The sequence below is a fragment of the Ambystoma mexicanum genome, chromosome 1q (assembly GCF_040938575.1).
Source record: "Ambystoma mexicanum isolate Mex_15411 chromosome 1q, UKY_AmexF1_1, whole genome shotgun sequence".
Lineage (NCBI taxonomy): Eukaryota > Metazoa > Chordata > Amphibia > Caudata > Ambystomatidae > Ambystoma > Ambystoma mexicanum.
This window is the reverse complement of record NC_090922.1, coordinates 978,560,138-978,704,316: the sequence shown is the minus strand read 5'-3', so window position 1 is coordinate 978,704,316 and position 144,179 is coordinate 978,560,138.

Sequence of the window (144,179 nt, the reverse complement as noted above, 5' to 3'; positions counted from 1 at the left end):
CTAATTGAAACTCGCGACACCTGAAATGCTCACAGTAATGCAGGACCAACAACACACTTGAGCAGGTATTTAGCAATAACACTTATCAGCTACTGACCCTCAAAACTACCATTAACATGACATTACGAATGTAAGGAATTAGTAGTCTCACCACCTGGAAATGCCTGCACTCCCACCACTTCCAACTGTACAGTGTTGCCGCCATGTAGAGTTGTAGATGCACTGCTGCCAACATGGACCCCATCTCCAAAGTAGAGGGCCTTGTGTAGACATGAGGAAAGGACCTGCAAATTAGGAGGTAGACACGGATGATGAGTTACACATCAATGCAACATGCAGTGTACAACACAAAAGCAATATGCATTAGGACTGTAAACACAGTATTGACTAGACTACCCACACATGTAGTGGGAGTCCAATGTCACCATGTACGTCAATGTCACTTGGGCACACCCTTTGCAAGCCCATGGAAACTGGAAGCAGGAGGGGTGTGTGTGACAAAAACCCATGCATCTGAACCGAATACATGACAAGCCTGCATGTGCCCAGCCACAATGCAGCGTATGCCCACGGGAGCCACACAAGGCAACACATTGTCCCAAAAAAAAAAATCAAAAAATAATAAATAAATAAATTAATAAATCAAAAATGGCCATTAATGGGCCCGGGGGGGTTGTGGAGGACACCCAGGAGGTCCGAGGACAGGGTGCACACCAAAACCCACCTGTGTGGATCTTGCAGAAAAAAAAACACCTCCATGGGCTCATGGCCCACAGGGCTACCCTATTGTGGGAGTATCACTGCTGTCGCTATTATCACCCTGTGCAGCTGCATCCGGAGGTGGTTGCACTATGGGAGGCAGCCCACGCAAGGCCCTAGTCTGTTCCTCCATGGCTGCAAGCATGCGGGTGTGGTAGGTCTCGTTCTGGAGGATGAGTGTGCGGAGGTCCCCATGCAACAACTCACGGGATGCCCGGACCTCCGCCCTAGTTGCCTGCATCTCAGCTGAGAGCATACGGGTGAGATGCTCCAGCTGCTGTTCTGTCCTTCGGTTTGTTGAAGCCTCAAGCTCAACAACAGTCGTCCTGAGGTGAAGGAGTTCCAGCCTCAGGGCTTCCCTGTGGCCCTGGGACTCTATGGAGATGGCTTCCTGCAGAGTCGCCAGTGCCGCCCGCCTGTCCCTGTTGGACGCCAACATGTCCTCCCTGTGTGACTGGCAGATAGAGTCGGTTGCCTGCTGTAGTCGCTCCATCAGCCTTTCGGGGGGGACAATGGAAGTGGCCACCCTATCCATGGCCTGAGCCATCATCTCTGATGATGCTGCCTGTTGGGTTGCCATACCGTAAATGGATTGCTCCCATGCGGTATTGCCAGGTGGCGTACGGCCACCACGTCGGCGAGCACCACACCTGTCTGGGTCAAGGCGAACTGCGCCTTGCTGTGCCGGCACTTCCTGAGGCTGCAGGACTGCATTCCCCCTCTGATCTGCTGGCCCAGGAACAGGATCAGATGTCGCGGAGTGTGACCCTGCATCCGTAACCACCAAAGGCGTAGATGCCAACACTGACATCCCCATTGAGGGTTCTGACCCTGGTGCAGGTGGGTGGGACAGAACAGAATCCCTCCCAGGAACACTCACCTGCAACGGCACGTAGGTCTCATCATCCGAATCAACACCTGAGTACAGCTCGGGGGAGGTGCAGCCAGAGACACCCCTTGAGAGCACGACCTGCAGCAGTTGTGGGTTCTCACCCACCACCACACCTCGTCCCTCACTTATGGTCGGTCGGTCCTCGGACCTCTCCTGGGTCTGCACCATCTCCACAACCCCAGCAGTATCAGGTGCGTCTTCCCCTGCAAAGACATACAAGCAAACAAATGGAAACAGGCATTAGCACCATGGCACACAATGAGGGCTGAGAAGCAACAGAACAAGTACTTGATTGACACATGTCCCACATGACTAAAACCATCCCATGCATGCACTCTCACTACGTATGAAGGGCAGGCAAATGGCACACACTGATGACACCAAGATGAAAGATGAACACATTTTCTGCATGCTGCCTGGCAGTGGCATCACACATTGGCCTGTGATTGCCAGGTGAAATACACATGCCATCACACAGATGGCATGTACCATTGCTATTGAGTGAAGATGGAGAGGAGGGCAGCACTTATTCATTCAGTCCAGTTCCCTCATATAATAGCTTTTCTAATTCAAACAGGTCTGATTTTTCACCTGGAGCTGCCAGTCCAAAATGGTCCGATTGCACAGGGACATGTCTAAACAAATGATATCCAGGTAACAAAGTCACTCCACTTTACCATAGCCATGTCAGACATGTGACTAGAGGACTGAGAAATGCCTAGTAAAAGTGGTGGAATGCAAACAATCTGCCTGAATGAGAAAAATAAGCAACAATGTTGTGGCAAGGTGACACTTCAAGGGCAACTGGCGTGATGTTGGGCTAGATGTCTACTGTTGGCAGAAGGGATACTGCTATGGCCAAATGCTGCTGCGCAGAATGTATTGCATGAAGCACATGGGTGACCCAAACGACTCAAGCGCACACACCCTCACCTGGCACACAAACAGAAGCCCTCACACACACACCATGCACATGGATGACACACACATGCATGTGCACTCACCGGACAATGCCTCATAATCAGGCAGATCTCCCACGCCTTGGATCTGTTCCTCTGTGACGTAGGTCCCAGCGACTGACTCATGTGGAGTGAGTTCCATGTCTTCTACTGGAGACCCACCTCCTGTCACTAGAGTTGCGGCATGACTTGAGGCCAGCTTATTCTTTGCCCTGCGCTTTAGGTCATTCCAGCGCTTATAGCAATCATTGGCTGTGCGCCTCACGATTCCAAGGGCACTTACGATGTCCGCAACGGTCTGCCAGTGTGCCTGGCGTTGTGCAGGTGTGGTCTTGGATCCTGCAACAATGACCATCTCGTTATCATGTGCGGACACATACTCGACAAGTGCATTCAGTTCGGCATCCGTGAAGCTGGGCTTCCTCGACGGGCCGGACTGTGTAGCCGTGTCTGGGGCATCAGCCTGTGCCGGACGAGCACTCTTCCTCTTCCGCTTGGAAGGTGGTGGTGATCCTGAGTGTCCTACGCCGCTCTGGACACTAGGGCCAGGAGCCCTGGTGGACTCTGTATCAGGAGTGTGGGATTGCACACTCAGCATGGGAGTTGGTGCAGGCATTGGCTCAAGTGTAATGGTGTCAGGGGGAATGTCAGCAGGATGGACTAGGACCGACACTGTCCTGGCTGGGTGTGTGAGAGCTGGGGTGGATGGAGCCGCAGCTGCCCCTGCAGCCTCTCCACCCTGCCTACTTGGGGCAGCAGATGACCTTGCTGCCCCTGATCCACGTGGCCTGATGACATCAACATGCACCAGCGCACGTGTCATAGGCCTGCTGACCTGGAAGTCAGCCATGGAGTCAGCCAGGTCTGGTGCCACAATGGGCTGGTCCAACAAGGGCTGAGCATGGATGGTGTCAGCCACATCAGCCTCAACCGGGGGGGGGGGGATTATGGGTGCCCTTGACTGGTCCTCCACACATGGGGGACAGGGTCACCCTGCAAGTAACGACCACGTCCCCTACCGGATCCACCACGGCCACCACTTGTGGCTCGTCCACCTTTGCCACCCTTACGGATTCCTCGCCTCCCAACCATGGCACTGATGTTAATGTGCGTATGGGAGTGGCTGTAAACTATTGTCCTGGGCAATTGGGGGTCAAAGGGGTTGGGTACCAGATGGTAATTGTACCCTAGTGCTCTAGCAAGGCTGAATGTGACCCCTGGGGAAAGATGACGGGTCACGCAACGCACAGGAAGCCCAAAAAAGGGAGATGACATGCACGCAACCCCTCCTAGACCACGTGTGCGGAAAAAAAACCTGCACTACGCTGTGGCACCCAGTAACACAAGAATGAACGTATGCGTGTCACACGCAGCCTAGAATGACCTCTGAAGGGGTAGGCTACACACGGGGCAAGTACAGATGTTAGATACGTTTATGACTCACCGTCTGCCAGGAAAAAGAGCGTGAAAAAGAAGTGCGTTTGCGCGTTGTTAACAACCCCGCCAAAAGAAGAATTGTACGCTGTCTGAGGAGACAGGACAACAGTAGAAGGGAACGCTGTTTGAGGGAACAGGCCCAGGAAAACCAGAAAAAGAGAAAAAAGAGAAAAAGCTGTCAGAGGTAACAGGGAGTACGAACTTGAAACGCTGTGAAGTAAATCGCGTGTGAAACGACAGATTTCAGCCACTCACTCTCCACGAAAAGCATGTACAAGGAAATGGTGTTCTACACGTACCTTTTATGCAGGCCCACACGTCCAGCGTCACTTCCGCGTGTACGCGCTAGGGCCATTTCCACCAATTACACGCTTTGTCACTTCCGCGTGTAGGGCCATTTCCACCAATTACACGCTTTGTCACTTCCGCGTGTACGCGCTAGGGCCACTTCCACCAATTACACGCTTTGTCACTTCCGCGTGTAGGGCCATTTCCACCAATTACACGCTTTGTCACTTCCGCGTGTAGGGCCATTTCCACCAATTACACGCTTTGTCACTTCTGCGTGTACGCGCTAAGGCCATTTCCACCAATTACACGCTTTGACACTCGGATGTGTCTTTCATTTTTTTAACACACAACATTTCAAACGTGTGCCATATTCAACGTGCACGTGAATTCATAGACCCACATACGCTGATGGCCTTTGGGCCAATGAATGTACAGACGTGTGCTGACGCGCTTACGCGCTAAGGGCCTTTCCTCGAATTACATGCAGACGTGCTGGATTTTCACGTGCAAAATCACTCCGTATCAAGCTGGCCACGCGTTCACACACGGAAGACCACGCTCCTGCCCAGAAGGCCGAATTACTGCCCCCCAGAGCCCTGAGCACGCTCCCACCTGCCATCTGCTGCTGTCTGACTGCCTGCTGCCCACGTGCCCTGCCATTTGCTGCCTGCACATCAGCCAGGGGTGCTGTTGCTGTGACCACCCCTGCTGGAACCGAAGACTCCCGACTGCTTTTCCATCGCCCCACAGCCCAGCCCCAGGACCCAGTTGCCCACCCACTCCTGCCTCTGGGGTTGCCATGTCGGGCACTGCAACATCTGGCACCAGTGGCAACCCCCGGCCAAGGAGGCAGAGGGGCACCAGCTTCACTGCCACCGAAGTTGGTGTCCCGGTGGAGCATGTCCTGGGGCAGTATGATGCCCTCTTTGGAAGGTTGCGCGCCGACAAGGAAGGACGGACTCGGATCTGGATGGACATCGTGACTGCCATCAATGCAGAGGAGGTGGCAGTCCACGACTACGAACATGTCAGGAAGCGCTGGGAGGACTTCAGGTCCAGGACCCTCAACAAGGCCTGGCGCCTCCTGAAGGCAGCGGATGCTAAGGGGCACCGGGGCCACTTGTCGGAGCATCAGATGACGGTCCTGGAACGCATATCCCCAGCGCTCCACGTCCAGGTCCTTGAGAGGCAGACCCGTCTGGAGTCGAGCGGTAAGTGTACATGCATACTGATTGTAAGCTGTGCCTGTGGTGTGCCAGGAGTGTGCAAGTTGAACATGTATTTTTATGTGGGCAAGTAGGGGGGGTGTACAGGGCCGTGAGGGTGACACATGCGAGGGGTCTCATGTGTGACACATGGATGGTGCTTGTGTGTGTGGGCTTGCATGGCACAGGATGTGGAGGAATGATTGTCAGGTGTGACATGGATGTCAATCGGAACACTGCGACAGTTGGCGGAGGTGTACACATGCATGCAAGTTTGGTGGTGTGTACTCCCTATGTTGCATGTGATGTGTGGATGACCTTTGGCTGCTCATGCTGTTGTATGTGAATGGATGGTGCTGGCTGTTGCAATATGCCTGTGGTATGGCTCATGTGTGCAAGTTGAAATGACATGTGTGTTGGGGATTGTGATGCCATGTCTGAGGTTTACCAATGCCACTCATGTATGACTGTCATGTGTGTATGAGTCCATTGGACAGTGCCCTGATGCCTGTGTTTTCTTTCTCCCTGTCTGCAGCGTCAACTGATGAAGAGGGCGGAGAAGGTGCTGTGGAGCACAGCGGCAGGGGTCGCACCATCAGCCGGAGACGCAAGGCCCGGATCCCCTCCCAGGTTCTGATCTCGTCGGGGAGTGAGGAGTCCGGTGCCGTGTCCCAGGCCGCAGCTGCCGAGGGGAGGTCCAAGAGGTAGAGGTTGGAGTTGGACTCCTCGGCAGCAGAAGGGGCAGGTGGGACCCCACAGGGCCCAACGGAGGAAGATGGCATGGAGTCATCCAGGTTGATGGGGGGTTTGGAGGAGGAGGAGGCCGTGCAAGCGACAGAGGCGGGGTCTGGAGGTGGGGATTCCACTGGTGCTAGTGGTGCAGTGCAGGATCTGGGACAGGAGGCAGCACAGGCCGCCGCGGAGGTGCCTGTGTGCATTCCTGTCCCTGCTCCTGTCACTGCATCATCTTGCACCAGCGGGGATGCCTACCTCCAGACCCGTTCTCAGGGAGGGGATTGGCTTACAACACCTGGCCTTCCTCTCCCTGCGGATGTGGCTATCCTGCACCAGGTTGAGCCTGTCCAGGGGTGGGGTGCGTTGCGTCAACGGGCCATGCGAGCTGACCTGCAGTCTTTTCATGATGAGTCTGCACGTCTTCTTGCATGGCTCGTTGACTGCGTTGACCCACTGGGACAGCTCACCAGGGCTGGATTCCTCCGTTTCCTGGACCTTCCCCACGGAACCCCCTATGCCCCAGTCGTCCTCCATGCCATCTTCCCACCCATGTGTCACCTAGGTGCCGTGTGGAGCTGCCTCCGACCGTGCGGCCAGGCTGGTGGACAACAGATCCCTGCCACAGTCGGGAGTCGGACGTCCAGCAGTGGTGGCCACATCAACGACTGCACCCCAGCTGGAGGAGGATGTGCAGGCACCATCGGACAGGGCACATGGACAGCAGCAGCTGCAGCAGCAGGAGGCCATAGGTGGGAGCCACGATAGCTCGGGGCCTTCAACATCGGAGGGGCAGGCATCGGCCGGAGGGCAGGAGGACCCTGGACGGGAAGTGTCTTCCATGTGGCAGCTGTTGGGCCACGCCATAGATGCGGAGCGGCGGCGGGCGGAAGAGGCACGGCTCACGATGGTCAGGGCGGAGAACTCCATGCGGAGGGCCCTGAGGCGGGCCGAGTGCCTCGAGGCTATCCGCAGGGAGTTGGAGGTGAACATGTCGGCGTCCCTGCGGACCCTCGAGGCCATGGAACAGGACCGCCTCCGGGACATAGACGAGGAGTTCGATGATGCCCTGGCCCGAAACACCACTAAGTGAGCCGCTGGACTGGCCCGCCACCATTGTATATAGTTATTTAGTGATAGGTTTCCTTTATAGTTTATTTTTATTTGTAGTCGACGGACACTGCTCCACCTTTTGTATATAGTTCCATTTTAGATAGGTTTTTTGGTAGGTTTAATTTCTTCTGTTGGGATGATGGACCCTGAATACTTTGTAGATAGTTGGACTTTGGATTTGGACTTTTTTTTTACTATGAATATTTTTTCCCATGGAGCAATGTTTTTCTATTGCTTTTTTCCCTTCATTTCCTTTTTATGGACTTGAACTTTGGAAGACATTTTTTTGGATTATCATTTATTGATTTTAATTTGAAAAGGGACAGCCAGCTTAATTTTGTTTTTTTTTACTTGTGTATTTTGTTTAATTTTGATTGCCATTACTGTTGTTATTAATACATTATTTGGATTTTTTAATTCTTCAATGTGTGGTTTCATCTCATTGTTTTTATGCATGTCATGATATGGGTTTTCAGGTTCACTTGCAACCATTGTGTGTGTGTGAGACACATGTGTTGATTTACATTGTTTCCATTGGAGTAGTATCCTGGGTGCATGTAATACTTGGTTATGTCTTTGGGCTGTGGTGGCTGGCCATGAGGCCCATGCATGAGGATTGTCAGGGCCTGTGGGCAGGGGGACATGAGTGGGGGCCTGGTGGAGGCTGCCCATGATGGCTGGGGGGTGGGGGTGGGTGGTCGACATGGGTGGGAGCCTGGTGGATGGTGCCCCACACTGCTGGGGGGGTGGGGGTGGGGGGGAGACATGAGTGGGGGCCTGGTGGGGGCTGCCCATGGTGGCTGGGGGCTGGGGGTGGTGGGAGACATGGGTGGGAGCCTGGTGGAGGGTGCCCCACACTGCTGGGGGGGTGGGGGTGGTGGGAGACATGAGTGGGGGCCTGGTGGGGGCTGCCCATGGTGGCTGGGGGGTGGGGGTGGTGGGAGACATGGGTGGGAGACTGGTGGGGACTGCCCATGGTGGCTGGGGGGTGGGGGTGGTGGGAGACATGGGTGGGGGCCTGGTGGAGGGTGCCCCACACTGCTGGGGGGGTGGGGGTGGTGGGAGACATGAGTGGGGGCCTGGTGGGGGATGCCCATGGTGGCTGGGGGGTGGGGGTGGTGGGAGACATGAGTGGGGGCCTGGTGGAGGCTGCCCCTGCACTGCTGGGGGGGTGGGGGGGTGGGAGACATGAGTGGGGGCCTGGTGGGGGCTGCCCATGGTGGCTGGGGGGTGGGGGTGGTGGGAGACATGGGTGGGGGCCTGGTGGAGGGTGCCCCACACTGCTGGGGGTGGTGGGAGACATGAGTGGGGGTGGTGGGAGACATGAGTGGGGGCCTGGTGGAGGGTGCCCCACACTGCTGGGGGGGTGGGAGTGGTGGGAGACATGAGTGGGGGCCTGGTGGAGGTTGCCCATGGTGGCTGGGGGGTGGGGGTGGTGGGAGACATGGGTGGGAGCCTGGTGGAGGGTGCCCCACACTGCTGGGGCGGTGGGGGTGGTGGGAGACATGAGTGGGGGCCTGGTGGGGGATGCCCATGGTGGCTGGGGGGTGGGGGTTGGTGGGAGAAATGGGTGGGGGCCTGGTGGGGGCTGCCCATGGTGGCTGGGGGGTGGGGGTGGGTGGGAGACATGAGCAGGTGTGCAGGGCAGTCCCCTGTTTTGTGGGCTGCCTGCAGGGGCCGTGGAGAGTGTACAGGGTACACCTGTGAGGACCCACCCAGCCTAATCGCGTGTGATTATTCCCGCGCACCCCTGTAATACACGTACCCAGCCAAATCGCGTGTGATAATTCCCGCGCTCCCCTGTAATATACGTACCCAGCCAAATCGCGTGTGATTATTCCCGCGCACCTCTGTAATACACGTACCCGGGCTAATCGCGTGTAAAACTTCAATCATACCCCTGTCATTCATGTACCCAGCCAAATCGCGTGTGAAAATTCCTGCGTACCCCTGTAATACACGTACCCTGGCTAATCGCGTGTTTAACTTCACGCGTACCCTCTGTCATACACATACCCTGGCTAATCGCATGTAAACCTTCCCGCGTACCCCTGATATGAACGTTACACGCTTTGCGTTCCTTGTTTGGCAGCCCTATCAATTGGTCCAGGGTTAGCGCTGCCCTTTGCAATGATTTAGCGATTTTGATATCTTTTCCTTGCGCGAGGGTGTTCTTGGGGGCGTTACTGGCGCTGCTGCAGGTCGCTGCGATACTCTGTGCCACGGCTGGTTTGGGAGCCTAAAATCCATGAATACGCTGTGCGCGGAAATCGGTTTTGGCGCACGCGCCTGGCGCAGACAATCGCACGCGGACACTCTGCGCCAGCCGCTTGCGACACTTTTCTGCGAAATTCTATGAATTACTCTGTAAATCTGTGGAGAAGTTGGCGACTTCTCCACAAATTCAGTGTCCACTCTGTACACTGATATAGGTTTCACTGACCTTGATGAAACTTAACTTGAAAATAGTGTTTGTTTTGAGTAGGAGTATAAGAAGAAATGTCTGTGTGATTTCTCACCCTGATTTTTGTGACACAGAATAACAGACCATGAAAATCAATGCTACCAACATTATTTCCACATTTGCAGGGGTTAATGGCAACCGGCTCTCTTCATTCCTGCTCAGGCCATTCTGGAATCCTGCCATCTCAGCTGAGGTAAGGTATAGCGCAGAACACATAGAGTAGTTAAGCGCACATTTGGGGTGCCTAAGTCACACTTCCACTACCTTCACCACTCTGGTGGCGTATTACTATGTTCCCCTCCAGTACTATGCAAGATCATTTTGGCATCTTGTGTCCTGCACAATGTTGTCACACGGCATGGCATACACGCAGAGCTGACAAAGATACATCTCCCTCAGCGACATGCACTACCCATCCCCTTTGCACGCCAAAGGGAAAAGGGACAGGATGCGAGCAATTAGGTTGTGTAAATCTACTTGATCTGAACAGCAGCTCCTGTGGAGCACACACAGTGAAGCCACATCCCTGCTGCCATCAAGTATGAATCATGGCTAATTTGCCTTGCCCATAAGATCACCCTGAGACCTCGTGTCTGGGAGAGGGAAACTGTGTGTGTCCATAGCCATCAAATCAACTGCACAAACACCTGACACAGTCATAGCAAGTTGAAACAACAGTAATTGTGTTGCTCACAAAAAAGCACACAACACAATCCATGAAACATGTAATCACTTCCACATGCTCACCACCAACAATTGTGCACTCAGACGCTCAAAAACACACACAAGCACACAATTAGAAAGGCACAACATTTAATGCAAGCACGAACATACAGGACTCCTATGGCCACCATAGACATGCCTCACTCCAATATACAGGTGGAGTGGCTATTCCATTCCCTGCAAACAATACAGCTCATAAAACACAACTACATAGAAATAGTCATACAGACTGAGAAACATGCAACTTCAGTTGCTGAAAGATGCCCATCTCACCTCCGCTCTTTTACCTTGATAGTCTGCTTCAGCTTCCCCCAGTAATGTAGCAATGCACTTCTCTGTAGGTGTTCAAACCAGCCTACACTGCGGAGGTGTGGCAGGCAGGTATTCCACAACCCTGTGTCATTGCATAGCTACAAGCATCTCTGCCAGCATAATTCCTCAGAAGAAAGTAAAACACAAGGGTAAACAGGTAACACATCCCTGCACGCAATGACACTGTACCCATTGCCTCCCTGAATGCCATGCAAAAACTTCAAGCAATGACTCACCAAACTCACATGTCCAAGTCTCCCTCTGCACCCATCCAGCTAGACCTGCTCACCTCAGGCCAATGCACTTAAAAACACCCCGCACAGTGACAGCATTCTCACCCACAACACCACCACTGTGTGCACCCCTGAGTGCAATGCAACAACTGCAAGCAATGACTCGCTAGCCACCCATCTACATGTCTCCCTCCGCAGCCATACAGCTGGACCTGATCACCTCAGGCTGATACACTGAAAAACCCAACACAGTGACAGTAACCCCTCCACAACACCAACACCATGTCATGTGCCCACCTCAGTGCCATGCAACAACTGCAAGCAATTACTCACAAGCCACCCATCTCTGCGTCTGCCTCTGGGCCCATACAGCTAGACCTGCTAACATTAGGCCAGCACACTGAAAAACACCCCACACAGTGACTGCATCCCGCCCACAACACCACCACTGTGTGCCCTGCTGAGTGCCATGCAACAGTTGCAAGCAATGACTCGCCAGCCACCCATCTCCATGTCTTTGCATCCACGCAGCTGGACCTGCTCACCTCAGGTCAACACAGTGAACAATACACCACACCGTGACAGCAACCCCCCAGAACACTATCACTGTGCATCCCCCTGAGTGTCATGCAACAATTGCAAGCAATAACTCACCAGTCACCCATCTTCTATGTCTCCCCCCACACCCTGGCAGCTGGACCTGCTCACCCCAGGCCTGAAAAACACCCCACACAGTGACAGCATCCCTGCCACCAATGTCACCATAACCCATGCTCCCCTGAGTGCCATGGACCAACTTCCACAAAGTACACACCTAGCTCCCATCCATAGCATTGCAACCCAAATCACCTTCTCAGCTTGGTTAGACATGCTGTGTATGAAAGTAAACAAACTGGACAGACTTGAGGTGTCCCGCATGGAACAAGGTAACTTGACTGCCATGCTCTACCCAGTTGCAAATGGTGGGTCAGCATCTCAAGCCAGCCAGGGCCCTGCCCTTAATGCCTTTGAGCTTTGTCCTCCAGAGTGGTCTGGATCCTCTGTGAGGAACTCTGCAGAGTAAAATTGCTGGGACACTGCATCAGAGGCCGGTGCACAATGGCCTGTTCAAAAGACCTGGATGGCCAGGGCTCTGGCTGGGACACCTCTGTACCATGCCATGTGGAGAGGCCTGGGAATGGCCTCTCAAACCTACTTGCCTGCTTACCTAGACATGCATTACAGAATAAAATAAGGAATGTGTTAATGAATCCTACATGGAGCTGTGAAACCTGACAAACATGGTTTACTGAGCGGTGCTCGCTGCATGGTTGGAGAGAGCCTATGGCCCTGCAAACCTCAAATTTGTTTAGCAGCTGCCTGCCATGGCACAGTACCCACAGCCATCTCCATGCACCATAAAACACCTGGACGTTCACTCCTTGAGCCATGCAGAAGGGGTCATTCTGTGCCAGTAGCCCTGGGGCTGTGCTTGCCTATTTGGCTCATTAGAAGAGCCATCTTGTGCCCTGACCTGAGCTCCATTATTGTTGGGTGTGCCGCTCCCTCCCCTGAGAACTTTACTCTAATGTGGGTTGACCGTTTGCCTGGCCAGCAGAGGACCTGGGGCATCCTACTACGGTCTGGGTCGACCCCTGTTGGGAAAAGCACATATGTGCCCTGGCCAGAGCACCACTGCCGCACCTCCTCACACCTCAGCCTGGTGCTCCTGGATCTTATATGGGTACACTGTAGCCCCTGCCCAGTGGGTCCTGCTGCCCCTTGTCCAAGGGCCACATCAACCTTCTTGTCCTGGACCATTGGAATGCATTGCACTACCAGATGGCTTGCCTCCTCCTTAGGTCCAGATGACTGTCAATCCCAAAATTCAATTACAATGTGGGTCCAGAAGGAGGCAGAACACACCTGATCCGAACTCCCCCACTTTCACCCAGGGTACACAATAAAGCTCACTCACCATCCTCTATATTACTGTACACAGTGTGCAAGAGACCTGTCTGCGCCCAACTTGGATCCTGAAGCCCCACCATTTCTTTTTGGCAAAAACACTGCCCATTACCAGCCTGAACAGAAGGCCTTGGGCCCCCTAAGTAATGCTGTGGAGTCAATCTTCTGTACACCACATTCCCTGCATGCACTGCTGGACGTGTATGGAATGCTGGGCTTTTTGCTTTGCATGTGCTGTCACTGAGGTCATCCTTGTCAGATGCATCATCCCGCTTAGCGAGATGGTCACATTACACCTCTACCCACATATGTTCTGAGGCCATGCTAGGAAAGCAGAAACTTGGGTGGCTGGGCTTGATACTGGCCCTGTTGAGGTATTTTCCCTGTATGTTACCCCTTGCATTGTCAAGTGTGTGCTGCCCTGATCTGCAACAAACACCACCTCTGAAGTGCTTGCCTGATGGGTGTGGTTGCAAGGTCTGCACCCCACATCCATCCCATGCTGGCAGGTGAGGAACCCTTGGGTAGGGTAAAGTGCATTGGGGTTCAGCCCACCACCACCATTGCCAGGTGCATGCTGTGGGTGTGCCTCATCTGACCCCACGAGGAGTGAAACTCTGAGGCCAGGAGATCCTGGAAACAAATAACTGCACCAGGTACGTGGATCCAGTAATAGTGCAGACCTGAGTGTGAGCTCAAGGGAACAAAGGCTACAGGGACCCTGTGACAGGCACAGTTGGACCCTGGGGAGTTCCCTGGGACATTTGATGTCAAAGTAACACTGAGACTGACACAGAGCTGCAAGGTGAGATTGAAGTGATGATGATTAACTTGTCATACAGATCAGATATACAAATTGCAGCTTACTGCATCTTTTCATTGATGCCTGAGCTGATTGATCCACAAACAAGAGTCACATTCAATATTCATCCATCCAGATGTCAGCCATAACCTGCCGGTGAAGGAGTGGTTGGGGGGAGGCAGTGCCTTGTGCAAGACTGCAAGCCAGATGACAAGATCAAAGTAGTAGAAATTGCAAGTGCAGCAGCCATAACATATGAATGTGAACCTGCATTCACCACGGCTGCTGCCATCAGATTTTCCCTCCAGTGATTCACTGTTAAAGGATGTGAACTGAACAGATTCCATTCACAGGGACTCAAAAGAATACCAAGTCACTACCTCCTCAAATTGGGATTCTCCAATTAGCATGCCTGCTGCCTTCCTTGGATGTGGTGGCTGTTTGTGAGATTGATCCTCACCTGGAAGCACCACGGTAGGAACAGTAAGTAGACAGGCCAGACATCACTATGTATGTTTTCTATCATGGGGAGGTGCAATCTGACCAACTGTAGCTGCAGTCACCGAAGCGGGCATGGTATGTCATACTGGTCTAGGTCTGATCAATGCACCCATCCTAGGAGGTCAGCGTTTGCTGGCATGAATGAGCTGCACATCCATCTCAGAAAATTACGTGACAAAGCCAGCCATCAATGGGTACATCACTAACTCAATGAGTCATTTGCACGGTCACTGTACTAGCCATGTGGACATACATGCGTATGGCTCGCTCATTGAGACAATCATATGCCACTGGCTGAAACCTCACAGTAGCTGCACCTGCTTGAGTGGAGCAATGGGGCTGCTTGCACCTGCCTCAGGGTGATCTGTACATCGTTGGGGACATCTGTGGGACAGAAGCAACAGAGCATGGAAACCCCCAACATTTGGGAGCTGGACAGGTCTGCCACATGTGCACCAACAGGCAAGTTTGCACTAGGGGTGGTGGTGGAAGGGGAGAGACAGGCCTCAGGTACAACTGAAAATAGGAGGGGTCACACCACACACCTCCACCAGTGTGGTGACAAGGGGGTTGGCACCCCACAGAATGGTCTTCCGGAACAGGTACTAACTGGCAAAGACAGAGACAAAGACAGAGCTGGCAGAGAGTGCCAGCTATGGGGCAAACACTACCCAATCCTGTCCACTTTGAATTGGCCACCTCTGAGCTTCCAGGATGCTAAGCCTCTGTTCTGCCTGTAGGAGGGAGACACCCATGTAAGCAGGCATACCCAAGGTGGCATATCCTTGACACAGTCCCAAGGCAGGTGGAATCCATTTTCTAAAACTGTGGCCATGAATGTGGGAGGCACCCCAGAATGGGGAAGGCTGTGTGGTTGCCCCGAGGCAGAGCCACAGTTCAGGACCAGGGATCAACGAACAGAATGATGTTGCATTGCATACACAGATGGATTGCGTAACCCCTGTGGCAACAATTGGAAGGTCTCATCTAAGAGTGTGAGCACCAATGAATACAACAACCCTCTGCTTCACATCCCGCAACCCACATGGTCAACACACCAAAGCATGCAACCCAGAAAGAGACCTAGGTCCTCAATCCCCATGCATATAAGGCTGTGACAACCCCACCCAGACTCTGACCCCCTCCCACTCCCCATTGGACACAATAGTTCATGGACAGGTCATACCTCCTCAGCTGTCGCTTCCCCCTTTATCAGAGCCCACACCAAGAATGAGTCCACACCCGATTCCCACCCCCCGTTCTCATGAATGGTGTGGGAATCATAAGGTGTAGTGCAAACACTTGCAGGGAAAAAAGATGAAGAGAAGCTGTGGAGAGACAATGGTGTTTCCCAAAATATACAGTCACATACAGTGCAAGGTTTGACCAACACTTTTCTAATAGAAACATCATGCAAAACATTGAAGATGAGAGAACAAACAGAAAACCAACATTAAACAAGTGACTTGTATGTGAAACACAGGTAAAGGCTGTCAGGGGTTCACATGTGCCAAGCATTACACATCACAAGGGTCTAATTATGCTAAATCAGTCCTGTGGAGTGCAGGGAGACATACAGGCAGGCTGCCCTGACATCTGCATGTAAGTTAGCTGATATACACCTTGGCCAGGCACCGTGCTGGACAAAACAAGCTGGACTCCTGAAAACCAACACAGCCAGGACATGCAGTACAACACTGCCATGGGCCAGCAGGGCGTCCCCAGCATGGCATTCTGGGCTGGGATATTGCAGGGGGTGTGGCCTTTGTCGGGCTTGGGGAAGGAAAGAGACAAGTTTTGAGTGCCTTAAGGAAGTAAAGGTGGTCAACCATTTGGTGAATGCTGAGTGGGGAGGAGTTTCCGAGTGTGGGAGAATTGACGGACAGGGAGGTACCTCAAATTCAAGTTGAATTATGAGAAGGGATCACAAGTAGTGCAGAGCCTTATGTGAGGTTTCTGTAGTGTCAGTAGCCTGTGACCCAGTGTTGGAGGAAGTCAATGCACCTCTCGTGGAGGGCACAGTTGGTGATGCAAATTGCCCTGAAGGTGGTGTGTCAGACAATACTTGGAGTGCAGGTGTCATGAGTTCCCTGGGGGCGAGTGCAAGGATGATGCAGGCTCCATTGCTCTCGATCTTTTGTAGCTTTCTGAGCTGATAGGCAGGGGTTCACCCATAAATAGAATAAGTGCAGTCTAGGTGGGAGAGGATGATTGCCTGTTATGCGAGGTTTGCAGTAGCCATTCCAAGATGGCTGATACATCTTCATAGGCTGTAGTCTTCCTGCTGGGTCCACACCGGCAGTTGCTGCCTGCTCATTGGCTGCCTGCACCATCTATTTGCCCAACCAACAACCGGCAGGCGTAAACCGGCCTCCATCACTAAGGCCGACATCAACAAGGCGTTCAGCCTGTCCCAGCCTGTCCATTGCCTGATTATTGCCCTTTGCCAGAAGCTCTGCGAGTGATATTTTAAATAAGGTACTGTGATGCTGATCTATTGCTATACAACGCCGTATCCGGCTATCCACCACTACCCTGTCTAGCCTGCAATACTGCTCAAAAGTTCAGCGGCATGCTTAAACTTCCTGGAACCTGCCAGGTTCAACAAGCATCTGCCAACACATGAGGAGCCGACCCTCTGTATGTTATATTAACCTTTCTATTACATGCATTTGAATTACATACTTCTCAGTGCGTAGCCACACTCACTGTGCGAGTACGCGCTGAACTACGCCTCTCACGGCACTGCTCAGACTTACCTCCTGCACGCGCGTGTGTGCCTGCTAATCAATGCTTAGTGAGACTCTGCACTGCCTGGTCTCCGTGCCTACAGCGGCCGGTCGCCACCTTTTCTGCACTCCTTTGTACCCTGCGCATGTTACTCAACTTGTATTGCCGTACTTACCATGTCTCCCGCTATGATGTATCGTGTACCTGTGGCACTCAGCCTCTACAATTGGGTATCCTGCCTCTAGTGGCGGCACCACTCTTGCCTGTTCTTACCTGTACCCTGCTAGTGCATGCCTTGATACTTGCTATGCTATGTTAGTTGGTCGCCACATTAGCCACTGCTCCGTGCATATCAACATAACCAGCAGACCAGGTCTTTGTACCTCACGGCAAGTTAAGTCCTTAGTCTGGATGCATATGTACTTTACAAATTTCTATTCGCGCTCTGTCCGTCATTAGTCGGCTGCCACGCCTTGCCCAGTGTCTCCAATCCACCTAGTTAACCTCTATCCCCAGCTGCTCCTACCACTCATAATACCACTCATAAACATTTCAATGGCCTCAATTGGGTAGGTGCATTTTGGGCTGAAAGGCAGACCATATCACCTATCTTGAAAGGTGGAGCCTCATAGTTTTGATGCAGGGTGTTGTTAGTGTAGAGGCTTGCTCAGCGAGCAAAGTATTTAATTTGAAGCTAGAGCAGGAGTTTAGGTCCTTGTTACTGTTAACTCTAGGTTTGTGAAGGCAGGATAATCTAGCTCGAATCCTGGTGTTTCTATCAGGTGTGGGACATGGTGCGTGTCTAATTTGGGGCATAGTTAAATAGATTATAGGAAGGGTGAGCCACAGCGTAAAAAGGACACCAGAGTCTTCTGAGGAGCATCGTTTTTAGACAAATGTAGAATAGGGTAGTCAGGCTGTGGTAGTATAGTCAGGACTAACTCTCCATATGAGCCTGGTGCCATAGACTGGACCCAAATAGCCCCTAGCAGGGGTTGTTGGGCTTGCTTGGGATAACTTGATGCCTTCTTCTGGGGTTGCTGGACTTGGTCTGGGTCCCGGGGGTAGGCATCATGACAGCACTCCCCCCCAAGGCCCCACCTAAAGTCGTTCTTCCCTGTGGTTTCAGTTTGTCTGGGAAATTTTGGTGGAATTTTTTCACCAATCGGGGTGCATGAACATGGTCACTAGGTTCCCCTGACCTTTCCTGTGGTCCGTAACCTTTCCAATCGATTAAATAAAAGAGTTTTGACTTTATCAGCTTGGAGTACAGGATGTTCTTAACTTCAAATTTGGGTTCTCCGTTTACAGGGATGGGGTCTGGTGGCTTGGTTAGTCTTGTCCCTGGTTGCACTGGCTTCAAAGGTAACACATGAAAGACGGGGTGAATTTGCATATTAGCAGGTAAGTCCAACTTGAAAGCCACCGGGTTGATAATGGCCTTAATAGAGTAAGGTCCCAAATATCTAGGGTTAAAGGTCCGTGTTCCCTTTAGAGGTATATGTTTTGTGGCTAACCATACTTGGTCCCCTATATGGTATTGTGGAGTATCACTTCTCTGCCGATAGGCATCTTTCTTGTATTTTTCTTTCGCATGTTTTAAATGTGTAGTAGCTTCCTTAAAGGCTTGTGCAATCGTAGCGTACATATGGTCCACTGCAGGCATTTCTAAGTGTTGGGGTGAGTCAAGGTCTGAGGTTCGAGGATGGTGCCCATATAAGGTATAAAAGGGGCTTTGTCCAGTTCCAGAGTGTACTGAATTATTGTATGCATATTCGGCGATCCAAAGAATGTCTTTCCAATTACTCTCAGTCTGATGTAACATACAACGCAGGTATTGTTCGGGAGTCTGGTTGGTCCTCTCCGTTTGACCATCGGTCTGGGGGTGGTGACTGGTCGATAACCTCACATCGATTTGTGCCAATTGACAGCATTTTTTCCAAAAATGTGAAATGAATTGATTGCCCCGGTCAGAGACCAATATGGACGGAAATCTGTGTATGCGAACAATGTTTTCGAGGAACTCCTTGGCCAGGATTGAAGCTGAAGGTAATCCCTTTAAAGGAATAAAGTGGGCCATCTTGGAAAAAAGATCCACACTAACTAAAATGGTGTTAAATCCATTGCATGGGGGTAGATCAGTAATAAAGTCTAACGATAAGGTGTGCCATGGTGTAGGCGGAATGTCTAAAGTTTGTAAGAGTCCAGCTGTTTTTTTCTTTTGACTTTTGTTTTGGGCGCAAATGATTTAATATCCTTTCGCCAGGTGGGCCACCAGAATTGTCTTTTAATTTTAGCTTCAGTTTTTGCAATACCTGGGTGCCCCACCATAAGGGTATCATGATAACGGGAAATGACTAGCTGTTGTAGTTCCTTGTGTGGCAGAAATAGCCGCCCTTGGTAATAAGGCAGATCATTGGTGACAGAGTAGTCCGGGCCTTTTTTTACCCAGTCCGGCAGGGCTGTAGGATCAAAGAGTTGCTGGATCTTTACCTGAATGTCCTCTAGTGTCTGTAGAGTAGTCATGCCAAGAATTCTTTGTTCGGAAATTATAGGTACTGGTTCTGGGTTCACTTCTGCCTCTCCCATCCCTATTCGGGATAGGGCGTCTGCTTTACCATCCTTACAACCTGGTCGATAGGTTATTACAAAATCAAACTCGGCAAAGAACAATGCCCATCGGAGTTGACGTGACGATTGGGCCTTGGCTGTCTTTAAATACTGTAAGTTCTGGTGATCGGTGATCACAGTAATGGTATGCCTGGTACCGAGAAGATAGTGCTGCCAAGCCTTGAAGGCGGATTTAATGGCGAATAACTCCTTGTCGGTAACCGCATAGTTCAACTCGGGTGCCGAGAACTTTCTGGACCAAAATGCTACTGGATGAAGCTGGCCAGTTTCAGGGTCCTTTTGAGACAGGACAGCTCCCATGGCTAGAATGAATGCATCAGTTTCCACTATGTATGGAAGTTCAGGGCGCGGGTGCTTTATACAGGTGCAGACGTGAGTTTCGCTTTCAGCTCTTGGAAGGCATTTTCAGCTTCTTCAGTCCACATAAAGGGGTTTTTCGCAAGAGTGCTGTGATGGGTTGTACAACATGTGAAAAATCCGGGATGAATCTGCGGTAGAAATTGGCAAAGCCGAACATGCTTTGTACTCCTTTAACTGAACTTGGTGATGGCAACTTAAGGATTGCGTCCACCATTCGGACTCCCTTTGGGGTCAGGATAAAACCAAGGAATTCAACTTCTGTGGCATGAAAAACGCATTTTTCCAGTTTTGCATATAGTTTGTGCTGGCGCAATTTCTCAAGGACTGCTCGGACGTCCTTCACATGGTCAGATTCTGAAGAGGAGTATACTAGAATATCATCGATATATACGACAACACAAACATCAATGAGTTCACGAAGGACATCGTTCATGAAGTATTGGAAGGCTGCTGGTGCATTGCACAACCCGAAAGGCATCACCTGGTATTCAAATAACCCATACTTAGTGCAGAAAGCAGTCTTCCATTTGTCGCCTTCTTTTACACGTACCAGATGGTATGCTCCCCGGAGATCTAATTTAGTGTATATACAAGCGCCCTTCACTAGGTCTAGTAGTTCAGGGATCAGAGGCAATGGGTATCAGTTCTTAACAGTTATCTGGTTCAATGTGCGATAGTCTATGCACGTTCTGAGGTCACCTTCCTTTTTGGGCACGAAGAACAAAGCTGAAGATGCAGGGGACTTGTATGGGCGAATAAAGCCATTGGCAAGGTACTGGTCTAAGTATTGTCATAGGTGAAGGTTCTCAGGTTCCGTAAAGGCATAGATCCTGCTACAAGGGGGTTGTGCACCGGGTATGAGATCGATTTGGCAATCGTACGATCTGTGAGGAGGTAAGGTGTTTGCATGTTGTTTTTGCAAGACATCCTGGAATTCTTGGTATTCTGGAGGTAGTTGCATGACTGCTGTGGTTACTGTGGCAAGGCCTGAGTTCTGACTTTTCTTTGGGTATCAGGTTTGTGCACAATCCGGGAAGGTTATTCTCTTCTCTCATCAATCAATACAAGGATTATGTGTTTCCAACCAAGGTATCCCCAGTATTATTTGGAACTGTGGGGCTTTGATTACATCAAACACAATAGTCTCTCAATGCCCATCCTGACCCAATAGTGTCATCTCTGCGGTGGAATGAGTTACAGGCCCAGAGTTCCATCGACTGTGGTGATGACATCTGAGGTGGTTTTTCGGCAGAGAGGTAGATTCATCCTGGAAGCCAATTCATAGCCCACATAGTTTCCTATGGCCCCGCTATCAATGTATGCCCTTACTGCGTGCATACGCGATGGCTGCCCTGGATCTACGAGGACCATTGGTATGATGAAATGCAAGGTCTGAGTATCCTTCTTCAAGCTCGGCAAGCGGACCTCTACGCTTGTCGGGCGTGGTCGTTTCCCAAGTCTGACTCCATATGGCTTTAATCAGCAGCTCCTACCACCTTCTTGGGTGGTTTTACAGGGCAATCCCATAGAAAATGCCCAGAAGTTCCACAATATAGACACAATTGCATTTGCCGTCTCCTTTCTCTTTCCTTCTGGGTTAAGGATCCTTTAACCTCTCCGATTTGCATGGGTACTGAAGCATCTGCTCCTTTGGGGTTAGCGTGGGTTTTGACCAACACCCGATTCTCAAACTTGGCTCGATCAGCCTTTCTGTTCTGAAGTCTGTGATCTAACTGGACCACTAAGTCTATATATTCAGCGCAATCTTGAAGTGGGTTCACGACTTGAGCCAAGACATCCTTGATTTCTCCTCGAAGCCCTCGATGAAATAACGTGATTCGTTTTACCTCAGGCCATCCAGTTTCCACTATCAACCTATTAAAGGTTGTGATGTAGGATAGAAGGTCCTGGTTACCCTGTCGTAGGGACAAAAGTTCGTTATCGAGGGCCTGTCCTTGGGAGTGCCAGGCAAATAGTCTTTCCATGCTCGTTTGAAAGCCCTGAAAATCCCAAAGAATTGGGTCATCCTGAGTAACTAGTGGAATTGACCAATCAGCTGCACTGCTGCTGAGATATGACAATACCAAGGCTACCTTGGCTTGATCACTTGAGAAGGCTCCAGGTTTGCATAAAAAGTGCAAACGGCATTGGTTCATAAACACGGCGAACCTTTTGGGATCTCCAGCAAAGCGTTCGGGTGGAGCTAATTGAATATTTCCTGGTAGGTTTATTTGCACAGGGTTACTCGATAACAAAGGAGCTGGAATTCCCCCGGAACCAGGTAGGGGTGCTTGTCCAGCCTGGCTTTGCAATAGTTGCCTAGCAAGGTCATCAGTTCGCTCTTTTGACAAAATCAGTTCTCTGCTAAGAGCATTAGTTTCTTGACGGGTGGAATGCACTTCAGCCCTCAGTTCCACTAGTAATTGGGCCAATTGGTCAGTCGCTGAGGTATCCATAACGCCCGGGTGGGATTTTGTGGGTAGGCTTCGCGTTCTGTTACGCTCACCTGGCTCCCACAGAGGTGTCGGTCGGAACTGGACAGCTGCGGTCTCCACCAATGTGACGCGTAGGGCCGAGATGACAGACTGGAGTGGCCCACCTAGCTTCGTTTGCTTGGCCCATAGGAATATTCTTCTGCAAATGGAGAAAGGGAATTAACCACCCGTGGAGTTGAGCGTAAATCCTCCCACCCTCGCTGTTCTCCCCACAGATCACCTTTGATGTCCCCTCTTATAGTCTCACCTGATGGTTTGAAAAGATGAGCTCTCCATCCTGCATTGAGCGCAGGGGCGCGTTGATAACCAATTGCTTCACTGGCTCGAAGGAATTGGTGAGTTCCAGAACAATATTGACTCCGAGATTCCCGGCAAGACGCTGTAAGTATAAAGTTCGTAAGAGTTCAAATGCCTGACTTTCACTCTCTTCTGATTCCTTGCAGGTTGCAGCTTGACCCTAATGAAGAGTTCCTCGTGGCAACCGGTAGTATTCTGGCAAGGATTTGTATTTTCCAACACAGTTCGATAAAATAATGTCAATATGTAACCTGTTGCTTTCTCTCTTATTCAGGCGCTGAGAGAAAGTATGAAGTCTCGGGGAATAATACCTCCGGCGGTAAAATCAGGTAAGTCTATTGTGGTGAGGAGGGTTCCCCTTGTTAGTCCCTTTGTTTCACCTTGCTGTCCTTTTGTTTCCCCCTAGGGGCCAGGGTTCGGCGAAGATGCAGTGGAAGCTGCGCCGACCCGTGATGAGGAATAGTACCCCAGTGGTAAAATCAGGTAAGTCTATGGGGGGGTAACTAATATTCCTCTGTGTATTCCCTTGGCTCACCTTGCTGTTCTTGTCTTCTCCTTAGGTGCCGGAGTGCGGTGGGAACATGCAGGAGGATGCAGTGGAATGTGAAGATGCTGCGAAGGCCGGTGAGTTCAGCGCGGCGCTGCAGCAGGCGAGGCAACGCGCATAAATAGCTTCTTTCTTCCAGCTCGAAGGCGCGATGGATCGGGAATTCAGGTAAGGATCAAAGGTATTGCTCTTGTTCTAACCTTTTCTCCTTCTTTCTCCCTTTTTCTAGGAGCTCCAAACTCGAGGCGGGCGTGGCAGAAGGCTGGATACAGACTTGCAGGCACAGTGAGCGTTACGCTGCTGGATGCAGAATAACGCGAAGTGTGTGCTGCTCTTCGGGCGTGGTTTATATAGCCTCCAAAAAGTAGTCCCAGGTAAGTATTCCTCCCCATCCCCGCCTGAGTAAAAAAATAGTCTCTAAGTAAAGTAGTCCCTTCCAAGCCTCTTTTGGCTTGGAGCTCTTGCAGCATGGTCTGCATCAGGTAAGTTTGCAGCATGGTCTGCATCAGGTAAGTTTTAATCTATGAGCCTGGCTCCTATGGCACCAGGACTGACTCTCCATATGAGCCTAGCACCATAGGCACCAGGACTGGACCCAAATAGCCCCTAGCAGGGGTTGTTGGGCTTGCTTGGGATAACTTGATTCCTGCTTCCAGGTTTGCTGGACTTGGTCTGGGCCCCCGGGGGTAGGCATCATGACAGGAGGATTCAAACAACGGGGGCTAGTTAGGAGAGCTCCTACTGTATGTTGGACATGTGGAATGACAGGGCACATTGCACGCACATGTGGAAGCCAAGGGTATGTACACAATGGGCAATTCTCAAGAGGGGGGACAGTTTATCGTCTAGCATATAGCTCACAAATTAGGTATGGGTTTGCCCAAGATCAGCCAGCATATCAAGCGCAAGTGCCGCAATTACAACAGGCATTGCAGCCACAGCAGGCACCCATGCAGATGCAGCAGAATGCAAACATCGGACAGTTATTGACTCCCAGAGTAGGGGGTATCACTGTGGTGGGAGGAGGTCCTTTTAAAGGTACTGGGATATGCATGTACCCACAATAGGACATCTCACAGGGCGACTTGATGTGTTCAGTACTATCAGTGACAACAAACCCTCAAGAGGAACCAAGGGTTGATGGAACGATAGGAGGCAAATATTTTTCTTTTTAGTCGATACTGGGGCTACTCGTTCAGATATATGAGAGCTAAAATTCCCAATGTTGGTAAATGCAATGAATGCGCAAGTTTTCTCTGGAGCTACGAGTCCAGTTCCTTTTATTGATGAATTACCAGTCTCCATAGGAGAGTGTGACATATCTGTTCCAATATTGTATTCAATGCAGACACTGGTTCATATTTTAGGATGAGAATTAATCACTTAATATGATCATTTATTTTACCGATGAAGGCATAGTGTATTCTATTCCAGGGATACATTATATGAATGTGGACAGATTTATATTGGCATTTACATGTCAAATGTTTCTGTAAGGAATGTAATTAGAGCCAGAAACCTTTCTTTATGAGGTACGCATTTTGTTGGCATGGTTACCCGGCTTAGTGGGAAAGATTATGAGAATACCTTCTGAGTTTTTGTTCAGACCACAGATACCTATATGTTTAGTACTTGCTTATAAAGTAAGGCTACACCACCGCCTTTGGTGTAGCGTGGGGTGAAGTAAAATAATTTTAATGGGGTAGATTACTACTGGGGTCAAAAATTATTATGGGGTACTGGAATGAGGAAGAGGGCTGCAGAGGAGTAGCCAAGTACCCCCACCCAAAGCCCCTCCCCATGTTGCCTATATGTTGGGAGCCAGAGTGTGAGACACGTGCAGTACCTGTGAAAATAATGATACCGAAAAGGATCTTGGAAGTGATATTCCCATTGAGGAAGCCATACGACATTCACGACAATATGATGGCCATTTGAATGAAATCCTGGAGAAGTGTGAAAACTGAGCAAAAGAGAAGCTTGGTGACGTCATACAGAGCAGAGCTGATGCACTCAGAAGAAGAGAATGAAGAATATTGACATTCAATAGAAACAAAGGAGGAGGTATTAAAGATTAGCAACATTTTGGGCTCCAGCTGAAGATGCTCATGCTACAGAAATAATAAAGAAGATACAAATTAATTTTACAAATGTACAGATGCAGTAACGCAAGTAGACAAAGTATTCTTAAAGGCTAGCTATGTAGTGAATAGGTTGCGGCGATGCACCAACATATATGCATAGGAATGTATGGACTTGGGATGGTTCCACAACACATTATAGGAGAGCTAGATCCAGAGAAAAGATAGGCTTTCATTGTGTCACAATTGGGAAAGCAATCAAAATTCAGAGGTGAATCAAAGAGAGGCTTGGTTGGCCCAGCACCAGGAAGTCAAGGCCACCATGAACCTGAAACGTGACGAGAACAAGCTCCTATCTTGTATGATGAGTGAGAACATTGAAGATGTCAGAGGTTAATCATTTAATAGTATTTTGAATACAGAAAGACTCTGAAACATGGGTTGCAGTCACGTGGATGGATGAAAGTAGATACTGAGTTGAGCTATATCGAAACAAAGAGACAGAGTATGCCTATACTCCCTTTTATTCTCAGGCGCACAGAACATGCCCAAGGCCAAGTTCAAAGACTTGATTTACTGGCAGACTGCAAGAGTGATGATTGACGACAGGCTAATTGGTGGGTGCTATGGGTAAGACCAACCCACCAGCACCTGGATATTAGCCTGCATGCTGCTTGCGTAGGTGGAATATAAAGGAGGGGTACAAGGGTGCAAATCAATTATAGAGGGTCAAGTAGTGGAGAGCCCTATAGTTTGTATAATATAGGAGTGTTTAGCGTGTTTTGGGAGCACAGAGTACAGCACCACTCCACAGGATCAATGTATAGCATGTTTTTTTTTTAAGTGCAGCGCCACTGCATAGGTTTGGTGCATTGGTGTGATGCAGTTGTTTCAAGCTATGGGTTGAAACAACAATAACATGTAATTCAGTAACAATAACAATTCAATAACAATGTAATTCAGTATGAGCAATTATAACTAACTGTGTGTGTTGTAGTCTGCCGGAGGTCTATGAGTCGGCAAAAAGGAAGGCCCGGGACATAGTTCACTACCGTATATAAGATAGTGAAAACACCACATTTTCATTTTTAGTGTGCCACCATGGGCAATTTCTCTCTGTCTTATCTACGGCAGCGAGCTATCATGTGGTATTTTCACCTATCTTATATATCCATGCAGTGGCGCTGCACTTCAAAAAAAACATGCTATACATTGATCCTGTGGAGTGGTGCTGTACTCTGTGCTCCCAAAACACGCTAAACACTCCTACAATAACCAATGGGACGTTGTGAAATTGATGACATTCTTAGTGACCTGCACTAGAGGAAGGCTTAGTTACCCCACCTGATGATAGAGACCCAATCACCTTCCCAACAAGTATGGAACTTATACCTAGATGATCCGGTTAAGCCAATTACTTTCCCAAATAGGTTTTTGTAGTTTGCACATAGACTGACGTCAATGATGACAAGTTTTTAGTATATAAGCTATGTTTTTTATGAAATGCATTGAGTGAGAAGATCGAGCTAGTTCATTGCTGTTCGTTATACTCTCTGTTTTAGATAATTGATATTAAAACAGATGCACTTTGCCAACATCCTGAGACAGTTTGATTATTGATGTTTGAGTAAATTCTGCATCCCCATGTATCTCAAAGTATGGTTACCTTGTCTAAAAGGGCTTTTGTAGGTACACAGGTTCACGTGGTAGCAGAGAGATGATGGTTAAAAATCCATTCACCTAGTAAGCTTTGGGGTCCTGGAAATATTGGATGTCCTCAGCCATTTAGTTGGAGGAACATGAAATTCCCTGTGGATAGCGGCCATAAGTTAAAAAATCTTGCAAGTATAGTTGGGACGGGTCCCTCGTTTTCAAGCGAAATCCCCTCCCGACTGGTTGAGGAGGACGAAGCGATCCTGAGGGTCAGAAGTCAAAAAAGTGAATGGTGAGTAGTCTGAGTGAGTTGGAAAACTAAATGAGCACTGAAAAGCTAGAAAAGAAAGGAGAAGAATAGGAGGGACAGAAATTAAGATTTGAAAGAATGCAAAGATGCAGAGATGAAGAAGTGCACAGGGAAAACGAGAAAAGATATTTAAAAAGACAGGAAGAGGAAAGGGTGAGGGAGGAAGCAAAGAAACAAAGAGAGTTTTATGAAGAGATGGTACTCAAGAGAAGGCAATGGCCACACAACATTGATTGCATTGAGAAAGAGTTAATGGAACTGAATCTAGTAGTAGCATGGGAGGACATAGAAGAATTCTTCACAATACATGACCAATGCCAGGGACATCTAGAGCAGATCTAGAGGATCATTTTGATATAAGAAGCATTGGAGAAAAAATCGATAAGGCTTATCATGAAATGAGGACCAAAAGTGAATAAAGAAATAAAGGAAAAAATGATAGATTTGAAGGTTCTCAGACACAAGGCAAAGAGGGAGGTTTGTTTAGCCTCAAGCACAGAGCATTGCCTTTGGACAAACTAATGTTAAACTGAGATGAGAAAGAGGGAAGCCACACTAGTTGTGGACAAGAGAAATCAGACGAAGATGGAGAAACCTTCCATGGGGAGGAGGGAGCTAATCTATGTGTTCCTGAGGGGTATTCACCAATAGACTTGCAAGTTAGATGGTCAGATCTGGACCTACCTAAACCAAGGACCCCAGAGCCTCTGACACATCCAGATCAACCTAAAGGGTGATCCCACAGTGTGAGGGGGTCTCGCCACCTTATGTGAGCAGGCTAAGGTCACTACCGGGAAGAAGACGGGGTGGAACCATTGTCCCTGCTGTGGATAGGCAGACAAGAGGGATTTTGGAATCTCACAGTTCCCAGTGTAAGAAAAAGGAGGAGCCAGACCACAGTATATATGGATAAGGATAACCTAAGGTGTAAATTCCTGAATCTGACGTCGGGCGCCGGAAAATGGATCTATGAATTAGAGAAAATGACAGGGGGCAATATGCTAGCTATAGGGGACATTATGGGTCTTCTAGCAGCTATACTTGGGGAGAGATGGTGACATTTGGTCGAGAGCAGGATATGCAGGTGTCACTGCCCAGAACACAGCTCATGATTGAGCGCTGTTAAATAATTGTAGAGTGGCAGTCTGGAAAGTGCCATGAGTACAATATCCTGATACATCGGATATGGACGCTGTAATGGCACGTAAGATGCAGGTAGGGGAGGATCCGCGTATTTACATTCAGAATTTCCAAGAGCAATGGAGCTTGGAAATGCAGGAGCAGTGGGGAAAATCTATACCTGTGTTCTGTCATATATTATGCCAAGGGCTACCAGACAAGGTGCAGAGACAGCTCAAGAACCTAGTGGGTATGGAAGCAAAACCATGGCCAGAAATACAGCTGACCATAGCACATCATTGCCGATTGTTGCAGGAGAAAAGTCAAAAGAAAGACGATGGTAGGAAAAGTGAGGAGGCTAAGTTAGTACAGAAAAAATTATAGAAGTATGCTATAGAAGGGGCAATGTTAACTAGTGGAGAAGGGTCAGGATCGCAGCAAGCAATAGGTATGGAACAGGTGAATTACCACAGGCAGGTTGATCAAGGAGAGAATGGATTTATATCACGAGTTGGGGGAAACTTCCATGAGTGAGGCGGCTTCCAGAATAATCAGGGAAACTTCCAGAGAAACCAAGGTGGGTTTCCGACTATGCAGAATGATAAACAGGGCATGCAGGATGGACAAGTAAGAAGACTCCCTCCTGTATGTTGAATGTGAGGAATAACAGGGCATATAGCATGAACATGTGGGAGCCAAGGGTATGTGCAGAATGGGCAGTTCTCAGGATGATGGACCGCTTTTTTTTTTTTTTTTTTTAATTTTTTTATTACATTTTGTAGCAATGCAGTCAACGGGGCCGTAACATGGCCTCCAATAACCAAAGTAACCAAATAAAAGTAAATAAACATTCCCTTCCCCTCTTAACCTCCCTCCCACCCTTCTTCCCTTCAAGACCGTTGTAGACTACACAGTGAGATATCTATGTTCCACCTTTCATTCTGGAGTGATTGTACTCTCACTCGACGAGTCTGTCATATTGGGGCTGAATAGTGTCTCTGTGAGCTCTACCCATTGTAGTAAATCATTGGAAGTATCTTGTCCTTGTTGACGTTGGGCTATTTCCCAGGCTCCTGTTTCAGCCTGCGTCCATTTACGGAGATCTTCCCACCATGTTGTTAAACACGGTGCTTGGGGTCTTTTCCAACCCATGGCGATGCGTCTTTTCGCAAGTATGTACATTAAATCCTTTAGCTTATTCAGCGGCTTGTTTTTGCTGTTTCTGGGGTATTTTCCCAGAATGCATGCAATGGGCGTTTGCACTTCCAGGGTAATGGCGGCCTTGGCAACTCTGGTTTGGATTTGCGCCCAGAAGATTTGTATAGCGGGGCACCCCCAGAACATATGGGTCAAGTTTGCCTGGGGTTCGTGGCATTTGGGGCATCCGACGATGTTAGCACCGGTGAAACTGGAGATGACTCCTGGGGTAAGGTATGCTCTGTTCAGAATGTAAAATTGTATTAACTGGAACCTGGCATTTCTAGATACTTTTTTGTGGTATCCAGTGATGGTTTCCCATTCTGCTTCTGTGAATTGCTGCCCCATTTCCAATTCCCATTTCGTCTTGCACTTAAGATTGAGTCGGGCCGCGTTATGGAGCAGCGTTTCGTAGACCCTCGAGGTCTCATGGCCACCTTCAGCTGTTGCCAGTAGGCCTTCTAACATTTCATGGCCAGTGTCTAACTTGACCATTGACGGCCAGCGGGCAGCTATTCTTTTTACTACCGCAGTGTGCAGCAGAAACTGTCCCGTGTGTATGCCCGAGGCTTCTTGTAATTCAGCAAAGGTCAGGATGCCCTGTTCGTCCACCAGGTCTCCAACGGTGGCGACGCCGCATAGCTCCCATGTGTTCCTTATTAATTTCAAGCTCTCTAATCTATTTGCCATGAGTGCCGCAATCGGGATCAGTGGGGAATAAGGGTCTTTGAAGTCCATGACTCTACAGGCTCTTTTCCATATCTGGATACCTAGTTGGGCCAACAGTGGATATTGGTGTTTGTGGCCTGCGTCGGCCCATAGCAGGTCTTTCATTAGCATATGGGTGATACCTGGCTGCAGTAGGCGGGTGTCCGTGGAGGGGTCGTCTGCCATCCACTGGATCACATGTTTCAGCTGACCTGCCAGATAGTAAAGCTCAAAATTAGGGACCTTCAGGCCACCCTTTTCGTATGGTCTCTGCATGGTGTCCAGGGCGACTCTTTGCCTTCCATCTTGCCACAGGAATTTCCTGCAAAGCTTGTGTAGGTCGTTGAAAAAATGATGTGGAATATAGTATGGTACATTGGTAAAATGGTAAAGAAGTCTGGGTAACGCCACCATTTTGAGCAGTCCTACTCTGCCAGCCACCGAAAGCGGGAGTTTGCCCCAGAAGTCCATCGATTTCGCCAGGCCCTCCTTGGCTCTCACTGTGTTCAGAGCGTGCTCTGTCTTGGGGTCCCGGTGGATCGTAATCCCCAGATATTTAAAGGAGATGGGTTCCCATTTCAATGATAGTGTGGGGAGTTCATCTGGTTTAAGTCTACTCAAGGCTGCTAGGGGGAAGAGGCAGGATTTGCTGTGATTGATTTGGATCCCAGTGACTTTATGAAACCCCTCCAATGTTTCCAGTATGTATGGCAATACGTATTCGGGGTTCTTTAAGTAAAGGAGCATATCGTCTGCGTACATAGAGACTAAATGGGTTACCCCGTCTATTTCAATGCCCGTGTCTCCATATTCCTGCCTGATGTATGCTGCTACAGGTTCGATGGCAATGATGTATAACATGGGAGATAGGGGGCAACCCTGTCTAGTGCCTCGGGACAGCTCCCATTTGTCAGAGAAGGTGTTGTTGATCCGCACTCTAGCCTCTGGGTTAGTGTAGATGAGTGTAACCCATCTAATAAAGCTGGGCCCTACTCCCATTTTGGACAAGGTGGCTAAGAGCCATTTCCAACGGACCGAGTCGAATGCTTTGGAGGCGTCAAGGGACGCCACCGCGCCTGTATCTTGCCTGCTGTCAGTGCTGTAAATGACATGGTGCAGTTTCCTTAAGTTTTCGGTGATAGTCCTTCCAGGCACATACCCCGTTTGGTCCTGGTGAATTAGGACATGAATGGCCTTGCTTAGCCTCATGGCAAGTATTGCCGTCAGGAGCTTACTATCTGTGTTTAGAAGGGACAGGGGCCTGTATGATCCGCATTCTGTGGTGTTCTTATTGGGCTTTAGTAGTGGGATAATAGTTGCCTCTCTCATGGTGTTCGGGAGGAGGCCTAGTTCGTATGCCTCGTTGAAGACTTGGGCCAATATCGGTGCTAGTGCGTCTTCGTATTTCTTGTAGAACTCTCCTGGGAGTCCGTCTGGCCCGGGAGCCTTCCCAGTGGGCAGTGATCTAATAACTGCCGTAACTTCCTCTGGGGTGACAGGGCCCTCCATGGACTCCGCTATACACTCCTCTAAGTGTGGTAGCATTATACTATCTAACACGTCCTCTATTTCCGTGGCTGTGGGCGGTGAGGAGTCTGTGTAGAGCTTATGGTAGAACTCTGCGAAGGTGCGGTTTATATCTACTTGTGAGTGTATGTCCTGGCCGTCTGCATCCAGGATTTGACAGATGGGTTTTCTAGGTGCTTCACGTTTATACAACCACGCTAGTAGCTTTCCTGGTTTGTTCCCCAATGCATGATTTCTTTCGATGTGTTTGGCATAACTAAGCTTGCTCAGCGCCTCCCAGTGTTGCAGGCAAGCCTGCTTGAGTTCGACTTTCCTCCGTGTGTGGGCAGGGTCCGATGAGGTATCGGACTCTAGGTGTTTGAGCTCGTCTTCTGCATGCGTCAGTAGTGAAGTGATGGACCTCTGGGCTCCCCCCACTGCGGCTATCATTTCTCCCCTGATCACCACCTTATATGCCTCCCATGCAGTGCTGATGTGCTGGACACTATCAGTAGGCAGATGTGCTTTGTCGTATTTGTTCGCAAAAAGCCTTATCCAGTAACGCCTCACTTCGGAGTCTCCATGTGGGTATGGGAGGCCTGGGTGCAGTCAGGGTCCATGTAGTCATCAAGGGAGAGTGATCTGACAGCACTCTAGCCAAATATTGCGTATCTTCAAATGTGTCTAAGTGTTCGCCACTAACTAGTATGCTGTCTATCCTGGTATGTACCGCGTGTGGCGGTGAATAAAAGGAGTATTTCCTAACATCAGGGTGCTGTGCTCTCCAGAGGTCAATTAGGTCATATTGTCGTGTGAGGGCCTTCAGTATTTTAGCAGGGGGGGAGGGCTGGGAGTGTTTGCTGTCCGATCTATCTACACATGGATCTAAGGTACAATTGTGGTCTCCTCCCCATATGAACGTGCCATTACGACTTGGGTTCAGCCGCGTGTACAATGAGCGAAAGAAAACTGTGGCATCATGGTTAGGGGCATAAGTGTTGACCAGCCAGAGTTCTTTACCTTCTATGGCGCACTGCATTTGTATCATTCTACCTTCATCATCAATGTTTGTTTGTAACACCTTAATGGGGATGGTGGGAGCTATCCATATTAGCACTCCTCTAGCATAACTGGAGTATGTGGTTCCTATTAGGGTCCCCCTCCACGCTCTGGCCATCGCAGCTAATTTCTGCGCATTAAGATGGGTCTCTTGTAGGAGAGCGATACCTATCTTGTGGCGTCTAAGGAAAGTGTGAACTCTGTGCTGTTTGATGTAGCTACTCAATCCTCTGACATTCCATGTCATAATCTTGATCGTGTTAGCCATGAGTATGGATTATATAGAAGTTCTTGGGCGGGCCATGTGGCGGTGCCTGCCATGAGTCTCTTAGTGTGTCATATGGTATTTGGCGTCGGTGGGTTCTTAGGACATTATTTGCCCAGAAAGGTGGTATGCGGTGGCTTCGTTGGTCTTGTTCTTCCCTGTTCCAGTAAACAGTAACTTTGAACTGAACTAATAACTTAACACGTCTAGCGGGGTGTCCCCCGTTCTGACTTTCCCGTTTCTGCATCATGGACCTGGTCCCTGGATGCCCTACGGGCGGGTGAGTTACCCAAAAAAAGAGAAAAATTCGGGGCGGGTGTGGTTTCACCTCCTGATGTTGCTGATAAGGGATGATGCGTCGCTAGTGTTGCTCTGGGTTTATCTGAGTTGCCGCTTGTCAATGTGTTTCTAGCTCATTTAATGACTAAGTACTGCCTGCAGGTAGCATGAGCAGGCCCTTATGGTTCGATTGATTTTGGTTTGCGCTGTTTCGGTTCTAAATCAGGTAACTGCGTTCTGTCCATCCATTCCAACACTTCGGTCGGGGTTTCGAAGAGGTGAGCCTTGTTATTGTGTAGGACCTTTAATCTGGCCGGGTATAGTAACATGTATCGGAGTCCTGAGTGTTTCAGTCTGGCTTTGGCGTGGCCGAACAGGGCCCGGCTTCTCTGGACCTGCAGGGTGTAGTCGGGGTAAATGGCCACCTTCGCGGAGTCTCTATGTATGGAGCCACCCATCCTGGAGAAGGCTAAGATTGCCTCTCTGTCCTTATAGTTTAGTACTTTAGCTATTATGGGCCTAGGTGGGTTTCCGGGAGGCGGCCGTCTGGTAAGTGATCGCTGGGCCCTTTCAATAGTGAAACCTTGTGACAATTTCCCGGCGCCGATTTCGTGTAGGAGTAGATCTTCAACGTAGTTTGTGGGGTCATTACCCTCGATACCCTTGGGCAGCCCGATGATTCTGATATTACTTCTTCGGGCCCTACCTTCGGCCTCGTCGGCTCTATCTTCAAGGTTCTTCACCTTTTGTACCAAGGCGTCTACTTCCCTCGCCAGCTGCGCTTTGGATTCGGAGTGTTCACGGACTTGGGTCTCTAGTGTGTCTGTTCTGCTGGCGATGGAGCGCACGTCCTGTCTCAACAGATTCAAGTCAATCGCCACCGCGTCTATCTTATTTTCCATGGACTTCTGCAATGTCATGATGGCTTCCAGAAGCTGTGAATTAGCTGGTTCCAGTGTATCTGCCTCTGGTGACTCGCCGCCGGCGTGGGCGGCCTCCCGCCCGGCCTCCCGCCCTGGAGCGCTAGTGGCGGCAAAGGTTTCCATGGTGGTCTGTCTGTGCTTGGTCCTGGCGTTTTTGGCGGACATTGCTGCAGTGTTGGCCATCCACCGTGGCCCTAGAAGTTCCGCTGTGGTGATAGGAGCTGTATAATCTTGGGGGGTATAGTGTTGGGCAGATCACAGCCGCAGTGGTCTGAGCGCGTTGTTCTCTTTCCTTTAGGGACTGGAGTAATCAGCGGCAAGGCCCGGGCGGAGGGCCGTTGCGGCGTCCAGGCACAGCAGGGAGGTTTGTATGTGGCGTGTTTTCAAACGCCGCTCAGAGGCAGTGGCTTCGGTGCCCCCAGCTCTGGGGGGCCGCTTATCTAGTGCAAAGTATGCCCTGTATTTGACAGTCCAAAGTTCCGTAGCACTGTTCGTGTTGCCAGCTGCCACTGCTTAGGGAGGTGAGTGTTTGTGCCCCCTGTTGGTCACCCGGCTCTGCCTTGGTCGGGGTAGTCGAGGTTCTCGTTTCTGCCCCCCAGTAGCCACACTACGCTTCCCAGCGCATTGTGTGCGAGCGCAGGGTCTACGTGGCATGTGCTAAGGTCCGGCAGCTTGGTATTTGCGCTCAGCACCCCTCCCCCGACTCCTCACCGTTCTCTCCCAGCCGCTCCACAGCCACCTTTAACGCCCGCGCTGGTCGCGGCATGCTCCGTGGGGGCCAGTCCGCCCCTGGATCCTAGTGTGCCGGGCACTGCTCCAGCGCCGTCCACTCTCACGGAGCGCGGATCTGCGTGTGGGTCAACCGAAGATCGAAGCGCACCTCGCTTCCAACCCGGCGCCAGCCCCCGTCCTCGCCGGGCTCCCCTCCCCCTACGACCAGGGGTGCACCGATGCTGGTCCGGATCTCTCTCCACGCCGGCTCACTCTGGCAGTCGCGCGCCGCAGGCTAGGCTGCTTCGCGGCCGTCAGTCCCACAGTTTCACAGCCTCGTAGCGCTCCCGCGCTAGGCGTTGGCGCCCCCAGGGCAATGATCCGTCAGGCGGCCGCCATTTTCAGGGTCGCAGCGCTCCAACTTTTCTTCGCAGCGGCAATCGAGCGGGCTTATGGAGCCGCTTCAGGTTTTACACATGGGTACTTCAGGCTTCCGCGGGTTGATGAGACGGCTTTCCGATAGATTAAGGCAGTATTGTCATGATTAGCGGCGGATCGTTGTTCACATAATCAGGAGCTCCACCAGAACACGACTTGTTTACATGGCGGTTAGCCACGCCCCAGGATGATGGACCGCTTATCGCCTGCATATAGCTCACAAAGTAGCAACAGGTCTGCCCAAGATCAAACAGTGTATCAAGCACAAGTGCCGAGAATACAACAGGCTTTGTAACCACAGCAAGCACCATTGCCACAAGGGCAGTCGCAACATGCACCCATGAAGATACAACAGAGCGCAAATACAGGACAGTTATTGACTCCTAGGATAGGGGGTGTCACTATCAAGGGTGGAAATCCTTACATGGGCACAGGAATAAGCATGTACCCACCATAGGACAGCTCACTGGGTGACTTGATGTGTTCAGTACTATCAGTAAAGCCAAATCCTCAAGAGGAACCGAGGGTTGACGTCACAATAGGAGGCAAATCTTTTTCTTTTTTGTTAGACACGGGTGCAACTCGCTCATGTATACGGGAGGGAAAAATGTTATTACCGGGTAATGCCATGAATGCTAAAGTTTTAACATGCGCTACAAGTAGAGTTCCTTTTACATAAAAATTGCCCGGCTCTATAGGAAAATTTGATATTTCTGTCCCATTGTTGTGTTCAAGACAAACACCAGTTAATATACTTTGTCAAGATTTAATGATGAAGTTAAACATGACAATTTCTTTTACTGTTGAAGGCATAGTGTGTTCAACGCCAGGAATACATTATTTAAATGTGAGTGAATTTATTATGGCATTTACAGGGCAAGTAACCATACGAGGAGTACTGTTAGAACCAGAAGTATTTCATTATGGGGTATGCATTTTGTTAACATGGCTGCCTGGTTTAGTGGGTAAGACTATGAGAATACCTGATGAATTACTATTTAGGCCAGAAATTCCCATGGACTAAGAGGGGGGACGGATTTTTCCCTCGGAGTGACAAGCAGATGTAGTACAAGGATAACCTAAGGGGCCATGCTATTGGGGAGGGTTACAGACTAACTGACATCACATATTCTACAGAAGATGATGACAGTGTGCATTGTCATATATTTTTTGGATGAGGACATGGCAAAAGTGCCAGTTTCGTCATGGACTATGGGCCCTTATGTCATAGGCCTATTAAAAGGGGTTTGAGAAGCAAAGATTAAACTGAAGCCAGGAGCAATCTTACCTCGAGCACAACAGTATCCCATGTCTCGAGAGGTAGACAAGGGTATTTTTAAGACAATATCCGCTATGATGGATCAAGGCATGATAGTGATGTCAGAGTCACCATGCAATACCACAGTGTATCCGGTCATAAAATGTAAGGCAGGGTTGTGGCAGTTAGTGAAAGACATGCACCCAATTAATCAGATTGGAGAGGCCGAGTTTCCTCTAGTTCCTAATCCAGTGACAATATTATGTAGTATCCCTGTTGAGGCATGATATTTCACTTTGATTGACTTGAAAAGTGTGTTTTTCTCAATCCCGTTGCATAAAGATTCTCAGGATCTGACATCATATGTTTTGTCAGAATAAGTTGAAAATCACATCATTAACTGAAGGGTATTGTGAGTCTCCATCGATTTTCAATAGAGTCCTGCAGATGGACTTAATCAATATTGATTTGCCGAGTGTTGTTTTGCAATATGTAGAAAACATTTTGGTTTGCAGCATGTCAGATGAAGAGTGTAGATGTCACTCAGTTCAGCTAAGTATTATTTTAGCCGAGAAAGGATACAAAGTGGACAAAGAAGAATTGCAGTATTGCCAAGAAGAGGTGTTATATGTAGGCCAATTAATATTACATGAAGGAAAGAAAGTCACACCTGAAAGGGCTTAGGCAATTTTGAAATTGGCTAAACCACAGACGATAAAGCCCATGCAGCAATTTTTGGGACTGTGCAATTATGTAAGAGCATTGGGTATTTCGTTATAGTTCATATACAAGGCCATTTTTGCAGGCCCTGAAAAAGGCACAACATAGCCAGGAAAAGATTGTATGGACTGAGGAAATGGAGGAAGGGTTTGATGAGTTAAAAAAGGCAATTTGCACGGCTCCAATCTTAGGGATTCCTAATTATTTGGAGGAATTCTTTTTATTCTCGCACACAAATGGAACAGTTATGACGTGCTATTCAGGCAGAAAACTACTTTGGGGTACAAGCCTCTATCATATTACAGTGGGATTCTGGACCCAGTAATGAGGGGTCACTTCCCCTGCGAACAATATTTGGCAGCCGCCACGTTCACTACTGAGAAATCTGCTAGCATAGTACTGGGTGTTCTATGACGTTGCTGAGAATGCATTATTTGCTAGTTTGGAATAATCTAAAGGTACACTGACTTCTCTAAGAGCTTCTGCTTATGAGGTAGTTGTATCGAATCCAGCGATTAAAATAGTAAGATGTAAAACAGTAAATCCTGCCATGTTTGTAGCTGAACCATTGGCAGAAGACGAGCATGTACATGATTGTTCTAAATACGAGGAATTCTATGATGAGATCCCTAGGGTATAAGAAAATGCTTTGGCAGCTGAGGAGATTCTCTTAATTGATGGTCCTTCAAAGATCGATCAAACTGTTGGGCAAAGATATTCAAGTGCCAGTGTGGTAAGGCACAAGGCTAATGGGGAATTTGAAATAATGACGAGTGCACGACTACCGTCTCACTTTTCATCAGAGGGTGCAGAATTAGTGGCACTGATTGTCGCGCTCGAGAAACACGCAGACCAGGAAGTAACAGTGTACAGTGACTCTGCCTATACGACATCAACAATACACGCAGGGCTAGCACATTGGAAAAGGAGGGGCTACCTCTGAGCAGACGACACTCCAGTGGAACAGGCTGCTTTATTGGACAGACTTATTAAGGCACTACAACTCCCAGTAGCCATTGCAAAAGTCAAGTGCACAGTGCACACTAAGAGAGCAGACTTTATATCACACGGAAACCAAGCCACAGACGAAGAAGCAAAAAGGGTTGCATATTCAATTGACAAAATAATTTTTGATACGCCTGATGTGAATGAAAGAATGGTGGTAATGATAGTAAATGAAAGCTTTAATAATTTATCGAAGATACAATTGATGCAAGTTCAAGGTGGAGCCCCACAGGATGAGAAAGACCTGTGGACACATAGGGAGTATTCTTTATCCCCTTCCGGGGCACTATGGTGACAGGAAAGCACTGGTAAACTGGTGTGCCTGCAGCCTTATTAAGGGTGGCATTGAAGCAGCTACACTATCCTGTGCATGTCACTAGCAAAAGCCTTGCAGCAACTATTGCGGGGGAATGGTTCATACCAAATTTATTAGAACATATTACGTTTTATGTAGTAAATTGCAATGTATGTGAAAGGTTTGCTGCTGGGCACACACTGCGAACAGTCAGAGGATTTATTCCTCAACCAAATAGTCCTGTTCAGCATTTAAATATTGACTATGTTGATATGCTTCAGGTCTGTAATGGATATAGGTATATGAAAGTGGTGGTGTACTCCTTTTCTAGGTGGATCGAGGCTGGTCCATGCACACGCCCAGATGCCAATTGTACTGCAAAGTTTTTAGTCTGAAAAGTACTTCCTAGATGGGGAATGTGCTAGGTGTTGAGATCAGATAATGGCCCAAATTTTGTGAATGAAGTGTTTGAGCAAATTAACCTATTGCTCAGCATAAAACATATGTTTTCTTCTGCATATCACCCACAAGCAAATGAGATATGTGGGAGACTGAATGGTCTGCTCAAGGAATAGATAGTTAAACTAAAGTTAACATTTAAAAAAGGATGGCTGCATTGCCTGCCTCTTGCATTATATGCACTGAGGAATCCACCAGGCTCGGACCATCACCTCACGCCCCATGAACTAGTAACAGGGAGACAAATGGGAATGCCTCTCACTCCTCCATCGAGGACTAAAAGTGATGCCTAGACAACAGCAGAATTGTTAGGAGATGAGTTATATACCTAATTAACATGCATGACTACAAGTATCTCTGTCATTTCAGACCAAGTCAAGTAGACAGGGTGAAGGGCTCAGAACACAGATGAAGCCCATACAACAACCGGAACTAAAGAACTATTATTGCCAAAATGATTTCCCAGAGATCAAGTTTTGATCAGGAACTTTTCCTGCAAACGGCATCAACCCAGACTTAACGGTCCTTTCATTTGTAGAGGACCTAACTCCATCGGCAGTGAAGGTCCTGGGAAGTGGCACTTGGTTGCACCTGGGAAATGTGAAAGTCTATGCTGGAGAGACCCCCACACCACATTCAGAAGCAAGCTACAGAGAAGAAGTTCAGCATGTGCAGACTAGATCAATGATGAGGAAGAAGGTCGCAGAGACTGTCCAGTAGGCAGACAAAGAGTGCATTGGACTGTGGTTCTTTTGAGACACTCTTTGTAGCTACTAAGCAAGGAGTAAGAAAAAGTTATTGTTCTTGAGCGACAGGAGTTTGCTAAACATTGAACTGTGAAACATTGAGATCCAGAAGAAGAAAAATGCCAAATATCAAGTTCTTCTTTGATGACTGGAAAAGGGAGCAGTTCCCCGATTCCTTTCGTACTGAGTATCTCTTTGGAGGCACCCATGGTAATGCCTAATGGCAACATTCATCAGATCATTCATGCTGTTTTCGTCTTCATTCTTTGTGCATGTCCTGCGTTGGTTGGGAGAAATGTTGGTATTCACGCACGTGTTCCTGCAAGATCCTAAAAATTATCCAATCATGAGGAGGCTGCTCACAACCATAATTGAGCAAATCCTCTAGTTACCTGAGTATACTACAGAAAATACTGTTGGTCATATCTGACAAAGACATTCACAAACTGCTTGGAATGGTCTTTTATTTCTTGATTATAGAGCATCCTTATCTTGTTGGATTACAAACCAATAGTCGTGTATTTCTGAGAGATCCCAGGAATCGACCTGTGATAAATTGGCTGATGAGTGAAATTTGAGAGCAGATTTGTTTGCTGCCTGTACATCTTGTTGAAAGTACGGATGGTACTGTCGGGTGATGACATTTACAATTTACTGGCTTTGATCTTTTAGAATTTGCTTGAAACTCATCCTCATCTTGTTTGGTGCAAAGATAACACTTTCATATTCATTCGGAATCCTGTCAATTGTCCTGCAATCAGCCAGCTGCTAGGGGAGATTGTTGAACAGATTCAGCAGTTGCCAGAAAATGTTAGGTGATTGCCTGATAAAACAATTGTTTTTTCCTTCCTTAAAGTAGTCGCAGGCAATATGGGCAACATTCATAGTAACAACAATGTAGCAAACAACGAGAGAACACCACGACATTCAAGAAGCTCTTTCTGTATAAAATTGACATATTGGTTTATAATATATACATGTGTCATGTTCATTGCTATTCTTCTATCCCTCAGGACACGTACTGTTTACTTTGTCGTTCCAAACAGAGCAGTAGTTCCTGTATATCTTCCTATGCAGCTGGAAGTTACAGCTATGATAATTGTAAGACCGCCAAGGCGTATGTGATTGTTCCTACACCAGTAGTACATGTACCGATTCTGATTCCACTGACAAGTGTCCCTATGATTCCCCCAGTATGAAGGAATTATGCTGACATACTTCATGAGATGATTATAAGAGCTCATGAGGCAATGACTACCTAGATAGTACAGCACACTTGGGTAACAATATGTGGTATCAGCATATGAAAAAAGTGGGCAAGCGAACCTCTGAACAGGAATGCTATGTGCACTCCTGCCTTATAGTATGGGAACATCTAAGATATTCATAGCTATGAAAGTGGATGTGCAGATGGCACACTGTCTATCGCACATTGCACTCTGCTAAACAAGAGATCAGTTCATGGGCCGAATGACTTCTTTAGTTTGGGCAACAGAATGGAAAGATCCAGATGAAGATGATTATGTTCAAGACACAAAGACAAGGGCAAGAGCCCACACTAGAAATCATGTGATAAGATAAGAACATCCTGGAGTGAAAGGGGATGGAATCAGATGGGAAGTGAACAGAAGACTTGAGAGTCCTGGAAAATCTGCAATAGAAATTTGAAGATGGAAAAACAGAGGCCAAATGCATATTTGGGGATCAGTACTTTCTCCAGACAGATGGGAAGAAGGAGTGGTCATCTGCAGAACATGGGTAGTAATTGTCCACTACAAGTCAACCATTCACATTGTGGAAAACGGATGCAAACCGTTATGGCCTAGACTTGCTCAACTACTAAAATGGGTCAAAGACAAAGGAGGTCCATTGCAGTTAGTGCCTCTGGAAAATGCAAAACTGTGTTTCAGAAACAATGGCACGAGAAAACTTGGCGAGAATAAGAATTGTGGTTGAATCTTTGACGTACCAGGAATGAGCATTGGAACAAAAGTGATAATGGATCACTACTGGGCTTGTGGATCCAGAGCTTTCATGAAGCTGCCCAGACGTTGGGGAGGACTATGTTTTATAGTAAACATCCATGTTCCAGCGTTGGTAATTCCTAAAAATGACCTAAATTTTGGTGAGTTTCCGAAAGCAGATGCCCACCTGAGGAAGAAGAGATCATCTGAACTCCTGAATCGAATGAAGAGAGAGAACTATTTTTCAGCCAAGTCTATAGAGGCTTTTGATTCCATTCCATATGAGCATAGATTTTTCAGCAAGACTTCATCGATATTCACGATAATCTTCATGCCCAGGATCCAGACGGATGCAAATACTAAGTGGTTACAAATAACGAGATGGGAATTGATGCAGACGATTAACGCTACTATAAAGGGATTCAATGCTATCAAAGAAGAGCTGAGAGCCATACGACTTATGACTCTTCAGAATAGATATGTCCTGGAAATGACTACAGCTATGGGTGGAAGGGTTTGTGCCAAAATTGGAGAATCATGTTGCACATTCATACCTTCTCATGATGACGAATATGGCACCTTGACAGAGGCCATAATGATGCTGACGAAGGTACACGTCCAGATGATAGATGAAGTGGAAGACATTTCTGATGACAGTTGGTTTGGATAAATCTCCTCGTGGGTCCCACAGTGGATGGCAGATATGTTGAAATTCCTTGCAGCTCTAATAGTGATGGTATTGCTTGGATTTTGTGTGATCAGGATCATTATCACACAATGCAAGAAGACTGCAAAGAAAGCTGTAGGAATGAAGATCATGATTAATGTTGAATCAGGATGGATGACTAAAGAGCTAACAGATGAAAAAATCAGAGACTATTTGAAGGCTAGCATACATGCATCTGAGGGAACGATGTTCCTGTATCTGAAGGACCACAAGAAGTATGTGGGGAAATGGATCTACTGCAGTCCGAGTGGACAATGTATGCTTATTTCCTGGAGTAAGGATGAGCATGTGAAGTCAGCAGGAGGCCTGAAAGGAGTATAAAGATATGGGTCCTGAAGAAACATTTCTCCAGATAAGAATGTCTAGATGTGAAGATTGATGAGAGAGTGGTTGATGAATCGCCCGGAGGGGGAAGTGTAGAGATGGAGTCAAGTACCCCCACCCAAAGCTCCTCCCCCATGCTGCCTATATGTTGGGAGTCAGAGTGTGAGACACGTGCAGTACCAGTGAAAATACTGATACCAAAAAGGATCTTGGAAGTAAGATTCCCATTGAGGAAGGCATACAAGCATTCACAACAATATGATGGCCATTTAAATGAAATCCCGGAAGAAGTGTGAACACTGAGCAAAAGACAATCCTGGTGACGTCATAAAGAGCAGAGCTGACACACTCAGAAGAAGAGGCTGAAGAATATAGACATTCAATAGAAACAAAGGCGCATATGTTAAAGATGAGCAACATTTCGGGCTCGAGCTGGAGATGCTCATGCTACAGAAGTAATGAAGACGATACCAAGTCACTGTACAAATGTACAGATGCAGCAACACAAATAGACAAAGTATTCTTAAAGGCTAGCTATGTAGCGAATAGATTGCAGCCATGCACCAACATATATGCATAGGAATGTTTGAACTATGGATGATTCCACAACGCATAGATCTAGTGAAAAAGAAAGGCTTTCATTGTGTCCCAGTTGGAAAAGCAATTGAAATTCAGAGAGAGGCTTGGTTGGCCTAGCACCAGGAAGTCAAGGCCACCGTGAACCTGAACTTTCATGCAGTAGTTACAGAATGTGTGAAAAGAACAAACTCCTTGGATGAGGAGTGAGAACATTGATTACGTCAGAGGTTCATCATTTAATAGTATTTTCAATACAGAAAGACTCTGAAACATTGCCTGCAGTCATGTGGAAGGATGAAAATAGATACTGAGTTGAGCTGTATGGAAACCAAGAGACAGAGTATACCCATACTCCCTCTTATTCTCAGGCGCAGAGAACATTTCCAAGGCCAAGTTCAAAGCCTTAATTGACTGTCAGACTGCAAAAGTGATGATTAATGACAGGCTAATTGGTGGGAAGATATGGTTATGACCAGCCCACCAGCACCTGGATGTTAGCCTGCATGCTGCTTTCGTAGGTGGAATATTATGGAGGGATACAAGGGTGCTAACCAATCATAGAGGGCCACGTTATAGAGTTCCCTATAGTTTGTATAACAATTGGGACTTTGTATATTTGATGACGTTCATAGTGACATGCAATAGAGGAGGGCTTAGTTGCCCCACCTGATGAGAGAGACCCAATCAGCTTCCCAACAAGTATGGAATGTGTCCCTGTTAAGCCAATCACTTTCTCAAATAGGTTTTTGTAGTTTGCAATGTAGATTGATGACAATGAATACCAGTTATTAGCAATTTATGTATGTTTTAATGAAATACATTGAGTGAGAAGATCGAGCGAATTTGTTGATGTTCATTCTACTGTCTGTTTTAGATAATTGATAGTAAAACAGACACACTTTACCAACTACCTGAGTCCGTTTGATTATTGATGTTTGAGTATATTCTGCATCCCCATTTATCTCAAAGTACTGTTACCTTGTCTTAAAGGGCTTGTGTAGGTACATGAGTTCAGGGCGGTGAGGTAATGCTGTGGATTACTAATGGGGTACTGGGATGCGGAAGATGGAGGTAAGGATAGTGCCACTGATTACTAATGGGATACTGGGCGAAGTAGAAAGACGTGGGAGTTGTCTAATGGATTACTTTGGTACTTGGATGAGGAAGAGAGAGTGATGAGCAAGAGGGAGATGGTGATAATGTAACAGATTAGAAATGGGGAACTGGGATGAGGAAAAGAGAGGTGGAGGTAATGTGAGATATTATTATTGGAGATTTCGAATAAGGAAGAGAGAGGTTGTGGCTATGCAAAAAATAAATATGCAATTACTGGAATGAGGAAACATCAGATGAGGCCATGGATTAATAATTCATAACTGGGATAAGGAAATTTAAGGGGGGTAATGGAGTACTGAGATTATCATTGGGAGGTCATGGTAATTGAATACTGGTATGAGGAAAAGAGAGGCAGGGGTAATGGAGTAGTGGGATAATGAAGATGGAGCTGGTGATAATGTAATGCATTACTAATGGGGTACAATTTGAGGAAGAAGGAGACTCGGGGTAATTTAACAGATTACTAGTGGTGTATTGGGACAAGGAAGAGTAAGGTAGAGGGAATGTCTCCAATGAGACTGATGGGATGAGGAAGAGGGTCTTCGGGGCAATGTGAAAATTATGAATGGGGCAGTAGGACAGGGAAGACACCTCTGGGGCTAATGTAAAGTCGAATTATGTTAGGATAATTATACTGGAATGTACATCACATAGATATACTTACAGTGTGTTCAATGTATGAAGTTGCCTTGTTAGAGATAGATTATTCTGAATTTATCTGTTTGTTTGAAAATTAAAAAGAATGTTGTCAGGTTTGCATGTATGTATTTTATATTGCTGAGATTGCCTGGTCAACGGATAAGCTCTTAATGGCTGGGCCACCGTGTGATTATAGCTTACTCAGACTCAAATGGACAACTTTTCTATGAAATTGTCTTACAAGATTAATAATGACAGTAATAATATGATTAGTGCGAGGACAAACATTATTGATACCTGGGACCAAATATTTCGACCTTCATTTATTATGTAACATTATTTAATTTGATACGTTGTTTGTGAGTTAACTGGCTCTTCACTGGTCAAATCTCAGAACGGTTCAACACACACTGCAATCACACGAAATATATTTTTCATTGAGGGACTTGATTTAGCAGGCAGTCTTGTCTATTTTTAAAAAGTACAATAGGGCATCAATGAGAATGAACATTTTTTTAAAAAAGCTGCTAAACGGCAATCTGTCAATATTTACATTTTTCGTAGATACATATACTGCCATCACACTAAATATATTTTTCATCGAGGGACTTAATGAAGTAGGCAGACTCTGTCTATTATTACAAAGTACAATATGGCATCAAAAAGAATGAAATAAAAAAAATGGGTGCTAAACACCATTCTGCCAATGTTTACATTTCTTCTAGATGCGGAGATGACATCACGCGTCACGTACGCGTGACATCAGCCGCTGGAAATATTATTTTTTTTTAAATGGCGCTCGCGAGTGAAAGCATATGGGCACCAGATGATGGCAGGGGACTATGGAAGCCCGAATTCATTGAAATTCATAGTAGCAATCGGTGAGTTACCTTACATTTGAATGTTTTTGAACTTTTTTGAATCGCTCAAAAGCAAGTTCTGCTCGGGAACGGGTGGTGAATGCATACTTTAATGTATTATTTGCTGGCTGAAGAGACTAGTGGAAGGCCAGCATAGAATAGAATGACAAATGACCGTATTCCAATCATATTTTGGGATAACTGATGAGTTTTGAAAATATTTCATTATGGTGCATCTCATATGGAATCTGGTGAGACATTTAGTAAAAATCAATTATCCATTCAATTTCAGTTTAAAGGGTGTTGAGGACTATGAGGATAAGACATTGACCACTCTGATGAGGAGGGGCACTGGTGTTATAGGATGAGTCACTATTCAAGTAGAAACTTGTCGCATCTGAGGCAAAGGGACCGATTCATGGAACAAATGTGCGCCGAAAATCGTGGCGCAAGCAGGCGCAAGCGTGAAAAAGCAAGCGCACGCGTGTGATTCATGGAAGGCCCTGCGCGTGTTGTCCCCGGGATGTGCGCCAAATCCTTGCGTGGCGCACACAGGCGCACACGTCATTGCAACATCCAGAACGCCGTGAGCGACGCGCTCAGCGAAAACGCACAAAGTCAGCACACACACCAAAAAGGGGCAGAACACGGGGCGGAACACGTGGAATGGGGAACAATGCGTGAAAAAGAAGGCATAACTGGGGAAGTACTGCACAGAAATACACGGAATGCCCACACGCACGCGAACTACACGTATTCATGGAATCGAATAGGGGAAACCCACGCACGGCCAAAGACACGCACAGGCCTAAACACGTCCGCCACACGAAGGCAGGCAGTAGCGTCCCTGCGCATTACAAAAGTGCACGCAAACAACAAACACGTATATACCGCCATGATGAATGTCCCATTCTGTGGCCCCCTATGAGAAATGACGTGTCACGCCATTTCCCCTAGGGGGCAACACTCAGGTATCCAAAAAAAGCATGGAAAATAGATATGCGACCCCTGTAGCCCACGTGCATGTAAAAAAACGCATGCAGTGCGCTGTGGCAGCCAGGATAAAAAAAAATGCCTACTTGATCAACACGCGGGCTAGTATGCCTGGAAAAAATGGGTACGCGACCAACCGGGACAGCAGCAGTACGAAAAATAGCGTGTGTGCAACTCACCATCTGCCTTGCGTTAAGAAGAAGAACGCGTAGCCAACAACCATGCCAAAAGAAGAAGTGCGCACTGTATACGCTGTGAAGTAATTGTGTGTGAACCCCAACATCTGGAAAACACACGCACCGCTTCCCACGAAAAGCACGTACAGAGCGATGGAAACCCACGTGGGACCTTCAACCCATGCCAGGGAAACGCCCATGCGCACGTTAGGTCACCTACACGCTTACGCGCCAAGGGCCTTTCCTTGAATTACACGCTGACGTGCTATTTTTTCATGTGCCAAATCACTCCGTATCAAGCTGGCCACGTGACAACACATGGAAGACCACTCCTCTGCCCAAAAGGCCGAATTACTGCCCCCCAGAGCCCTGAGCAGCCTCCCACGAGCCATCTGCTGCTGCGCGCCTGCCTGCTGCCACCGTGCCCTGCCATTTGGTGCCTGCACATCTGCCATCTCCCGGGGTCCAGTTTCTGTGACCACACCTGCTGGAACAGAGGACTCCCGACTGGTATTCCATCGCTCCACAGCCTAGCCCAAGGACCCAGTTGCCCACCCACACCTGCCTCGGGTGTTGCCATGTCTGACACAACACCATCTGGCACCAGTGGCAACCCCCCAGCTGAGAGGCAGAGGCTGCCAGCTTCACTTTCAATCAAGTTGGCATCCTGGTGGAGCAAGTCCTTCACACCTTTGCGTGCCAACAAGGAAGGACGGAGGAGGATCTGGACGGACATAGTGGATGCCATCAATGTGGAGGGGGTGGCACCTGTGACATCAAACACGTCCAAAAGCGATGGGAGGACTACAAGTCCAGGATCCTCAAGAAGGCCTGCAGCTTCTTAGATGCAGCGGATGCAGTGGGGCGCCGGGGCCAGCTTACCAACCAGCAGATGAAGGTCCTGGAGCGCATTCGCCCAATGCTTCACCACCAGATCCTCAGGATGCAGGCCTGTCTGGAGTCGAGCGGTAAGTGGCCATGCATTGCTGTGTGAAACAGGGCATGTTGCAGTGTGCTGGTAGTTAGCTACTTGCCTGTATGTGTGATGTGTGTGTGCAGGGACATGATGGTGCTGCATGTGAGACCAGTCATGCGTGAACCACATGGATGGTGTATGTGTTACAATGCAACATGCGGAGTAGCTTGCGGAATGCACATATGAATGCATGCCTGTGTCTGTTCTTGGACATGGTTGGGGTGTGAGATGTTGGGTGTCTTGACCCACGTTTGAGCTATCATGCTGCAACATTTGGTGCTGTGGGCTTAGAAAATCCAAGATGGCCAAAAAGCCCACATGTACGCCGTACTGGCATGGAAAACATCATGATGGCCAGAACTTCCCAGAAAATGCACAGGGAAATGCATGAAGAATAGGCTGCCACCCATTTTTGCCTAGGTTGTGAGCACAGGAGGGCACTGCCTAAACCCACCATTGGGCTACCCACACAGTAGCCTGAAAGCATTGGGAATGGCAATGCTGGTTGCCAAAAGCAACCTAGAACTGTGGGGAATTAATTTTCTTAAATCCCAAAAATGGTTGCATTACCAGTACTCACCACTATCAGAAAGCCGGCGTTTTAAAACCACCAGACTTTTGTGTAAAACTGAACAAATGAAACAAAACCAGACCAAGGAAAGACTTGCTAAGAGGTGGATACAATGTAAAACTATACTCTGAAATGACTTGAAGGAAGTAATTATTTAATGTGTATGTAAAAATCGTAATAGACATAAACTGGGGGACAAAAAGTGACATTTAGCTGATACCTGGCTTAATGAAACTGAATTCTGCCTGACATCTACCCCCACAGGAGTTAAAACCTGCTCAGCCACTCTTCCCCTTGCCAAAAGGAGTTGTCACCTCTCTGATTAGATTAGGGATGGCGCAGCTAAAGGGAGTTGAACAAAAGCCTGTCCTGGGCCCAGGCAGGTGGTTTATTGGGGGGATCGTAAATGGCTTCCTTTTGAACAAAGCCCTTCCTTGACTCAGGCAGAAGTTATATTGGGGGCGTCATAAAAGTGGCTTCCTCTTGGCAGAAACGGGGAGGGGCAGCCCCCTCTGAGGACAGGCTGAGCTTAAAGAAAGTGGATAGACTGGTTTCTCCACCATGTGACATGGGAAGACACACCCCTGTTGGCCAGAATATGATTTTAAGAAAGATGTATAACTCATGGTGCGGACATGTCAAAATTATCTAAATGATACCATAATTCTTGTGATTTTTCTGCCCACATTTTAAGAGGTTTTAGGACACGGTGGTATGATCTAGGGGTTTACGAGCGGAAAAGAGGTTGTTACTCTAAATGTATGCAGGTTAAAAATCTGACACTCCATCAATTAATGTCCATACTCCTTGCGCACATGTGTGTAAATTTGGGTAAATGTCCGATATTGCAAAACCAGTTAAAAAGCGCAAAATGTTGCCATTTCTGAATGCAAGCCCCCAGGAAGAGCAGAGTTTGAACAGTATACCTCATTTGATATGTGATGGGTGCATGTAATTTTAACTGTGTATCTGTGCAATATGTATTTGAATCAAATATAGATTTGTGGGCAAACTGACCAAGGGAGGATCCTCTGACTCATAAAACCTACAGCATCACTCTGACTCATATTTCCTTCCCCCAATCATGGGAGAGTGGAGACTTGGGCCAATGACAAGTAGAGAGGGGCAGGCTTTGCTAGGCTCAGGCACACACCCATTTTCAAAACACATAAAAAGAGACTGCTGGGACAGGTAGAGACATTCAATTCCATTTGCTGCGGAGCATGCTGACCGACGACTTCACATCCAGAGATCCTACACTTAGACTTCCAAGCTAAACAGAGACTACAGAACTTTGAACCAAGAAGGCCCACTGCAAGCAAAAGTATTTGTCAGCAGGCCCAAAAATCATTGCAGACTATTCACAGCCGGGCTGAGCTGTTGATCTGTTGATTCTGGCCTGAAACCCTGCGCCAGAAAGATCCAGAAGCAGTGCTGTACCCAGAGAAAGCAGAGCAGTATCCAGAACCAGAGGCCAGAGATCCAGACTGACCCAGACCGCTGTGAGCAGAACCAGAGAGCTGACCCAGATCACTGTGAAGTGCCGAGACCAGAACCGGAGTCCAGTTCAAAACCTGACCAGATCCGTGGCGAGGCCTATTTCAAAAATATATTGTGAGTACCTAGCAGAACTGTGCAGAACCAATCTCTTAATTAACATATTCTAATCCAAACTATTTTAATATAACCAGAACCGCCTCCTAGAAGTTGTCACTTGTCATTTTGTAAAGCTGCACCACTGTCATTTGTCAATTCTGCAGCTGCAAAGCTGTCACCTGTCATTTTGAGTTTACTTAAAATCCGAAAAACAACCTTTATTTAATCGTCCGTATCTCTGGAACCGTTTGGGCTAGGAACTTGGTTTAACTTTCCTCTGAAAGCTTAGACTCTTACCTTTCCAACAAGCATAAAACCAACCTACTACTTATTACCTGCGATTTGGTTAAAAATCCAGCCACGTGTAACCATCAGCAGTCATTTCTTTCCTTGCTAAAAATTTGTTTGCCTCTTAATCACCATCTCTGAATCATTGCTAAAGTGAGCCTGCACTCATCCCTAGTATCTCTCACTCACCCTGAACCTCCGAAAGGGAATTAAAAGCATTTTCAGCATATTTCTCACTTCATTGCCACCACATTCAAAGCACTTGGGCCTGTGTTTTAAAACTCATACCGGTTTTCTCTAAGCTTGCTGGGGGGGAACTGAATTTCGTATTGTATTTGATTGCATTCCTGAGAACTGTGTGCTCCTCTTTCCATCTACTTCCATGTCTTACATTGCATAGGGGAGGGGGGCGAATTGCCACCAGGGGAAAAGTGAACATATGATATCTTGTGAAACCATATTAGTTAGTTCTGTACTGCATTTTCATTCAACATTGCATCCATTTGAAATCATAAAAGTATTTTTGCTACTTGATCCATCCTATACTAACTCCTCATTGATTGTAAAGAAGTGTGCTAGTGCCAGATTACCCATTGTTGATCAACATCATATGTCTAAGTGTACTATCAGATATTAATTTATTATAAAGTGTGATATATATATATATATTGTTTAAATTCTCAAATAAACCTTTTAAACTTGCAAAACAGAACTACTTCTTGGCTCAGTGGGGTCAGGGAGATTCCAAGAGAAGTGTGTTATATAGGTGTAGTCATCCAGAACTCATGAACTGGACATAAAGATATGTCAATAAGGGTTTCCATTCAGTATCCCAGACTAGGCATTGACTTAGCTGTAGTGTTGAATTGAATCCTCTTACAAAGAGATGGGTGCTGCTGTCATGGACATGTATGGTGTACATGTCTGTGTGTCTGAGTAGCGTGTGTGTGACTTGTAAACGCCATGGATGCATGACACATGTCTGTGATGATGTGTTGATTCACTGATGCAGCCCAGTCATCCTTGTATCCACTGTGTCTGGGGTGTACGAGGCCAGATGCATGAAACTACGGTGATGTGTGTGCATGTGATCCATATGACCCATGATGCATGTGAGTTCCAAACCACCATTGTATGTTTCAACTGTTCCTTGAACATGGATGCAAATGTTCATTGCATGTACCATGCCTGTTTCTGCATGTGTGTTACCTGTACTGACCCATGTGATGTGGAGGGACATGATGGAAGTGACGTTTGACAGTGCCACTCATGTGCTATTGCTTCCTGTCTAGGGGACTATTGTACAGTACCATGATGCTTGTGTTCTATGTCTCCCTCTACATAGCGGCGAGTGAAGAAGAGGGCAGAGACAACGCTGTGGAGCAAAGCGGCAGGGATGCCTCCACCAGCCGGCGACGCAAGGCCCAATCACCCTCCCAGGAATTACCATCATTCGGGAGCGAGGGAACTGGTGCCGCATCTGCCACTATGGCTGCAGCGGAAGAGCGGGTGAGCCCAACAGGGGCTTGCGATGGCGGAAGACAGTGTGGAGGCATCCAGGTTGGTGGTGTGCACAGAGGAGGAGGAGTCCACCAATGAGCCGCACATGGGGCCTGGTGGGGGTGGTACCTCTGGTGCAAGTGGTGCCATCCAGGGGCAGGGGCAGGAGGCAGGACAGTTCGCCGTGGAGGGGCCTTTTCATGTCACTGTCCCTGACACTGTGACTTCACCGCCATGCACCAGCATGGATGCACCAGCATGGATGCCCCATCCCAGGGCTGTCTGCAGGTAGGGGGGAGTTCCACATCATCTGACACTCCTCTACCTGCGGATGAGGGGACCCGTGACCGTATGGAGACCGTCCTGATTGGTGTTGCGTTGCGCATGCATGACATTTGTGATGACGTGCGAGCTTCCTGGGGGGACCACGCACGTCATCACGGAGAGTTGCGTGCCAACGTGGTCCAGTTGGGAGGGGCCATGGTCGGGGGGTTCCTACTTGTGTCGGGCTCTCTGGTGGCCCTCTCCTCCTCTGTGCAGACTATGCGCCAGTCATTCTCCTTGCCGTCTGCTGGCCCAAATGCCACCAGGGCCCCCTGTGGACCTGCCCCGACCAACGCAGCCAGCTCGGTGGAGATCCCATCCATGCCACAGTCGGGAGTCGGAGGTCCAGCAGGGGTGGACACCCAAGCAACTGGACCCTAGCAGATGGAGGATGTGCCGGCATCATCGGGCGACGGCGGATTCCATCAGCCCGGATGCCATTGTGCTGGCAGAGGCAGTTGCGTCGGAGGCAGCGGCAGGCTCAACGTGGGAGGAATCATGGCTCGGGGCCATCAACATCAGAGGGGCAGGCATCTGCCGGAGGGCAGGAGGACCCTGGAATGGGAGTGTCTTCCTTGTGGCAGCGGTTAAGCCAGCGGATAGATGCAGAGTGGCGGCGGGCGGAGGAGCATGGCTCACTATGTTCAGGGCGGAGAACTCCATGCGCAGGGCACTGAGGCGGGCTGAGAGCCTCGAGGCAACTCACAGGGACTTGGAACAGGCCATGACTGCATCTCTGCGAGACCTCGAGGACAGGGAAGAGGTCCGCCTCCGGGGCATCGACGTGGAGTTCGATGATGCCCTGGCCTGGAACATCACAGAGTGAGCCGTAGGACTTGCCGCCGCTGCCATTGTATATAGTTCATTAGTCTTAGTTTTCCTTTGTTTTTCTTTTATTTTGGAGTTAATGGCCATTGCTACACTTCCTGTATATAGTTTTTTCTTCATAGGACTTTTTTGTAGGTTTACTTTTGTTTGTGGATCATGGACCATTTGGACTTCCATTGTATATAGTTGTAGACTTGTACATACTTTATTTTTCTATATTCCCATGGATCAATGGTTATTTTTTATTTGGATTATGTTTTTATTATGAACATTGGCAAAGGACAACTTTTTTTATTGTACATGATTTTTCTTTTTTTACTTCATTGGATTTACAATATTTCTTTTCTAAATCTGTCATTGTACATTGATTTTCATTTTACTATTCCTCCAAGTCATTTCATTATGTTTTTAATACATTTTTTATAACTTCTGAATTGTTGCTGTCTTCTGTCATTGGTTTTGTGCATGTCTCATTGAACATTTCCTCAGTAACGTGTTGCCACTGTGTGGCTCCGTTGTGCATTCCTGCATGGGCATGGTGGTTCATTTAGTCTATCATGGCTTGGGTAATTTGGAAGTGGGTTCTGTGGTTGGTTGCATGCTTGGATTGGGGGGGAAAGGGGATTAGGGTTGGCTTTAGGGACATAGGTCTGTTTTGTTAGGACTTGTTGTTTGTTGGGACATGAGTCGGGGCCTACTGGCAGGTGCCTGTCACTGCTGGGTGTGTGGGGATGCAGGGGGACATGAGTCGGGGCCTGCTGGCAGGTGCCCGTCACTGCTGGGTGGGTGGGGGTGCAGGGGGACATGAGTCAGGGCCTGCTGAATACACATACCCCTCTTGCGCTAGCAAAAATGCTCGTAAAACTGCCCGCGCACCCCTCAGAATACACGTACCCCTCTTGCGCTAGCGAAAACGCATGTGAAACTCCCTGCGTACTTCCCAAATACAGATACCCCACTCGCACAGGCCCTATCGCATGTGAAATTCCCCAAGTACCCCCAAATACACGTACCCGCGCACCCCCGAAATTCTTGCAGGTTGCCCATCCACCCTCCCCATGCCCCACAGGCAGCCCACACCACAGGGGGGACATTTCAACGCAATATACCTGGCACGAGTGGGGTACGTGTATTCTGATGGGTGCACGGGGAGTTTTACATGCGTTTCCGCTGGCGCGAGAGGGGTATGTGTATTCTAAGGGGTTCACAGGGAGTTTTACATGCGATTTTGCTAGCACGAGAGGGGTACGTGTATTCTGAGGGGTGCGCGGGGAGCTTTACATGCATTTTCGCTAGCGCAAGAGGGGTACGTGTATTCTGAGGGGTGCGTGGGCAGTTTTACACGCATTATCACTAGCGCGAGAGTGGTACGTGTATTCTGAGGGGTGTGTGGGCAGTTTTACATGCGTTTTCGCTAGCGTGAGAGGGGTACCTGTATTCTGAGGGGTGCGCGGGGAGCTTTACATGCATTTTCGCTAGCGCAAGAGGGGTACGTGTATTCTGAGGGGTGCGTGGGCAGTTTTACACGCATTATCACTAGCGTGAGAGTGGTACGTGTATTCTGAGGGGTGCGCAGGGAGTTTTACACGCGTTTTCGTGGTTGGGGGGCTGTATGCTGGTCCACTGGCCTTTGCACCAGGTACTGTATTTGTGCGATTTCATTGGCGCACGGGGTGGGGTTGGGGGCTGTAGGGTATTTTGTGGAGATTTGGGGCCTGACGGTATTTTCTTAGAGCTGAAAAATAACTTAGCAACAATCACTCCTTGTATTCAGATTGGGCCATGTACAACAATAATACAGTGGACATGCATTATTTCAGCACACAGACATGCGTATTCGGTATGCGTGGTTGGTATGCGTGGTTGGTGGTATTTTGCTGAGCATAATTCCCTTGTTTTATTTGTGGCCCCAATATCCAGAACCCCTTATTTTTTGTTTAGATTTTTCGTGTAATCACTAGAGAGACCTCAGGCTTGCATTTCAAGAACACCACATTTTCATTTTTAGTGTGCCACCATGGGCAATTTCTCTCTGTCTTATCTACGGCAGCGAGCTATCATGTGGTATTTTCACTATCTTATATACGGTAGTGAACTATGTCCCGGGCCTCCCTTTTTGCCGACTCATAGACCTCCGACAAACTACAACACACACAGTTAGTTATAATTGCTCATACTGAATTACATTGTGCACACGGCTGCAGCCAAATTTGATGTTTAGCTACCTTGAAAATGACAATTGCACTGTCTAAACATCTCCCCACATCATCAGCACTGTATTGGTAAATATAAAACACACCACCCGTCTGCTTTCAAATATTTTTGTGTATTATAAAAGTTGCATTTAAACACGATCTCACTCTTTACAGAAATAAATAAAATAGCACAGTAACAGCATTGTCTGTGATACACTGAAAAGAGAGTGGCGGAGACAAGAACTCAATTTGCAACATTAAACATGTGAGTAAAGCACAGGAATCTCTTTTCCTACACTGACTGAATATTCTCGTACACACTCAGCCCCCACACTTCTGTAATTACCTTATCTGTTCAGCATGAGTTTTCTCCAGCTGTTCTCTTTCTGAATTTGGCTCCCTTGAAGATTAACCCCAGTGAAAACAAGCGTCTTTCGTTCTCAAACCGGGGTTATTGCCTGGAATTCTCAGCTTTTGCAGCAGGAATGCTTCAGCCAGGAAACAGGTCCTTCTCCCAGCTCGCCAAATTTCGATTGTCCTCCCCCTCTCCTCAAGCTCCCCCAGCAAAACTCTAATCACTGCCTCTAGCATGATACTTGCTATGACGCTGCTCCAATCAGAATCAATCATGCCATCTCCTCCCTCACTACACAATGGCTCATTTCTACAGTAACCATTTGTAACCAACTGATTTCCTGTTCCTTCGAGCCCTTTGCTTCCTGTAGTTATGTGGACAGAGCAGCAGAGAAAAAGAAAAAAAATGAATGTGCGTTTAAAAGTTCACTTTCAGAGTAGGCCTAATTCTGCAGTGGAGACACATTTTTATTAGTGGGTTATGTTAAATGCAGTTTTATTAGTCAGGTTAGTTATTAATAAGGTTAGTTATTCATTTTCAAATGTGTCTCTTGCACCATAGGCATTTCAGGTGAAAAATAGTGTGCATTTTTGAATGTGCACGTGTGCTTTTAACTGTAAAAATAGATTTGCATCTTATATGTTAAAATCGTTTTTGACTGAATAGCCTGTCTTTACTTATATGTCCATGTTAATCTGGCAAAACATATAGCAATGCACCACACCCATGTGGTGGTGCTGCATCAAAAAAAAAATTGCTACCTGTGCAGTAGTGCTGTACTCTTGGCTGTAACACGCCAAATATCCTTACATACCCTCCTTTTGTTTTTAGAACTTGGCTACGCTCCAAGTCAATTCCTAAAAACAACTTGTTCTTTTTTTTTCTTTTAAAATGCATGTGTATTGGGATATCTTTCTCTTCCTGACGTAGCTAGTAAAATCAGTAACATTTTCATTTTTACTGATAGCACAATCAACCATCCACCCATGATTAGCACCAGGACAGCCAAACCCACTATTGAGCGTTCCCCCCAGGTTCCCCAATTAAATCTTTCCACTTCTATTATCCCCAGATTACTAATTGTAATATTGTTTTTTCTCAAATTCATTTTTATAACATGTCTTTCTTTGTGATTCAATAAATATTCCACATCCGGATCTATTGGAAAAGTATCCCTTTGAAAAAAATCGATATTTTCCACTTGGCTTTCCCAAACATCATTTGTTACATGAAACAATGTTAACCCCCCAATTGACACAGTTGTATCCTTTGGAACCTGTAAATAAAAAACATTATATTTCACCTGTTTAACCACGTATGTTCCATGGTTTAAATGTACTACCGTCATGTTCTTTAAACAGGTGCTGACCAACCATTTACCTCTGACCATCTTAGCCTATGCCATTTCTTCACTCCCCATATTGCTAATAATCACTTCACATCCCTCTGATATACTTGGGTCAGATTTCCAACCACAAATTGCATCTGTGGCATCAGGAACAAACGGTTTACCTGGACACATATAATTTTGTTCTTTAAATTTTACACATGTTTCCAGGTTTGGTATTAAATAAACTTCAGGTTCCCATGACTGAAATGCCACCACTTCTGGAGTCTTAATCTTAATAAATTTGTCCTCTTGCCAAAATCCCACGTTGTGTACCCACTTCGTTTGGTAAATAAGTTCAGGGGCTACATATGGGATGCATAGCAAAAATCCGATCTCTAGTCTTTCCAAGTCCACATATAACGGCATTGCATTACCCATTTCGAATGCAATTTTTACCTGTATTATATCAATTTATTGACCCTCCTGGTCAATCTTTCTATCATTTGACGAATAATATCCTGCGAAACAAAATACAAGGGGATATGTCCTTGAATCAATTGTGAAACTGCCGTTTGAACTTCTCTCATATAATTGGTTAATAGTCTATCAACAGGACTCATTCTGTTCAATATTTAATTTAAAGTTCTGTCATGCTTAGGTATTATTTTAGTCGCCCGTTGCATTACATCCGCTTGTTCATTTAGAATGATTGCAGTTTCATTTATGAATCTTACTTGTTCATCCAGTCTCCCTCTAATTCCATCTAATGTTTTTTGTATTATTTCTAGGTCAATACTCAGTTGTTGCGCTTTAGTACTCAGTGTTCCTACCGAAATAGAATTGGCTGTTGATATTGTGGTACCTATTATGGCTCCAACTATAGACATTACCAATGATATCGCGAGCATCACCGCACCTCTCTTTCCTCTCTTCTTCTTAATGTCTGCTGAATTCACGAATGTTTTTTCCAATTGCATTCATATATCTCTTATTGACTGCTTAGTGTCCTCTTTTCTTATTTCCAGCCACTCTTTAGTGTGTTCAATCTTAATTCCGGTATTGTTCAAGTGTTTTTCAATCAAAATCTCAGGATTCAATGGTATGTATATATTTTGGAAAATCATCCTTCTATCACTCATGATGAATCCTGGTGCCTCTTCCACCGCGATACCAGATGCTGGTCCAGGTTCAATGACAACCTGTGCTTCTGAATTCTTGAAGATCCCTCCAAATATCATCATCATTAACCATATCATCGGTATCATCTTCAATGCTGATCGCTTTGCAGCCTTGGTCTTCACCCCTCTTTGGGGCTTTCCCGGAATCCGTCCACGTGGGCTCCAGGACTCCATCGTCTCCCGTGGGCTCTGATCCCGGAACCTCCGACCAAATAATGTTAATTTTCTAAATCAAATAGAAAATAAACAAATTAAGTACATAGCACAATACTAACTTCACCCTTTTGCCAAAAATAAAACATGCTTGGTAAAAATATATATATTTTTTTTTAAATTAAACACAAGTTAAAAAGAAAACAAACACATATAAAACAGCATTCAATATTTAATACATTTTCTCTCTGCACACCAACCATGAGCTTCCATTATATATATTTATTTATTTATATATTTTATATTATATATTTTTACATATATTACAGTGTTTATGTGCCATTATAACAATCAACTTTTTAAATTCTTTGTCACTGCCTCTTGATTGTACCCATTTATTTTCTCTTTTTGTGTTCAAGGGACTTTATCTGTTTCTACATGCTCAAGCTGCCTGATCTCATGTCTGGGATGGCATGGTTTGATTTGATTTACATGGACAAACTGCTCTATTGCCGTTTCACCTTCATTTTTCAAAATGTTATAAACTACAGGAGAGACCTTATCTATAATTCGAAATGGCCCCTGCCATTGCCAGGCTGCCAGAAATTTAGAATTTTTCTGTTTACTTTTTCCAAAATGAAACTTGTACACCTGATCCCCTACACTGTATTCCTTTACTGATGTCTTTTTGTCATAATAAGACTTTGCACTGTCAGCAGCTCTTTCCAGATTTCTCTGCACAAAAGCAAATGCATGTTGCAAATGCATCCTCAGTTCATCAATATATTCATGAACTGTGGATGCACTCACAAGTGTCTGCTCATGTGTTCTGTATAGTAGGTGTTGTGGTAACACCATTTTCCTACCTGTCAAGACCTCATGGGGGCTAACACCTGTTGCTTTGGCAGGAGTTGATCTGATTGCCATCAAAACCAACGGTAAACGTAAATCTCAGCTGGAACCTGCTTCTGCCACAAATTTCTTTAAAATATCCACAACAGACCTATTGCTTCTTTCAACTGTACCTGAAGACGCTGCCCGATATGCGATATGTAGTTTCCTTTTCACACCTAGTATTTGCCATACCTTACTCATTAGAGTACTTGTGAAATGACTTCCTCTGTCTGACTCAATTCTTTGTGGCAACCCAAACCTTGAGAACACATGGTTCACCAGCAATGTGGCTGCTGTGTGCGCACTACAATCTGGTGCAGGAATGCATTCAATCCACTTCGACATCAAACATACCACACTCAAAATATAACGGTTTCCCCTGCTCGACCTTTTTAAAGGACCTACATAGTCTATTTGCAAATCTGACCATGGGAGAGTTAGGCCTCTTTTCATCAATGGTGCTCTATGCATTGGTGAAGCAGGTTTAAATTGGGCGCATACTAGACATCCTCTAGTATATAATTCCACATCTTGGGACATATGTGGCCAGTAAGCATAATCTTTTAGTATTTCTAATGTTTTTTGTGAACCTCTATGGCCTGCAGTTATGGCATCATGTGCATGGTGTAGCATTAGTCCTCTGAATGAAAGGGGTACTACCCACTGTATTTGTCCTGTTATGGACTCTCTAATCATGAGTCCATCCTGTAATCTAATTTGTGTTTTGTTCTTTAATAGCACCCTCAACTCTTCTTTTCCCATACAATCATTTTCTGTTAAAGAATTTTGTTCAGGATCTATCAAATGATTATAATAGATTCCCAAAATTCGATCATTCTTTTGTGCCTCAATCAAATCTTGGTCTGGCGTGTCATGACTCCACTGCACCACCGGTTGATCTACCTCCTTTGGTGCTTTAGAACGTGTCACTGCATCAATTTGTATTTCACCCATTAAATAATCAATAGGTAGCAATTCTCCCATCACAGCCCCAATCTTAGCCAGGTGGTCTGCCTTATCATTTCCCTCCTTATCCTCTCCTGGTGTTTTTAAATGCCCACGAATTTTTCTCCAGTATATTGTTAAATTATTCTCTGACACCAATTTGTCTATGGCTTGTATCATTTTTCCATGTTTAAGTGGCTTTTTGTTCTATATAACCATGCCTCTTGCTTTTCAACCAGGCAAATACTCCACAAAGCTATTCCGTGCATAGTCAGAATCAGTCACCAGGACAATTTCACTTAACTTTTTATCAACTGCAGTAGCAATTGCTTTATAAATGGCTGCCAATTCTGCCACCTGACTGCTCCTATCTCCAATCCTCATCCTTATACTGGGGACGCCTTCACATTTCAAGCAGACATTTCCTATTCCTGCCACTAATTGTTTATTACTGTCATTTTCAATGTGAAAAGCACAACCATCCACATATACAGTTGGCAAATCCTTGCATGTTTTTTCATCAAAAGCTTTGTGGTGATTGTTCAAATTCCTGCAAACTAGTTTCTACTTCCATTTCATTTGGTATTTGTTCAGCTGCACAGTCATGTAAGTCAGCTAACCCTTGAGCAATTGGGTTCTTTTTATTTTGTCCATATCTCACTTCTACGGGAAAACCTTGTAATGCCAGCGTCCATGAAGTGATTCTGGATTGCGCTAGATTACCTGATCTAATTCTTTTACTCTCTAAAAATTGCAAAGGTTGATGATTTGTTTCAATAATCACCTTTTCTCCCTGAACAATGGGGCGGAAATGTTGTAGCGCCCACACAGTGGTTAATAGGGCCTTTTCACATTCATCAAATTTCATTTCAACTTGGGAAAATGCCTTACTTGCATATGCAATGGTTTTGTGATTCAAATCGTGTTTTTGTGATAACACTGCTGACATACAATGTTCAGAAAAACCTATTACTATAAAGAAATCCCTGTCCTTTATGGGGTATGCTAAACATGGTGCCTTTATAAGACATTCCTTTAATTTAGCCACTGCATCAGGGGGTATTCAGTTTAAGCAGTTTAGTCAATGGTTGAGTGATTTCTGCATAATTTTCAATGAACTTTCTGTTATAGCATGTCATCCCTAATAAACTTTTTACTCCTTTCACATTTTTAGGATCTTTTAATCTTTGTATGGCCTCTATTTTCTTCTTTTGTGGATTTAGCCCATGTTCAGTCACTTCATGCCCTAGAAAGTTCACTTTTTTCTTGCACCATTGTGCTTTTTGCAAAGACACTTTGGCGCCTGCTTTCTGCAATCGGCCAAGTACATGTCTTATTTCATCAAAATGGCTTTTCAGGCTTTCATTTTTTATCAGGACATCGTCCACATAAACTATTGTTCCTCTTTCCGCTGCATCCGGCATGGCCTTTCTCAAAAATATGCCAAATTCACTCCCACTATTGATGTACCCGAACGGAGCTCTAAGCCAGGCATATTGAGTCCTGTCAAATGTAAAGGAAAATAAATGTTGTATCTCCTCTGCCAATGGCACACACCAATATCCAGAGGTGAGATCTAATGTGGTAAATACATTTGAACCATGTACCTGAGCTAGGCCCTGATCAATGAATGGCAGTGGCCATCTAGATACTGGTACTCTTTTATTTACCTCTCTCAAGTCTGCACATAGCCGCCATTGACCATTTGGCTTTAACACACCTAAAATAGGTGTATTGGATGTGCTATGAATGGGCCTGATGATTCCCCGCGATTCCACATTTTTAATAATCTCTGCCAATGATTCTAAACATGCCAGCGGTAGTCTATACTGGCGTACAAACACTGGATTTCTGCTACACCCTTCTGGTAGTGTGGCCACATGTAAATCAGTTAAACCACAATCATAAGCATCTTTTGCAAATACATCCTTAAACTCCATAAATATCTCCCTCAGATTGTCCCTATCCTCATTGCTTTCACACGCATCCGCTAAGGAGATCTGCTTTTCTACCATTTTGGAAAATTCTGGAAAATGTTCTGGTAAGGGAATCTCGGCGCTTTCCTCTAACTGTGTGGCTGTGTCTTTTTGTAAAGCTGCCACTTTTAAATATTTTGGCATATCAGCTTCCACTTCAATGGGCTGATTTTCTGTTTCATTTTCATTTAAATTAAATATTATGCAATCCTCTTGATGGCAGCACACTGTCTCATTTGAATCCTAAGGATACACAGAATGAATTTTAAATATTCCTTTGGGCTGAGAGTCCAGGTGTTCTGGCAAAACACCCTTGGCATCTACATACTTTTCAGGAATATTTCCAATCACCATGTTATTTAAAATCTGCCGTATAATGTGATTTTTGTATGGCCATTCCTAATGGGGAGTTTTCCTCTAAATGAATATCCTGACAACCTTTATTATTTACCATAATTTTTACAGATCCTTCACCAATATCTACCAATGGAATGTATTCATAATCCAGGCCTTGCTGTTTTATGGATTCATTCAGGCATACAAATGCATCAGAGCCTTTCATCTGCTGTACATTTTTGCATTTCAGTGTTATTGCAAACTGTTTTGTAAATGCAGGAATAATAGTATCTTTCCTCATTTGTAATTCGATTGCATAAGGAACCAGTTGTGCACAATGATAAGCCCTTCTTTTGTCTTCAAATTCAGGTGCCGGACCACCTAGGTGTGACCATATTTTTTGATTAAGGAAATCTAACACCATACACATTCTGTGCATGATGTCATTGCCCATGTAAAATTCATTTTGTGCTCCACTCACTATCCATACATTATGGTAAATTGTTTTCTGCCCAATGCTAATTTTAAGCATGCATCTGCCTGCAATTCGGTTTTCAAAGTCTGGACTGTCCAACCCAGAAACATATTGGTTTTTAATCCTAAATCTCGGGATTTCTTCCCTCTCCATTATTTTTTGCAACAATTTCTCATTAATGAAACTCCTTTCATGTCCAAGCGCTAAAGTGGCTTTTATTGTTTTAAAATAGTCATTTATACCAACATGAACCCATGGTTGCTCATCTTCCATGTGTATTTCTGCCAGAGTGGTAATGTGTTTTTCTGAATCTGTTTTAGGAGCAATATTCTGTTTGCATGTTTTCTCTTTTAAATAAAAACGTAATGTGTGCTCATCTATGGCAGTCTGCCAATTTTTCCTTGGGTCCAAGTATATTTGTACAGGTAGTTTTTCATTGTCGCTCTGCATTTTGTCTTGACACATTAATATAACAGTGACACTAGGTATGCAGCTATTCTGGAGATATACCTCCACAGCATAATTTGTTTTGGCAACGGTGTGACATTCATTTATATTGCTGTTTTGTGATTTTAGTTTCTTAGGCCTCAATGGTTTTTTGGTTAAGGACCACAGCACTCCATTCACCCCATCTATTAGAGGAGACAATCTTTTCAGGCAATCTGTCCCCATCAGAAATGGAATTTCACAAATAGATGTGATCAATACCTCTTGTTTCATTCTGTGCTTTCCTATTTTTATGTCAACCTCAGTTACACCTATGATGGGCACCTCCGCCCCATTAAAGTTATGCACTGGGCCTTGATTTTCCTTCACTGTGATCTGACTCTGTGGGGGTCTCCCTTCATTGATACTTTTTACCAGCTCCTTGGTCATAATTGTGGCCTGTGCGCCAGTGTCAATCATAGCAAAGGTGTGGCATTTTTCTTCTACAGTGATGGGTGCATAATATCTGTCCTCAACTTCATAAGAAATGTGAATTCTTACTGATTTCAGGGCTCACCTTTCTCAGGTCTTTTTCACTTTTGGCTAAACACATTGGTAAATGGAAAGACATTTTTCCCTCCTTTTTACCCATTTCTGCGCGAGAGACTTTATTTATTTCTCCATGATCAGAGTTTTTTTGGAGTGTGGCCACTGTTCGCCCATCCATCTGGGTAACATCAGAGACCACATTACAACCTTCCAACTGAACATGTGTAACAACATCATTCAGCAATTTGTCATTTTTTAATTCTGTGCATTTGTGATCATTTAGTGTGATACCAGCCCTTTCAGCCTCTTCAAAAATATGTGGCTCAAAGAATTCTTCAGGTGATTGACTTGTACCCTCCTTTTGAGTATTTCCTTTTTCTGTCTGTGTTCGGTCATTGTTTTGCTTGCCCAGGGAAGGAGCTATAGTATCCCCTCTTACTCCCTGTTCACTGGTATTCCCCATGCATGAGTCATTTTTCTTAAATCTGTCCCTTTGTTCTTTTGGAATTCCTAATGTTTCTTTTTCATTTGTACAAATCTTTACTGTTTTATTTAGCTCTAGGTTAAACCGTACCTCTTTTTTAGAAGTATTTGCACTTTCTGTCACAAGTTCATTTACTGGCACTTTCACATTTAATCCATTAGGCATCTCAGAGTCGTTATGCAAAATTATATCAGAGCAATCTGTCATTTTGGCACTGCAGTTATCATGAGTACTTAGTCACTTTTCGGAAGCCCCCCGGTCATTGCTATGGCCATCAGCCCCCTCTTTGGAAGGTTGTTTTTGCGCTGTACAGAGCTTTCCTATTTGCTCAGCTAACATTTTCACTTGGGCCTCAAGGCACTGGAACCTTTCCATCTCTCTAGGATCCTCTTTCTGTGGCCTAGGTCGATATTGGTTGTTTTCCCCCTGATTGGATCTATTCTGATACCTCTCAGGTGATTGATGTCGGTTGGGATGGTTTCTGAACTCTTGATTCACTTGTGGAGGGGAGCGGGTTGCACCCATCCTTTGATTATAGTCCCCTGGTGGGGAATCATTGTATTGACGTGGATTGTAGTTCACGTTTTGCCTCATGTCCTGTCTCTCAGATTGTGGGTACTGGCCCCTAGGTTGATTTCCATTATCAGTAAATCGATCCACATATCGTGGCCTATCCTGATTACCATATATCATGGTGTTGGGATCAAATCTGCTCTGTGTCCCCAATGACTGGTAGGGACCATCATTTCTTTGATCTTGATTTTGTCTCTGGTTATTGTTGATACCTGCCATATCAGGCCGATATCCTACCCGGGGTCTGTCCCCTAAATACCTAGGGCTGATGTAGCTCTCTCTATTGCTAGGATCATGTGATTGGAACATTGGTACAGGAAATGGCGATCTTTGTTGATTACCCCTTTGTTCAGGTGTCACATTATTTTTACCTTGGCTTTGAGCAGACTCAAGGGACATTTTGGCTGACCTGATTTCCATTACTGTGGCTGAGGGTTCTTTAGATTTAGGTCTAGTATCTTTCATTTTATCACTTTCTCTACCCTGACAATAGAGTACCTCATATAGTTTTGTGCTTTGATGTACAATCCATTCAAGGGACTTGTCACGGTCAAATTCACGGACCAATTGGGATATGATGTCTTTCTGTAGCCCATAGAAGTATGCAGTTTTAAACTCATTGGAATTTGAGTCAAAAGATACATCAAAGCGAGAAAATGCTCTTTTTAAGTCTTGTAAAAATTGGCTAGGGGATGTATTAGGTCCAGCAGTAATTGTGTAAGCGACTTTCTTTGCCTCCTGCAACGACTGAAAAGGAGAAACATGACGCCTAATTTCTTTTTCAAACTCCAACCAGGTCATATTCTGCTGTTCATTTAATCCCCTTATGATGCTGGCCGTCGGGGCATCTAAAGGTAGATGAAAATATTGTCTGTACTGTTCCTTAGGTATCTGGAGTGCTTTAAAAATGTCATGCACCACTTCTAAGTGATCCTCAATGCAGCATTCACCTCCCTTTTTAAATGGTTTGATCAGGGCTTTAATGGATTTCATTATTTTTATGGGGCTACTTGTTGCAATGCATGGAATTGCACTATTTTGTGATTCAATCCTGTTTTCAGGTGTATGAGATTGGTGGCTGCCCCCAATGGGAGTATCAAATCCCCCAAGGGCGCTGCAACCAAGTTCAGTCACCGGCCCAGTCACTGGAACACTAGCTCTTTGGGCAGAGCTAGAATTCACCTCCACTCCATTGAATGTGGTACCCTGCCGCCTCTCCTGGGACCTGGGAATGCACATTTGCTGTTCTAAGTCCTTACACTTTTTAAGGAGTCTGTTTGCTTCATTTTGCAAATAGTTGTTTTCATCACTCATCTTATTAATCACCTCCTGCATGTCGCACATTTGCATTTGGCATTCATTGAACTCTTTATTTCTCTTGTCTCTTTCTTGAATCATTTTAATCATTTCTTGTTCTGCACTCTGGAGATCACATTCTTTTTCACAATATTCTTTTTGTAAAATCTGCATTTCTGAAACCTCATCTTTATCTTGTCTAATGTGGTCCACTAAGGCTTTTAAGTGTACCAATTCTTGCTCACTATCCTCAAATTGTTTCTTGCTTTTGGATAACTGAGCATCAAAGTCTCTGCATTTTAATTGCATGTCTTTTTGGCATACATCCAATTCTGCTCTTAACATTTCCTGATTTTTACTTGCCCCATCTAATTCATTCTTTAACCTGTTAATTAGCTGAGTATCATTCTCCTGCATTCACAGGGACTTATTCAAAATAAACCATATTTTGCCGCATAGCCGTATTAAACAGTCTTTCTCTGCACTTTTATCGGCTGCATTCAATAATCTTGTAAGGCAGACCTAAATTATGCTGCCTTCTGCAAAAATATTGTCTAGTTTTTCTTTCTGCACCTCACCCTGAATGCACGCCATTCTAACGTGCTGTTCGACGACCAAGTCCCATGTGCAAACAACTTTGCCTCTAAATATTGCACTAGGTCTGAGAATGTGGTTTCCCTTTGTGACATTCTGAAATTTGTTTTTAGTGGCACACTGCTATTATAAAATGGGTTCCCTTTAATGTGCAAATGGCAGTGTGAGACACGCTTGCCACGCCCAGTAGGTACTCTATGATCACTTTCCCGGCCTGCAACGCACCATAAATATGTAGGGTGTTTTGTGGAGATTTGGGGCCTGACGGTATTTTCTTACCGCCGAAAAATAACTTAGCAACAATCACTCCTTGTATTCAGATTGGGCCATGTACAACAATAATACAGTGGACATGCATTATTTCAGCACACAGACATGCGTATTCGGTATGCATGGTTGGTATGCGTGGTTGGTGGTATTTTGCTGAGCATAATTCCCTTGTTTTATTTGTGGCCCCAATATCCAGAACCCCTTATTTTTTGTTTAGATTTTTCGTGTAATCACTAGAGAGACCTCAGGCTTGCATTTCAAGAACACCACATTTTCATTTTTAGTGTGCCACCATGGGCAATTTCTCTCTGTCTTATCTACGGCAGCGAGCTATCATGTGGTATTTTCACTATCTTATATACGGTAGTGAACTATGTCCCGGGCCTCCCTTTTTGCCGACTCATAGACCTCCGACAAACTACAACACACACAGTTAGTTATAATTGCTCATACTGAATTACATTGTGCACACGGCTGCAGCCATATTTGATGTTTAGCTACCTTGAAAATGACAATTGCACTGTCTAAACATCTCCCCACATCATCAGCACTGTATTGGTAAATATAAAACACACCACCCGTCTGCTTTCAAATATTTTTGTGTATTATAAAAGTTGCATTTAAACACGATCTCACTCTTTACAGAAATAAATAAAATAGCACAGTAACAGCATTGTCTGTGATACACTGAAAAGAGAGTGGCGGAGACAAGAACTCAATTTGCAACATTAAACATGTGAGTAAAGCACAGGAATCTCTTTTCCTACACTGACTGAATATTCTCGTACACACTCAGCCCCCACACTTCTGTAATTACCTTATCTCTTCAGCATGAGTTTTCTCCAGCTGTTCTCTTTCTGAATTTGGCTCCCTTGAAGATTAACCCCAGTGAAAACAAGCGGCTTTCGTTCTCAAACCGGGGTTATTGCCTGGAATTCTCAGCTTTTGCAGCAGGAATGCTTCAGCCAGGAAACAGGTCCTTCTCCCAGCTCTGCCAAATTTCGATTGTCCTCCCCCTCTCCTCAAGCTCCCCCAGCAAAACTCTAATCACTGCCTCTAGCATGATACTTGCTATGACGCTGCTCCAATCAGAATCAATCATGCCATCTCCTCCCTCACTACACAATGGCTCATTTCTACAGTAACCATTTGTAACCAACTGATTTCCTGTTCCTTCGAGCCCTTTGCTTCCTGTAGTTATGTGGACAGAGCAGCAGAGAAAAAGAAAAAAAATGAATGTGCGTTTAAAAGTTCACTTTCAGAGTAGGCCTAATTCTGCATTGGAGACACATTTTTATTAGTGGGTTATGTTAAATGCAGTTTTATTAGTCAGGTTAGTTATTAATAAGGTTAGTTATCCATTTTCAAATGTGTCTCTTGCACCATAGGCATTTCAGGTGAAAAATAGTGTGCATTGTTGAATGTGCACGTGTGCTTTTAACTGTAAAAATAGATTTGCATCTTATATGTTAAAATCGTTTTTGACTGAATAGCCTGTCTTTACTTATATGTCCATGTTAATCTGGCAACACATATAGCAATGCACCACACCCATGTGGTGGTGCTGCATCAAAAAAAAAATTGCTACCTGTGCAGTAGTGCTGTACTCTGTGCTGTAACACGCCAAATATCCTTACAGGGCGTAACTGGCGTTGCTGCAGGGTTGCTGCGCCACTCTGCACCACAGCTGCTTATGGATGTTTTAATCCATGAATATGCTGTGCGCCTAAATGGGTCTACAAGTATGATTTGTTCCATACTCACAGAAAAGGTGTGAAGAGATTTTGGTGCATGATATCACATTTTAAGTCTACATGGAACACATGAGACTGGTAATTTTGGACCAGCAGAAGGAGTAGGACTACACATATTTGCATGACTCACGCGATGGTGCTGGAATATGGCTGTTCTCATGAGTATCCAGCAATGGATTTATGGCAACCATTATAGCAGATTTGAGTTTATGATTAATCTCTGATTTTGGACAATAAGCACACCATTGCATGGTGTGTGTTAACGCTATTGGTGTGATATTAGAGTTGCAGCTAACAGATGTGTAGTATGCGTATAAAAAAGATTGTTTATTTATTTTACAATTGTATTGAAATATATGATTTTCCCCTTTCTTGCTCTTTTTTTCCTCTTTGTTTTTCTGTGATGTCAATGTAAATCCCTTTACCCCATTTGTTCTCTCCTGGATATGTGTTGTAATATGATTGTGTTATTGCTGTTATTTGTTATCATATTTTCACATACCTGAAATTTTATTTGTCTTGTTTTGTTTTGTTTGATGGTCAATATGTCAAAATAGAAGAATTGTCAGCCCATGATTTGCCTTGACAAAGACCACATAGGCCAAACACGTGTTTGGCAAGGGCATCTTGTGTACTAATGTTCAGAATCAAATTTAGACTGCAAATATTGACAAATTTGAATTTTTGTAAATGTATATGTGGATTAAAACCTCTTAAGTGCCAAGGATGAGTATGCTCGTCATTTTTGCATAAACTTACATAATAGCCTGGCACTTAAGGGACCCTGTAGACTTTGTGGACCCTATGTTGAATAAACATACACCTTAAGTGCAGTATACTCATTTCAATTTAAATGAGCACACATTATTCTGGTACACTTTTTTCATGATATGAATAATTAATAATTCACTAAATATCTTTTATTTGTAGTTTCAAGACACTGGCGTTTCGGTATAACATTTAACGTTTGGAAGAGATGTTGCATACATTAAAATTGTCCAATTGTACTAGATTATCTACTATTCGTTTTAGCATACTTGATTACTTTTGAACATTTAAATAAATACCTGTAGGATGTCTTCTAATCCGTATTAGCACTAGGGCAAACTTTGTTCTCGGACAAAACTGCATTGAACATGTTCCTTTTTTGCACTAGGCCAATGTTTGCCCTGGTGCTTATACCATGCCAAAGTGCACTTGTCAATGGCAATGGTTTTATAAATCGTTCCAGTGTTTTTAGAAATAAGGCACACTTTTCCCAACTTTTTCCAAACTTGCACCTGTAATCTGGCCCCTGATGCCTTTGGCTTTAACAAAGATATTTCTTTCCTGTTGGGTCAGAGATTGTCTTTATCTTTTATTGTAAATTGCCTTCCCTTCCAGCAGCCACGGATTAATTTTAAAGGTCATTCTTATATATATAAAGCTCTTGGAAATCCGACTCCGCGAACCGGTCCTGATAAATCTCCTCTCTCAATGAACACCTACAATAGGCAATTATGCCACCAGACTTGTCATACAGAAGAGTTAAGTGTACTTCGGCTTTAAGCTCCATTCGGGTGTCACAGTGTACCATGAACATCGAGATACACAGAATACAGAAAAAAAAAACAACGAGATAACTTTTAAACTGCACTTAAGGATGTGTTTACTTTAACGGCCTTGAAAGGTAAGTCTAGGCATAAACTGCACCTGAGCCGCTGATTTAATTAAATTGTCATATCTTCTTTTCATAAGCTGTCTTTGGCAGTTATCTGGGAATCAGGTATGAATTCTAAACCCTCAGTGGAAGGGATAGGACCAAATTGATTTACTGAAATATACTCTGGTGGGGATTTTACCAGTTCCTTATTAAATTAAGCTGTTTGGAGTCTTTCTGGATAGATATTATTTTCTGCTGACTGGCACAGTTGTAGGCTCCCTGGAATTGGAAAGCTTTATGTGCCTCTCAGCAAATCTGTCTGTTAACCGCATTAATGCAAACATAAGTGTCGTGTGGATTACTGTATTGCTCCTTATATTTATGGGAGGCTGTGCGCTTGGATACATAGGTACGGTGGCCGAAGTACACCTTCTTTTTTCATCAGTGTTGTGTTTCCCTTCTATGGTTTTCCTTTGGGAGCCTGCGGTTCTAATGTATTCAATTCGCAAAAGAGACAACCTTTGACATACCCTTGTGGAAACGATTCTATTTTGATGCCAGGTGCACATGCTCGATTTCAGCCATGTTGCAAATGAATAAAAAAGACATTGATGAATCAAATCAACAGATGCATAGGAAGATACGAACACACTCAGTACATTAAGTTACATGTAATATTGGCTCTAGTGTCATAATATTGCACTGTGTTCTGTAATTCTTTGCCTGTCTACCAGAATTGAGCCAGAACACATGTTATTCCCTGTTGCCCTACAATATGTGTCATATTTGCTTTCTGGTTTATAGATATACAATCTTGGTTAATTTTGAATGAAAAACATCCAATGTGGTCACGTTTAAGATTATTTTATGAAATGGGCCAGCAATGCAGCATGTATTTGTTATATGTACTTTTGTTAGTGAACTTCCAACTACAACGAGGCGGTATGTGCCATGGAACTCATGCTATTCTGCGATGTTTTTTTTACAGTATTTATCGCTAAACAACTCTTGAAGATGGACGTATTTTCCTATTGCATAGCGGAGCCGTGTATAGGACGCATGCATGTAAGCATGACTCGGGAAGGGCGGAATACACACAAATAGATGTACTTAATGAAACTACCATATCCATCTTACCGTTTCATTTAAATACCACATTCACCGTGAGCTGATGAGTGAACCATTTGCAAGTAGAGAATACATAGTGCGGTATCAAAGAACGACATCAAAGGATACAGAAACAAATGGACATGTGAAATGCACACTATTTAGTGCACATGCACCATAACGACCATGTACTGAAAAGCTTCCTACTTGATGTGCTGGCTTTCTGGTAAATTGGATTCAGCAGAATCTGAGCAACACAAACACACGATTTCAAATGACAAATGAAGGGCTTAACATGTTCACTGAGGGCAATGATGAATGCCACCAGTTTTCCACTGTCCCAAGAAGAGTGCCCCCAATTTTTAAAGGTGCAGTTTGGTCAGAAATGCTACCCATTATTTCATGCCCATGTATTTCAGAGCATACATCGATCGTTCTTAAAAAAAAAAAAAAAAACAATGCAACTTACCCAAGTTTTTCACACTTTAACAGATGCGAAAATGACGACTGTGGTACCGGCATCTTGTGATATTCTTATCCGTTGATGTATCACCCTAAGTTCAAGTGCCCTCGCAGCACTGATTCGGTTTGCCCACCCCTAACGCTGATATTACTAGACGCTCACGCCCAATTTCACAACACCAATGCACGTTTCCTGTCAAAGTCCTCTGTGCGCAATCTATTGACGTGTCTCGATGGAAATGCCAAGACGCCTCATTTCTCAAAGTGTAAACAAACCCTTTCTGAGCACTCAACGTTGGAGTTTCTCTTTCCTTCGTGTCAGTGTATTTCATTTCAAGCTTCCCTGACTTGTTTCTGCTCTCTATTTTATTACCTCAGAAATCAATGAGGTGAAAACCTGGTCACTCTGTTCGAGGGATTAGCCTCTTCAAAAAATAATTCCAAGCAAAACTCAAAATTAATTTAAATTAGATTTATATAAGTAAATAAAAGAAGCAAATTCTAATAATTTTTACTATGACCAAAATGTGTATTTTTGTACATATGTTTATTGGCTATAAACACCAATTGAAATACTCAGTGAATTACATCATTCACAGGTTATAATATTCACAATCATGATGGGTTTATACAGAAGCCATTTTTCAAAGAAAATGTATATCATTGTAGTATACAGCCCCTGCTGTAACACGAACTGTGAGCTTGTCATGGTTCTCATATGTGTGAGCACACTACGTAACTTGGTGAGAGAGTGCTATAGCACCGAGTTGAAGATAAACTGAACTGCAGAGCCAGAGTCCGGTGGGGCTCACACCACTCCTCCTTATATTTCTTACTTAAGTATCTAGTTACAATAAAGCCCCTTTTTAATCTTTTCCTCATGCCTGCGTGTATCCATCACTACAAAGTGGCAACAAGGATTTTGTTTCTCTGTTAGCCCCACTGCCCCGCGCGTCCGATCAACTAACCATGATCTGCTGCCAAACTGTGCTGAAGGTCCTGGGCAGTGTTTCAACGCTGCTCCGCTGTGCTCCCACCAGCGTTGCAGTGGCCATCAAGCACAGGTATTCCATCTGACGGCGTAATATTGGGCATCCAACATAAAGTATTTGTATAACACATAAAGTCAGTCACCCCACGACAATTACAATCCGGTCTCCCCTACCGACTGAGCCTCGCACATGCGCACAAAGCATTACAGCTGTATACTTGCAGTTTACATTTAAAGGGGAAGTAATTAATTAAATACGAGCGCATGCACGTGACTGTCAAGGAGAAGGAGTGCTCATTCTTAAAGGAACAGTAACATTTCCTGACTGCAATCTCTTAGGCACTAATCTTACTAATCTTATGACAACATTCTGCTACTATCTATTCTTAAAGGAACAGTGAAAGTTCATACCTGTAATCTGTAAAGCACCAAACTAATGACAACGTTCTGAAAACTACTCCCAAATTACGGGGGATTCCATTATTTTTTTATTTTTTTTATATTATAACATCAATTAGTTTTCAAGAAAACTTTAAATGCATCGGTTTCGTTAGTTAAAATAAAAGAAAAGAAAACAGATCTGAAAGTTACACAACTATATAGGGAGGAAAATTTGAAACAAGAAAGGCTACGTATCTAAATTTGAAAAGATGTCTCTCACAAAATTCAATAAAGCCAAAGTCAAAGATACTTTTCCTCCCCATCTTAAAATAGACCACCTATTGTGCGGAAGTTTGGACTCAAGGTTCTCGAAGTGTTTTCCCAACCAGACCTCTAGAGGCCGAGAGTGGAACACAACTCGTTACCAAGTGCTGTAGAGTTTCTACCTCCAAGCCACAGCGTCGACACAACATTGACCCATCTTCCCTTTTTTTGGACCTTCTCCCCAGCACCTCCCTTGTAGGCAATAGGTTCAAACGAAATCTCAAAAAGAGCTGCCTTTCTGAGTAAGACGGGAATTTATCGAGATGTGGAAGCACTGTGCCTCTACTGTAGTATTCGTCAAGTCCCAAGGTTATAGATGGAAATAAACTGAAACTGTCCTGGGTGACGATCCAGTCCCAGTCCAACAGTTTGTTCTTTACCCTGGACGGGTTTTCCAGTAGCTTGTCTACATTTTGGGAAATGGCATCCAAAATGCCTGTACATGTATTCTGCCATATATTTAGAGCTGGTATCTGGCTACCAGACAGTGCTTCTTTTATAGCCAAAAAAACACTTCTTTCCGGAGGAACCAAGCATTTGCTGTAGAGGGTTAGTGATTTCCAAACCATAGCGATATACAGTGAGGTGAGCCCCAGTTCTTTCCTCACACATTCGATTGGGAGAGATGAGGGTAATCTCAAAACCCTTTTCCAAAACTGACTTTCAAGCACTCGCCAGACCTCTGGTGCAAGAATGAAGTTGGCCTCAGCAGCATAGGTCAGAACTGGAGAAACTTTAAGTTTGTAGAAGTCGATGAGGGGACGAAATGAGAAGGAACAGTAGCGTGACTTGATTAGAAGCGCTTGTGATGCCAAGTTTTTTACTTTGCTTCTTAACCTAAGAACACCCGGACCATCTTGGATATTGTCATTGAGTGTAATGCCAAGGTAGATCATTGACGAAACCACTGGAACAACTTCCCCCGTTAGGTACCACTTGAAGGTCTTAGCGGAGTTCGCTGTTCCTAACCCCATGATTTTCTGGGTTAATTCTCAGTCCGTTTCCCTGAACATACAGTTCCAGAGCTTTTAGCTGTCGCTGTAGACCTACCACGGTCTGATCTAATAGAAGGAGGTCATCAGCAAACAACAGCCTACCCACAGGGGTCCCATCAATCTTTGGTGGGAAGCTTCTTACTGCCCCAAATGCTTCAAACATATCTGATATAAATAGGCAGAAAACATCTGGAGCCAAACGACACCCCTACTTCAGCCCATTTTCAGAGACAACTTTATTGGATAGAGTTCCTTTTCTGTCCAGTCTAATTTGGATGGTTGTTCCTGTGTGGAGTGCCTCCAAGGGTTCCCTCAGGTGTTTTGGGCAGCCCCATTTCCTTAGTTTATTCCACAGAAGTCCACGGTCAACAGAGTCAAACGCCTGTTCAAGGTCGATGGACGCGATGTAGATGGTTTTGTAGTTTTTGGCTTTGACCATACATTTTAGTGTATTGATGATTAGTATGTTTAGGGATGTACCAATACCCTTGCGGAACCCTGACTGCCAGGGATCCTGGTGGTATGACCGCCAACTCCAAGCGTTCAGATGTTTAAGGAGCACTGCAGCGAATATTTTACCCACGACGTCCAATAGGGCGATTGGTCTGTAGTTCCCAGGAACAGACCTGTCACCCTTCTTGAAGATCGGTACAATTATAGACCTGGTCCAGGAGATGGGGATCCTTTTGAGTCTAATTATGTTTTTAAACAGGATTGTCATAAATTCAGCCCATTTCTCTGGATCTCTCTTCAGGATGTCATTTTTAAGACCATCCAGCCCAGCAGCACGGGATGAATTTGACTTGTCAATAAGATCCACAATGTCCTGTTTGTCAAAATTCAGATCCCATGGTTCATCCGATGGTAAGTATTTGTGGGGTCCGCTGATGTTCCCTGCGGAATAGAGATTCTGGTAGTGCTCCTTCCAGGCCTTTGGTGGGATTGGGTTAACGATTTTTGAGTCGACAGGAATACATATCTCGTTGATTAGTTTCCAGATACCAGAGATGTTTTTACCGGTGACTAGATTTAGCATCTTCTCACTGTCTTTTTGCAGTATGAGGTATTTGTGTTGAGTGAGCCAATTTCTGTAGCTGTTCCTGGTTTCTTTGTACAGAACTAGGTCACCATGCATGTTAGATTTTTTAAATAGCCTCCTGGCCCTCTGAACGGCCTTTTTTTTGGCTACAATTTGATGGTCATAGGCATGCCTATAGGTAGAGGGGCCACTCCTGTTCACAACCTTTTTGTTGAAAACCTTCAATACCTCAGTGTATTCAATGGGGTTTGCACTTTGGTCGGGCTCGACAGGTTTTAGCCTCAATAGATTGTCCAGTATTTCACCCATATCTTTTCTCTGAATTCTGATTCTATTTCCACCCGGAGTCAGGTCGAGTCGATATTATGGTAGGTGTTGGACCATTTGGGAGTGATCTGTGTTCCATTCCTCAGTTACAAGTTACAAGATGTTATGGTCACTCAAGGCCGTTTGAATCACTCTCAACGATTTTAATTTCCCCATCAGTGACTCTGTTACGAACATATAGTCCAATGTACTGCCTTGATTTGCCCGTTTCCAGGTAGTGGCAGTGGGTAGGTCGCCCAATAGGCGTCCGTTTACCATTAAGATGTTTCTACTTGCTAGTTCTTTGTCGAGGTCGACTCCTCTTGATATGTTATTTGTGGAGTGCAAAGACAGAAACTCGATTTTTCTCCCCTTTTTATCAAAGCATTCCATATTAAAATCACCACAGAGGAGGACCTCCAGGTTGGGACACAAAATCCTAGCGTCGTCGATCGCTTTAAGCAATTCTTCCTTGAAGTTGTCCTCTTGTCTTTCTGTGGGTCTCCAATAGATGTTACATACAAGCAGGTTCCATTCCAATAGATCTGACCCAACCTTAGTGTTTAATTGAACTGTAGTTAGCTGTATCCAAGGGTTTTGATTTGTGGACTAAGTCACCCTTAGACCAGATGTACGTTTTATACCCAGCAGGGGGCCCGAACTTGGTCTACCTTTGAGGCCCTTTATGGCCGGGTTTAGGAACATTTTGTATCCATCTAGGAGAGGTAAATCACACAGCCACGTCTCTTGCAATAAAAGGGGTCGTATTTTGTTAGGTCCCAAGCTTGCTTTCCTAGCAGATGGGAGAACCCCATTGTGTTCCAACTCATAATTGTTTTGCCTTTAGCCAAGGTGGTTCGTGGAGCACAAGAGGGATCCAGCTGGCATTATGATTTCGCTGCTAGGAACCCCGCCAACCACCTCCAGTCGTCCGAGCTGCTTACAGAGTTCTCGTCGGATGTGTTCGGGGAGCTGCGTGTTGATATATGATATGATAAGGCATTTGTAATGCGCCTATACACAAGTGTTTCAAAGCGCGACGAGGCAGGGAGGGGGGAACAAGGGGAAGACAGACAACAATCCTACTAGGCCAGGTGTCATTCAGACCGCGCAAGTGCAGGGGTAGGGGGAAGGGAAAAAGTGCAAGGGGAAGGGCGAGTGGGGGGGGAGTGCAGTACAAATAAGTAGAATAGAAATAAAATAATAAATAAATAGGGCCAGCTGGTGGCAAGTGCAAGGTAAGTGCAGACAAGTGCTGGGGGGGGGGGGGCTGTAGTGATACAGAGACAGTCCCGCAGTGCAGGGGTTGCCAGGGAGGCAGTGCAAGTGAAGAGTGACTGGGCCCAGGACCGAGGTCGGTGAGAGTGGCCCAGTTGCAGAATCAGTGCAGTATTGGTGAAGAATTTAGCAGGGGAGAGGGAGAGAGAAAGCAGAAGTGAAGAGGAAGGTTTTGAGGTGCTTCCGGAACCGGAGATGGTTCTCCTCAAGTTTCAGGGAGGCAGGAAGGCTGTTCCAGAGGGAGGCCCCTGCCGCGGAGAGAGATACTCCTCAGACATCAGCCTGTAAGTCGTCCTGGGCCCTTTTCACTGACTGCGGTAGACGACCCTGCTCGGGGACTGGTTTATACTTTTGAGATCCTCCTTCGACGTGGTCCCTGTCCTTGGTACCTTCAGAACGGGTACGCTTGTCCTCCTCCAACTCCTTGAGCGAGAACCCACAGAGATTGAGTTTAGGGCCAAGTTTGAGGAGTGCAGATCTTGTCTTCCATTCCCCCATGTGAAGGACCACACTGTCGTGATGCTGCTCGTTGTGAAATTCGATCAAATCGATATCCTTTGATTTCAGATTGTCCGGTGAGTCAATTGAGTGTACGAGACGCATTACGTTGTTCCGGTTCATAGTGAGGTTATCTTCATAGCCAAGAGTTCTCTCTAAAAGGAGTCTAAAGAGACCCTTACCACCCTTTGCCTCCGATCCTTTGTCTTCGTTTTTATTGTTGGGCCCCAGTCTTGAGCCTGTGTCTGTGTTTTCACCCCAAGACACTGTTCTTCGTGTGCCCTTTACATTCTCGTTTTGGGGTTTGTAGTTTGGTTCTTTTCGTACGTTCTTCATTTCCAATGTGATCCTCTTGCTCTCAGGGGTCTTGAAGGCCATAGCTTCAGTAGTGTCCTTGGTCTCCCTCTCCTGCACTGGGGCGCGAGCCTGATTGACCCTCAGAGTGGGGACTCTGGATTTCGACATGAATTTCCTAGCTGAGTCGGCTCCCTGTACGTTCAGTTTTATCGCCTGTAGAATGGGATGTACGGCTGGAAAATCTCCACCCTCTTCGGACCATTTGTTGGCCCCTTCCACCTTTTGAGCTGCGTCTTTAGGTTCTGATGTTTCTAGCGCATCCTCTTTATCTGAACAAGATTCAGATGCCGGAGAAGCTGAGCCCACTTCTTCGACCCAGGAGTCGTTCGAGTCTGAATAGACTGATAAATCCATGAGAGAGCTGTTCACGCTATTGTTCTGCCTCTCTTTGTCTAAGAGATAGTCAATCTCTTCTGTTGGAGCCTTTGATGGTTTTGCTGGGGCCCCTGTGGGTTTCCTTGCACTTCTGTCGTAAATTAAAGGTTGGTCGGGTAAGACCAGATTTCTGGGTAGAGTTAGCCTAGTTGTAGCTTTGGTCCGAACTGATGCTTTTCATGGAATGGAGGGCACTGAGCCTGTCTGTTTTGTCGGCACAGAGGTCGGTTTTCCATAATTTCTGTCACCTTTTTTGTTGAGTTCTAGTTTTTCACTGGCCAACGAATTTACTCCTCTGTTTGGTTTTGTGAACAGATCATACAGTTTGACTCTGACCTTGGGTTGGGGTGGTCCGGGTGGCACGGTTGTCGCCGGAGGCAAAGGATCCACCACCCTAGGGGTAGTTGAACTTGCATCTTTATGGGAGGTGCCGCCCCTCGTCTCTGTAGTGGGTTCAGTGCCAGTGGATTTATCCTGATGTTTTGGCAGGTTAAGAGTTTCCTCTGATCCCCTCCCAGATGACGGTATAGTCTGGTTAGAAATCTTTGCTGGACTCACCGTACCCGCCTGAGTACCACCCACTCCTTCTGGAAGAAGACTCAGCCTCTCTGATCTCCTAGTTTCTCTATCCTTAATTATTGGCTCAATGATCCTCTTTAGGATTTCAGCGGTCTGGTCAGCACTTTTATCCAGATTTGACTAGATTGCCGTGACAAATCCTTCTACAAGATCATTTTGGAGTATAGCATGGCGATGGTAGTCGTGTGATCCCGTAGCTGCTCGTTTTGTGACTCAATTAGTTTCATGGATGGAGCCATTACAAGCGCAAATGCTGTAATCATTTCAGTGTCTATCTTGGGATCATTTTTGGCAGGTTCATCCGCCTGAGTGGTAGCCAAGATCGTTAAGAGATCTTCGTCCGTCGGTGAGGGTTGTCTTCTGAATCGTTTACTGGGAAATGGTGCCTGCTGCGGAAAGGGTCCTTTGTGAGGCCTCGAGAAGTAGCCTCTTGGTCGATTATTGTTGCCTTGGTGTGAGGGGGCTCCCCCATTTGGGGTCGTTGGGGGCGTTGGGCCCCCATTTGGGCCCTGAGCTGGGGACACGTGCCACCGGTGATCCATAGGTCGTGGGGTGTCTGAAGTAACTGATTTGGTTTGAAGTGAGATACCGAAGGGTTTCCAGCCTCGATTTGGCTTTTGATTTTGGTACTGAGAATTCTTTGTCCTATTATCAGCTCCAAAGACAAAGGGATCAACGTCGTGGGCATTACTGGACTTTGTTAAGATGATGGAATTGTCATTTGCTGCAGTTTGTTCCTTTTGATGTCGGGCACTAGTGAGGCTCTGTGGGGGAGTTTTTTGGTGCATCTGGCCAGGCACTTCAAGTAACGGCTCTATTGTCATTATTTCCTTGCCGGAGCCCGTAATCTCGCCACCCACCACTCCAGAGGGAGGTATGTTGTTGATGGATTCAGAGGATGGCTTCGGTTCAAGATGGTAAATGTCCGCCTGTTTTACCGGGCTAGTCTCTTCGACGCTTGCCTCAGTTGTTTCTACTTCAGATTGCAGGGTGTTAACATGCAACGTAGTTGTACCGGCGATTGCCACTTCGGGATAGAGTTCGCGAACAAACCTGTCAGTTTTTTCCTGTAAAAAAAAACTGTCTTCCATGTTGAGTGTAAAAGGGTCCTTTGGCTGGTGATTTGGGGGTGGAGTGCCTAGAGGAGTATTTAGCACCCCAGCTAGATCTTTTTTAGCCATTGGCCTGATGGATAATGAACAGTCCGAAGAACCACCCCAAGAGGTGACCCACCACAAAATTAGTCGATTAAATGAAGACCATAGACAATGAGATTTGGTGGTGAGGTTTACCTTCCTGCCTTCATGCCTCGATGCCGTTGACTGCCTGAGACTGCACTTTGCCACACTTCGCGTCGCTTCGTGAGGGATGCTGAGTTTTGTGCAGTAGAGGCTCGGTGGGGAGGCGGAGCGCACGCTCAACGCTGGCTCCCTTAAAGCCACAAGGTGCTTTTTCTGGTGTTTTAAAAGTCCACAACACGCTGCAAGTTTTGTTGAAAGGGAAAAGAAAGTAAGTAAGTGAGTCCAGCAGATTTCTCACAGGGGGACTGCCTGAGACTGCACTTTGCCGCACTTCGCGTCGCTTCGCGAGGGATGCCGGTTTTTGTGGAGTAGAGTCTCGGTGGGGAGGCGGAGCGCCCACTCAACGCTGGCTCCCTTAAAGCCACAAGGTGCTTTTTCTGGTGTTTTCTGGTGTTTTCAAAGTCCACAACACGCTGGAAGTAAGAAAGTAAGAAAGTAAGAAAGTAAGGTAGTGAGTCCAGCAGATTTCTCAAAGGGGAACTGCCTGAGACTGCACTTTGCCGCACTTCTTCCATTATCAATGAGAGGTGAAGTAAGAAAAGAAATAAAGACTTTGGACGATCAAGGAATAATAGAGAGCATTGATGCCAGTGAATGGGTCTTGCCATTGGTGGTACTAAGGAAAAGGTCTGGCAAGCTCAGAATATGTGTAGACATGCGAGAGTTGAATAAATGTGTAGTTCTGGACAGACACCCGCTTCCAAACATTCAAGAAATAGTCTCCATGATAGGTCCATCGAGATTTTTCTCTACTTTGGATTTAACATCAGCATACCATCAGGGAAAATTGCACAAGAATTCCAGAAAAAATAACAGCCTTTATTACACCCAATGGGCTATATCAATACAAAAGAATGCCTTTTGGATTGGTGTCTGTCGCATCTGTGTTTCAGAGAATTATGCACAGACTTTTTGAAGGAGACCAAGGCATTATATGCTTCCAGGATGATATTTTGATATATTTGATATATTCGGATGAGCAGAAATTACATAATGAGAGGTTGGAGTATGTCTGCAGAAAGCTGTATGATGCAGGAATGACTTTAAGCAAGGACAAGTGCAGCATAAACAGTTCAGAGATTGAATATCTTGGCCACACAATTTTAGCGGATGGCATACGACTAAATAAACATTTGGCTGATGCCATTAAATGTATTCCCAGACCAAATTCCAAGAACGAAGTTCAGACTTTCACTGTAATGGCAGGATATTATTCAAAATGTATACGTGATTTTGCATTCCACACTGTTCCATTGAGTGAGCTTCTTAAGAGGAAAAACTTTGAATGGAGAAAAGAGTGCAAAGAAAAATCTGAGTTCATTAAGTTTGTGTTGGCCAAAGCCCCAGCATTAAAAAAATGTCAGGAGTGATAGGAAAACTATCGTCACCACTGACGCCAGCAATCTGGGCCTTGGGTCAGTGGTTACTCTGGAAGTTGATGGGAAAGAAGTTTTAATTGCCTTCGCATCAAGATTGCTGAAGGGAGCTGAGAAATCCTATGATGCCATAGAAAAAGAAACTCTAGCCATTAAATGGGCAGCAGAAACATTTTGAAGTTTCATCTGGGGTGTAGATGTGGAGTTTCGTACAGATCACAAACCGTAAGTTCACATTATCATGAATAAAGGGTTGGATAAAGTCTCAAATCGAGTTAGAAGATGGGTAATACTATTGCAAGAATTCAATTGTACAGTGCGATATGTACCAGGAGTCAAACCTACTGCTGCTGATTGTTTATCTCACCTCACTAATGTCTCTGAATTGGATGATGGCAATGAAAATGACTCAGAAGTAGTTCTAAGTAGAAGCAGCATCCATACCACAAAGTGAATGGAAGTAAGCGGAGACACAAGATATTTCGATGGCACGACTGAACCAACTGATTAGGAATCAATGTCCTCTGAAGAAGGCAAAGTTTGAGGAATGTTGTCTCATGGAATACTGAACGGTTGCAGATGAACTACATGTGCAAAAAGGCATGATTATGAGAGGTGACAGAATAATTCCACCAACAGGAGTACGTTAGAGATTGATTGATCTCGGACATGAAGGTCACCAAGGGATAGTTAAAGCCAAACAAAGGATACAAAATTACTTTTGGTGGCCAGGATGTGACCTTCAAATTGAGAGAATGACTCGTAATTGTATCCTTTGCAATGAGAGTGATAGAGTGTGCACGAGTACAAGATATCCAATGGTTTTGACAGAAATTCCTGAGAAGCCATGGGATGATTTAGGTATAGAAATTTTTGGCCCAATATGCATTAGTGGGAAGCAACAGTTCTGTCTCGTTGTAATTGATTCATTAACCAGTTGGGTAGAGGTGCTGATTAGGCCTTGCATCACCACAAAAACGGTTACTTATTTTCTTTCTGAGATTTGTGAAAGGGAAGGTTTTCCAAAGAGTATTATGACTGATAATGGTACTCAGTTTCGCTCCAGAGAAATGGAAAACCTTTGTATAAAAAAATCCATCGATCATAAAAGAGTGCCATCTATCAACCTCAGACAAATGGAGTGGTTGAGCATTATAATAAAATACTCAAAGAAGCTATTTGATGGGCATGGTCAAATTGGTTAGACTGGGAGAAAACAGTCAGAGAAAAAATGATTGCACATCACTTCATTCCACATTGTACAACAGGATTATCTTAGTTTCAGTTGAGCAGAGGAAGGAAAGCGAACACCAAATTGGTACCATCTTGGATGGGGAAAGTAACCAATGTGGAGAAAACTTTTGAGATTGTGTAGGAGAATATTAGGAACACCCAGATAAAGAACAAGTCTGCTCATGATAAGTCATTATCTGAAAGTGGAAAAAATGTTGCTCCGACTGTGGGGAGTTTGTGAGAATCAAACTTCCACCTGCTCCAAGAAATGGACCATGTAAATGGTCTAAACCTGTAGGTGTAGCTGAAGTGTTCAAACATGGTTAGAGTAGAAGATGGAAGGGTCTGGAATATGGAGAGAGTGTGTGTGGTAAAGAATGTTGATAGAAGGCACAGTGAGGGTGACAAAGATGCTGTTGAGTGGATGAGTGCAGTTGATGTCAGTGATGGGAGGAGTGTGAGGAGAGTGGTGGAAAGAAAGGAAGTGTTGAAGTTTTCCTTGCCAAGTGTTGCCACAGATATTCCATGCCAGTTGAGATGGGGAAGAGTAAGTCGCAGACCTCGTTTCATGAAAGATTTTGTGTAAAGACTCTAAGAGTTTTTTGTGACTGTATTATTGCAAAGGAGGGAAGATGTGTAGTATCCAGTCCCTCCGGTAACACAAGCTGTGAGCTTGTCAGGGTTCTCATATGCGTGAGCAGCGAGTTGAAGATAAACTGAACTACAGAGCCGGAGTCCGGTGGGGCTCACATCCACTCCTCATTATATTCTTACTTAAGTATCTAGTTACAATAAAGCCCCTTTTAAATCTTTTTCCCAATGCCTGTGTTTATCAATTCACTACAATCATCAAAATAATACAGTAACATTTGTGTATTGATCCGTCTTGATTTCCACTACATTTAATTGCTTAGATATGGTGGATGAAGTCAATACTTCACACTTCTGGGACCCCTTCTTCCGGTGTAAATGTTACTGATGATTTAATACTATCAGAAAAAAATAGAAAAACAGTGTAACTAAAACTTATTCCCCAAACCAAACACTTATGAATATATAATGGTAATGTTGTCAATTGACTGACCTTTTTGGACAAATGACACAATTCCTTTAGAATTGGTTGGATTGTTCTATGTTACGAACGTCAGCCTGATCTGAAAGACATACCAAATATTGCCCATGTATTATGCCATTTACATCACTAATAGTATGTATATGTCAAGCCCAAAAAAATGAGCCAAGAATAAGTACATTTCATATACTTTTTTTGGAATGGTGAAAATGTCCAATTGGTTGCGCTCGTGGAGAACTGGAAGGTCTAATTTTCTCATATGGTGAATCTAAAACAGATATAAGGCTCACTTAGGAGAAAGATTAACTGGATGCTGTTTACTAACTTATGATTTTACAAATCATATCTCCTAGACTCATCTGTCACTAAAATGTCCAGTCACCTCTGTATATCTTTAAATGACCGTGATAGGGAACAGGAACACGGATGCTAATACAGCCTCCCATCCAGTATCACGGTTAAATTCACTTCGGTGTGGGGTCATGTGATCGCAATCCGATCACGTGACTGTATTAGATGGGAATGTGTGAGCGTAGTGAGTTCACATTCAAATTGTAAAGCTAAATGATCGCAAATGAATGCAAAATGATTCAAGGAGAATATTTAAATGTTCTAAGCCGACATATCAATGTGAGCCTAGCAACACCACTGATATATACAGCTGATGATTGCAATCTATAAACACGTAATCGAAAACTGTTGATCATGTGATGTAAAAAGAAGTATCTATCAGAGCACACCTAATTACTCAAAAACTAAATAACTATTTAGAGAGATTTTATTACAATTCTGGGTGCTGGGGAGGAATACACGCCCTGACATGGAGCATGTGTTAAACATAAAACAAAAAGTGTCTAAACTTAAAGACACTCCCGTCCCCTGCACACCTTACAAGCTGAAATAAATCAGTCAAATTTCATAACATTTGCACTTTTATATATAGAAAGAATTGTCAATTTAGAACATAGGTAACAAAATATCTTCATAAAAGTACAGAAAAAAGCTATCAACTGACTTCCAATATGGCCAGCATGAAAAACAAATCAAACCAGACAAAGAAATAAGCTCCCAATTTTGAACTGCAGCTTCAAGCTCTACGCGTTTCGGGGACTATCCCCTTCTTCAGGAGCAAAAATATCTCACAGTGGGAATGTTGTCAAAGAAAATAAGAGTCTGTCTGTGCATCTGTCTGTGCACGACGTACACATAACCAGGATCCCTGCGAATACTCCTGCCGTCCTCAACAAGTGAAATGTGATTGCCGAACTCTAAGGCAAATCAATAGCCAATCCAATCCAAATTCAGGACTTCCAGTACTCCGCATCCAATGCAACAGATCCCAGTTACGTGTAAATTGGAGAGGAGCCGTTGAATCTGAGGTGAAGAGGTGCGCTTCTGGAATTGCATTATACATATCTATAATCAGCAGGATGCTTTACATTGGATGCGGAGTACTGGAAGTCCTGAATTTGGATTGGATTGGCTATTGATTTGCCTTAGAGTTCGGCAATCACATTTCACTTGTTGAGGACGGCAGGAGTATTCGCAGGGATCCTGGTTATGTGTACGTCGTGCACAGACAGATGCACAGACAGACTCTTATTTTCTTTGACAACATTCCCACTGTGAGATATTTTTGCTCCTGAAGAAGGGGATAGTCCCCGAAACGCGTAGAGCTTGAAGCTGCAGTTCAAAATTGGGAGCTTATTTCTTTGTCTGGTTTGATTTGTTTTTCATGCTGGCCATATTGGAAGTCAGTTGATAGCTTTTTTCTGTACTTTTATGAAGATATTTTGTTACCTATGTTCTAAATTGACAATTCTTTCTATATATAAAAGTGCAAATGTTATGAAATTTGACTGATTTATTTCAGCTTGTAAGGTGTGCAGGGGACGGGAGTGTCTTTAAGTTTAGACACTTTTTGGATCATGTGATGTAAACAGCAGTGATTCCGAATTATTGATGTATGCTTATGAATCGTAAACTAGAGTTAAAAAATAACTTAACTGTATATTTTTCACCGGTATAGATAAAGTGGAAGAGGCAGGATTATGAGGATTATGATGAGCCTCAGTATCTGAAATTCACCCCAGTGATTTCTGAGGTAATAACATTTTGATGTTCTTAGCTCTTATTTTTTTAGTAGAGCTTTACCTGGAGCACTAGAACTAGTTTGTACAGTCTTCAAATTCACACACATTGTGAACCATTGTACATAGTAGTGCACCGATATCTACATTTTATTGTTTCTGCTCTCTGCCATGTACGACACACTGAGAACAGATACTTATTTGGCCTAAAATCAAATAACCCAGTAGTCACTTTTAATTTCTTATATTATGTACAGAGGTCTTTACGAAACCATATTTAAACATGTGTCCATGGGAATTTCTACAGTTTGAGACTATTGTTCTTGACTTTTTATGATGTGCTTTTGTGACATTGTCTGTTTGTATGCTTGTATTTGAATAACATTCAATGTTAATGAGAGAACTCTTTTCTTTGCTTACACAAACAAAAAGGTTTTAATTTGCCTCTCTGATGATTCTGTGCTTCTTCACTATTCAGAAACTATGACAACAATTCAGCGATACATGTACAAGCCTGAATTTTCAGAAGAGGAGCTTGTTGTAAAAGAAAATATCGAGACGATGTGAAAGTCATGACAATCGCCGGAGCCTGAACCCAGTTGCATGGAATACGTTTCCACCGGGTGTACCTGCCATTGTTGTGAGCTTATGGCTACTCTGGTGGAGAATTGTTGTTGCAGAGAAACCTCTGGCTGCTTGGCATACATTGCCGAAGAATACACACCGCTTCTATGCGTTACCGAGATGCATGACTTTAGGGCCAACAGCCTTAGATGATCCATGCTGCGAATGGTGATGGTCCGAGTCTACAGCTGAGCGCCGTCCCGCCCGCCAGGGTCAGAACTGGCGGGCAGGTCAGAACCCACCTGCAGAGTATCACAGAAGCACCGGCACCATACCAGTCCTTCTGTAGTCCCCATTCCATTTGAGTCCTATCAGAGTCAAATGGGATTGGGGAATTAATGTTCCGGCACCTTGACTTCATGGACCGCAGGGGCTTAATGCCCTTGTGTTTCCTGCAAGTCAGGTGCTGGAAAAATGTGCAAGTCTGGCGGCAACATGCCGGTTTTACCGGCACGGTTACCGCCAGACTTGTAATGAGACCCTATATCTCTTACACAGGTGGTACAGGCTTGTGGCATATTGCACGTTTACATGGTGAATTCATGGAAGACTGGGATTTTACGTCTGGAGAGAAATAGCTGCCTGTGTGGTTCGAGCCATTCGTAAGGAATTCCACAGTGACAGATGACACTACTGTGGATATATGCAGCCAATACCTTGTCCGCAGCCGTATAATTTGTATTGTCACTGACATCCAAGTTGCAAAACGAAATACAAAAATAAAAAATAATTCAGGCTGAACAGGTGTGAGAAATCTTTTGTAATTCCACTACACGTCCAAACATATAAAAGTATCATAAGATATGGTGTGCAATAACACATGTATTGGCCTATTACGCTTGCCTCATCCTCATCCACCCCCCTCTAGTATCGATGGCAGTTCGCACCTGTGACCGTGCGCTTGCAAGAGGGCTGGGTGGATGGGAAGACTTAAGGTATCGAACACCATGTGCACCTCAAAGGCAACTGCCGCACTGTGACCATTGTCCACATGGTCCCCGCATACCCGGTGTCTCCAGACTCCTCTTTGAAGATCCCACCCCTGCAATCAACATATGCATGTGTCAATGACTTTTGCTCTGGATGCATCACGCTCGCCCCATCCTCTTCCATCCCCCCTCCAATATCAATGTCAGTTGGCACCCATGACCGTGCGCTTGCAAAGGGCTGGGTGGATGGGAAGGCTCAAGGTGCTGAACACTATGTACACCTTAAAATCATTTTCTACACTGCAACCATTGTCCACATGGCCACTGCAGACCCTGTGTCTCCAGACTCCGCTTTGAAGCCCCCTGCCTGCAATCAACATATGTATGTATGCCGTAAATATTGCTCCGGGCCTATCGTGCTCGCCCGATCCTCATCAATCCCCCATCCAGTATCAATGGCAGGTCACACCTCTGACTGTGTGCTCCCAAGGGGGCTGGGTGAATGGGAAGGCTCAAGGTGCCGAACACCATATGCACCTCAAAGGAATCTTCTCCACTGTAACCATTGTCCACATGGCCACCATAGACCGGGTGTCCCCAGACTCCCCTTTGAAGACCCAGTCTCTGCAATCAACATATGTATGTGTCCCTTGAACATTGCTCTGCGCTTAGCATGCTTGCCCCATCCTCATCCAGCCCCCTCTCCAGTATCAATGGCTGTTTACACCTGTGATGGTGCACTCACAAGGGTGGATGGGAAGGCTCAAGGTGCCGAACATCATCTACACCTCATAGGCATCTTCCTCACTGGGACAATTGTCCACATGGCCACTGCACACCTGGCATCTCCAAACTCTGCTTTGAAGCCACCTGCCCTACAATCAACATATGTATGTATCCCGTGAACATTGCTGTGGGCCTATTGCGCATGGCCCATCCTCATCCATCCCCCCTCCAGTATCAATGGTAGTTCGCACTTGTGACCGTTTGCTCATAAAGGGGCTGGGTGGATGGGAAGGCTCAAGGTGCTGAACACCATGTGCACCTCAAAGGCATCTTTTGCACTGCAACCATTGGCCACCTGGCCACCGCAGACCCAGTGTCTCCAGCTCCCCTTTGAAGACCCCGTCTGTGCAATCAACATATGTGTGTGTCGCTTGAACATTTATTTATTTACTTATTTGTACATTTATATAACGCACCAAGCCCTGAGGCATCTAGGTGCTTAGATTTAAGAATATGGTTACATGTTTGTTTGCTGTGAACGTGGGTTACAGTCATACCACAGAGCTTGCATAATGGTTAGGCTAAACACAGTTTGACATGGAATTAATACATTAATTGTATGATTAATGATTAATTGCATATATGGTTACATGTTTGTTTGATGTGGACATGGGTTACAGTCCCACCACAGGACTTGCATAGCAGTTACAAACAGTTTAGCATAGAGTAGGTACCTAGATTGAATAATTGATTGCATAGACCGTTTAGTGGTGGTGGCAGGTTAATCATGGGGAGGTTAGGGCTGGTTCTTGGGTGAAGAGCCAGGTTTGACGACCTTTGCAGATGACCAGAACGGCATGGCTGCTCTGATTAAGAGTGGCATAGAGTTCAACTGTTTAGCTGTGATTACTAGGAAGCTGCCAGCTCCAGCTTTTTGCAGTTTGAATCTTGGGATGGTAAGAAGGTGTGAGTAAGTAAGCTGATCAGGTAGGTCTGTTAGTCTGGTCTTTAGCAAATTGGTTGGCAACATAGGCTGAGGCACCTTTGGACAGGCATTTGTGGGTTAGTGGCAGGACTTTGAATTTGATGCAATCATGTACTGGTAACCAGTGGAGGTTGCGCCTTACTGTGGATATGTTATCCTTTTTGGGAATGATTGCATTGTTTTGGGTTATTTGCAACTTATTGAGGTTTCACGAGTTAGAGCTATGAATGAGGGAGTTGCAGTAGTCGATTCTCGATAAGATGAGAGCTCTGGCTAGTGTGATGCAGTTGTCTGTCATTAGGAATGATCTGCTAGCTGTGGTCAGTTGGCTGTGTAGGCTGCTGATGAGGCAATGGCATTGGCTTGTCTCGTAAGAGACAAAGATGAGTCCAAATAGACGCCTAATGTTTTTACTTCCTTGCCACTGTGATGATGTTGCCATCAATGTTGAAGGATTTGTAGGCTTGGAGTCACTAGTTTAGACTAGAGGGGTTGCCGATAAGGAGTATTTCTGTTTTTTTCATCATTCAGCCAAAGCTTGTGTTGTGCCATCCAGGCTTGAATTGCGAGGTAAGTATTGTTTCATAGTTTGTGTCAGTGTCAAAGTTACCTGAGATAGGTACGAGAATGTGGGTATTGTCAGCAGAGTTAGTGTATGTGATGCCCAGTTTGTCGAGGAGGTCAAAAAGTGGCTTAGTAAATACATTGTAGCGGGTAGGAGAGACACAAGTTCCTTGTGGTACTCCGCATGAGACTGTGACCGGATGCGCTGCTGCCATGGATGAAAAGGCTCCTGTTTTGCAGTCTGCCAGGAAGTATTTGATCTTTTTTATGGCACTGGTTGAGAAATGGGCTCCTTGTTCCAAGAGTTGACAAAGGATATTGTGGTTGACTAGGTCGAATGCAGCGGACAGGTCTAGGAGGAGGAGAGTTGCCAGGTCTTCTATATCCTTGATCTGATCCATTTGTATTTTAAGGTCCAGGAGGGTGGTTTCTGCCCCATGGCCTGGGCGGAAGCATGATTTACGGAGGCCTAGGAGGTTATGGGTATCCAGGTATTTTCAGGTTTGTAGGTAAGCAACTCTGTCAAGAATTTTCATTAGAAACAACACTGCCTTGATTGGTCGGTAATTAGTCAGGAAATTTAAGTCTAATGTAGTTTTTTTAGCAATGGGAGCACCCATGCTTCTTTCAGGTGTCCTAGTATGTTGCTATCGTTGAAGGAATTGTTGAGTAGGGTTGTGATGAATGGTGCGAGTTTCTCGGTACAATCTTTTATGAAGGTTGCTGGACAGACGTTGCCTTGGCATCTTGATGGCTTTAATCCATTAATGGTTTTTAGTGTTTCAGTGGGGTTATTGTGTGGAGGAGGCAGGCCGAGAGGCAAGTCTACTGGGGCAAGCTTAGATGATTTGGCTTTGATTTTCTTATGAAGTGAGGTGACTTTGTCAGATATGGCATTTCGGATGTGAGTGCACCAGGGGAGGTCCTCAATGCAATGTTCTGGTGTGGTGGCGGGTGATTTGAGCTCCCGAAGAATGGAGAAGAGCTCTTTGGTGTCAGAGTTGGCATTCTTGATTCTTGTATTGTATGTATTACCCTTAGCATGGATGGTGGCTGCTTTGTATTAAGTTGCTAGGGAGTTGAAGAGAATTTAGTTTTTGATGGATGTATTTTTTTTCCAGTTGTTCTCTGCTGTTCTTTTGGCCATGCAAAGGTTCTTTAGGTTGTCCATGAACCAAGAGTTGGAGTGGGCGATGGGTTTTGATTTGCGAAGTCCTAGGGGTGCTGCAGGGTCTGGTCATAGAGCTTTACTAAGGTGGTAGGTTTAGAAGTGGTGTTTACGAGCGTGGTGATTGGGAGTAGCAGGGGGAGCATGTTGTATGGTGTGATGTTCTTTGGGTTTCTTGCGTGAGCTGCTGCAATAGGTTGCGGTAGAGTGTTGGACTTGGGTAAGAAGCTGATATTAAATTGGATAATGTGGTCTGACCACAGGCATGGTGTATTGGTTAGGATGTCGGCAAACCAATTTAGGTCCGCCAGCCATTGTAGTGTGCATCCTTTGTCATGTGTGGGGCTCGTGATTCTGAAGGTAAAGGCTTGTGCTTTAGCAGTGTTGCCGATATTGGTAGCTTGGCTATTGGATGGGTCGTTTAGACCTAGATTGAAGTCACCCATGATGATGATTTCTGATAAATGATTGGTGTTGGTAGTGAGAAGCGTTACTATGGCACAGCGAGTAGAGTGCTCGCTTTAACATCTTGCAGAGCCTGCTAACGCAGGTTTGAATCCCGGCAAGGCCATACTCAGCCTTTCATCCTTCCGAGGTTGATAAATGATCACCCCACACTGTGGGTAATAATAAGCAGCGCTCAGATACCTGAGGGTTCGTAGCGCTATATAAGTGTCAAATTATTATTATTTATTATTACTATATCTTCTTTGAAGGATGGAAGTGTGCCAGGCAGTACGTAAATCAGGTGGATGGTGAGGGTAGATGTGGATGAGAGTGAAAGTTTGAACGAAATCAGTTCCCCTGATGGGAAGGTTGGGGTGGTGATTGTCCTTATCTGAAGGTTGCTTTTGGTGATGAGTGCAACTCCCCCTCCTTTGGAGCCTGTCCTGTCTTTTCTAAGGATGGTGTATCCTTCAGGAATGGCCATGGAGAGGATGGGCCAGCTGAAGCATGGAGCCAAGTTTCAGTGGTGGCTAGGAAGTCAAGGTCTAGGGTGGTCATGAGGTCAGCTATGTCTAGTGGATGTGCCAGGAGGGATCTAGTGTTGATGAGAGTGCCCTTAATATTGTATAATGAGGGTGTTTGCTCATTTTCCTGCAGGCTGGGTGTGGATTTACTTAGTTTACACTTTGTAGTGGTGTCCTTCAGGATTTGGATGTTACGGGAGGCTAAGCATGGGCATGGGGTAGTGTGTGCCACAGTACTTGGCGTGGGATGTTTGTATTTGGGCTCTGTGTGGTCCAAAGTTTTCTGTTCACTAGTGGTCATGGGTGTATTTTGCAAGTCCTTGGGACGTGCGAAGGGCTGTGTGTTGGGAAGAAGGTGGGAAGGAGGAATGTATCGTGAGTCAGGAAGCACCAGCGCCATTTGCAAGAGGCTTTTTGCTTTGCATGTTAGGGCTAGGAACTGTTTGTTTAGTCCCCCTGCATGTGACATGGTGATCTGAGTTGGCCCCGGTTAGGTGGCTGTCTGCAAAGTTACTGCAGTCAGGTGGAAATGGGGCAATAATACATCAAGGTTTGCCTTTCAGAATTGGGGCAAGAACACATCTTGGTTTGCTTTTCAGAATTGGGGCAATAACACATCTAGGTTTGCTTTTCAGAATTGGGGCAATAACACATCTTGGTTTGCTTTACAGAATTGGGGCAATACACACCGAGGCTTGCCTTTCAGAATTGGGGCAATAACACATCTATGTTTGCTTTTCAGAATTGGGGAAGTAACACATCCAGTTTTGCCTTTCGCCTTTCAGAATTGGGACAATAACACATCTAGGTTTGCTTTTCATAATTGGGGCAATAACACATCCAGGTTTGCCTTTCAGAATTGGGGCAATAACACATCTAGGTTTGCTTTTTAGAATTGGGGTAATAACACATCTAGGTTTGCTTTTTAGAACTGGGGTAATAACACATATAGGTTTGCTTTTCAGAATTGGGGCAATAACACATCTAGGTTTGACTTTCAATAGTAATACCATAATGCATTTACACAATAACACATCTAAGTTTGAATTTCAAACGTAATGCAGTATTACATTTAAGCCATAACATATGAATGTCTGACTTTCAAAAATTGTACACAGGGTGCAGTGCAACCAGGAATATTGTTGATGTGCGAAGTTCAAAAGTATGTATTGTCGGGTCCAGGATTGACTTGCCTTAGATGAGCGTCAAACAGGATGCGTGGGGGAGCGTGCAACTGTTGGTACTTGTGGGCTTCTGAATTGAAGTTCTCAAGACCGAGGGAGGTGAGGGCGATTGATGCAAATTGTGCAGGACAGCAGTAAAGGCAGAGTTTTTGGCAAGGTGCCAGGGTTCTTAGACAGAGAGTTATTATAATAGGGCGGTTTGGTCGTAGGAAACATCAAAAATTAATTTCGATTTACACTGAACAGTGTGTGGGAGCGAGGGGCCAGCAGGCCCCTCGCATCATTCACTTCTCAGTACAAGACTCGGACCAAGTGCCTCCAGTAGTGGGTTCGCCCCTTGCCCTTATGCAATGTTAACTTTGGGTTACATTCTCGTAGATGGGTCCACTGAGCAGGACACAGGGCATCCATTTTTGTACCCCCTTTCGACTGCATCTTGGTGACCAGGCCTCACTGCGATAGTACGAAATGCTTCTCTCGCTTTTCCCGCAGCAACCAGGCTCAGAGCACACGGCCACCACCCTCGTTCCCACTCTGAATGGAAAACTCTGCGGCTCCATTCTCACGCTGAAGCCGGAGGTATTTGCAACAACTAATAAATGTATCACATCAGTCTTCCGCTGAGATCACTGTCCTGGATGTGAACCAGCATGAACTAAGCACATAGTTCGTTCATCTCCACAAACGTGTCCTTGCACCGCACCCTCGCCAATGGAAACTTACTGCCATTCTGACCGTGTGTCCCTGCAAGATATTCCTTTCATGTGCCAGACCGCTGACCATGCTATGAGGCCCACCCAACAGACTCCCAACTAACATTAGACCCCTGCTGCAGTATATCGTGCCTAATACTAACAAATGCCACATACCTGAGATTATTGTGAGACTAACCCCACAGTTCAATGAGAGTATTATAGTGGTCAAGACCCTTAAACCTGTGACCTATATAACCCAAATGTTATAGATGATATAGACACCTGTGTGATTTGTATAGTGACATGATAAACTACTGAGGGTCTTTTGATCAACCGTTATTTAGTGCATGCATTATTTAGAATGTATTCATTAGTTAGATAGTGACAACCCTGCTTCACAGCGACCTGACCTTCAACCATTCGGAGCACAGATATTTGATGTCCATCCTCCCACCAACCAAGCAACCAACCAGGTGGAATAGATGATGCCCACACCTAAGACACCACCCTGGCTGACCAATCCGGGTCCAACGTAGCATCATATGTTAGATATGACAATGTGCCTATATAATGTGATGTAACATTGACTTTGTCAGAGCGCTCTCAGAGATCTAGATAAACTTTTCCTTGAACTCTCGCAGCTTGCTCTCTTTTGCCTTATTCCCTGTCCGGGGAAAGTCTGTTTTATTTTCTTGCACGTGTGAGACAGGGAGGGCACAAACATTTGGTGACCCCCTGCGACGTGATTTGGAGAGGTGCCTCAAGGCCCGCCCTGTACGGCGAGATCCGGGACGCCCCCCAGCAAAACCATCACCTCCGTGGCCGACCAGCCTGTGCGCACTACAAGAAAGGGTCAAGGGTTCCCGGTTGATGAATACCCGACGGAAAAGCTGCTCGCTGAGGCGGGCCACAGCTTGGTTGGGGTACGGACCCAACTGGGGTCGGACCACGAATGGTGACCCTCGGATCACCTGACTGAACACGTGAGTGCGGTTGCGAAGGTTACCAAGGAAAGGTAAGGGGGAATAGGAGGGAACAGGGGAACAGGTGGTAACGGATTATAGGGAAGAGTAGGGCCTGTGTGAGTGATGATGAGGCTTTTCTGATCTGTCCTTTATATGGCCATTAGGTTTGTGAGAAGTAAAGTGAAGAAGAGAAGAGGTATCCTAGCGCGAACGGGGTAGAAGGCGGTGCCGCGTAGCATTGTCTCATCCAGTGCAGAATAAATAAGTGAAGATAAAGAGAAAATAGTAGGAGTCTCGTATATTGAGTAGACTCGGAGTAGTTTTTTAGAATATTCTTTTTCCGTGTAAGTGAGAATTCTTGGGAACGAGTAAGAAGGTGTAAGAGGTGGGGCGTGAATGAGGAGAATAGGTGAAATGGGGACGAAGTGGTAACGGGAACAAAGGGGAAATAAAAGCGCGCAGGTAGTGCATGTGCATGATATGTGTTATGTGTTTTTCATGCTCTGTTTATTTGTTATCAAGAATATCAAGGTATTGCAATTACTTTGTTGATAAAATTGTATACATGCAAAAGTGAACTGTTGAATTTGGAAAGGCAATAATCACATTAGTGACATTGCATACTGACATGTGTTGATAGATATATGTACACAAAGAAACTATCAGTAATAGAAAGACCCGTAATATATTGTTGATCTAGAAGGAAGGACGAGTGGGTGGAGAGGTGATTAGAAGGAGACTGAGATTCAACCATACACACAGGCACAAGGAGAACCATCATCATGGGTGGAATAACACCACTAGCCCATATTTTTCAACACCTTCCGCTATACAGTGAAAAGATACAAAAGTACCACGATCAATGGTTGACGGAGATAAAAGGAGTTAGTGTGATGCCGATTTGGCCAGAAGGTGGGTCATTCGATAAACGTGTGTTAGATTTAGTGTCCACACACTTGTTAGCAAGATATAAGGGGAAACAGTTAAAAAATAGAAGAGAAGTACTGGACCTGTGGCTTATGTTCGAGGAAGTTACACCCACAGCAGAGGTAGGTAAAGAAAGAACGAGTGAAAACCCGAATATGCAGGAAGAGGCAAGCGGAACGCCAAAGGGCGAGTGCACAACCACTACAGCTGAGGGTGACACAACTAAAATATATCCCTTAATGTCAAGACCAGCAGTAGGGTACAGCGAGCCTCTATATGTACCGGCATGTCTCACCCCCACACCCTCAAACGGAGCGGTAGCTACAGCACCACCGCCCTATGATAAAGGAGGTTTGTATGGCCTGACAAGTGCACCTCCCATGAATTTAGCAATTTAGCACACTTAACCGGAGAGTTAGACCGCCATCTAGCACATGCGCAGATGGAAATAACACGGCTGAGAGCATTGTGCTACAGAGGACAAATGCTGTTGAGGGAGGGGAGATAACACCATTGTCTACGGCAGATCTCATACCTTCAATAAACACAGCAGGGGAGATGGCGCCAGCAATGTCAGAGCATGCACGATCGATATCATCACAGGGGACACACATACCAAAAGGGCGAGAAAAAGAATGGCAATCAGGAGAGTTCCTGTTTCATCTAAATGACAAACCAGTGAGGATTATACGTCCAACCACCCCTAGAAAGTCAGCAAGGGGAAGGACAGGAGGAGAATTACAAACAAGCAACAGAGTTAGAATAGGTGTGGAGTGATCTAGACGAATATGAAGAAGGAGTGGAGGCAATAGGGTCCCCACTGCCGCATCATTTCGATGACATGGATCCGCGATCACCTCCACGATGGCAGGGTAGATTAAGATAGCGAACAGGGAATATGTTGGTAAGCAAGATAAAGAAAGGGACGGTAAGTAAAACAGGAAAGAAACATAAATTACAGATGCTGTTGATACACAAGGGGTCAGGTAGGCTGCACTACATTCCATGGACCAAATGGATAAAAATAACTTGTTGAAAGTTCTCCACCCACTATCGGGAGGAGCTGGGAAATGGATACACGCATTCAAAAAACACATGGCAGGGGTGCCATTAGCCATAGGCGACGTAAAAAGTTTGTTAGTACTGGCAGTCGGCCATCAGGCAGACGCAGTATGGGAAAAGGCAGGATTCCCAGGAGTGAAGATGAGTTGTGACCGCCTCGATGGATCACCGTTCAACAACGTTCGAGTGCAAGTATGGGACTTATTGCGGCGCATGTTTCCAGGCATTACAGAATTACATTTAGTGATGCAGTGTACAATTGAAGTAAAGGAGGATTCTATGCAATTCATACTACGGGTGCAGGATTTGTGGAGAAGCGAAACTGGCACGGCATGGAATCAGTCCACCGCTTTGTTCTATTTTATCATCAAAAAGGGGCTCCCGAAGGAGGAACAGGCCTTGGATAAAACAGCTGGGATAGAAGCCAAGGGTTGGCCTGAGATTCAGAGTATAATTGTACACCACTGCCGGAGGATCAAAGAGAGGGAAAAGGAGATAGCACAGAAAAGGCTGGCAGACGAAGCGAAACTGGTGCAGAACAAAAAGGTCACCGCCGTAAATACCAGCATAGCCGCAGATAGAGAAAACGAGGGGAATGAAGGAGCGGGAAGTAGGCCAGTGACAATAGCAGCGTTGCGGACGGCAGGAGAACAAGGACCGTGGAACGGAGAGGATTCATACAGCGGACCACAGTGGCAATAAATACCGGAAAGAGGAAGAGGTGGGTACCGTGGCCAGAGAGGAGGATTTGGAGGTATGGGGAATAGAGGATTTGGTGGGCAGGGGATGAGAGGAGGACCGCAAGGGTCTTGTTGGAACTGTGGGAGATGGGGACATTATTTGAGGGATTCCAGATTGCGGCCTTCAGGGTATTTCCAAGGGCAGCAGACCATGGAAAATGAACAAGGATGGGTATGCCCACACCCAGGTAGCACCTATGGGTTACCAATGGGAGGGGGAAGACAACAAGACCAGTGCTATAACGAACCTCAAATGCAGCAAAGACAGCCACCCCTACAACCGCATCACAGCGCACAGCAACCCATGGTGAGACGAAATGCTGGAGGCAATGCAAATAGTAACTGTTTTACAATGGCTGCAAATGGCGCACCTGCGCCATTCCGCTGCGTGACAGCGGTTGGAGACAATAGGCCTCATTACGAGTCTGGCGTTAACCGAGGCGGTAAAACCGCCTGGTTAACACCGGACTCGTATTACCATTCCGCCTCCGTGATTCCCGGAAATACCGGGGCATTACAACCCCGGTTTTCCGGGAATCACGGAGGCGGAATGGTGTAAATCCCCATTCCCATTGAGTCCTATGGGACTCGATGGAAATGGGGATCATGGAAACACCGGCAGCATCTCGTAATGCTGCCGGTGTTTCCTCGTCCGCTTGCATGCGGGAGGTGTTAAAACCGCCAGGTCAGACCTGGCGGGAACATCACCTCCCGCCTGCAGGGGTCGGACTCAGGCGGTCCGGAAACAATGGTGGCGGTGGGTTTACCGCCATCGTTATTTCCGGACCGCCTGGGTCGTAATGAGGCCGATTGTCTTTTCAGTACCAGAGCAAGAAAGGTATGCAGACTAGGACAGCCCACAGGGAACACTTGCGTGTCCAGTCCTATCCACCACCCTACGTGCAGAAGAGGAACCAATAGTGGGGGCAGAGATAGGAAACAAGCAGTTTATCTTCATGGTAGACTCGGGAGCAGAAAAATCATGTCTTATGGAAGGGCGTTTTCCGCTCTCAGGCAGGAATTTGGAAACACAGGGTTTCTCTGGGGCTATTTTAAAAGTTCCTTACACTAAAGATCTTGATATAACAGTGGGGGGGAAACCGTGCTCGCACCCTTACTGTACCACGAAGACGCGCCAATCAATTTACTGGGCAGAGATTTGCTAAGTAAATTAAACATGACCATTTTGTTTACTGAGCGGGGAATAGTGTGCTTTACCCCAGGAGTATGCCCAGTACGAGCAATGTTGATGATTAGCACAGTGATGAATGATGTTGTGGTGCAAGGAATACCCATTGACATAGACATGTTTATTTATGGCATCAAAGTATTAGCCCGCGTGGTACCAGAGATAACGAGAAAGGAATGGAGAACACCATCAGATTTTATATTGCACCCAATTGCACACACAGATGTTGTGCCAGGCACGATCATGTCCATAGACATCGAGGCAGTTCAGGTATCAAGCAAACGCATTGTGGTCATAGGATTGGACGCGCATGCGGGCCTGCTAATTGCAGACCCGTTATTAGCTCCAAGGTCCCTTAACGGGTCCCGTAAAGAACGTGTGGTCTGACCACACGTCCTTTACGGTTCCCTTCAAGGGACCTCAGAATTGGGTGGCAAGGGTTTCAGTAGTGCATGTTTTCAGTGTGCTTTCTGAGCCATTTTCTATAAAGTCAAATTATTTCTATTATCAGAAGGATGTGATGTTTGGTTTAATCAATGCAATACTTTTTTAATACTAATCATTTTGTATATTTCTTTATCAGATCATAAGGGCAATCGAACAATGCCTAATTGTATCATTTTCGGTTGCAGTAATACCAGCCATGCTAAAAGTGATAGTACAGTCCTCATCTTTTTCCAAAGGATTTAAATTTAATACAAAAATGGCTGTTGAACTGTGGATTTCCAGTGTCTGCAGTATGCACTTCTCAGAAGATATGTACGCAAGATATATAAGCATTCACGGTACACCAATAACCTTTGCACAAGAGTACTTTGGAAAATACTGCCCAATACAGTTCCAACTGAATTTCAGCACACGCTGACCCAGTTGAGTAGTGGACACTAGATTTTTAAATATATTTTACCATGTTCTAGGTTTGCATGTATAATAAGTCTTTGAAGTGAACAATCATATGGAAATAGTCTCGGGGCAGGTACCATAAATAAAAATGTTCATTTTTTGGGGATTCATTACATTGAAATTTCATTGCATATCTTTCCTTCTTGACACAATCTTCTTTGGTTTATACATTTCTAACTTTAGATTACTTTGTGAGATACGAAAATAGCTCTGAGCAATGGGAGCCTTACCAAACACATACTCCCAGTGCGTCTTTTAAAAATGATGTCATCTTTTTTGGTAAATGACCATGGCCCTCATTACGACCCTGGCGGAATCCGCGGTGCTAAATGCACCGCGGAGCATGGCGGAAAGCCGCCGATAGCGCCATGGGGGTTGGCGGATTTACCACCCCATGCCGACCTTGGCGGAGCGGTAAATCCCCAATCCCCATTTTACCCTTCCCCATTCCCATTCTTGCCCCATAGGGTATAATGGGAGTGGGGAAGGAGTTAATTACGCCGCCGTAAAGTACTGCGGCGTAATTAACAACGAGGTCCCTTAGCGCCATGGTTTTCTCCGCCCGGTAAAACCAGGCGGAGAAAACCTCCATGGCGCTAAGGGAACTCGTAGTACGGCGGACGGGTCCGCCGCGATTACCGCTGGCGGAAACCCACTCCGCCAGGGTCCTAATGAGGGCCCATGTCTGTCTTTATGTACACCATACAGATGGAAGTAGAGGCCGTTACCATGGAGGAAACAACAGACATGAGCACCATCCTAATGGTGAGGTCAAGGGACTTGAACGTAAACCTCTTTTTTTTGTTTTTGATGTGGTCTAAGTTATAATACAAATGTACATTTTCTAACAAACAATGTTCTGACTAATTGCATTGATTAAAGGACCAGGATGCTACATCAACCACTATTCTGGAGACACCTTTCAAGTACATTTTTTAGAATATTCCTTCAGATGCGACTACACAAAATATTTTTTGAAGTGCTGTCTAAAACATATTGATTATTTTTATGTTTAACATTAACTTTTAGGCTTCTTTGTCAATACCAACCTTTTCAATGTAATTGTGTTGGATTTTGGTTTTACATCTTTCTTAATTCCATTACCATTAAATAGCCTGGATAATCATCAATGTACTATTATTATACTGCGACCGGTCCGGAGAATGAGGTAAGAGAAGTGACAATGTATTGATTTATACTAATGGTTGGAGATTAACAATATGTTTTTTACATTTAAGTTGACATTTTTTACGGAGATTTGCAATACTATCAGCAAATTGCAAAGCATTACATCATCAAACTTAATGTATTTATCGCAGAAACACATGCAACAATGAAAATAAACCTTCTGAAAAATTGACACTTTCACTGAATAACATAAACCCTTTCACCATATTAATTGTATTTATTTTAGCTGCTTAAAAAAAGAGGATACAATTTAATCAATATGTTGTCATGCGTGAACTCGAACCAACTTCCTGCGGCATCTCTGAAGGATATCAGGTAGAGTGTTCATATATGTCTTTTAAAATGTTACACATATACACATTGTTCAACTCCGTATTATTATTAATTTAAAAATGTTGATCGGAGGATGAAGCTTAATTTCTTAGTTAACTCATATTGCAAGGTTGACAATCATTAAAACCACATGATCAAGATGTACTTTGTGAGATCGAAAGCTTTTAACATTACATTATTTAAAAATGTATTCAATGTTCTTTGAATTTATTATGTACAAGGACTCTGCTACTGAAGTGGCTGAAATTGAAGAGACACATGGATAAGAAGTTTACATAACATATTGTAAAATATAAATTATCATCCATTTTAACAGTAATGTAATATTTAATATGTTTTAGGCACTTTCGTAGAGACATTTTGTTATATTTGTATATGTGGATATATGATTCTTTAGGTTCAAGAGCACATTTCAAGGTTTATACAATTTAAAAATGTTGTTTTTCAGCTTGGTCTGGTGGTTGGAAAATCCAATTTGACAGTTTCAAGGAACATCTGCAAAACAAGGGTACATAAAATAAAGGTTTTTTAAAAAAATATTTATTTAGGACTTACTCCATTGATATTACATTTTAAAGTTGTAATTGATCTATTCTGTATGTGTGCTGTACATTAAGCATGTTTTCATTTTCTTAAATTAGAGGCCTCGGATGGAGAGGAGCATAAAGACTCAGACAACTACACTAACCAATGAGGTTGGTTGCTAAATAGACATGCCTTGAGAGCACCTACATTCTGAGGCTGAGTATGATTCATGAAAGATTCAGTGTTGTGATGCAGCTGAACAGTGTCCGGAATTTGAAATAAATGTCAACAGTGACCATGGAAAGTATGCCTGGATCATTGTTGTAACACACATTACCCAGAAGAGACAGATAACACAGCAGATGTGTCTGAATTGCTTGCAGAACCACCCACACAATCAACACCATATAAAGAAATGATTTCTAGGAACCTGAAAATGTTCCCTGTTTCTTCAATACATGTTTACATATCGGAAGTATCACACAGAGAAATAACTGAAGCATGTTTGCCGCTAATAGACGATTGTGTTCATGATGTGGACTTCACTCATGTAGATAAAGGCACCAACGTGCAGATCAAGGGTAGCTGTCTATACCACCATAACTCATTTTAATTGTCTGCTCCAACTATACTTGGAATGTAGCCTGCTGGAAATTTACTTTGTTCATCTACATTGTTGTTTAGCGGATCAAAGTTGAATGTACACTTTCAAGTTTTTCTAACTTTGTGGAACACCAGTTCCTTTCAAAAAACCAATACTATAAATATCAGAAGGATTTCCTGTTCCTCGCTATTTGCCACGCATGGACACGTGAACAGATGTCAATGGACAATGCCGCCGCTGGCAAAAGGCTATGGGCCTCATTACACGGTAGACGGTAAGGGTTTACCGGTACTGGTATTTTACCGGTACCGGTAAATCCTTACCGCCCTACTACGAGGTCCCTTTGCGGGTTGGGGAATTTAACGCCTGCTTTTTGCAGGCGTTAAAAATCCAACCCGCAAAGGGACCAGGGTGCTAATTACGGTACCGCAATTTGCGGTACCGTAATTAGCGCCTTCCCCATTCCCATTACGCCATATGGGGCAAAAATGGGAATGGGGAAGGGCAATGGAGGAAGGAGGAATTACCGCCCCGCCAACCTTGGAATAGGGCGTTAATTCCCCTTTCCCCCAAGGCGGTACCAGTAAATTACTGGCATGAACTATGGCGCTAATAGCGCCATGGTTTACCGCCTACCGTGTAATGAGGCCCTATGACTTGATGGTTATGGACAGTGCAACAGTCCTGGTTTTTCTCCTAAATACTGCACTTACCACTTCCAAGACATAGAAACCAAATAAAATAGGGATTGTGGTGGTTGTGCAAGTAACTGAATGTACATCTTCTATTGCCATGGAAAAATATGGTTTCATCAAATCCATTCAACTTCTGCAATCGAGAGGAATGCACATAGACCTGAAAGCCACTGCCAGGAATGTTTCAATTGCCAAGGCTATGCGAGAGCAGTTCCCAGACATAAACCATCAATATAATGTAGGGACAAATCGCAAAATACATTTAGAAAACAATTACAGCTGCTGGAAAAAAAAGGCCAAACAAAAACATTTTAATTGGTCACAGTCTCTAAGCAACCACTTTTGGTGGACCTCAAAAACATGTCAAGGATCTATTGATATTCTACTTGAAAAACGGAGTACAGTGATGCACCGTTGTTCTAACGTGCACTCTTGTCAAGAAAACAAACATGTCCATGAATGTGCACATAGACCATTGAGCAAGGAGCAGGAGCGTGAGAAAAGGTGTTTGGTTCCTTGCTCCCCTCCTCACACAGGACTTGAGAGATTATTTTTCAACAAAAAGCTTTCAAGAGACATGAGATTTGGAGATGTTCCCCAATATGTGCCTAAAGTACAGGCCTAAAAGGTTACTTTTTCACATAGATGGTATGGAGGCCAAAACAAGACTGGCTGTACTTACAGAGAATGACAACATTGGAAGGGAACAAACAAAAACTGGCATTTTCGGGATCCCTCTTTACAACAAGGAGTTTACCAAAATAAGCAAACAGTGGGTAGCAAAGCCAATCTACCAGCAGATGGATTTTGAATTTTTGAAAGATCTGATATTGAATGTGCTGGCCATGCAAAGGCATGGAATTGATCCAGATTGTGTTTTTAGGGCCCAGACTGTGCCGCCTAACATTGCATAAGAGGTTTGCCCTCCTAAACTGGATCTTTTTGAAAGGTTGACTTGGAGATTTAAATGATGTGTGGCTCTCTTTACAATGTTTAACAAAGGCAGTTTCAAGATTTTGCACAGTGCCTGCAAGCTGTTTTCATTGTACAAAAAATGAAATAGTATGTGACTTGAGATGAAATTGATAAAAATATTAATTTTTAATGAATAACTGTTTGTGAAGTAATGCCACTAGATGGGCATAAACATTTTTACTTTTCACTGCTTTTTTATTTTTAACTATCAATATAAAATGATATATTTTTCAATAATAAATGCCAGTATGATTATTTTAAGTATTTCACTGAGATGTACTCGGAGGGTAATTCATGGAATCAAGCACAGAAGTGGCACACGCGGCTGGCACGCAGAGGGAGAGCCAAAACCCATTTTGATACACCGTGTATTCTTGGATTTAAACATCCATAACCAGCTGTGGCGCAGCATGGTGCAGAGACCCTGCAGCAGCACCAGTTACGCCCCCAGCCCTGCCCCATGCACCAAAAACATCTGCACAAATCCCCTACATGGGGCAAAGGCCAGTGGACCAGCATACAGCCCCCCATCAATTAAATCGTGCTAAAAACTCCACTCAGCACTCACGCGACAACCCAATCGCATGTAAAACTCTTCGCGCACCCCTACGAATTCGCATACCCTGCTTGCACCAGCCCAATCGCGTGTAAAACTCCCAGCGCACCCCTCGGAATACGTGTACCCCGCTCACGCCAGCCCAATCGTGTGTAAAACTCCTTGCACACCCCTCGGAATACGCCTACCCAGCTTGCGCCAGCCCAATCGTGTGTAAAATTCCCACCGCAACCCTCAGAATACGCGTACCCAGCTCGCGCCAGCTCAATCGCGTGTAAAACTCCCCAAACACCCCTCGGAATATGCAAACCCCGCTCGCGCCAGCCCAATTGCCTGTAAAATTCCCTGCGCACCCCTCGGAATACACGTAACCCTCTTGCGCCAGCCCAATCACGTGTAAAACTCCTTGCGCACCCCTCGGAATACACGTACCACGCCAGCCCAATCACGTCTAAAACTCCACACACACCCCTCAGAAAATGCGTATCCCGCTCGCGCCAGCCCAATCGCATGTAAAACTCCCCGTGCACCAATACGCGTACCCCTCTCACACCAGGCCAATCACATGGAAAACTCCCCGCACACCCCTTGGAACACGAGTACCCCGTTCGTGCCAGGCAAATTGCATCCTGTGGTGTGGGCTGCCTGTGCCGCATGGTCAGGATGGATGGGCTGCCTGCAGGGCATGGTCAGGGTGGATGGGCTGCCTGCAGGGCATGTCCAGGGGTGATGGGCTGCCTGCTGGGCATTGTCAGGGTGGATGGGCTGTCTGTGGGGCATGTGCAGGGGTGATGGGCTGCCTGCGGGGCATGGTCAGGGTGGATGGGCTGTCTGTGGGGCATGTCCAGGGGTGATGGGCTGTCTGCGGGGCATGTCCAGGGGTGATGGGCTGCCTGCGGGGCATGAGGAGGGTGGATGGTCTGCCTGTGGGGCAAGGTCAGAGTGGATGGGCTGTCTGTGGGGCATGTCCAGGTTGATGAGCTGCCTGCAGGGCATGGTCAGGGTGGATGGGCTGCCTGTGTGGAAAGGGAGACATTGAACACAAGCATCAGGTTACTGAGTTAAAGTCTGCTAGACACATATCAAACGCACATGAGTGGTACTGTCGTGTGTCATAGCCATCATGACCTTCCACAACACACGGTTCCTTGCAAGCAACACACATGCACATACACCACCGCACAGTCATGCATCCATCCGTGTCCACCTCCCATCGTAGTCTATCATGGACAGCTAGGCCACAACAGTCAATGCATGCATCGAGATGTCGAACACTCACCACTCAGTAACATGCACATGTACACCATGCATGTCCATGAGGGTGACATCAGCATCCATGATTCACACAACAGACATGGCTAGGTACAGACATAGGCATGCAATCATGTGTGCGTCATCAGATGCAGGTGCACATCATGCATAACAACACACACACCATTGTCCTTGCACACGCTTGACCAGATTCACATGCTTCACTGTCATGTCCCTGCACACAGACATCCATACATGGGGCATGCCAGACATATGTCCAAGGTGCACGCACCTGACACACCTCAACATGCACTACCCTGGAGATGAACACATGAACACATGAACACTTACCACTCGACTCCGGGTGGGTCTACATCTCAAGGACCTGGTGGTGAAACGATGGAATAATGCACTCCAGGACCCTTATCTGGATGTTGGTCAGCTAGTCCCGGTGCTCCACTTCTCCACAAGCGGCAAAGAGGCGCCGGGCCTTCCTGAGGGCCCTGGACTTGAAGTCCTCTCAGCGCTTCAGGACACGGTCTTAGTCCCGGGATGCCACCCCCTCTGCGTTGATGGCATCCACAATGTCCTTCCAGGTCATCCTCCATCCATCCCTGTCGAGGCGCGAACTTGAGAAAAGGGCATCATAATTCCCCAGGATTCGCTCCACCATGATGCCAACTTCATTTTCAGTGAAACTGGCAGCCCTCTGCCTCTCTGACTGGGGGTTGTCACTGGCCCCAGATGGTGGTGAGTCGGACATGGCAACCCCAGAGGCAGGTGTGGGTGGGTTACTTAGTCCTGGGGCTGGGCTGTGAAGCGATGGTACACCAGTTGGGAGTCTTCTGGGTGAGCAGAGGTGGTCTCAGGTACAGGATCCCTGGCTATGGCTTCTGTGCAGGCACCAAATAGCAAGGCACGTGGGCAGCAGGCAGGCAGCAGCAGATGGCTCGTGGGAGGCTGCTCGGGGCTCTGCGGGGGCAGGAAAATGCCTTCTGGGCAGGAGCATGGTCTTCCGTGTGTTGTCGCATGGCCTGTTCAATGCAGAGTGATTTAGCACGTGAAAAAACAGCACATCAGCATGTAATTCGAGGAAAGGGCGTTAGTGCGTAAGCGCGTGAGTGACGTGACGCGTGCAGGTGTTTCCCTCAACACGGGTTAAAGGTGAGCACGGGCCAGCAGTTCACTGTTTGTGCTTTTCGTGGAGACCGACCCGTGTTGTGCTACTTCTTGTTGTTTCACGCGCCATCACTTCACAGTGGATTGAGGATGTACCTCTTCTTTTGGCGGGGTTCTTGTCTACACCTGTTTTTCTTTCCCATGCTAGTCAGACGGTGAGTCGCGCATGCTATTTTAACCCACTGCGGGTCCCCCTGTGTATTACGTACCCATTTTCGAGGTTATAGTAGCCTGTGTGTACCACGCGTATGCATTTTTTGTGTCCCTGGGTGCCACCGCGTACTGCGGGAGGTTAATTCCGCATACGTGGGCTACTGAGGGTTGTGTGCACGGTTTTATTGCATATTTGGGGTGCCTGAGCATTGCATACCCGTCATTTTCTCACACAGGTTACATATAGCCTTGCAGGAGCACAGGGGTGCTGTTTACATCACATACCCCACACCCTTCACCTGAATTGCCCCGGACAATTGTTGTGTACACCTCCCATTGGCACTAGTACATAGGTGCCATGGTTGGCAGGCCACGAAAGGTGAGGCGCGTCTCAGTTGGGAGTCCTCCACTTGGTGGGCGTGGTCAGGGACGTGGCCGGGGTGACCAGGGAGTAGAGGGAGTCCAGGGTGGCCAGGGTGGCTGCAGAGGGGGAAGAGGCAGGGGTGTGCCACTTTGGCGGGATGTTCTGCCACGTGTTGGTGCAGTCATGCCACCACCCCCTTCAGCTCTGGGAGATGCAGCACTTGCATCTGACACTTGCGCATATGTGACCTGGCAGTCAGTTTCATCTACTGTCACGGGCCCAACAGTAGTGGAAGCTGCAGGTGCAGCTGTGGCGACCACCACTCAGGCTCAGGTTCGGCCAACACATGATGCGTTGGCACCTGAGGACTCCCAGGATGAATTCCAGGTGGTCAGGAGGCACAAACAATGTGCACGCGGGGATGCTCTGACCGAGGCACATGTCCGTGGGGCAGTGTTGTCGTCTGGTAAAGTTTCCTAAAGTGGTCTGCCCAAATGTTTTGAGGTACATTGTTTATTAGTACCACTGACTGAGGTGTGTCAAGAATTTTTAATTGCATCCAGATCTCCCCCATTTCTTTCAGCATGTTTTCAGCATTTGTCTAAAGGATTTTGGCCTTGTACCAGCAAAGTCATGTTCTATTCTTTTTTATGATCTTGTTGGTGGCTATTATTACATCAAGTAGTGCTGTCCTCATTTCTCTCCTTTTACCAACTAATAAACTATCATAGATGTGCTGATGTTCAAGCGACACCCCGCTCTGGCCATGTTTCTTAACCACAAAGCTATGTAGCAGTGGAGTATAATCAACCCAGTTTTCCCTCTCTTCTCATTTATTAGGGTTTCCTGTTTAAGGTATTGCATCAACAAGGATTCTATATTCCTTTTGGTCATTGTAAGGCGCGTGCACCTGTTGTAAGCCACTACACGTGTGTTCATCTCGGCCCCAATAGTACATGCCCCGGACTGCCAACACATTCTTAACAAATCATGATCACTAGGAATAGTGTTCACAACAATAAAGTCCAATATGGGATCTAGCAAGGCCCTAGAAACAAAGACATAATCAATGAATGCAGTTTGGCTATCTTGTGACCATGTTGAATGGCCCGTTTTATCTCCTTTCGAGTGGACTTTTAAAATCTGTACGTCTTGTGATGCCATGAGTGCCATCAATGCCAGGCCTCTTCTCTCAGATGGTTTTAATTAAAAAGACTCATCACAGATTATACCACTCTCTTTGTTCAAACATTTGATGTTTAAGTCTCCACATAAGATGCTGTATCCAGGACTGTATTCACTGTGGACCTCATCAGATCAAACTGCCACCCTTTCGATGCAATACAAATTAATGATAGTTTATCGAGCCTTGTGATCTTTCTTCATGTGGGTGCCCAGGGGAATCCAACTAACCACAACTCACTGGATATGACTCAGCTTGGATCACGTCCAAGCCACTTCCATTCTTAATAGCCATTAGTAGGTCGGAAACGAGTCTTGCTGCTGAGCCTCTTTTTGCTGGGTTAAGTAAAACTGTTTAGCCATCTAGACTTGGTTTCTGACATAGCCACGTCTCTTGGAGGCACAACAGGTTGAAGTCACCCAGTCTGACATCACCTTTGGCCATCAAGTGTTTGAAACCTCTGGAGTTCCACGAGGCCATTACCAGGCCTCCTGATTTCTTGGTCACATCCAGCTATTTAGTCGACTCACCCACCAATGTGGCAGTTAGCCAGGCCAAAGAGTATGTCTCAAGTGTGCTGGAAGGCTTATTTTCTTGCATCTGGGCTGCTCTCTCTACACCCTGGTCACTTATGCAGGAAACTATCATGAGAATATGAAGTTTGTTGAGTTTCAGTTCACAATGTCCATTCGCTGTGGTCCAGTTTGCAGTTTGTATGGTACACATGGTACCAACTGTCTCGTAATTTGGGGCCCCTGGTGGCACCTCAATATTGTCTACTGATACTGAATTTGAAGGGTGTTTCTTACTTTCTTTATGGAAACCCTTGCCTGGGTCAAGGAAGTCTTCCTTAATAACTGTCCAAGCCTAATAGTTGGAGACTAACCACAGCATAGGCTTAATGACAGAGGAGCGAATATGAAGGTAGAAGTGGTCCATACGGATTTCATCTATGAATTTGATCAGATGTAACCCACTGGATTTAACCTGTCTCAAGTTCAGGATGCAGTTTATAAGTCTAATGGTGTTTCTTCTATTTAGAATTCAATTATCCTCCTTATCCAGTAGACTCTCCAACTGTAGACACCTTGAATTGTCTCTATGTTTAGAGTTTCTCAACTCCTGGACAGGCGGTCCTAATCTGTTGTTTTTGTCCAGACCTGTTTACACTCTGTTAGAGATGCCAACAACTCCCCAGGGTTTCTATAGGAGAAGACTTGGAAGGAAGGAACACTCAAGGAGATACCATCCCTTGCTGCATTTTGTTCAACCATCGATATTACTTTGTTTGACAGCAGTGGGTACAACCGAGATTTTTGACAGCCCCAAGGATAGGGCTTCAGCTTTGTTTGCATTGCCAGAGAGGGTGTTTAGCAGACTTTGCTTTAATTTCTCATCTGCAGCTTTTCTTTTCTCCGCCAGTGTTAAAAATGTTGTTTAATCGGGCTTGTGAGTTATCACAGTGCACAGTGACTTGTCAGGTGAGTCTCTCTGGATTTCAGTTCCTTCTATTGAGTAGACTGGTAGGTCCATCAAAGTTTCTGTGTTTGCTTTGTCTTTCATTGCCTCACTTTCATCTTCTTCAATGATGGGCTCAGGGATTGTGGATCTCCCCTCTGTTAAGTTGTTCTGTTTTTGGGTCTCTCTCCTTTTTGAATTTTCAATAGGTTTTGACAAAACAGCATTGACGATAAGTTTCTCAAAAACTTTCCTGAGTTGTTAGAATTAACTTTGTATTGGACTTTCTGTGTTTTCCCTTTTGAAATCGCTTGTGCCCTGCCATTTTTTTTTTCTGTGTGTGTATATATTGGAAAACATATTCTGATCAGGGCCGAGCACAGATTCTCTCGCCAACACAGCCCCTGCTCCTGCTGTTTCAATTTGGAAAGGTTCTGTGTTGCCCTGAATACATGTGTCAGCCAGAAGGTCTTTGATGATGAGTATCTCAGAAGGACCTGAATACTAGAAGACCATCTCAGCTCTAAGATCGTTGTCTGTCACCCACTGGCAGGATACATCTCTGCCTTCCACTGTATGGTTCCTGTCGGTCGGGCATCTAAATTTAGGTTAGATTTACCCCAGTTCAAATCCAGACATTCTTCTGCAGGGGCCTTCTGAACTGGGATTTGAGGCGCAGCCCCCTGCCCCTTTGTTCACCTCTTTATTTGACATTGTGGCGGCGGAAGCAGTAATGTAGCCTTCCAAGAACACCAGCTTTCATTGTTCCATCGCCATCAAAGTAGACTGATCCTTCATTGTGTCATGTTTTGCCTCGTAATGTTTTGTAAAAGAGGCCAAGGCAATAGTGAACATGGACATGACACTAAGAGGGTTTAGTTTGTTCGGGGGCTCAGTTGGACACTCAGTCGTTTGCTTTCATCCATTGTTTTGTTGGGGTGGGGACAAAGAGTCTAGTGAGGTTGAATAATCAGTAGAGGCTTCTAAGGCCTCACCTCTCCCTTCAAAGCCTGTTGATGTTAAAGGAAGTTCTGTGACTAACGCCCCCAGGATTTCCTCAAATTTGTCACAGTACCTGCCCCATAAGAATTACCAACGTTGACCATTCTAATCATTTGTTTGATTCTTGCTATGTCCGTTCTCAGTGACTTTTCCATCTCTGTCCCTTGTGCTTTAGCTGATTAGATGCCCCAACACCAGAGCCAGGACCAGAAATGCTAGTAGTATATGTACTGATTTTGGCATGTTTCTCTGTTGTCATGTTGTATTGCTCTCCTCTGAAAAGTGCACGTAACTACCATAAATCACCAATGCAATTACAGAGCAAATACTTCAACCCAAAAACAGACAGACACAATAACTCATAGCCATGCACTCTTTAGAAGCTCTTTACGGCTATTTATTCAAAGATTACAGGTACATAGAAATAACTCATAAAACTAACATGGACATAAATCGCAGAAAAAGTAAAGAAGTCAAAAAAAGAATACATCACAGTGAGCATATTATCATTCCTCATCTCGCCCATTTGCGCCTGTAAGACCCCGGGGACAGCCAGGACGAGAGTGCCACAGCTCACAGGAAGGGCAGACGGAGCGTCCTTCTCTGGCTGAAGTCTCACCTGACCCCTCCAGGTTACCGCCTATATAGGTACTCCAAAAAAAGGAGTTAATTCTCGAACCTTCTGGAATTGCACCTGCGCAGTTGAGGAACAGCCGTCAGTTGCCAGCTGGGTCAATCGAGAGCTCCCCCCAAGGAATGCAGTGCCTCTCTGCTCTAAAAACATGCTCCACGGAGAACAGTAGCAAGTCATAACAACGTTAGCTTTTCCCAGCAGAAATGGCCTTGACTGCATACCAAGTTTGAAAAAGCATGTTTGTCTCAGCACTGTGAATCTAACACTTCAGCAAAATGTGTGCAGCCTTTCACTGCGGAGTGAAGTAAATATCCAACATGGCTGTGAGCGCTCCCAGAATGCATTGCGCCCACACCATTTTGAACTAAGCATAAATTAAGTAGAACACATGTCTAGAGACACCTTCAGTGCTTCAAAGCCCTCTTGTGTCGATGTTGAGTCTAGAGCTGTTTGACTGTCCCCCAAAAACTCTACTGGCAGCCCACTTAAAAAGTTCATTAGATGGCTAGATGAATAAGTTGTTGTGCCATTTTTTCATCAGCTCTGCTAGGAAGTGTACTTAGGGGTAAGCAGAGGTGGGGGGAAATAATCACGCAACCTGCGCCATCTAAAATGTCAGTGGCAGTCATATCCCATGTTTCCCCCATCTCATTGACCTGCTTAGGTTGGTCCAGGTTTTTAGCATTAGAAAAGGACGTTATTTTGGCCACTCTTAGCTTTTTATAAATCTAATAATATTGGACCACAGGTGCTAGCACAGAAATAATCAACATGAGACCAGGGTATCAGGACCCTGTACCATTGTCTGATGAGGATCAGTTTGATAATATGTGTTATGTGAAGGTTGTAGATATTTAAAAATATATTTTGAGATGGAAGCAAGCTTAAAGGAGTAATTTCTATTCTCATAATAAATAGTGTCATTGTAAATCACATGTAAACCCTCATTCTCAAATTATATAGTGAGATTTGCTTGGGTTTTGAAAGGTGATGAATATGTCTATGTGTTCAAAACAATCTTAAAACCATTTTCTCAGGTTAGACAGGGTAGTCAAAATAGCGTGTCTTTTCCCTACCCGAAAATCTGTATCTTTTGCTAAATAAACATGTAAGTATCCTACATTAAAACATCTACAGCTATCTGATTTTTTACATTTCTGGTGTTATTGGATACAGTTAAGTTATTTGATTCATTCACACATTTGTATTTATGTTTACTTTGGATCCATTTTTGTGAAGACAAGGATTTCAAGATACTGACAGAGAAGCAGTAGAGGTACACATAGAGTGTCTAGGCCCCTTAACAAATTAATATATGTATTGAATTGATCATGGAAAAGAATGCATGTGTGTGAGAAATCATTGTGATGACTTCCCCTGCTTGAAGTCTAGGACCATATTTAATTCTTCTATTTTGAAAAAAAAAAGCAAACTACCTGTTTCCTGTCCAGAATTGTAGGGTGAGGCTGTATACAAGGGGGTATGAGATTGTGGTGACCACTTAATGAGCAACCCACATATTTACAAATCAATCAACACATATCTTGCATGATAGCATTCAGTGAGTGTAACTGAGTGCACCAACTTTTTGTGACAAGAGAATCTAGGAGGCAGGAGGATTTTATATTCAGTTGCTACAACTCAGCACACAGCGCAATCGTCCTGTGGAAATAGAGAAGTGCCAATCAGGCAGAAGCTTAAAGAACACGATGGAGTTGGGAAGTCCACCATGGTGCAGCTGGTCCTCAAAGCTGTAGTCCCAATTAATGTTGGCACAAACATGTATGATTAACAGGATCCCCATGCTAGACCACCACACAGGATCCCCATTCCTATAGAGAGAGGCAGGAAGGAGGTCACAAAGCACAATACAAATTCAAGGGTGCATTTAGTGGGTGGTGATGGTAGAAGGAAGAGCCCCTTCAGAAGTGTCAGGAGAGCGGAAGACAAGAAACAGGTGAAGGAGCAGAAGGCTAGAGTAACTGATGACCGCAAACACACACAAATCACCCCTTCTGAATGCATGAATGTACTAACACCCACCTGCAGGCTTTACATACAGCACAATGGGTACTTACATGAGTCGCACACTGAGAACAGATTCATTGGCATGATAAGGTTCTCTGTTTGGCTGAGTCAGAGTATTCTGGGATTTCGAAAAAGGGACTTCATCAAAGGATAACAACCGGTATCCTCGCCTCCTAAGGAAAGTTTAGGAGCATCATTACTGCGAGGCTTCCAGCACCGGTATGGTCCGCTCAGATCGTGGGGCAATAAATATGCACTGGGATCCAAGAGGAACACCTAAACTATATCTAAAAGTTCCCAGTCAAGCAGAAGCTTAGAAACAAGAGGGAGTTGGGAATTCCACCATGGTGGACCTGGGTCTCATAGCTGTAGTCCCAATTCATCTTGGCCCAGACAAGTTTGATTAACAAGTTCCCCATGCTACACCATCACACAAGATCCACATTCCAATAGAGAGAGGCAGGAAGGAGGTCACAAAGCGCAATAGAATTGCAAGGGTATATTTAGTGGGTGGTGCTGGTTGGAGGAAGAGCGCCTTTAGAACTGACAGGAGAGAGGAAGACAAGAAACTGGGCGAGGAGCTGAAGGCAGGAGGTTAGAGCAGAACCTCTCGATCCTTGGGAGAGCAGGCGGAAGAAGGCTGGACGAGAGACCCAGAATTCTGTTTTAAGGAGGAGACAGGAGGCTGTGGAAGTGTGGATCAGATAATAGCAGAGAAAGGGGAGAAGTGTAGAACACTTGTGCTAATGAAGACATTTCCCAAAAGTGTGAAGAAGTCGAAGAGTATGGAGTGAAATCGGGAACCACATTTGTAATAAAGGACGTGGCTAAAAGGTTGAAGGAGAGGAGAACAAACATCTATTGAAATAAACAATTCATGAGTGGTGGATAAAAAAAGCACAGGCAATAGAGGTAAGTGAAGCAGGGAGGCAGAGGAAGCATACATGTAACAGAAGGAGGTGGAGAGATCTCGTGAAGTGCGAAAAAAAGGTAACAGAAAGAAGTGAAGGGGGAACGTTGTGTATCCTCCAGGAGGTGAAGGAGTGGATAGTTGGAAAAACTGAGGAGGTTAGCGGGAGGACTGTTAAAGCACATGAAAAGTAAATATTAGAGAAACGTGTGGAATAGAGACTTGTGAATACAGAGGCAGTAGACACAAAGCTCTGAAACACCTGTGTATGAAAGCGTTACAAATAAAATATAATTCATTCATTCATTCATTCACAAAGCTACAAAGAAAAGGTACACCCAAGAAGACACTGAATAAAGGGCAAGGATTTGTGGTTGAAAGCCATGATGGTGGATGCCGCGATTGAAAGAGGGATTGGAGCCGCAGGAGCAGCATGACTGCAGAGAATAAGGAAGTGGGGGAAACCCGTGAGAAACCATTCCCAGTTTTGAGACAGCCAAGTATCATCCTCTAGTTTCAATCCATCCTTAAAGGCATGGATTTCACAACCCTACTAGACTAATCCACCCACATCCTCCAAGTATGCCACACAGAGACAAGGAGGAAAGACAATGAGAACTGTGCTAAACCCGGTACGGTGAGCCTAAAGCCAGAGATGAGAATGCTAGAAATATGTGTTGCTGAAACTCCTTAAAACTCAGGACAGTGCACTCACAAGTATTGTATGTAATATCGGGGTACATCCAGCCCCCAGACTCATGGATTACTGACATATATTTTGTATGAACACTTAACCTTCATGAGAGAGTTGCACTACCCCTTGCTTGCCCATGCTTCCATGGCAGGTGTCCTAGTTTTGATCCAGAATATGGTTTTGCACCGGATGTTGAAAGGCATTAAGCATGTTACATGTGTGCTCAGCTCTCAGAGGGTGTGCATATGGATGTCACATGTGAAGTTGTGAGGGACACATTAATGAGTCATTATTTTTTATTTTTTATTTTTTTTTATTGAAACATTTACTCAGTTTAAACAAAGAAAAACTGAGTTTTATCAAAAGCAAAACGAATTTGTCCTCTCTCTTTCCTTCCCTTTCCGAGGTAAAGTCTTCACGCAACGCCACCATCGAATTTTTTTTTTTTTTTTTTTTTCCTCCGACGCTAAATTTCACAGTTCACGCTCCCTGTGCGTTGCGACTTTAAGTGGGTGACAGAGAAAGAAAGAAAGTCTATCCTTTATTGTGGTTGCGATGAGGTGTTATGCGAATTTATTTCTTTCATCGCTAGCTCTATTTGCTTTGCCATTGCCACTGCCCAATTCGTTTTCTCTCCTGAGATTAGTCTATCACACCACTCGTCGGGCTCCAAGATCCAGGAGTTGTCTAGCAGAGGGCGAAGGTAAGCTATTCTGTTTTCTCTGGTCATTGGACAGTTAATCACAAGGTGCTTGACAGATTCAATCGTATCCAGGTTTTTGCAGAGGCGGCAGGACTTTGTGGTCTTAGGGTCACGAATGGCCATAATCTCCCGTGTAGGGAGTAAGTTCAATCTTGCTTTCAATAGAAGGTTTCTCAGTTTTTTATCCGGGAATTTTTGACAGTATTTTAGAGGCATCTTTAATTTGTTGAAGGTGGGAGGTAGGGTGGCTAAAAGTTTGTTTTTAGTTGCCTTTTCCACTGTGGTGATCCAATCCCACTCTTCCATTTTGCATTTGACACGATCCGGATTTTCCTTCAGGTCTTGTTCGGAGCAGGCTATATTGGCTAGGTCATTTTCTCTTTTCTCTGCCCAGTTGGATAAGGCAGAACATTTCCCTTTTTCCTTTTCTTTCCTGAGAATTTCATATATTCGCAGGGAGTCAGACATGATGATTTTCCTAAATAGCCTCATCGCGCTTTGATCCACCATGGATGTCAGTGAAACTAGGCCCAATTCACGCCTAATTGCTGACATGGAGGTCGATTTGGGTAAACCCAGGACTGTTTTCCATACATAACCCTCCAGTTTGGGCCATAGCTTATGTGGTAAACACAGCGATGACTCGGCACCATATAGTATTGATGGAACCACCTTTGTTTTATAGAAGGTTATGGCTGGGATAAGTGAGAATTTGCCGTATTTTCTATCCATAGCTCTTATTTGGGCGGCCAGCCGCTTTGTTTTCTCTCATAGTTGAAGTTGCCAGGCCATGTCCACTCCAGAACAATCCATCAATAACCCTAGGTATTTGATGGGTTTTACGGTTTCGATTTCAGTGTTCTCCAGAAACCATGTCTGCTGTTTTGTTCTTTTTTTGCTTTTTTCGAAGACCAAGATCTTGGTTTTTGACTGATTGATCTCCAGGTTATTTTCTCTCATATACTTTGCCAGATTAGTAAGTTTGCGCTGAAGACCAACTGGGGTTTGGTCAATCAGTATGACATCATCAGCGTATAACAGGCGAGGGATCTCCGTATTTCCTATTTTTGGGGGAAATGTTCTAATTTTGCTTTCTGACTGGCCATAATCTCCCAAAAATGCAATAAACAGGGCAGGGGCCAGTGGACAGCCCTGTTTGACGCCTCTATAGACTTCAATCTCTTCAGATAATGTACCCTGCTGATTCAGTTTGACCTTGATTTTTGTCTTCTCGTGGAGGGCTTTTATTGGCTCCAACACCTCTTCCGGGCATTTCCAGTGGTGTAGTTTTGACCATGACTTGTTACGATCAATCTTATCGAAGGCCTTCGATAGATCCACGAAAGCCAAAAAAGTCCTGGGCGCCCCATCCTTGACCTTAGCTTTCAGGATGTTGACGATTAGGATGTTTATTGATGTGCTCCCGTTTTTTTGGAAACCTGTTTGTAGGAAGTCCCTCGACGGGCTGTTTTGTTCCCATGATTTAAAATGGGTCAATAGCAGCGTTGCAAAGATCTTGCCTATAATGTCCAAACGAGCGATGGGTCTATAGCTTACTGGCTCATTTCAGGCTCCCTTTTTGTAAATGGGGACGATGATCGCAGTTCGCCATGTTTCGGGGATCATCTTTTTTCTGCCACACTCCTGAAAGATTTTGCTAATCAATTATGACCATTTTTTCGGGTACCGCTTAAGGTCCATATTTGTAAGGCCATCCGGACCTGGGGCTCTTGATGTTTTTAGTTTGTTAATTAATGCTTCTATTTCACTGGGGTTGGATACATCGATCCAGGATGAATTCGACCGATTTATCTCCGTGTACACTTCGCCGTCTGGTCTCTTGAATTCTCGGGTCAGATAAGCAATCCAGCTGGATTCGGCCACCGCGTTTGTCTGCGCTGAGCCTGGAGTGTTTGTCATTTCTTTTATAAGGCCCCAAAATTCACTGGATTTTTTTGTCTGTAGTTTGGACATCATAAACTCCGCAACTAATTGAAGTTGGGAAGCTCTCTGCTGTTTTAGCCAATTTTTGTACCCTTTTGTTTCTTGCTTCCATTTCTCCCAATCGGCGGAGGCATTTGTTTTTTTTGCTATTCTTTTTCGTTTGCGCACCTCTTTTCTTTTATCAACCAGTGCTTTGTTAAATGCATGTTTTCCGGTCCCGAGTATCTTAGTGGACTTTTTAGCCTGGGTCTCGTAGGCCAATAACAAGGGTAAATAGTTTGGTCGTTCATCACGGTTTAATTCCTGCAAATTATCAACCTTTTCGACCCAACCTTGCTTGATTTTAGCAATGTCCGCTTCGCTTATCTTAAGCCTTGTTCTTTGGGAGTTTATGTCGAGCGTTGTTCCATATGTTTCTTTAGACGGTTTACTGCCTTGCCAAACACAGTAAGCAGGTTATGATCACTGTGTTCTGTTTTTATTACTTTAAAGCTTGTGATACCTGCTGTAAGGCCGTCAGAAATAAAAATGTAATCAAGGGTCGCGTTTGCAGAGTTTCGTTCCCATGTTGGGAGATTTACTTGAAAGGGGAAGAGATTGGCAACGTTTTGGATGTTTCTTGCTTTAATAACCTGGTTCAAGGCTTTCCCTCGTTCGTAAGCTGCTTCTCTTAATCTGTTCCCTTTTTCATTACCCAAACCAGTGGGCCTTAGGACACTGCATTTTGCGTTAAAGTCACCGCATATTATGATATCGATCGAGTCAAAGTTCTCATACAATTTATCGATGGTGCCCCTCATGTTGTCACAGAATGTTTTAATAGACATCCGTTGAGGGTTCCAGTAACAATTTATAATTGCTACATTTTTTGTAGAGCTGATTTCATTTTTGTCGCTTATCTGTTTCCACGAGGTCAACACCACCAATACTTCGTATGCCTCCTTCCATTTAATTGGAGCCGATAACCCTTGGCCCGTTTTAATCGCCACCAACAGGCCAGACGATGGTCTGACTAGTAAGCCTTTCACTGCCGCTGAAATTTCAACTGTGCTTTGCAGTCCAATACAGGTTTATCCATCAGCCATGCCTCTTGGAGACATATCATATCGTAAAACCCCAGGTTTACCTCACCGACCTTTGTCAAGTGGGCATGCCCTCTTGTGTTCCACGAGCACAGAGTAAAGGTCTCTATTTCAGGCCGTTCCTCATCGTAGCAGAGTGTAAAATCGCCAACGTTGAACGACCCAGGTCGTTGCTATTTTCTGTTGTTTTTATTCCATTTTTGAGTGAACGATTTCCAGGGGCCTGATTCCTGGTTTACAGATTTTACGCCATTTCTGAGGTCTAGAGAGCTGTTTTTATTGTCTCTCCTCCTTGCTTCATTGCCTACTTCACTCTGTTGCTCTGATTTTCTTCCTCGAGGCGGACTACATTCAGAACGACTATAAACCCTGTCCCGCTGATCATTTCTGTAACGTTGCCAGATTTCGTCACGAGTATCGTGATATCTCTTTCGTGTGGTTTTCTTTATCTCCTTGTCCCAGTGGTGGTCACGGTAGGGCCCTCGTAGTCCATCCTTCTCTACTGCCTCTTGTCTGCGGTTTTGGCGATACAGGTCTTCCGTCCTTGATTTATATTGCACTGATCTAACGGCGATATCAGCCTTTTTCTTGCTCGGCAACATTAACTCCATCGGCTTTGTAATCTCAGTCAGGGTGAAGCCCAATGACTTTAATTCTTTGTACGCCAGTTGGTCAATCCGTTCTGTTTCTCCTGCTTTAATGTGAACATAGGCTTTGGCCCTTTTCTCTCTGTGGTATGGTTCTACTAACACCACATCTGCTGGTCTGATTTTGTATAAAGATTTCGTTTTGTTCATAATCTTCATGACTGTGGGTCTGTTCAAAATCAGGTGGCCGCTCTCTGACTCTCTTTGCTCAAGCTTGAACACTCTTAGTACGTCTTTATTCGTTTTATGATCTCTTCTTTCTCCCCTTTGGGCTCTTAATTTCACTGGGCTGCTTTTTTCATTGAGTCCTTTAGGCTTGGTACTTGCCTTTTCTGAAGCTGTCTTAGGTCTCTCTTTAGGGGCGACGACTCCTCGGTTTTGTTGCGGTGTCGCCGTGGCCTCTTTATTTCCATTTTTCATTTTGACCCCTCTGTTGTCTCCGTTTTGGTCCTTTTGTTGTAAATCTAGTCCGACAGTTTGCTCTATCTGCTCTATGTCTCTGCTTTTCTCTGTTTGCTCGTTTTCTTCATAGATCGACATGTTCATTAAGTCAGACTTTAGCATAAATTCTTCTGCCGTTTGCGGTGATTTGGGAGAGTTCACCTTCTTTATGCATCTTTGTTGGATATTTAAATTGACCTTTTCTTGCAGGTTTGCCTTCGTTTTTTTGCTGTTTATTAGGACTTGGGACTGATTTTCGTCTTTGGGTGGACTTCTTAAATCGACTGTCTGGTGTTGGTTTTCGTCAAGCCTTTTGGATGTGGATTTGTTGATGAAAACTGGCTCTTTCCACGCTAACAGCGTTTGAGTGGTATTTCCTATCAGTTTAGGCTGCGGCTGTGATAACTGGATTTGTGGTTTTTGGCTGTTTAGTTGAGCCCTCTGCTCGTTGTTTATTTGTTCCATAATTTCTATCTTTTTCTCAAGTTTACTGATTTTACTTTCCCAAATGCGATGAGGAGAGGTAGCACGATTTTCTATGGCTGTGATATAGCTTTCAACGTGAGACATTTTATTCATCATGTTGGATAAAATAGCGGTGTTGTCTTTCACCTCTTCTTTGATCGCCTCATATAATTTGCAAAATGGGGCCAGCACAATAGTCATAGCCGACATGATAGCAATCATGTCTGGTTTTTTACTCGGCGAGTCCTTTTGCATTGCTGCCGCTATATCACTTAATCGTCTCTTTTTCGGAGATGCCAGGATTTGTTCTTTTCTTCGTGTAGTTGCCTGGAGGTCATTATATGAGGAGTCTCGTCGAGGGCTCTGGCCGTTTTCATTTAGCATGGTTTGATTACTTCGCCCCTTGTTCGCTAAAACCTGGTCCCAAAGGGATTTGGACAAATCCCTTACCCCTGAGACTGGTTTGTTTTGGGAGACCAGCGACAGGTGTGGTCTGGTCCAAGCCACCCGCTGCTCCCCATCAACTGCTTGGTTTTTCTCTGGGTTTGAATCGCTAATGATCTGCCCTTCTACTTCCTTAACCACCTCCGATCCCTTGCTCGGGTTTTCTGTTCGGCTTTTCGTCTCTTGAATTACTTTCTTTGGGTAAGAAGTAGGTTGGCTAATTGAAGAGGCTGTCAGTTTCTCCCTCGCGCCTAGATTCATATTCTCAGCTGTTATATTGTTTCTTAATAGCTCTTCCGTGTCTTTTAGACTTTGTACTTTTACTTTTTCATTTTGCTGCTCCTGTCTCTGGATGTCATTTGCGTCGAAAACAGATTTTCTCACTTTAAGAGCTTGTGGGAGATCCCCTACTGCTTCCAACATGTCTGCGTCCGATACTTCGTCTTCTGTTAGAATTTTTCTTTTTTGATGTTGAGTGAAAAAGGCCTTCAAGAAGTTTTGGTTTGGGGGGATGGAAGGCCCCTTTAGTTGCACGTCTCTTCTAGTTCGTACTTTTTTGCTCATTTGTTCTGGCGTCTCTGATACGAACTTTGATCTTTTGTGACCAGTTTTTTTGCTTTCTTGGAGTACCCTCTTTCTTCCTATTTTTAAGAAGGTGGGGTCGGTTGAGCTTTTAGATCCCCCTTTTTCCAAGATTTCTGAATGGGTCATTATGATATGACTTGCAACATGGATCTTTGCATTAAATCTACTCAGTGACAATGTACAGAAGAAGAAGCTCTGATAGTGAAGCAGGAGGTGGGGGAGAAGGGCACATGTTCATCAACTCGCACGCGGAGCTGCCATTTGTACTGGAGAATGCAGAGTGATTGTAGGTAGCCGTCAGCAGGCCCAAAGACTTTTCATCATCTAAGGATATTCCCAGAGAGGTTTTGGAAATGTTTGACGAGCTTCTACATGGCCCAGGGTTGGAAAACCTGCATCAGCAGCTCATGTGTTTTAAGGTGTGTTAGCCATGCAGGCACATCGTCCATCCTCTGCTAATTACTACCTGCAAACTGATCCCACATCTTTTGCATGTGACCAGACCACTGCTGCAGAGATACGCCTGGATGCCAATGTGCCTGGCTCCAGTTTTCTTTAGCAGATGTAATGGAGCACAGGCCCTCTGGACATCATCCTGTTTCTTTCACAAGCTGCAGTTCCTACTGAACCTGCTAAAGCTGTGACGGTGCCACCTGCAGCTCTAGTTTATGTTTCGGAAGGATATGGTCCTGCCCCATTGCCTCCAGCTTGCATAGCGTTCTCAGAATTGGCTGGATCCAATTTGGTCAGGCTCAGAGTAGCGTGCTGCCTCTTAGTACAGACTTAAGAAGCCTATAGTTTACAGGCGCCATAGGCCCGATACACTTGAGGCCTCATTGGTGTGCAGCAACCAGTCTGTGAGGTGGAGATGCTCTATGCAAGCATAAGGCAACAGCGGCTAGCGGACGATCTGTCAGAGAACATCATGCATATGCAGTGGGTGGTGGTAACTACCATTGCTGAGCATTACTAGAAGGTGTGAACACTGAGAGATTACCTTCACCAGGACATGGCTGCGATTGGTTGTCTTATCCTTCCATCTCTCTCTGGCATTGGTATGGGAATTCAAGATCTTAGCTTGACACTGGGTGGGTTGAGCGGGGATATTAGGCAGCAGCCTGGTGATGAGGAACATTGAAGTTCTTAAGACTTGCAAGAGGACATTATGAGACTTGCTTTGTCATGATCACTGTAATCCAAGCCTGATGGCCCCTTTCTGTCCTGTGGACTTTGACATTTGTTTGAGCCTGATCATGGGGTGTAAGTTATCATATGGTGTTAGTATCATTCTTAAACTACAAATGATTTGTTTACCCTGCATACCTCTATTATGTTTGTATTTGTATCTACGTGGGCAATCAGGTATTCTTTGGGTGATGTCCAACATGTGCACTTTGGGAATGCCCTCCCCAACGCACTAAGAGCAGAACCATCCTTACTCGCCTTTCGCAAATTCCTCAAAACCACACTATTCATATAACCCTCACTACACCAGAGCGCCCTAGCCCTCTCAGCCCTGCAAACCCACCAGCTGCAACTTATTTGCTATCTGCTTTTTTCCATGTTCTATGTAACCCCCAGATGCAAATATATACTGCCTGCTTTGTAATATGTAACTCCAAGATTATCCATAAAATGCAAATATCAATGTAACCACTAAGCCTTTCCTTTGTAACCAGCAATGTATGTATGTAACAGCGCCACAATGCCCTTGGGCTGTTCGAATAAATAAATAAATAAATAAATAAATAAATAAATAAATAAATACATGTGCTGTGAGCTTCCATCTGTATTCTGTGCTCCACTCCAATAGTACTGTTCTGATGTGTAAGCTCTTGTCAAAGGCAGAAACATTCTGTTACAGTAATAGTGGTGGCAATCCTAGTATATCGTTTGACTAGATGTTTATGTTCAACCTCCATCCACATTACCAGCCCATCACTGAAGTTTACAATATTATTTGGAGACTTATACTTGTATTTGTCAATCATGCAGCTTGGGTGGTATGGCACATTGTTGAGTGTGTCCTTCTCATGAGATGTGTTGTGTTAGGTGTCTTGGCTTATCCATGATTCTAATGTCTGTGCATGCAGTTTAGCAATGTGCATATTGGTAGCAAAGTGGACGCTGTGGGAAAGTCCCTAAGTATTTGTTTGTGATAGATGAATGCACTTGTTGTGGCCATTATGGTTCCATAATGTAGGTTTGCATTATGTATGGCAATGTGTATCAATGTTACTGAAAGTATCTGACATGCACATATGGGAGTTAGTGGATTGCCACGCAAGGCAACTTTCAACTGTGTTCCTTCTGACTTTGTGTCCTGACTGATTCCTCCTCCTGGACGGACACTCCCAGGTTGTTTTTTGGCCACAGAGTTATTGGACTTTTCCATAATTGAGTGCCGTTTCTGAAGAGGCCTGTGTCTTGTCACAACATTGGGTGGTCTTCTTGTGAAGAATGTGTGTACCATATGTTCCATATAGCTTCTCCATGTGGCATAGTACCCATCTGATGTAAGGATGCAGCACGTGGATTGGGAGACAAATGATCCTGCTGCTCCACTTGTTGGCCAGTTCGAGTAGCGATCTTGTGCAAGACACAACAGGCAAGTATGATACAAACTACTGGTGGTGCATACAGCTGCATGCCACCAGAATTCTCAAGGCAACAGAATCATGATTTCAGTACACCAAAGGTGCATTCCATTATACCACTGGTTGCCAGGTGTGCTGCATTGTGGCAGATTTCTGCAGGCATCGAGAAAGTATGGCGTCTATTGGTACCCTGTGTCCCCTGCAAAAGAAAAGATATGCAATATTGTATGGGTTTTATTTCTGCTGAGGGTAAACTTCTATAATGTTGTTTGTTGTGTCTATTGAGGTATGCATGGAATGGATCATACTCACCAAGCAGCCACATGTCGCCAAAGGTTCCAAATGAGAGCCTGATGGAGGAGTGACTGGCGGAGGAAACACAACTCGTGTGTTGAGGAAAATAGCATTCATATGCATGATGAGGCACTGGGCATCGCACATGACTTTGACCTTTATGGAACGCCAGTTCTTCCAGTTTCTGTATATGTATTCTGTTTGTCTGGGTGGCTGCAGGGCTACATGTGTGCAGCCAACACCTTCCAGAACCATTGGGAAGTGTGCAAATCATTGAAGGCTTGCACTATATTCTGCTTGCCTGCAAGGTATATATGCGAGTGCGCAGGTGAGATATGATGCATTGCAGCACCTGATGTAAGCAGCAGGATTGTGTGGTTAGCAATATGCCCTCCGTAATAAGTGTGGTTCGGGGACAACTACCAGGGACAAAGTAATGCAGGGAGGATAGGACTTTCACAAGGGAGATTGTGGCATTCGAGCACAAGGTTAAGGGGGTTACATTAAGTTTCCACTCTTTCACAATGTCCAATATGGCATGTGGAGGGAATCAGCATCGGGAATCCTGAAGATGTTGTCTTGATGTGGAAAACCCGAGCACTCCTCTTTCTCCTTCTTCTTTGTCCTCCTGGATCATGTGCTAATACAAGCATTGTGAACCAGGGACATCATTTCACCAAAAAGCCAGGGATGGCAAAAGTGGCATCACACAACCCTGGACCTCTGATGACATCACAGGAAGTTATGTCATTTGACCCCACCACCAAGGGACATCACAGGCACACAACCATTCATCCCTTGGCAAAACAGGAAGTGACATCATATAGCATTGTTCCTCAATACATTAAGAAAAATATGGTTACAATATCACTGTAATATGATGCACATTTCATACAAGAATGGATCACCATATGCAACGTTAATATTAGTGTGTATAGGCCCATATTACCAAATCACCGTGATTGTAAGCAGAGGTCCAACACAACAACCTTAACTATTGTACATCACTTGGGCTAAACTGTAAACAGATAGAACATCTCGAAGAGGCCTAAACCCCAGAGCACATACATCCAGTGCCTGCCAAGATTCTGTCCTCAGACTGGAAAGAGCAACTGACCAACATAACTCCAACCAGAAGTAGTTATAGTCTGGAGGGTTGCCCAGAGCTGTGGCAGTGGTTATGAATGATTTAAAACCTTCCAAGTATCACCTTTCTGTTTTGCCTATTTGGTAAGTAACACACAGATAGATTTGTTTGTTTTTTTTCGATGGGAGATAGAGGGGTATCATGTGTTGCAGGTCAAAGTAATTGCAGTTTGTTTCATTTTAAAATGTAAACAGCAACAGCTCCATGACATCACCTTTAGAACAGGCCCATTATATTATTTTCTTTTGTCCTTTATATCTTACTTAATTCCAGCTTCTAAGCACTAGAACATAAACTGAACCAATGTTGCACTGCATCCTTTTGTTCCCAAAGCAAGTGCATTGCCCTTAAGCTATCCTTCCAAAAATGTACAGTAATTTTGCTTGAGGAAGCAACAGATGCTTTACTTCAAAGGCAGAGGGCAACTTCATGTAAATTAATTATCTCACCTTGTGTCTATCTATAGTGCATCTGTGGTGCAGGTATGACAGATCTTGGTCACGTCACACAGTGCCTAGCCAGGATTGGTGGCAGAAGTCACTGGGGCACACACCTCTAATTACAGGATTGGGGCTCACTGGATGTGCAAATCAGACAACGGAAAACACAGATGAGATGTGCATTCAGGCTGTGCTGTCACTGATTACTCAGACTTCTCTTACCCATTATCAGCTAGCTAGAGATAGCCCCATACCCTTCCTGTTGCTACAGGGCTGAGTATGAGCCGCACAGTCAACCCCACCTCTGAATTCTTCACTAATGGACTGCCCCACCTGCTAGTGATGGCGGCTTCATGGTTTTTCCTGCATCACTGTTATTTCTCCAGCTAATGAGATCTAAAGTCCATGTGAAAAAATCTGTGGTATATTTAGCTGCATATAGAATTGCCTTTTGCAGGTGCAGCACAGATATCCGCTCTTGGTACTGCCTCTTTATCCAGTGGGCCTAGGTTGCAAGGACAGACCTAGGGGTAATGCTGGGGGAGCCAGGGGTAGCAATTGCTACTCCTGACAGCTCCTAAATGACGTCCCTGCTATGAACATTTGATACGTCATATTGAAGCATTTGGTAGTGTTTGCGTGATGTGTTTCTACTTTGCCGCTGCTTTGTATAGGTGAACATTTTGGGTGGTGTCTTTTTTGAGCAATGGTGCTTTTGGATTTGTGAATTTGTTTGTACTTTGGTGGGTGTGACTATTCCTTTGCCTGTTGCCTCTAGAACACTCCCATCGTGATATAATGAGCGTTCATATGAATTTGCCACGTTCCCTGTCCTCCTGTTTTTGTGTAGCATATACACATTTAATTTTGGCACAATCTCACTTTGCACAGCACAAAACATTTTTGGGAATCTGGTCCAAAGCCTTTATATCTGGGCACCTGTTACTGAAAGTGTCGGACAGGGATATGTGGGATTTTATTGGATTGTCCCCCACTGACAACTGCAGGATATTTCTTAAATATGCAGATTTCCACCATGGTGAGATTCAAACTACAGAGCATGAAACTATGCTAAAATGTTTTTTGCAGAAAAGATTAGCATCTTAACAGCTTTGCCAAATAAAATACATGAACAACATTTGAAATAACCAAATTCACCAAATATGTCAACATGACCAATCCTCTTAATGCTGGGTGTTTGTGTTTGTTTGCTATATTGCTTACTGACTGATTAATAACTATTAATTGGAGAACAAGATATAACAATAATTTTATATTGATAGTTTTTAAGTGTTCATAGAGGATATTTCATTGTGCATTTTCGGTATTCTGACAGAGAAATATGGCAAAAGCAAATGACTTACATTTTACATGCTCCTAAGGGAAAGGTGTAATTGCAAGTTCTTTATTAAAGGTTAGACAGAAAACCTTTTTTTAAACATGCCATTTTTCTGTATGAGTCATTTGTTTTGAGAAACTGTCAGTTATCTTTCTTTGTTATGCCAAAAATGCGCATCCCATCTGGACATTTCAGTATATTAAAATTCGGAACAAGTGGAAACTCATTTAAGTTAATGCCCAGTGCTGCCAGAGCAATCATTCTAACAGTGAAATGACATTGTGGTTTCTTACAAAAAGGCACGTTCTCACCAGTGAGTGTACTACATTTGAAGAAAACCCAAAGAAAGTACATTTTGCCAAGAGTGACTATATATTCGTTATTTAGAGTAGAAATATTCATTGAATATGGTCCAAGAATAGGTGTTTCTAAGTGTAAAAACATTAATTATAGTTAACCTTTATATGGGTCTCCTGATTTGAATAAAGTGTGTCCCTGTTTCCTGGGAGTATCATGAATGAAAGTACTTAACACCCTGCATGTGGCAAATTCCATGTTTAATGACCATTACTGACCTGTTTTCATTGAATAATGTCTGCTATTTATAGGTTTAATATTTGCCTGAGAAATGTTATTTTCTGTTTATCTGTTCATTACTCATAAAGTGCAAACAATTCTACAAAACAGCAGTTTCAGGGTGGTCAAGAGAGAATCGTTGCAACATTAAGACATACAACCATGATTAATAGAGTAATAAATAATGCTAACAATAATAAACAGCTATAATCTACATCTCTGCAGAGTTCCCCAAGGCTCCATCTTCTCTCCAGTCCTTTTTAATCTTCAAATGGAGTGTCTGGGCGCCCTTTTCAAAGGTCCCAAAATAGCCATCCATCAATACATGGATGAGACTCAGTTGTACATGATAGTAAAAAGTTCTCAGGACATCAGTCTTCTCTTCGATTACCTAGCCATCATCCAATCCTGGATGTCAACTGCCTACCTCAAGCTTAACTTGTGTCCTCGTCTGTCCCCCTGCTAACCATTTAATTGTCCCAAAGTGGCTCAGTGATATGTGCCTAGAAGGATTTGCTTTACAACTCTCAAAATCATCGAAATCATTAAGCTTCACCATTGACAGCAGCCTGTCCATTCAGAGACACTTAGCCAAGAAGGTCCAAATGGCCTGGCTCCAAATCACCACCCTTAAGAAAATCAAACGCGCTATCATGTCACAGAACTTCAGACCATAGTGCAGGCCCTTGTGGTCTTGCACATCAATGGGGGAAATGCCCTCATGACAGGTCTCCCAGCCGCTCAGTTAGCTCCCCTAAAAGCAACCAACCATGCTGCAGCACGTCCTATTACAGGTGTGATTATAATAATTGTTCTTTTAAAACATGCTTAATACCAGAGATTGGTTTCTAAGCGCAAGATTGGGATTCATTCCTGTATTGTGCTGTGTTGTGTTGCTTCCAAGATAAACACATTGACCCTGTAGTATCCCCTCTCAATAGTGCAGAAATGGGACTGAATCACCCCTGTCCTACCCAAACTATGTTGGCTTCCTCTCCAGAAAATCATGCTGTTCAAGACTACATGAATCATCTACAAAGCAGTCACAAGTAGCACACCCGCATTGCTGCTGGATAAGCTCTACATATCTGGTGGCAAACGCTCCTCGTGAAGCAAATAGAACAACTGGCTTAAATCACAACTGACCCGCAACGAGAGGACACACAATGAATCCTTCTCTTGTCATTCACAAATCCTTTGGAACTTGATTGTGGGATCAACTCGGAACGCCCCCACTATTCTCAATTGTTGCAAATCTCTCACATTGTGGCTTTTTCAATGACACCGAACCACGGACTGATCCCAATGGATGTACAGAACATAATCACAGTACTGTGCTACTGTCCTAAGATGCTAGCCCCTACGCTGACTACCCACACCATGTTCAGGGCTTTGATGCTCTTGAACTAGGTCTGAGCTTTAGAACAGAAAATAATAAGTACAGAAACATGAGGCTAAAAGAAGGAACAGCACAGCCATGTGTAATCCTACTATGTAACAGGTTGCAATTTCATGCGTGTACCATTCCTTTTAACAATAGAATGCTGCTTAACTGATTTGGATAAGCCATTCCACATTTTCTGCCAGTGGAATATATCCGTTCTCCACCTACAGGAATGATTTGAAAGGAAGAGTTTTGAAACTGACTTGGTGTGGAAAGAGTTTTCAATATAAGGGAACCAGTAATGCCACCGGTCCTCCAGGTAAGTAACATGAAATAATACTATAATGGACCTCGGTAAATGAGATTGGAGACACTCTTACATAGACAAGTTCTGCGTGGTTATTATCACAAAATATATGTTTATTATTTTACTCTAATTCAACACAGCTTAACAGTGTTTGTTCATAAAACACATCTACTGGTTTACAATAACTGTAGATCCACTTCTTCATTCTACCTTTCATACAGAATATTCACACATACACATTCAATACACACCTATACACTATATGGGTTATATTCAGAACCCTAAAAACAATCACTCACTGAATAAATTTGTCACACCTGTATTCACTCTCAGCGTGTGTTTAAATCAAATAGCACACTGCTTATTTAATGACATCTAGATATGTTTTGGTCGTCTGATGGTGGTTAATGGTAAAGCCAAAATCTTAAGTGACCTTCTTCAGGATGAGGGTAGGTTATGGGTGAAACCTAACCCTGGTGTCTAATCTGGCTGGGGATGTCATCAAGCACAAATCTAAAAGCAAACAAACATTGTGTCATAGAGTGGCACCAATCTCTTATTTTTTTCAACACAGATTTCTTGTGTGTATATACCTGTTAATGCATATACTTGCTGGCACTCACCGCCAATAGGAAATTATGGAGGTAGTGTCTGCCAATTAACTATATCCTCAAAAGCTCCTAGGAAGATTTTTGTAGAAGCCTGGAAAGAAGAAAATGAGGCACAGAATGAGCTCCAATTATGGTATCTACCATCTCATCTATTAATAGGATTGTTCAGACAAGCTCCTTTACCTGATCGAAGAATCAGGTTGGGTGCGCCCTGGTGGTCACAAATCACCAAAAAAACTTCAAGCACGGAGTCCCGAAGTACATGTTTTCCCCTGTGGCCTCTTGTCTATAGGAGAACAAGATGCCGTATTAGTACAGGGACCTACGGGTGCATTGCCAGTCGGTCCATTAGTTCAACCAGCATTCAAAATGCACAATTATACAGTTGTATGTCGGGTGGAGATACTCACCCTGTTGAATGTCCTGTCTCAAAGAGATCATGGAAGCCGTGTTTCAACAGAAGCCCTCTGCATATTTTTTCCGCATATCAAGTCGTAAATTTGTTGCTTGTATATACGACTGGTTCTCTTATTAGGTGTGGAAAGAGGCAGAAAGTAGGCTAGACATTGGGCAGCTTAACTATTAAAAGTATCCCGCTGAAAAGCCAAAACATGGCCTTGACTTGTTAAATCAATGGGCAGCACATTGATAAATGAATGGTAGGGAGAATGGTGATAACATTTCCGTAGTACACAAATACCTCAAATGGCTATGTTCTGCACAGCCTGTAATAATGTTGAACATTTCTAGGAAAGGTTCAAATAAACAGAAACACAATATAAAAGGGACACTAATATCACACCCTAAAACTCCACCTTCTAATGATTCTAAAATGATACTAACACCCACAAAAACAACATTTTGTTATTTGCACCATTGAGGCAGTGCCAATTATATTCACTGCTAATCCTGGAAAAAAAGAGATTCACCTCGGTGTTATCATCACATCCAGTAAGTGTATCCAAGCAGATGTGAGTCTCATACACAAATAATTAACAGATTAACACCAGAGCTCATGTCCTGAAAAACGCTGACCCAGGGGGCTCTTTTAAATGTCAAAAAGAATTGGACCTCATGCTCAACCTGGAGGAGAGGATGTCCAAGACTAGGATTTAGAAGGAAACTGTTCTAATTGCATATGTTGCTCTCTACTTAACAGAAAAAAAGAAATCCAGGCAAGCCCCCATCTGGAATTTCAATATCCTGCTCCAAACAACTATTCAGGACTTCATGGTCCATGGTGTCAAATCCAGCACAACGCTCTAACAATTGTATCAGCTGGTTGAACACGGCCTCTAAGATATGTGAACCTCTCCTGGATATCCAAAATGTAAGTCCCCTTCTCACTAGGTTGGCCAAAAACCAGATTGAAGGGAGAAGCTCATTCTGCTCCAGATATATGTTGAGCTGGGCATCTACCGCATCCTTCACAATTTTAGAGACAAAAGGCAAACGAGAAATTGGACAAAAGTAGTGGAATGACCTGGAGACACAGATCCAGACAAATTACCAGACCACAGCAAGTGGTGTATCACAACAGGGGTCAACTTGCCTCCCCAACTTGATGTTCAAAAGGTTCTTACGCGTAAATGTCACACATATATTAATGCCACGCAGGACTCCATTGAGGAGGAAGTGGTCCAAATATTATGGTCTACAGAGAGCAAGTGATAATGGCTGGGCGCATAATGAGACATATACATTCAGCCGCAGTCATCCCATAGACATGCACCTACCACCCTTCCCTGACTCCAAGGCACCACTGGTGCCACCATCAGCAGCACCATTTACTTTCAACTTTTACACTTTCTGTGGACGGGGAACCTGTTGCTGAGTTTGACCTCATATTATATCATGTTGCCAGCCTAGTTGGAATCTCCAGTGTGGTCATATTGGTGGGTTTCCTATACGCAAGTATGACAGATCCATGTCACACATGAGGTGCCACTAGTCCTAGAAGAGTAGAAGACCAAAACTTAAGGTGAACAGGCTTTCTCGGAGGTGTATCCTCCACATGCACAATCCCCATCATGGTCAGATTCAAACACCTGGTGAACCCAAGAAACCTTCTGTGCATCATAATGATGTCCTCCACCATTGAGGTCTGAAAAAGAACAGATAACTATATTTTCCAAAGAGTCTGGGAACCCATCTAATGAGAACGAAAATGGGTCAAATACCCCGTTCTATGGAATTTATTTCACTCAGAAGAGTCTACAACCAGTGAGTCCTTGAGTAAATCCTGTGAGAGTTAGGACTCCCATGAGATTTCCAAAATCTCAGGGTTTATTTCTGGCATATAAAAGGCTGCACCCCCAGGAACATGTGCTTGTGTTCTGCTTTCCAAACCAAGCGACCTCATCTGCTGATGTCACCACAGGGAACCAAGAATTACCTGCTTTCAGAGAGATGCTCTGTTTCAAAAGGATCTGCCTTGCAGCAGTTTCTGTTTCAGGGTCTAAACCCCTTAAACAAAAGACTGATGTTGCGGAAGGCAACCACAACTGCTACCTACCACAAGGTTGATCTTTTGCCTTCCCCTCCTCGGCAACACTGCAATACAGCAACTCCCCCATTTACCACAACGAGCGTCTATGAACACTTCCGGCTTTACTCCAGGCCGCGCCACCTAAAGACCGATATATGGGAGGTGGCCTTCTGTACATGGCCTTCGGTGCATTGATCTATAGGGCTCGTGGTCTAGAAAATGAAATTACATTTTCATTGTGGTCCACATCTGAATAAGCTATCTCACATTTGCCACCTACAGATAAAAGACAGGAGAACAAGTTAAATTCACTCTAGTGCAAGCAAACTAATACAATAATTTATTTTAAGCTACATGTTAACCCCTGGTTGCATGCTATACGTGCAAGGACTGATTAGTCTTATATATTAAAATTGGACACTAATATTGACGATCACAAAACAATTCCTGTAAACAATCACATCACACTTGTTTTTCATGAATGACTGTGCCAACGAAAGAAACTGCTAAACATTGTGGTTGGTCTACGTGTGTGCTATTAGAGTGAAGTACTCTGCTCCAAGATTAGTACTCACTAGAGTGAAGAAAGTCCATACCAAGTTCTAAAAAGATTGAGAAGTGAAGAGAATTCATTTCCCAGCAAAAAAGGATTGCTTGCTACCCCCAAGATATTAAGAGTTTAAGTTAGAGGTAATTCAGATGAAGGGGGTAGAACACTTAGAAGGGCCTTATTATGAGTTGGATGGTGTGGTGAAAAGGGTGGTATTACGCTATACTGCTGCCTTACTGCACCTTACAATTATGAGTTTGCCCTAAAGTTGGTTGATTCAACTCCAGATATGAGCTGGAGATAAATTCGACAGCTTTCTGCCACATTTTGCCAGAATTACCACATGGTAATTCCGCCAGAAAGTCCCCTTAGAATCCTATAGAATAAAAAAAATAAAAAAATTAGAGATTTACACCACAATAATACTGCAAGACCAAGTGGTGGTAATGGTAATACAGTTTGGTGGTATCTGGGTGGATTTACCACCCAGAAACCACAAAACGCACAATGAGCCCCAACTGACTTTACCAAGCATTGGTAGCATGTGTTTTCTCAATATTTACAGAGTTGTCAAGAATAGAGAAGACTAAACAACTTTGGGTCTATTGTACAGGAAGGAAACTCAATAAACTCACTCCTTTGGCAGGGTTCTTCGAGCACATTGTCAATCAGTATGTCCACAGGCCCTCACTTGGGTGTCTGGGAGTAGATTTGGTCCTGATCACCAGGTGTCAACCTTCTCTTCACCCATTGGGAATTGCAGGCTTCGACAAGTTAAGGTGTTACACCTAGACTCCCCAGGAGGATGAATGAATTGCAGTGCGAGGAAGTGCAAAATTCCACCCACCAAGACCAAATCTCCCCAAAACTTTCTTTAATTTTGCACCTTTCACCTTCTTTTTAAGGATTGGTAGGCAGGTTGACAAAAGGGTAACTTGGCTGTTGATCTAATTTCCTTTAGGAATGGCGGATTGGACATTATTGAAAGGGATCTTTTGGACCATTGAACTTTTCCCGTAAGAATGGACAAGGCTGTACACATATCATCTTTGTGTTTAGAACAATTCTTGCACGCATCCTTCCCAGATGATGCTTTATAGAACTGAAGTGTGACATTGAATACTATTGATCGGAGGCCCTATATTATCATCACTTGCTTTCTACATTGATACAAGTAGGCAAACGTCTGCAAAGTAATATTTATGACCCAATTGGATATCAATCTTGGGGTTTCCCAGAAAGGTCACTAACAAGAGAATACTCAAGTAGAGGTGTTCTAAAACAGAAACACATTTTGCTGTTCCCATTTCTCATGGTCTCACCCTCTCGGATTCACGAGTGGAAGGTACTTTCAACATACCACCTAATACACCATTAGTGATTTATGTTGGGGAAGTTAGGGAATTGGCAGAACATTTATGATAGAATGGAAGGAATTAAGGGATAGAGTAGAATAGGTTAGAATAGAATATAGTGTGATAATAATCCTTTATCCAATGTCACCCAAGCTACAAATCTTATACAGTAATATTGTATATCATCCGAACACATGCATATCATTGCCATTCTTATTTTCCTACAATGGCATTAACATACACTTATGTGACAAATCAAATGTGTGTGCTTGGAGAAAATCATTAGGTAAGCAGCGAACACCTTTACCTTTAAAGATTTGGTACCCTTCTCCATGGAAAAACCTTGATTGCCGTTAATGCCAATGTCGAGAAGAGATTGCAGCGAGACCATACAAGACTAAACCTTTATATGGCAATTCATAATGATTGCCCAGCATGTGTCATTTGACGGATGGGATGAAACACTGTGACCATGGCCAGCAATCCAGAATGAAGACTGAAGAGCGGTAGATCTTTGACTTTCAATAAGATAGCTGTGGACATGTTGTGAAGGGAGTGTGGCTAGAAAAGGCAGAATGTGGGCCATGTCAGCTGTCATGAAGGAAGCGAGCAGGGGAAGATCATAACCGTGAGACGCATATGAATGTAGGTGGTCCACATGCAGAACGTTCTAAGTCCTATGAATATGGCTTGGGCATGAATACTGAACATAGGAATAGGGCCTGTAGAAAGATGTCTGCATATTAGACATGGGATTGGTGTGCCATTTACATGTTATTTTGGAGCACACATCTGGTGTAGCAGTAGGTCTTTTCGAAGAGTGTTAACATACCACAGTTGTTGCTAATGGCAGTGCAAGTAGGAGATACTGGTGGAGCCACATTAAGGTATTTTGTATTGTTGTAGCAAGTGCCTGGACCTTTGTGACTGCGCCCCGTACATATATCAACAACTTTCACAGGAGAGTTCAATGTTAGAAGTCTATTAAAAATGTGTATTGTGAGCTTGTGGTTTGTTATTATAATACAAAGCAGGAGGAGGAGAAGGTTGCAAGGTTTATCATGGTTATCTATTTGCATGTGCTGTGTACTAACACTGTGCATTTGCAGTTTGATGCCAAATGAAAAGCTGTTCAATACCGTATATATTTGTTCACATGCTTGGATAACTTTATATCGACACACAAGTACGATAATGTGTGTATAGTGAGGAGTTTAGGAATCGCGTTGCTGTATTGGCATCCTTTTTAACTTCTCTGTCACCTGTGTTTCATAAAAATCTTATTAAAGGGTCAGGTTTTAAAGTATGTACGGCCCATCGAAAAGTTTTAAGGGCCTGCACTAACCACATTTGGGCATTGGGCATTGTTTGGTGAGTACTTAACCGTTGTTGAAAGAGTGATAGTGACCTGACTTAAATGTGAATTTTGAAACCTGCATTGTGGTTCTAATCTTTGTGTTATGTATACAGGGTATCTAAAATATGTGTAGGGGTTTTGCCCAATTAGTGTGGGTGACTCGTAACTTTTATTATGTATCTGTAGTGTCTCAGCTGCAAGAGAAAGACCTAGAGAACGATGTTAAAATGGGGGTGTTGTGATGCTGTCTCCTTGATGTGCTCTGCATTACATACTGTCCCACACATAGTAAATAAGAATGCAAGTGCTTAGGAAGTATATAGGTCTTTACTGTTTATTTCCACTCATGTGCATTGCTCATCTCAGACTACAAGACTACAGACTACAAGCAAAGCTGGACATTTGCTGTTAATTCTAAAGGCAACAAAGCCATTCTTGACCAGTTCTGGTTTACTAGGAAATATCCTAATGAGTTTCAAGGTAAGGGAAATGTGTAATTGCATTATGGCATTAGGTCTAGTATATTTAAGAATATAGCAAGAGACAATTGATCTAAGATAAAGCCATGCCTCATTTAAGGCATAGTTCATGGCACTGCTTATGGTCATGGCAGCCACATCCCAATTGATATCGCACATGTGTTTTTTCCTGTCATTCAGCTCTGCTGTGGAAGGTGAAGTGTATTTTTGTCAGCCGTGTGGAGACCACTAAATGGCATGACAGCAACCCAGAGACAGAGGCACAAAAGGCAGCTGTATGGACCCAGGTATCAAAGGAGTAAACCCATTAGAAAGGAGTAGCCTCACACCAGGGTGCTGCATCTCTAAAACACCTTGTTCTTAGTGAGATGGGAGTGTCGGGACTAGAAGAGGCGGGAGAATGAAAGTTGAAATCCACCACTGTATTTCTCTCTGATTCTCTATTCCTTATCTGTCCCCTCTACTTGAGCTGGAGCAAATCACTTTGGGCGTGACATGAGATGGTCAAAGTCTACCCAGTTCAAGAGCAGGGATTGGACCACTAAGGCCAGTTAGCTCTAGTCTAATCCTGCAGAGTTTTGCCTTTAAAAGAAGGGGTCTCTCACCCATTCTTCAGATCCTCTCAAGACGCAAAGATTTGCACTCATCCTAAAGTGAAGAAGGAACCATCCAAGGCACAAGAGAGTCCTATCCACATTGGATGTGACCTTTTACTGTGGACCAGGACCTGCCACTTTTCACCAAAATCGCCTAAAGCTGCGAGAGCAGACCCTTAACTGAACCATCCTGTCCTCAAGTGCTGCTGAGTGGGCATTACAGTATCCAGAGGATCTGACCATCTGAATGTCCCTATTCTGCTGCACCAAACTGGTTGCACCATGTTCACCGCACCTTGAATGAGAGCAAAAACACTGGTGCTGTTTTATGAGCTTCTCTACCAAACCCAACTAGTGCTTGCACTTCGGACCAGACCGATGCTGTATTGTGCCCTAGCTGAGCCCGTTACCTGCTAGTCCCAAATAAACTGATTGATGTGGGGTCCTGACCTGACCTGAACCACAGGAGAGTCACACACCGACTCTGCCCAGGTGTTACAACCTGCCCTCAACCTGCCATCTCACCGACCCACACATCGGTGCCCCCAAGATTACCCATTAGATGACCATCTCCCGCTGACTTGAACCACTGCTGCATCATGCATTTACCCTTCCAGAGGCTCAAGCCCAGTTTAGCCTGATCCAACTGAAAAGCACTCCTAGACCACCCAACCTGTAATGCTGAGAGCCCCTTTAGGGCCAATGTGGCAAACCAGAAGGAGGACTCAGACAACAATATGTCATGTTAGAATTGTATTCAAATAAAAGGAAACATGCCTAACCGGCCCAAACACTATGAAGAAAATACGCAGCCTTAAAATGAAAAAAAAAACAAATAAGGGTGCTGGCCGTAGTCTAAATTTGAAGAGTACAGAGTCCAAAATGTCTACGTTCCTAACTAGTCCTATCGCTTCAAAACACCTATCTAAAAAGAAAAGGAGGTTTGTAGATCAACATCAGAATGTACTTCTGCCTGGCCGAGCTCTTGGACTATATATCACAGTCTTAATCATTCTCTTAAGTCCTTGCATAACATCTAGTTCTTGGGTGCAGTCCATCAATAAAAAATGCATCTCTGTTATCTAGTTCCTGTTTCCCCCCTCTCTAGAGAATCAAAGATTGTTCCTCTTGTTCTACCTCAATTGTTAATTATCATTGGGTAAATTTTCCTAGGATTCATTTAGCTATGACCAGTAGTACAAATCTCTCCAAGATTATTATAACATATTCTTCTGTATTTCACTGCTTGCGTCACCTGGAATCCCCAATTTCCAGTGACCTTGCGATAGGTTTAACACCTCTTAATTCACACACTTTGATACTTCTGTCACCTTCCCCAGCCTGCTTATAAATCACATGCACTCTTTTGACTCCCTGGACCACAAGACGTGTGTCCATATAAAATGTTCACTTTCTGATACTGGTTACGGCTTCCCCAGCCTTCTCAAATATTGTTTGTATGTCTTTCGCTCTCATTTTACAAGGGGGTAATTGGCCGTTCCATGCTTTCCTTCTTTCATTCTCACAGTGAATTTTCCAGCCTTCATACTTGAAGTTATCAACACTCTAATTCCAGATTACCTGGTTCTTCCGCTCGTTTTGATTTCCTTGTGTTCCGTACCATGAATAGTTTTGTCAGTCTATGACCGCACAGCTTGTTGCCTTCGCTGGTATTCTCATGGTTGAAAATTTCACCTCACGGTTTGTGCTCATTCCTCCTGTACAAGCAAGTGCCATGTGGAGCCCGGGAACTCAGGATACTTGCGGGTCTCTGGTCTTGGTATAGGCTGCTGGCCCATTGTAGAGCTTTTATGGGAATGCCACCAGAAAAGGCATATTGCTACCCTCTACGTTCCTCTCCAGTTGGGAGCCTCCCTCTTGGTCAACATACCTGTTGTTTAGCCTGCAGCTAGCAGGCTTTGCTCCCACTATGCCACCGCTGGCTCATCGGGTGTGCATAGCTCTGCCCCTCCAGGACATGTTTCAGAGGCTTGCCTCTGCATACCATGGATTCTCCTGCTTGTGTAGGAGTCATGCACAGCTTCACCAGTCTTTCTCCATTCACAATCCTTATTCTGTGCAGGTACGCCATCATGGCCAGAAAAGGTGTGCTCTTCTTTCTCTACGGCAGTCCCCTGATAACAGCCAGCATTATCTGAAGCCAATAGGGTGGAAGGAGGATGGATGGCACTGAATTCTTCTTCCTTTATAGTGCTGCTTGGATAACAGTCAGCATTACCAGAAGTAATTGAGTTTGATGAAACCAAAACAAGGTCATAAACAAGAGGGTTTTGTTGAGGTTCTTTTTCTGGGGAGCTGAGTCGAAATCCAGCATTACTTTGGCCCAAGAAGGTAGAAGAACCGTCACTGTTCGGTGGTTTTGAAATAGAAGCAATAATAGTCTTTTCATTTCCCATATAGGACAATATGATAGTCCAGTCCAGAAGGTCATTCTCAGACTGGGAATCCTTGTCCCCTAGAGGAGAGTCACTCCCAGTTAGGTCCCACTTGCCCGGACCCATAGGGAGGATCTTGTGAGTGGGCTCACCTCGCTAGCCTCACAGAGGGTGGATGGCCTCTGGGGAGAAGAGACGAATTGTCCAGATTCATCACACAGCATGGAGTGGCCACATTCACCACTACTCGACGCCAACTTGCTGCTTGAGCCCACTTGATCAAATGTGCCTAAACTAAGCTTGATCCACTTGAATGAACGTTAGACACCAGGTTCAACATCGTCAAACAACCCAAGAATTGAAATCAGCTAGTGTTGAAATGCCTCATCAGTACACTGGGACCATAGAGACTAGTTAGGTACTGCATAACTGTCTTTCACTTACGACATATCTTTTTGTGGTTTGTATTTGACTATCACGCCTTTACCCATGCTTAAAGGGGTACTTTCTTCAATCTGTTGCTTCCTCTTTGTCTCTCATAGCAATGGGTTTTTGTACAGTGTTTCTACATTGTTCTATTGCAGATGGTGTGTTTAATAAAAATATATATTTTTATAGAACGTTGATTGGATATCACCTTTAATTTGGACTGTGTTACTGTGTTTGGATCACTAATGGGTCACATTCACACCTCCTAAGAGCATTGCCTTCCCTCGGCCAATGGTACCACAAACGTTGAAGTAGGTTTACCTCTCATATGTCCCAGTTTTACCTATGATAGTGTTGGGTTTCTCGGCCAATGGTACCACAAACGTTGAAGTAGGTTTACCTCTCATATGTCCCAGTTTTACCTATGATAGTGTTGGGTTTCTGTTAGGTAGAAGTCTGAGGGCTGAGTGGGCCATTATACCCCTACGCATCCTTATAATCTTGTGGAGCATACTCCAATTGCTCAGCACAATCCAGAACAACAATACAATGAATGAGATGCACAATTGAGTGTGAATATCATGCTGACATCTCAAGACCCTGAAGAGTTATAACCCTGGAGATACTCTTGTCTTGCTGTATTCTAATGCTACAGGGACACTGCCGTGGGAAGGCAGTATTCATGGATTAATTAGGACAGAGACGAGACCTAAACAATTGAATAACTCTTGAGGTGAGAAGAGAAATTGTCTAAATCTTTGCAGCACTTGGTGTGAAAAGTAATGTGTGCACGTATAGGACCGATAAACTGCCCACCATGACACTGGATTAGGAAATATAATGACTATGATGCTACTGTATCCTGTAGGTCCTGCACCCTTTCTACTGACATACTGTGAACAACATGTTCTGGGCCCTTGAAACTGTTATTTCCTGGAGTTTATATGACCTTTCATGCTGCAATTCTTAATGTGTAGCTCAACATTGTGACGTTGTGGGCATGAGGATCCAAAGGAGAAATATTCAGAATCTGCAAGGAAACTGATGTGTTGGAGAATGAGAAGCCACTGTCAAAAGAAACATTCTGACAGTAAGGAACACTGAACCATACCAGTACTTGCTCTTTGCAAAGTATTCTGATACTTGTAGTGGGCAGTTATATGACTTGTACAAAACAATAGTATCTTGGGAAATACAGTGAAGAACAAACCCCTATTCAGACCAAGGAAGAACTCTAACTATTCAATGAATTGTCTTGAAAATGATGAAATCGGTGATTTGGAGAATTAGGTTTTATTTGAATAGAGAAAAGATTAGGCTGATTGAAGGCTGAATGGCAAGAATACAGCTTAACATTTTGAGACCCTGAAGTCAGTACCATTTAGGTGGATACAATTCTATGGTGATTAAGCTTATGGATATATTTGTATTGCTGAGAAACTGAAGCGAGTGCTTGAACCCTGAGAAGTGTTCTGAGAAGCGCAAAGAATGCATAGGACCTAAGCGAGGTGCTGAAATATGCACCAAATTATTTGAATCTGAGAGGTGTAATGAGAAGTCTGAATAATTACTAGTACCCGAACAAGGTATTGTAAATTAATTGACAACCTTACGAATTAAAGAAAGGTAGACAAATGGAAACATAAATCATCAGATGTGCCTTTAGTTTGGCTTAGAGAAGTTAATCAAAGTCAGTTAGCCAAGTAACCATCAAATTGCATGCTGGGAAATTGAGTGAATCCAAAATCATTCATAATACCCTTTATGAGAAAGCAATGCCTGAAACTGCTTCCTCAGAAATGTGTTGAAATTGCCAAAGTATCTTAAACCCATTATGAGAGAAAGAGAGACATGTCACTGCATTCTGGCAAACACAGTACATGTTCAAATATTTCCAAATGCCATTCTAAGTAAAAAAGAGGCCTTCTATTTTATTCTGGAAAATAGTGACTATACGAATGTCTTTAAAAGACATTTTGAAAGTAAATGTGTCCACCTAAAACATATGGGCACTGAAAGGGTGCTCTGGACCAGGGCATTAGTGTACTGGAGTATACTGAAACATTGTCCAGAGAGCGTTTTTATTTTTTCAAAGGTATCAAAATGTATTTACTATGATACAATACTTCTGCAATTGGAATTTATAACAAGATATTACACACAATGATTTTCGTAAGTGTTGCAGGAGAGTCTAAAACCACATGCCCGGCCTGATTTGGTCAGACAAAATTATCATTCATAACGGCTAAATCATTCAAACATTAACCACTCATACCAAACACAGTCATTCATCCACACCACAATAAAAGTAAATCCAAGAATTGTTTCAGAATTTGAGAAATAAACCACTATGATTGTCTTTTCATGATCTTGCTATTTCATAACACATGAATTGTGCCTGATCACAATAATTGTCCAACATGTGATCTGTTAACAGGTTGGATCTAGTGAATGGACTCTATCTGATCACATCCCCAAATGTTCTTGTAATGTAATGGAGCAAAGCATTCTAAGACTTTTAGTGAAGATCAAATCCAAAGCATCAAAGATGGGGGACGACATGCAAAGAGTCAATGATGAAACTGGTGAATATTTGATTGGTCAACTATATACATAGATACACATTTGGGGTAGTTGGTGTTTAGGCCATGGCAAAAGCTCCAAAAGGTGAGAAACGTTTACGTTAAGTAACATATATTTGGGTACTGAGCCAGTGGAGAGTGGTTTGGAGCACCTAGCACCGAAAGAGGTTCAGAAATACCAGATCAAGCACATGGAGATGGTGAGAGTTACTCATACTTTTGAAATATGCCTATAACCAGAGAGGGATGTTATGACGAAATGACTTCTAACCTGCAGTAGTATGAGGATGGGTAGTGGCTAAACCACCTAGAATACATGAGTGATGCCAAGTATAAAGATGAAACATGCACAGTTGAGAGAAATACCTCATTTACCTTTTGTGGCAGCATGGACTGAGGGAAGGCTATACTCTCAAGAGAGGTGTGAATGTGACCAAGTTGCAATTTAAACAACAACATATAACAATCCATAATAAAGGGAATGTTCAATCAAGGTCCTCTAAATATAAATATACTTTAGTTACACACACCATCTGTAATACAGTTGAAATTGAAAAAATATTACACAAATGCGTACCCCTGTGGAAAGGACAGACAATATGCAATGATAGAAAGATGCAGAACTCTGAGTGATGAAACAGGTAGACTAAGGCAATAAATAACCAACATTTTTTAAAGAAAGATATGTTCTTGGGCATACATGGAGTAAAGGTGACCTACCTATTATCAAGGGTCCAAGGATGGAGCAATTTAATTGTTACAAGT